Source organism: Pezoporus flaviventris, unplaced genomic scaffold (assembly GCF_033815535.1).
Source record: "Pezoporus flaviventris isolate CSIRO_AGI_PZ_B2104156 unplaced genomic scaffold, CSIRO_AGI_Pfla_v1 ptg000002l, whole genome shotgun sequence".
NCBI lineage: Eukaryota > Metazoa > Chordata > Aves > Psittaciformes > Psittacidae > Pezoporus > Pezoporus flaviventris.
In genome coordinates this window covers 61,779,700-61,899,766 of record NW_026892550.1, presented here as the reverse complement: position 1 = coordinate 61,899,766, position 120,067 = coordinate 61,779,700, and the positions used below count along the sequence as shown (strand labels likewise).

At 40.9% G+C, this 120,067-nt stretch overlaps 1 protein-coding gene across 6 annotated transcripts; it reads right to left on the bottom strand.

Annotated features, from left to right (window-relative positions):
* Window positions 1–10,335: 10,335 nt before the first annotated feature.
* ZNF827 (zinc finger protein 827) lies at window positions 10,336–119,123 on the bottom strand. 6 transcript variants are annotated; one of them, XR_009741270.1, is made up of 16 exons: window positions 118,853–119,123; window positions 92,634–93,644; window positions 87,668–87,840; window positions 72,774–73,257; window positions 60,747–60,980; window positions 50,132–50,380; window positions 49,379–49,436; window positions 44,766–44,869; window positions 23,781–23,918; window positions 22,238–22,409; window positions 20,596–20,762; window positions 17,567–17,758; window positions 17,295–17,472; window positions 15,821–15,964; window positions 14,710–14,876; window positions 14,301–14,427 (listed from the first exon to the last, which is right to left on the bottom strand). XR_009741270.1 is itself a non-coding variant. In XM_061441317.1 (14 exons), the coding sequence occupies exons 1-14, from the start codon at window positions 118,893–118,895 to the stop codon at window positions 13,620–13,622; spliced, it is 4,011 nt and encodes a 1,336-aa protein (XP_061297301.1). In that variant the 5' UTR covers window positions 118,896–119,122; the 3' UTR covers window positions 10,336–13,619. The 6 variants fall into 6 exon arrangements, 3 of the variants coding, with proteins under 3 accessions (XP_061297301.1, XP_061297310.1, XP_061297331.1); XR_009741269.1 differs by having other exon boundaries at window positions 14,710–15,964; XR_009741271.1 differs by lacking the exon at window positions 15,821–15,964.
* Window positions 119,124–120,067: the final 944 nt, after the last annotated feature.

Below are 120,067 nucleotides of genomic sequence, written 5' to 3'. Positions count from 1 at the left end.
TTCTGCTTGTCACAGTAGTTTTCATCGTATGGTCTCTGCATGCTGTTACTTTAGGTGTATCCTTTGCCATTATGTGAATTAACATTACCTGAAATTCTGCTGGCATGTAGGTGAGGAAAAGTATTGGGCCTTTCTTTCTTGTGGGTTGAGAAACTCTGTAGTTGAAGTTGTGGTTGACAAGTTAAATGTTACTAGGTGGTGACTTGTAGCCTAAAGCTAGTGGCTGTAAGTTCTCACCTGTAGCTCTGCACAATGTGTTCTTCCAGCTGCAGCTGCATTTCTGCTGTGTTAAAATCCTTAAGCAGCTGCAGCAATGTGTCAAACTGATATGGCATTTTGCATCTTCAGAGCTCTGTTCATTCTGCTGAAATACTTGAGCTGAGTAAAGCACTCCACCGAGCTGAGAGGTGTTACCGTAACTTTACAGAAAAAGAAACAACCCGTGAGAGGTTAAAGCGACTTTCCCTCACCACACAGCAAGTCAGTGGTGGAGCTGGAATTACAGCTCAGGAGGTTCCTGGCTCGTGCTGCGGAGAAAGGTCATTTCCCAGAATAGTACAGAAGGTTCCCGTTTGTTATTGATAATAGGGCAACAAAGGACTCTAGATGTATTAATAGTCACTGTAAATGTCCTGAATAATACATAATTAGCAACTTTGCAAAACTGGCTACACTGTGTTTTTCTGGGGCAGTACCACTTCCACAGTTTTGTCTACTGTACTCTTGAGAGGTGTTTTTGTTTTGGCTGTACTAACAGAACTTTATTTAAAGTAAATAGGCATGTTTACAACGTAGGTATAAATAGCATCCCCATTAACAATCAGATTAAACTGCATCTTCAACTCACCTTTCAGATAAATACAGCTCCTCTAGTGCCATCGGTACATGTTTGTGGGCCTGTGGGCAGCAGCCAGGCACTGTCTATCTAGGGAGAATATAGAGGTGATAAAGGATTTTGGTGGCAACATTTTCCCTGTACTGTGTAAGGCGGAGACAGCACTAGTATGCTTGGGCAGTGTAGGAACTGAAGTGTAAGCATAGGAGCCCACAGAGGTGCTGGATTTGGTGCTGGTCTTCAGGCCTTCCAGGGAGGAAGGCAAATCCCATCCCCACCTAGTGGGACAGGGGAGAGGATACTTTAGTGAAGGGGTTTTCATTAAGGTTAGGTCCCATTCTATTCCTCAGATGTGCCCAGGGCTGGGTTTTCTGGTTGATTTTGCTGGATCTTGTAGATATTTTTAAATCTACCTTTTATAAAATGTTGTTGATTCCCCTTTGAACTTACTTGCTTCAACAGTGTACTTACTGAAGGTCTCTGTTTCTTGTTTTTAATCTACATGAGTTATTTGAACTGCTGGATTACTTAGCAAATTCAGAATAGTCACTGAGTAGTAAGTGTGAAGCTTGAGTTTATTTTTTTACTGAGCATCTAGAGCTATGCATCTGCAATTGAAAGAAGAATAAAATGGTATTTTCTCATAGCCAAGTCTGAAAAATGGCAGTGAATAATGGTGGGAAGCACACCATTCTCAAAACAAACCAGTAATTGAATCAATTTACCCTGTTTTGGTTTGAGTTTGGGTGAAGAGTTTCCAAACAGGCAAACACTCAGGATGGGGAAAAGTGTAAACCAAAAGTATAACTAAAGTGAAGAAACCAGAGCTCTACATGCATACAGAAATGAGAAGGGTGCTGTTTTCTCATCTTTATATCTGTGGACACACATGTTTGAATTAACAAAGCAATAAGAGCTTCATGTGCTGCATTTGCTTTTTTAATGCTTGTTGGTTGAAGTAATTGGATCTATTGTTGTGGGCACTGGGAATGCCAGCTTGGCTCTTATGGTCACTGACTTGTGAACATGACCTTCTGGAGGTCAAAACACTGGAAAGTTTGCTCTGTTTAATTTTCAGAGGTACCAGTCATAATAGTTATTGCTTTGAAAAAACAATGTAGATGTTCCCTGCTTTATCTAGCTTGTCCTATTTACTGAATTGTGGTGTGGTATGGTTTTTTTTTTTTGTTTAGTTGGTTTTAAAACACACTTGAGTTTTCACAACTAAAGTTGGTTAAATAACTGATCAGAGATTGAACTGTAAATGTTAGTCAGTGGTTTTGAGTGGTTTTGATCAGGCTTCTTGCTTTCATTCTTCCTGGCAATCAAATGAACCAGGCACAGTCAAACAGTCCCACATAGGATAAGCAGTGTACTTTCAGTGGAAGAAAAAAACCCTCTTGTGATTGATGCCAAATGATTCATGGTAAATGCTGATGGCTATAAAATTTCAGCATTAAGTATATCTGCTTTCCCTACTAAGGAACACCCAAGTAAAATGTCCCACAAAAAAGAGACAAATGATCTCTGAAGAGAGTCTCTCAGTTTAGGCTCCTGGTCTCACCGTTTGGGCAGTACAAAGCTTGAGTCCTTATGGCAGAAAGGGAGGTTTCAAGGTTTGTGTGGTTTGTGATTTCTGGCATCAGATGGCTTAGTGATTCCTCTTGGTATGAATACTTTCCAAGAGCTAGGGGAGTTGCTGTCAGTCCTTAACTTTCCTCCTAGAAACCTGTCAAAACACATAGTATTTTAACACCAAGCATGACATGAAACAACCCATAGATTTTGTAATCCATCACCAGATCTGCTGCACTTACAGCAAATCATTCACGGCACAGGTGACTGGATTGCCTCCTGTAAGGTTTACATTCATGGATGGTTCAGATTGGGCTAGTTGTACTTCCTCAGACCTTCTTTATCTCTCTCTGAAAAACAGGTACAGCTACCATGTTGCACCTGTCAAAGATTCAGTTTGAGCTGACTTGAATGTTTTTTGTTCTTGCACCACACTGCTTCTTAAAAATGCTCACATTACCAGCTGAAACCTGTATCTGTTATAGTGCTGTTTGGAATCTGTGTTTAGACTTACTCTGTCTAGGTAGTAGTGATTTTTTTTCTGGAACTAGAAGAGTTTAGACCTCTTTAAACTTGGACTCCTATTTACTACAGATTTGAGTTTTTATGTCTTGCTAGAGAGCCTTATTTTTTTCTCTGCTGCTCTGTGGCTTGGTCAGGGTAAGCAGCATGCTGTATATCTCCTGCACTTGTTTGGAATTGATGCAGTGCACTGTGTGTTGTACTCAGATTTACAGCTAAGGTAAAAAGAACAGCCACTTGTTACCATCTTCCCCCCCCCCCCCCCCCCCAATATGTCAAACTGCTCTATGCTCCTTCAGAAGCGTATTGAACTACTCAGAACCAGTGAAAATGTGCTAAAGAAAATGGCAAGCAGAGTCCTTAATCAATTGCCTCAGGTCTCATTTCCTTCTGGTTTCTGCATTTCTGACTAGCTTTTGACCAGGGCTTTTCACTGCTTTGTGATGGGCAAAAACTAAGGATACAAGAAGTTTTGCAGCTGGAGGAGAGAAGATGCAGTGCTGGCAAGATAGGACTCCCAGCTATTGTGTAAATAACTTCAAGAGCATAACTTCTTTTACAAGAGGCTTGCTTGGGGTTAAGTAGTTCAAGGCATTGCTCTTGGTCAGGATTTCAATGGATTTCAACAGGTTTCCGCTAGCCCCAACAAATTCATTTGGATCTTCTCTGCCTCCTCCCCTTATTTTTCTTTGATATCTCTTATTTACATGGTTTGGCCTTGCTAAAACTATCCATCCCTCAAGCTTTCCACCTGCTCATATTTTAAGATTCTCATGAAGGTGTATTTCTGCAATATTTCCTGCAGTGAACAGCACTGTGTACTGTTCCCCTTTTCCCTACTTCTTTCTGCAGATGGAAAGCTGCTAGAGCTGGTGTGAAATTCACACTCTTTTTGATTATTAAGAGCTAAATCCCACTTTTGCAAAGCTCTTCTCTCTCATCTCCTTCCACACAGTACCTTTACATCACTCTCTTGTTACTTATTTGTCAAAGGCTAAGAAATCTCTCCCTAGCCTGAAAGGCAGGTTCAATCCTCATAGTAAGAGGCACCTGACAGATGCAGCTCACTTCACCAGTGCTGGATGTGATAAGTGTAAAGGCATTGTTCAGCTGGAGTTAGAAAAGGATCCACACTATAGCCCCTCACCCCAAATTGACCATTTTGCTTCAAAAGATGTTGAACTTCTGTCATGCATCTGAGTGGCTGGTGTCACAGCATGAAGTCTTTATTTGTAGATGTGTATAAATAAAAATCAATCTTCCTCTACAAACTGTCAAACTGTATTTCCCAAAAGCTGGAGGATCTGCAGTCCATTAACTCTGAGTGAGCCTGAGTTTCTAGAAAGAGCACATTTTGTTCAGAAAGACTTGTTTGTTTTAATTTGGCTGCTGACATGGGCTGTCTGCAGTTTCTTTATGGAAGAAAAGAAAAGAGAAAATACTTTTAAAGTGTTAAAAAAAGTCACTGCACTGTGGTATTTTGTGTGTTTGCATTATTTCATATTTTGAGTAGAAGAAATCTTGTGTAGTTGAGGGCACATGCAATATAGTGGCAGCACAGACAAAATAAGGTGTACAGTCTGGGGATAAGGGTAGACAATTACTTAAGTAAGGTGTTAATCTTCTGACCTCTTTTGTGCAAGGAAGAGGGTAGATGACTGGAAGCATGTTCCCTGAGCAGCTGGTATGGCTGTCTGCTGTTCACCTTTCCAGGACGTGGATTTGAATTATGCTGTACTGTTTGATCATAAACAGGAAAAAGAACCATATTTTGAACTGGAAGTACCTCAAGGGTAACTACCATGTCTTATTTTTGCTTCAGGGCCAGGCTGTGAACCATAGTGAATGCATTTCCTAGTTAGGCTGCATGAATCTATCTTCTGACACCTCTCATGTCTAAAATAACTTGCAGCCTCTGTCAGAGCACAGCCATATTGAGCTAGCTGGTGAGAAAGTGTTGGGTTCAGGTCCTCCTAAAGCTCTTTGATTAGAGCCTCAAATGTCTGCCTCTCCGTTCCTGGAGAATCTTATTGCCTGTCTCAGGTATTACCACCTGAGTCTTGGGTCCTCCCTTTAATAACCTGACAACTTGATGGGATCTGGCACATACTGGATTGTCCATTATTAAGAGAAACTGCTTCTCAAGGACACCACAAGAAGATACACCAGTATGGACAAATGGATGGTATGTGGACAGGCTGCTGTCCTGTCTTGGTCTGTCTGCCTAGTGTCCCAGGTTGCCTGCTGGAGTTGAAAAGGGTGAGGCTTTCTTCTCTGCTGTTTCAGCACACTTAACTGCTGTCTCTGGCCTCTGCCTGTGGGTGGGAAGTTTCTCTGTGTTCTCACACCTTCCTGGGAGATCCTTCAAAAACCTTTGAATAGGTGGGAGGGAATCTTTCCTTGAAGGTAGCTTTCTTCATTGGCTATCCTATTCATTGCCAGGAAGGAAAGGGGAGGCAAGGCCACCATCAGATTTCAAGTTGAATGCTCCTTTGGGATGGCATAAGATTTCAGATTTTGCTTGACTGACAATATTAATTGCATTATTGGATGTTGCAGGTGCTTTTCCCTTTTACGTTAACAGGAAAGAAGTCTTCAGAAAGTCCCCTTGCATTGTTTGGCCTGTGACAAGAAGATTTGAGGGACTGAGCAGTCTTATGGTAGAAGCAGCATAATTAATTTGAGTTTGTTAAGACACTGTAACTTGTTACAACAAGCGGGCCACCCTCTTCAAGAACAGAGCAAAAGGAGACAAGGTACATGCACTTCCGCAACTACTGATGGGGTGGAAGTTCTTTGGCTTACAGTATTTGCACAGTAAATTCAATGTCAACATACGTACAGGCAGCAGATCTCAGAGGACTTTAAGGTAAATAGCCTTTCGTTTTGAGGTTTCTACAAAAAGCTGCTTTCTTTGAGTTTTGGGCCTGTCACAATCTGGCAGATGAGTTGGGAGGAGGTAATCCCTGGTGGTTTGGCAGTGCCAAGAGCGCTTTGAACCTTGCAAGCTTTTGGCAGCCGGAGGACACTCATGCTAGAGACTTCAGAGTCCTGGCCAGTCTGTGGCTGCCAGTGACAGTTTTTGGTGATGTACATTATTTGCTTTCAGTTCCTCTCTTAGTGTAGCCCATGAAGCTAAAAAAGTCCTATGGAAAACAATTTTCCTGAGCTATACAGAATACCACCCCACCCATTTTGTTTTGGCTCCCTAAACATGGGAGATTCTTAGGTGAAGTCTCTAGCACCAGATAAGAGCCTGGATCTTGAAAAGCTATTGATTAAGTGAAAAAAAACCTAATGACAGCAATTCACATGACTTGTGCTGCCAGTCCAAATATAAAAGTTGTGGGACTGGCTATTACAGTGGCAGAATCAAAAATCCTGATGGAAAACACCCTGTTTCTAAAGAATGCTCAGGAAAACCTCTCTGTGTAAAGGATATTTGGAAACCAGATCCAAAGGCAGTGTGTCAGCACATGGCCAGTAACACTCGTAGTCAGAAACCACAAATTCTGCTCCACAGGAAATTCCCGTGTCTTTAAAAAGTTGTCTGGCAGCAAAACATTCCACTGGCAGAAACCTCAGAACAATCCCAATTTCTCGATTCTTTTATCTTTTTAATTCTTTCTTCTGAAGTGTTAGTCAGTAGCATTTGCCCTGAGAGCAGGATACTGGCTGCAGCTGAGGAATGAAGGGGCTGATCGAGCAGGGTCAACCCTTTCACCACATAAGGAAGTGAACTGTGAGAAGAATTAGCTTTTCATATAAGTGGAAAGAGTCTGAGGAGGGCAACAGCGAAGATTACAAGTACAAAGTGGCCTCTGTTTGTGGCGAGAGCAAACAGTCTGGGATTGCCCAGCTCCAGGGCACCTATGAAATAGCTTGAGGAAGACTAATCAGGAACTGTTTTTGCAGTGACAGTAGTGAGGGATGAATTTAGTGTATCACAGCAGCAAACCAATTACTTGTTTACTTAGTGGGTTTGCATATAACTTGTAGAACAACGTGGTGGAGATACTAGATTTAAAAAAAAAAAGACCAGCTTTGGTGACAACAGGTGAGCCCTGCCTCTGTATCTTATGTCTTGTCTTTTGCTTATGTCTCTCTATGCTTATGTCTTATCAGTCATGTTAGGACTAAGTCAGATGTGATATATTATGGAAGCACCAAAGAGGCGTTAGTTAATTAAATAGAGCTTAGAGGAAAACATGAGTGGATTCTTTTTTTCCTGTTAAATTCCTTTTTATGTAAGTTGAGCTGGGCCAGGATACTGGGACTGCTGTGTAGGGGACCTGGTAGGTCCACATGCTACCAGGACTGCAACGTGCCCATGAAGCTGCTGGAAGTCAGCAGCAACCAAGTGCTGGACCATCAGGTGGTGCATGAGGCCTTTGAGTGTGCCAAGACCATCCACGCAAACCTGGGTGCTGCCAAACCCATCTGCACTGGTGGGCTGACTTGCTGTCATCAAGCAGAGCTGCTGCAGCCAGGTTAAAGAAGGTATTTGCAAGAGTTTTAGACAGTAGGTACACAGATGTAGAATCACAGAACGGTTTGGGTAGGAAGGGACCTTAAAGATCATGCAGTTTCAACCCCCTGCCATGGGCAGGGACACCTTCCACTTGACCAGGTTGCTCAGGCCCCATCCAGCCTAATAATTAAGTCTGCCAGTATCCAAACTCTGTGTGCCTGATGCTACACAGCGTGAGATGTGTGACAGCACGGAGGTAGGTGCCCATGGCTGGCCCTTGGGTCTGGCTTTTTGACAAATGAGTCAGTGTTGGACGATGCACTGGAAGTGCTGCTGCTGTGAGTGTTCAGGCAGAGCGCTGTCTTTTTGGCATAGGGGCTAGACCAGGCTGGTGTGGTTATTTGTGGTAAAATGCTGAAGGAGGCGGTGAGAGCAAGCCGAGGAAAACATGCTCACATTCATTCATGGAGTTATGCAGAAATAGGTTCTAAAGTAAGTCCCACTCAGCTGTGTGTGAGCATGTTAGTCACAGCTTTGACCCTCCTGACTGGCTTCCTGTTAAATCTGTTAAAAAGCAAATTCTTCAGTCTAGTGTGTGAATGAGTCAAGAAAGCATTTGATTTTTTTTTTGACCAGCCAGAAAGCAAAGCTTATTTATAGTTTTGATTGCATTAGGCTGTGCTGTGAACACTGGCATGAAGCTCAGAGAGCTCAGAGATAGAGAGCATTTTTCTATTCTTTATTTAAACGGGCACCTTCCCAGAGGAGTAACAGTCCAAAGTTTGCAATTCCGGTGAAATGCTGTCTCAGAGGTTCTGGAAAAAAAAGGTACGTGACAGAACTTAGAAGATTGAAAAGCAAAGTAGAGCAGAACTACTTGCAGACAATAGAGGATACTACAGGAGCTCAAAGTCTGTTTTCATTAACTATAGCCTAAATTGGAAAAGCTGTTGGGTTTGTGGTTTTTTTCAGAGTTGTGCTGTATGTTGTATGTTAATCACAGTTGAGAGGGAAGAAAATGGAACAACTAAAAAAAAAATCAAAACCAAAATAAAGCAAAACCCCCTCCTAGCATGGAACATCCTCTCCCACCACATCTTAAAGGAGGGAAATAGGCCACAGAGGCTTTACAAGGCTTCAGTGATGTGCCAGAGTATCACTGTCATCTTCCACTGCACAGCTGTTGGAGGGGTGGGTGTGTTCTTTAAGTTTTTGGTTTTTTTATTAATGAAACATTTCCAGTTGGTGTCCCCCATGCCCCGCTACTGCTCAGCTCTAAATTTACTTTTATTTTATTTTCCTTTGCTTTTTAAAACAGTGGGTACTTAAGGGCACGATACATGTAAATATAGCCATTGCTGTTGCACAGCAGCTGTGTGCACATGTGGGAGCGCAACAGCTGTATTTCTGATGCATTGCCTGGTGTCTAGCAACTGGATGGCTTCCTAGTATACATAGCAGTAGGTTCCTAAGAGCTACTAGACAAGCCCACAAGCCAAGTGAAATCCTGGTCTTTGTTTCAGATGTAATGTGTTAAGTCAGCCTCAGTTTGTCAGGACACATGCGGTCTGAGCCATCCTGCCTGGTTCAGTGCCAGCAGTGCTGTCCATACTGCAGCCAGAGCATGCTCCTGGGGAAACAGGCTTCTCCCTGCAGCCCCCAACAGGATTTTTAGGCCAGGATTTTTAAAAGCTGTTAGTGCATTTGGTTAGTAAGGATGAATTGCCTTAAAGGCACTCAATTTTCAGGGGCATTGAACCTAGGGGACTAAAGCTGGCCCCATCCCTTTTCCAGGGTCTCTTGCTCCGCACTCAGCCCTCAGCTGCCTCATGTCCAAGGTCAGCAGTCACTTACTTCTAGAATATTTAGATGCTTCACGGGTAGTGTATAAAACTCTGATGCAAAAGATGGTGCCACTTCCCTTGCAGACTATGCGAGTGCCTCTGTGATAGACAAGGACATCCCGCTTACTGCAGCTCCACAGATGCGTGGCAGTTGGCACACCTCCAGGTAGGAGCAGTCTCACTGGTGTTTTATTAGCTCTCAGAAAATATATAGCAGGGAAGAGGCCCGGCAGGCTCCTGCAGGGTCTGCCTGAGCGCTGACCCCTCCAGCAAGAGGCTAGATTGCTTTTACAGTCTGTACTTAACCTTGCGGCTGATCCTTGTCAACAAGGAGTCCAATTAGCAGTAGAGATGATGGTGGATGATATAATTCAGATGTGTGTCTGTTACGGGCACAACTGATGCATTTTTAAAACAACATGTATTTTAAACCATGGCTCTGCCATCCCCTCCAGAAGAATCCCTCTCTACAGTCATGTTTTACAGAAAATATTTTTTTTCCCCCAAAGTCTCTCTCACACCGCGTTCTGCTGGGCTCATGATGACTATGGCAGGTGTAGGATTATAAGAAATAATTCTGCTTAAAAAATGTCCACTTCTAAGTTAGTTAATTATTGATTTTTTTTTAACATATAAGGCATGTTTTAAAAATACATAGATGTAAGATGAACACAGGGTGGTTCTTGCTGTCCTGATTTCAGTGGGGCTCCCCCCAAGCAAGGCCATGTTCACCAAACTGCTGGGTAAGGATCTGATATTTGAACTATTGGGCTGAGGAGGGCAAGGCCAGAGAATGCCATCATCCTTATGGCTGATCCGGCTCCTCGGAAGAAGTGTTATCCCCCTTGCAGAACTGATATGAGAGGACAGGGAGAAGTTCTGTAGCCATTCCAGGATTGTGTGCTGTTACTTCTTCATGAGCAGTAAGAACCAGTGCTTTCTTTCTCAGTTTCAACCACTGATAACACTTTCCCTTTTTACTTCACACCTTCTTGTCTTGAAGAATCCTTTCCCCCTCCCTCTAAATCAAGCCTGAATCTATTTAAGGTGAAAAAAGAGAGGAAGGAAAACTAAAAAACAAACCAGAATATAGCCAACCTTTTTAATTAGAGTATATTGTACTTCCAAACTGGATACACTAAAAACTGGCAATGCAATGTAAGATGCAAAGAAATATACCAGTTACTGTCAAAATGACCCTGTACAGCCTTATAATGCAAAAAGCTTTATACAATACAAATTTTTATTAATGTACACAAACCTTGACAGAATGATAGCTGAACATAATACAACAAGTAAAAAAAAAGAGACAGAAGAAAGTGCTGAGAACTTTAACTGAATTACCGAATGGAAAACCACGCTAGCTTTCCTTAAAGAATGCATGGTGAAAACAAGTATGAAATTACCTTCATGGTGGGGGGGAATTGATCAGAACTGTTGGTCATTAGTCAGTGGGGGGAACCTCTGGAGAAAGTTAATTTCTTTAGCCTTGAACTGCAAACCAGTTGTTTTACTAGGCAGGAGCTCTGATAAATACTGTATTTTTTTTCCCTTAAAAAAATAAAAACCTCCTCACACACTTTTCCTTACAGAGAAAACTTTTATAACTTGCCAGAAAGAATTAATCTATCCTTTCCAAAGTGCTAAACAAATTCTCAGGTATATTAAACATTACTATATCAGATACTGGTACAGCGGAACATTGTTGCATGGTGACAGCTCATTCTTGTTTAAACTGCCGTTTGGTTTACATAAAGTGTCCTACTAATATTCCTACATCCTCCTCCTAGACTTTACCTGTTGTACTTTACCTGCTGGTTTGGAAAATAAGCTTTTTGATTTGGAAGTGGTTGCTCATCTATGGCGGGGTCAGAATTCTACGCAATGGGTGCATTTTAAAGAGCAGGTATAGCTTCTGGATGCAGACTGCATATTTCATGCTGGCAAGCTACTCGATTTTTTATGTTTTGCATATTTACTAACCTGGCATTTTCTATTTTGTCTGTACTCTGGGGGGGTGGATGTGTGTTACCAGGAGTTCTGATGGAGTAAAGCATGGCAAACAGGGCCCTGAGTTAGGCAGGTTGCTTACACATTTGTACATACCTTGGAATAAACGGCTTTTCCTTACTGCTGAGACAGACAGATTTGCCACATGCTTGGTAGAACCAAAACTGCCTGCTGGAATGTAAACAAAATGGTGGGACTTCTCTGTCCTTTAATTAGTAACTCCAAATGCTGACCTCCTCCTATTTTGGGTATTACCCCCTTGTGAGTAGCTTCCAATATGTTAAGAGGACTGCACAGATTAGGATGTCCTCCCCAAACAGGAAGAGTTTGGTCATGACAGTGGAGAATGTTTGGCCATCTCAGTGCAAAACAAATGAAGGAATCTTGCAGACAGGTTAAATGATGAGTTTTGCATCAAAAAAAATTTCCTACACAAGTTTCATGTATAAACTAAGGAAGACTGAATTCTGTTTCTAGTTGTGTATACGGCTAAGAGCCTCTGGGGACAAGAAATGCCTTCCTGAACTGGGGCCTTGCTTTCGTGCTGTCAAGAACAAGGGGTTGGGCTGTCGAGTCCTCCCATCCCACAACAGCCTGCAGAAGCCATTCCTTCAGGACAGCATGGAGGTGGGTGGATGGTGTGTAAGATGTGACTCAGGGTACCTCCTACAGCAGCTTGGCCAAGGGACAGAGAGGGGACTCTTGACACAAGCTGGGTCAGACATTCTAATTCCTGGTGAAAAGACAGTGAGATCTGAATCCAAGAGCTGCTATGGAAAACAATAATCCAGTAAGAAAACATTCCTGTAAGTCATCTGATAATTTTGAAATGTTTCATAATTTATACTTCCAATTTTAATGCAGAGTATTTTTAATCCTGATCTTCCTTCCTGGATATTCAGTTGTCTAAGAAACACAAATCCATTAACAGTCAGTTAGCTTCTAGGAAATTAAGATTGCTCCTGGCTTTTTGTGATTAACAACGGTTATACAACCAATCCTCATCTGCTTCTTCCTGCGATAAAGTGCTACATAGAACATGTCATTTTAATGACCATGAGTAGGAGTGTTAAATAAGTATAAAGTTAGCTTCCTAGCAGTGTCCACTCTCTCTGCCATTAACAAAAAGGAATAAAGTATTACTAATAACATGGAGGATAGCAACAGGACTGAGAATTTGCAAGTACTGTTAAAATACTGAGGGTATAAAAGAGAACTGTGTGGTTCAAACAGCATCTTTTTATAGCTTTATATTTCAAAGAAGTTACCAGTACCTTTTCAAATGAACAGTCATCTTACCTTCAGCCCACATTTGGGATATTTTCTTTTTTTTTTGCAAGTGAGAAACAAACTAGTGCAAGACTAAAGCACTGTGCAAAACTGCCTTTTTTTTTTAGTCTGAGTATTTATACCCAGAATTTATTCATACCCTTTTTTTAATCCCCTTGTTGGATTTTCCTTTTTTTTTTCCCCACCATAGGATTCTAGTTACACAAGTTGCTCCTGCAAACTAAAAGGTAACCACTGCATAATACAGTATATATATATATATTTATATGCCCTTTTAAAACAAAAGATGTATGCTATGGCCCAGAGGTGGGTATTTGTTACACCTGTGTAACAGTTAAGAACCAGGCCTGCTGTGTGAGCATGTAGACTGCACACACTGCATCTGTGTGCACGTTTCATTGTCATGCTCTGATCCTGCAGTGCTGAAAGCAACTTTTTCCTCCTCAGTTCTACCCCAAATCCTCAAACCTTGACAACTGAGTGAGCAGAAGGCATTACACAACTGAAGGAAGCTGCAAACAGCGCTGAAATAATAGACCAACCCACTCTTGCGTTGGAGAACCAGGCGTTACTCCTTCCACAACTCTGCAGTTCAGGGAGAGATGGAAGGGAAGGGAGGGAGCATGTGTGTGAAAAGGGGAAAAGAATAAGAAATAAATAAGCCAGTACAAGGGATGTGCAAAAGCAATGTCATGGCACGCTACAGGTAGACTCTCTTCCACGCACCCGCGCGCACACCAAGCCCCAAAATAAAATGCATCAATATGTAATCTTACAAGTGCTGATTGCCATTAAGGACACTCTTTTTTTTTTCAGCTTAACAAGACAAAATAGTTTCTTAGATAAGAGTACTGGGAACATGCCTCTGAAGGTAGAAGTATGCAGCAGGTCACCTCTTGGAGATTTAATAAAGCAGCTTTCATGTCAATGCAATAAGTATACACACAGAGCCATTTTCTAAACCTCACTAATGATATAGTACAAGTGTTCGTTACCTCTTGGGTCTATGTTTTGCAGCAATGTATACCTGCTGGGTTTGTTGGGGTATTTTTGGTACAGAATGTAACTGCCCTCAGACAGTTTCTGCCCTTTCTGTTAGTCCAAGGTAGGCAAGGAAGGAGTGTTTAGGTGAGGAGGCACCTCCCGGTGCAGTCTCAGGTCTGGGTGGATGGAATGTGAGCTCGTAGTGGTTTTTGGGGAAAAACATTGTTAAAGGAATAAGGTGGGCATACTCTGAGTTCCAGTATTTATCAAAGCACAGGGAAGTGCCATTGATGGCCAAGGCTTTCACTGCCAGGTTTGGCTCTGCCCCGCTGCCATGTGCAGCTGACATTGCCACTGTTTGCAAAGCCTGGGAGGCAGACATAACTGAGAGGGGCGACAGGAGGTTTCTGGAGCTGTTCACTGGTAGGAGCGGACTGGCTTCCTTGGAGGTTGAATACTGGCCCTTCTTCTCCTCTTCAGAGCAGTCCCCATTCTGGTGCTTCTTCACATGGCGGCTGAAGACAAAAGGGTGGGTAGTCTTGAACAGGCACTCGTCACAGCTGAAAGTCTGGCGCGGAGCATGCTTCAGTTTCTTGTGCAAGTTGAGATTGTCTTTGCGTTTGCAGCTGTAGCTGCACTGGTCACAGTGAAAAGGGCGCTCACCGGTGTGGACACGCACATGTTCAATCAGCTTGTTGGCGGTCTTGGACAGGTAGCCACACTGGTCGCACTTGTAATGGTTGCCAAGGCGGTGTTCTCGGATGTGCATCTCCAGCTCCAGCTGATTGGCTTTCACTGTCTGGCAGATCCGACATTTGTACTCCATCTTGTAGTGAGTCTTCAGGTGGCACTCCATCGCTGTGGGGCGGTTAGTGGAGTAGATGCAGAATGGGCACCTGGCAACACAGCAAGGAAAGGCATGGACAGAGAAAAGAGAAGTCACTCAGCTTGAAGACCTGCATTCCTGGTTTAACCCTGTCACTCAACCCCTCTCTGACCTACTGAAGAGGGGAAAAAGGCACTTAGCTCTCCCTGTGGAGCCTCTTTCGAATACTCGGTTCACCCTGACACATTTCTGCTTAGAAGAGTTTTGCCCATCCAATGGCAATAGCACTCACGCATTCCTAGGAAAACACTGATTCACGCTGAAGGAGCATCCCTTTAATCTTCTGGCTTACCTTGGTGGGGAAGATTCTGCAAAGCAGGCCGGGTAGTGCAGAGTGGGTGACTGATTCACAGGTACTTTGTGTAACGACATTCCTAGTGTCTGCACGAAGTCACTTTGGCCATTTTTTCCGTTAAGAAGTGGTTTAAAGTGAGTGTTTACAGATGAGTATGAAAGCAGCTGTTTAAGTAAAGATGGAATAAATTTGTAATACCACATGTACAGCAAAAGCTTAGGAAATTCCTCTTATGTGACCTTGAACAATAGGCTTGCTGGGTATCCTGCTAGGAGCAGCTGAAAGCCAGTCTGTTAAGCCAGTCTGTTAGGATGTTTTGTAGGGATTCCCATTTCTGGGAGTTGATCTAGTCATGCTCAAAGGGGGCCTGTGCTTGGCAGCATTTGCCTACAGCTGCCTCTGCCACGGCAGGAATTGTTCGTGTGTGGGAACAGGATGTGGGCTCTGCTTACTCACAGCGGCAAGCGTCCGGACTGGGGTGGATGTGGCAAAGGGCCTCACCCCTGGTTCCTGAACCAGGAAGGGGCTAGAAGGCTGGAGGAGGGAAGCTTAAAAGCTTGGAAGGAAGCCTGAGCTGACCAAGCCCGTACACCAACAACTCCCAAACATACCTGCTTTTGCTTGATGTAGCTGAGAGGAAACTGGTGAGGACAGCTACTTGCCAGGGATCTCTGCTGTGCTAAACAAAGCTGCTCCCTTCCACAGCTAACTGTGAGCTAAAAGAGCAGGTCTAGATAAAGAAATACAACTGTAACTACAGCACCTGGCTGCTGTCTTACAATTGTCTCCACTGCCGCTGGTCCACATTAACAGTGAGGCAGGTCTGCCAATTGTTTTCTAGCATTTAACATCATTTCCTAGCAGAGATCCTCTCTCTCTCTCTGTGTTTTACCTTGCTACAACTGGTTGCACATACAATTATAATATTAATTACCTGCCAATCAAGAGCACAGTAAGTAATACAGGAGGACAAACAGATACTAAAACATCCAAACACTTTTCCTGATGCACATCAAGCACTCTGATCCAGAGAGGGAGCCTAGCACTGAGGCTGCTAACATAATCAGCTCTATTGCAACAGAGGACTCAGCTGTCTGTGCACATATACCTCTTCTGGGCTGGGTGATCTCTGGATCAGAATCTCAGATTTTGACCTGGAGCAGGAGGAATCATGTTTTTTCCTCTTCCCCCACAGCAAACAGGAGACAGAAAAATACAATTTATTTAGATCTCTTCAGGCTCTTCTGGATGCCTTAAAAAAAAAAAAAAAAAAAATCACAGCTTTTTCTTAGGTGCACCTTTCAAGGCACTCAGTTGTTACTTGAGTTGGGCAGGAATAACTTCTGTAGACTGAGAAGCCCATTCTGTCAGGAAGGCCTGAGTCATAGGTCATGGTTTTTCCTTGATAAATAGAACAGATTCTGTGCAGCTTAACCCAAAGTGCATTAGACAACTGGCCTGTATATCCAAGACAGACATCCTGCTGTTCTGGCACACTACTTGTTTCTCAATCTGGTCATCTTCCCAGATTCAGTCATCACATCTCAAGTGACCACAGATCCCAGTTCATGCAACTACTGAGCTGGAGACCAGATGCTGCCTGGCAAACAAAACCAGTTTTCAAAACCTGCAGTGCAAACTGATTGAGCTACTCATGGTAACGTTAACTGTGGTGTTCTCAGTCACGGTGAACTGAAAACATCAGTTTGCTTAGCAAGAGAAATAGAAGCAGGGAGCCCTGTGCTGAACCCTGCCTGGGCATGAAGTGGTTCTAGCCTCTTTTCCTGCAGCAGCTGGAACACAGAAGAGGGATGTGCATCTTGCATAATTGTCACATTTCCTGCCCACAGAGAGCAAGCATATGGCCCCAGCAGTCCCTCCTTCCCTCAAGGACCCAACTTTGACATAAGGGCACACTCATTCTCTAGAAACACTGTTCTGCACCAACAGACACCATCTCAGCCAAAGCCAAAGGGCTCTTTTTCTTAAAAGAGTGTATTACTTATTACATGTTAATTTATACAACACTAATCATCCTGGGGCATGCAAACCAAAGCAGAAAGCAGCCAAGTTATTAATTCTTGGAGAGGACTGACTTTATTAGAGCCTAAAAGGTTATAACCTTTAAGGGTATAACTTCATACCTAGTTGCAGAGATCGTACAGGGTTTAGTTTCTTTGAGCTAGGGGAAGAATAGAGCCTGCGCTGTGTGCTCTCCTTTGCTCTGATGCCTTGAAAAAAAAGCCCCTCTTAGTCTACAAACAAACACCTCTGTGTAGTGCTCCATCATTCTCTGGAGGACACATCACATATTGTCTCCTGTTTGACTTGAAAAGGGAAAGGATCATGGTTTGCTAAAGCTCTACAACCAGTAGATACTACATCTGCTGTTAGGTTACCCATCTGCTGTAAAGGTAGCAGCCTACACTAAGGACTGGGTTGAGTCACCCCAATAAAAGGAAGCTCCAACTCTGGATTATCAGGCATTTAACTGACCCTTCCTAATTGACTTCCTTCTGTCCTAGCCGCACAGTATTAGAGGTGCTTAACACAGTAAAAGTTTGTGTACTTGCTTTCCTTACTTGAGCCCACCGGTGGGGACAGTGTGGCATTTCTTGTGCTCCAGTAACTGTTCAGGTGTCTTCATGAACTTGTGGCACACATCACACTCGAACATCCGTGTGATCAGGTGGATTTGCAGATGGCGCTCAAACATGTTTTTCGTTTTGCAGACAAAGTTACAGAAAACACATTCGAAGCCTGGAAAATAAAGCAGTAAAATGCATTCCTTATGTTGGGGCCAGACTGACTGCGTAGAAGGTGACGAGTCTCTATTTGTTTAGCAGTGTTTTACCTTTCTCTGACTTCTCTTCAGTGTTCACTGAGGTCTGACTACCAGGCACTACTGAAATGACTAGCAAGTTGTTTGAACCCTTGTTTTTTGGAGTTATGTCTGCATCTTCTTTGCTGTTGGCAGAATCACTCAGTGCTGACAGTGAAGATGAAGATGGACTGTTAGATTCGCTGGGTGTCTTCCTCTCTTCAGCTGAAAAACAGAAGTAAAGAACACTAGTACAGCAGATCAGATGAAATTTCAAAGATCCCATTTTAAATTTCGGAAAAATATATTTAAAGTTAATTCAAACATGCTTATAAACAAGCCTGAAATTAATTAATCTGGTAAAATTAATTTGGTAAATTGCACCTCCTTCCTTTTTATTAGCATTTACAACGATACATCTCTCAGTTTATCCTAGAACTGGGTGTGTCTGTAATGGCAGTGGGAAGGACATGTGCAACTCTACCTCATTACCAGGCTGAAAATATCTCCAGAAAACACTTTGGTTAGCGCAGAGTTCAAAAACAACAAAAACCTTGTGACCTAGAAAGGAAGCAGAGCTTCTGTAGCTTTGGGATGTGGAAACCAAAAGTGCCTACTGGTCCAAGCTAAACTTCCCCTTTTTTCCGCTTATGTGGGTCCAATAGCTAAATCTGGGAGAAAGGGTGAAGGAGAATAATTTCATTCACTGTACTGAGGAGCATCCTCACTAATGATTATAAGAGATAACAGCTTATTTTATTGAAGATAATTAATTTTAAAAATGTTAACTGGATCTAAAACTGAAACCCATTGGTTTCTTTATGTGTGCAATAAATGCATGAAGTTCAAATCCAAACCCTGTCACACACTAGAAATGAAGCAGAGGTGATAGTTATCATATGAGAACTGCTGTGAGCCAACGTGCAAATTATTACCTCCCACCTATGTCTTGGTTTAATCAGAGCTGTTTTAAAAAGAAACTTTCCTAAAACTTCATATTCTCCATGTGATCAAAAGCCTCTGCAAACACCAGTCCCTGTGTGCCTAACTTTAAACTGATGAACGGCACCTTTAAGTCTAAGATAAAAATGTAGGAATGCACTAATGAAATCTGATGACCCGAGCTGTCAATAGGGAGGATGACTGGGATATCATATAGAAAGATTCACTGACCTTGGGGACCAGAGTAATAGAAATGGAATGAAATTTAATAGCACAGAGTACAAGGTTATGACCTGGAGGGCCAGTAACAAGAATTTTTGCTACAAATGAGGAGTGCTTAGGTTGGAAACAGTCAAGGAAAACAAAAGAAGAATTTGAGCAGAACATGGGATGAATATGAGCAATTAGGGGAGTCTTCAAGGAAGGTAAATATGATCACAGAATGTTATTGCGTGATTTATTCCCAGTAGCTGCTGCTGTTTTACACTGCCACCACTACTTACTTCACTTCACCATGTACAGCTGTGATTGCATATGTCGAACAGAGATTCTAACAAGAACATATGCAGTGAGGGATTGGTACAGTGAGAAAACTGTGTTTCATCTCAGAAAAGGCTCCATGTACATTTAGAGGGGAGAGGGTCATTCTCTATGAATATACTAAGGGAATAAATACAGTGGTAGGAGGGAAGAAAGGTGGAGGAAGCAAGAGGCGGACTGCTGTTTCAGATAAAGGAGTGTTCTGGCACAAGAACAACGTGCATGTATTCTGCTTCTCAGTAAGACACACTGGAAATTTCTTAAAAGTCCCTAATCTTTAATGCAGAAAAATCTGCAGCTGCCTATCTATAGAAGTAGTTGGTTTAAAACAATTACACTTGTTTGAAGACGTATGCCAACATCCTTACAAACAGGCCTTTTATGACTTGCTAACATCACAGGGTAAGGGACTGGAGTCGAGTGACCCAGAAAATCCATTCTATTTTTCACTCTCTGTATTTGCCATGTGTGTTAAGCACTTGGCTGAATCACCAGCTGAATGGCTTGGTTTGACAGGGTGAAGGAAGAACACGGGAGTTTTTTCCCAGTATAAGTTTTTCACATGTCTACAGGTGGCATTTCTTATTCGCCTTGACTTCCTATATGTGGAGTAAGATGCAAACATTATCGGGGAGCAGTGCTGAGAGCTATGCTAGCATAAAAACCCTTGAGAGCTCTCCAGTACTGTGTTTCTGTAGTTACATTTAACTCATGTATCTGTGAGCACTACAAACTGCATTCTTCTCTCCCTTCTCCATCCCTCCCTGTTTTCCCAATTTTATTCCTGGTAGGACAGGAAAAGCAATTTAGCAATGGAAAAATTGTGCTGGATGCAATTCAGGTTCAGTATTGTCAACAAAATTGCTAGTAGGCTTGTGGCAGCAAAATGCTCCTGCCTGGTGTTGTAAGAGAAATTAATTAAAAGGATTCTAATTTTCTTCTCCTTAAACTATGCCAGACTTCATTAGTTGCACTAAGCATATGGAGCTTGTTTGAAAACTACTATTGCTCTTCTCTTTGGCTATTAAGTGAACAGGGCCAGGGAGAGAACACGTGACTTGTTCTGTTATTTAATATAAAGTTACATTTATGGTATTGCTGAATCACAGTGTCAACTAAACATCCGCCTGAGATTCCAAACTGACAGACTGTGGAGGCAAACACATAGAAGAGTGAAGCTCAACATATTGTGTATTTCAAATTTGCAGCCAGGTATGCACAGTTAGCACTCAAAGTCACCTTATCACCACTGAAGTCAGACCAGGATTTTGATGAAATAGCAAACCAGTCAGAAAAACAAACGAAATATGCTGACTTCAGTGGGGAGGGGATTTGCAGGATAAGGGGAATAGCAAGAATGAGGGCTAAGTAGTCCTTCATTTATTTTACTAAGCCTGAAAATTGATCTGCACTACCAGATTATTTGCCTGGCTGGAGTCCAATTCACTTTAACTTTGAGAGATCAGGCCTTAATTAGCAAGCATTTCAGTGAAAGTAGAGTGCTAATGGGAAGTGTGAAGGTTGCACCTAAAAAGCAAGGAAGAGAGAGATCACTGCAGCTGGGAGAGAGGGATCATCACCTGTGTGCTTGCTGTTGACATGAGCCTTCATATCTGCCTCTTCCATGGTGACAAAATCACATGCTGTGCAGCAAATGGAGAACATCCACTGCTCTTTATCCACATGGAGGGACATATGACTGACAAACTGGACATTCATCTCGGTCTCAAACCCACACACATGACAGCTGCAGGCAGAAGGGAATTCAAGAGTAAGAAACATTAAAGCCCAAACCGCAAACAGAAGCGTACTGCCTTTCCCTGAATCTGCAAGAAAAACTCACTGCACAGATTTTTTCTCTTCCTCACTGTTGAATGTTCACTGCAAAATTCATTTGTCTACTGAGTTGCCTTTGAACTGATGGCCATGCCAGTGTGATTAAGGGCAGGCACAACGCAACAATCCTGTACATGCTATAATGACGCTAAATAATCATAAAGTTAATTAAAAACTACAGATTCCAGATGCTGCGCATCACCTAGCTGATTCCTTTGGGCAATAAGAGGCATTGCAGCTCTGCCAAGATATTTAGTATGGCTGATACACTGACAAACGGAGAGCTTGCTGCACACTCCAGGAGTTATTTTCAAGCCCTGGAATGGTTCCCATGCCAAACTGGGATCTTGTGCAAAACTGCCTGGCAGTTTCAGTGTAAGCAAGTAAAAATGGGTTCAAACATTTCTTATGCTTGACTGCAAAACAGCAGTCATCAGATATGCAAATAATTAGAGGGATACAGATTTCACAGCCAGTGCATAAACACAGGGATATTGAGAGGCAACGGAAAGAACCCTTTAATTTAACTTTCTTTGCAGAGTCCTCCTCTTGCTTTGATTAGGCCATTTAAAACAAGCCAAAAATATTTAAAAAGGCAAAAGCAAAATACTCTAGGGTACTATTTTGCTTTCCTAAGGAGGATGGACTGGATAATCTAATCCAGCAGGTTTTATTCACTTCTTGCTTCTATGATTTTATAATTAAATCTGCCCTTGGCACTTTGACTGAAAGTAAGAGTAATTTGGTAATCTGGTTGGCCACTGGAGTGCAGATCACAGTTTGCAGAGCACACAACATTGTGTGCAACAAGAAGAGTGTCCAAATATCCATTTTATCTGGGAAATTCCTTTTAATTTTTCAGGCAAATGCTCATAAAGGTTTTCTTTCTTTCATCATGGTGGTCACTGGATGTATATACATCTAGCAAATGGAGGAAGTGCGTATATCGATATGAGAATTCTTACTATGTTTTACTATTTGATGGCATAGATTCAGCTAAAAACAATGGAGCTGTCAGAGGCAACTGGAAGCACAGTGCTTTAGATTTGCCATGAACCCATGCAATGGGATGTTTCCAAAGACAAAACTTAAATGAACGTTGCATAAAAAGTTAAAGAGGCTTTTAAGAGTCCAGCTGCCTTACAGAGCTGTTCAGCAAAACCAACCCACACCAACCCCCAGAGTTTCTCCCAGTGGCCAGCCAAGTCAAACAGCACAAGGCAGCCAGCTGGGTTTTGCTACTAAGCTCAAATCAGATATGGGCAAAATAAATAACTTTCATCACAGTTCTGCCCTGTGACACCAGAAGGGTGGCCCTGTCCTTAGGAGGCACATAAGACATTCCAGTTCCAGTGCCTCGTGCACAGCCCCTATCTGGGTCCTCACCTGTAGTAGTAAGGGTGCTTCTTTCCATCGCTGCCTTCAGAAGTGACAGCACTGACAATGTCTTCAGTGTCTGTACTCACCAGCTTCACAGAATGGACGGTCAGGTGCTGGTTCAGATTAGCACGGCACTTAGCAGCATAGGGGCACAAGTGGCATTTGTACTTTCTCTCTTCTGAAAAGAAACAGAAAATCTTAGATGTATACTTCATTTTGAAGCAAGCTACTTTTAAAGCTGCCAATAACCAAGCATGCATTCCTTTGGGCTTCTCCAACCAGCTTTCAGAATGAAGTACTTTGGGGGCTTGGCTTTTTGGAAACTTAGAGGAATTCACAGCAATTACTCAGAAAAAAACTAATTTGGAGGTAGTTTAGGGCTGTTTATTTTTAACTTTCTCTACCATTTGTAGTCAGATAATATAAAACTTTATAAACTGGAAAACTGGGGCAACTGCTGCTCTGAGAGCCACAGAAGAGCCAGTAGAGAAACAGGTCAATAATCTACAACTACTTCCTTTGCCTAGCATCTTTTATTTGATTTTTTTGTCCACTTGAGGTTGTCCCTGTGATCAGTCACAGACAGGTGATGGTTGAGGATTCTGTATTAAAATCTTAGGGTTAGGAAGGAAGGGGACGCTGTATCGTTAGGCCAGTTCCGAACACAAACTAATAAAACCCCCTCACTTTGAGTTGAAGAAATTAAAAGATTAAAATAACCAAACATTACATCAGCTTTTACAACCTTTCCCTTTGAGGAGCTGCTGCTCTAAATTTGAAATATAATGCTACAAGTGTTAGGGGAAAGGCATTCAATATAGCAGCTATTTGAGTAAGGAAACCCCAAGACACCATGGAACAGAGCATTTGAATTCTTTCAGCAAGGCTCTACTAGGTGCTGCAATGTACACTGCCACTATACTCATAATATTTTTCAGCACTGAATGAGAAATTCTTGCTTTCAAGTCTTATTTTGCGCAGTGCACCTCAGCAGGCTGACAAGGTACATCTTCTGTATAAAAACTCTTGGTCTCAGTTGAAGTGATTCACTTTAAGAAAGTTGGTATGGGGTAGAAGAGCCCCTCTTCCTCTCAGAACTAGATGATGAAGGCAAAGATGAGTGACAGATATCAAATCCTTTCGGTTTTACCAGATCTGAGACACCAAGGCCAAATCATTTGTTGTTCAGTGGCACTTAAAAAGCTCATCAGGTGAATGTAAAAGAGGCTGTGCCTTCTCTTAAGAACTCCATTAACAGGTTGGTTAATCAGATGGCATCTAGAGGCTGCTCTACTGGAACCTGGACAAACTGGAATTTACACATTTTGTAAAGATAAATTACAAGTGGGCTGTAAAGAAATAAAATGTCAGTTAACTCCCTGAACACCACTCTGACATTCTGTCCTGGTTTAGCGCTTGGCTCTGCTGTACATGCAAGGAGCCGAGGATGGCTCTCACACTCTTCTGCTTGCATTCTTCCCCCTCCACTCAAACAAGCCATGATGACTTCCTCAGCACTGTAACAACCAGCCACAAAGCATCAGCTTACCTGTGTGCAGTGAGAGATGCCGGGACAAAGTCTGCTGTCGACCAAACACTTTTCCACACACATCACAGGGAAAGAGCTGGTCGTTAAACTTCCAAGATGGCAATCCATTTCCCACTTCCAGACCCAGCTTTTCTGTTTCTATGCCAAAAAACACATCAACAGAAAGTTGTATTTTAAGAACTCTGACGACTTGCAAATTTCATTCAGCAGAATCCTGTAGGTGTCATATAAAATGCAACACCTCGGCTGCATGCTGTGTGATCTGGCACATGAGTTCATGTAAAAAGGAAACTCCCAATGATGGAAAGGAAATTAATCTTTTACACAGCATCTTTCATACATAGTCTAAAGCAGAACACTTACTCAGAGTGTTCTAGACATAGAGGTAGTTAAAAGAATTAAACCAAGTTATGTAATTAAAGTCAAGAGTAAGCAGTGCAAAGCATTAACTTCTAATTCTGTTTTTGTAGAGAGGCCACTCCATTGGCTTTTTCAATCACCCACCTTTGCCTGGTGCATGAAGAAGGTCTGGTACAAGATGGTGGTCTTACACTGCATTATTATTCATGGCTGAAGGAAGATTTCCAGCCCTTTTCAACTGACAAAGGAATTTTTGCTTCATGAGCAGTCTTACATTGAAGGGGACCATAAGATTGCTCAGCCAAACATTAAACCAAGAGGACACAGCATGCCACCAAGTGGCTGGTATCCGGTGTAAGCTCTACCTAGCACCTGCTGTTCTTGGGCATCAGAATCCCCAGCAGCTTAGAGGGCCATCCAATGATAAACTGAGACCTAGAGTGAGCCATTATCTTTAAAGAAGAGGTTTTAATTGTTTCAGGGACAGAGCCTGCCATACAAAAAAAGAAACTCCACGCAGCATAAAACACAGACATGAAGGCACTCTGTAAGGAGGTAGAGAGAAAAGGGCTGGGAATGAGGAAGAGGAATAAGGGTAACACAGTGCTTCAAGAAGATAAAAGCATGGCCAGTTTTGGTCTTGACATAAGGGAGCAGAGAGCCAATGGAGACCACGAGGGATAGCAGTGATGCTACTTAGCTCAGTAACAGAAACAGTATCAGCAAGCCTCATGTAAAGAAATATTCTCTGCAAAGGAACCCACTGTCTGAGGAGAAGGGACCCCTGTGATGAGAGGTGCATGAAACTGCAAAGGTATTCAGCAGCTTTCCTAATACAACAGCCAGTGGTGAGGGGGCTTGGTTTAAGACTTCTGGTAAAAGACCTTCTATCTCCACTGGAATGACAGATGCTACATGCAGAGCACCTCTCTAACTTGACACTGCCCGTGAGAGTGCTACCCAGAACTAGCTCCACCAGTGCATGTGTACCTACCATGATGAAGGAAAACCATTTAGTCGGGATTTTCATGTAAACAGGAGAAAAGGAGCTGGGAACAGGAGTACAAAAACGACGTACTGAGTGTGAGTTACTATCATAGAGGCTGGCACAAACCAGTAAAATCTTCATCCAATGAAGCACTGAGAATGAACACCCCTAGGAAACCCCTCACTGACAGAGCCACCTACCACTGCAGATTTGACTGAATGCATCTCTCCTTCACAGATAGGAGTCCAGATGGCTTCACTGTGGTTTAGGCAAAGAGCTGTTAAATACTATAGTTAATTTAGGCAATAATAAAAACATGCCTCATTTGGGACAGAGATTCCACACAGCAATCTCAGCAAGTATAGGGATGGCTGTAGTTGCCAGCCCCTTTCCAGCTGCAGTTACTTTCTCCTGTGACCCTGTAATATACAATATCCAGCACATATTGTACATATAATGTACAATATTCAGCACACCTGAGGAATTCTGAGGCTCCTCTGAGTGCTACCACCCAACAACACATTTTTCTTAAAAGAATTATAGAGAACAAGTTCTGCCTATTCAAAATAGTCATTTTGTGAAATTAAGAAGGAAGAAGCCTTCCCCCCCAATCCCCTAAGTGCTGTAAGTGACCTCCAATAACTTCAATAACGAATTATTCCTTTTGTTACTATCCTTGAATTAAAAACAATAGAAAAATATGACTCTACTAATGCTACGGAAATTTTAGCAGAGCTTTTTGAGTACATAATCAAAACAGTGCTTCTAAAGAGGGAGATGGTAATAATTATAAGAGAAGGTCACAAGAGCATAGGTTGCTTCAATGTGGTCACAACAAAAATGAATTAATTGGGACACATACCAAACAAGCAGGCTCAATTAAGTAAGTTAGTCTTTTAACAATTCACTTCAGCATTAGTCATCAGCCCTCTTTCATCTCTTAAGAGGAAGAAACATAATATCCTCTTCCATATGGTGGATTTATAGCTATCAGTTCTGGGAAGCTCATGGGAAGCTGGAAAAATATCAACTTTCTGATTATCTTGAGCTGTTCTAAGCTAGTCCCTTGCAAAGCAGCCGCATATTTTTCACTGATGCAAAAGACGACACTGTAGGTATTTCGAAAGTACTTCTGTTTACTTTAAGGATTTACTCCTGGAGTCCTAACTACAATGCTTCTTTCTTCTCTTTTGGCTGAACCTTCTCTCAATGGCAAAGTGCTTTTCCTATTCAGCAAGCTGCTTAGCTTATTCATAGAATCATAGAATAGTTAGGGTTGGAAAGGACCTTAAGATCATCAAGTTCCAACCCCCCTGCCATGGGCAGGGACACCTCACACTAAACCGTATCACCCAAGGCTTCATTCACCCTGGTCTTGAACACTGCCAGGGATGGAGCATTCACAACCTCCCTGGGCAACCCATTCCAGTGTCTCACCACCCTTACAGGAAAGAATTTCCTCCTTATATCCAATCTAAATTCATGGGAAACCAGAGTTAGTCTCTGGTGCAACGGGAGCCTCAGCACTTCATTCTCAGCTCCAATGGAAACCCTGTGCTTCCACCCACTTTACCCTCTGGGTAGCTTTTCTTGCAGCCTGGCAACTGGAGCTCTGTGTCCATACAGTGGTCCCCAGAGCATACCCAGCCAGTGACCTGAAGAATCAGGTGAGTCAACATCCACATTCAGTCCTTGGGCTGTGTCTCGAATTAACTGTGGAAAACCGTGTTTTGTGCCAAGTGAGTGTGTGTCCAGTGACTCTGAAACTGTAACAGTGGTTGTACACAGATGTATCCCAAAGCACTCAACCCAGTCAGCATCATTATCTTTTAAGAATACCTTACACAGTGGCCAGGAAGAAGATGGACTTAGACCAACTAATCTTAAATAACAAATCACCATTGTAAGAGATGTCCCACAGAAATCCATCTTTCACCATGACATGCCGATACTAAAATGAAGGGGAGAAGGGAAAGAAAGCTCCACAGCAAATTCCAGAACTTCTGTGTTCATGGAAATTATAAACATTAACATTACAAAATAACATTAAAATTATTAAGTAATAGACTGCTTTTCTGTATGGGTTCTGGAGTTTAAAACAGAATACTCTTAGCACAATGGAAGGCCTCCAAGTTCTGTGGTACATCATTAAAAAGTAATAGAAAGATTAAAACTCAGTATATTACAGGCTAGTGATGAAATTATTTTGAAATTGTTTTGTGTAGAAGTCTTAAGAGCTAAAAACTTTATGTGAAGCTAAAACTTAATTCTCAATGAAATATAGTGAAATACATCTTTATGGACACCTTCCCTGCCTTTCTGTCCCACCTGGTATCATTTCCCTACTACCCACAAAGTCAACTTCATAACAAGTAGCTGTGTAAAGCTGATCAGCCAAGATGGGATTACAACTGCCAGGACTGTCACCTTGTGTATTTTCCCTGAGGTGAGGATAAGGTGGACATTAACTGGAGAAATACTGTTCTGTCCCTGCTCTTGCCTCTCCAAATAGATTAATTTCTGGCAAACAAAGCCCAGCTGCTTACGAGAGTCACTATTTACCCCTTTCCTAAGCGGTTGTGCATAATTCTGGCCATGCATCTTCAGTTTCATCCAGAAACTGGATGCATCTTCAGTTTTCACATTATTTTCCTTCTCCTATCCTCAAACTGGTAACATCAATACGGTGAGTGCGCTGACCACCCCTTCTGAAAAGCCCTTAGCCAGAGTTTTGTCAAGAAACACTGAGAGAAGATACCATATCTGGTTGAAGCTGTAATTGAAGAAGAGAACAAAGTGTGACCTGAATACATAAGTGACTGTCTACAGTCACCAAATCAGCTTTGTGACTGCTAGAAGCTATCACGCACAAAAAGTTCCCCAGGGACTGGTTGCTGGTAGTGGACTCTGTTATGTAGTACTTTGATTACTTACTTTCTTTTTCTTATGTATTTTTCAGTTACTGCTTCACAGTGTTTTATGCTACATTATGCTTTAATCTGTTGTTCAGTGCCATGTCTACCTTTGTATCTTTATGCTAATAAAGAATGAAACCACTATTTAGCTGGAAAAGTCAAAGCTAAAAAAATAAACCAAACAAAAAGTATGCTGAAGTGTTATTCAAAGAGGATAAAATTCATATTTATAACCTTTGCTGGTTTACTGTCTGCTCTCACATCCTACAACTCACTTTAACAGCTGCTGCTTGGTTTCATCTTCACACCTCCATCACCCTCAGAAGCAGCAAAATCCACAAGGGCAGATCAGTACGGTCACACGGAATCCTACAGCTATAAATTAAATAGACTGCCCTTTGCAGTAAGTATTCCTTAAAGAGGGGGAAGTGAGAGGTGCTGATGAGTCTTTCCAAGGAAGGTCAAAATTTATTATTCCTCCATTATTCTGGAAGTGTAGGTCATATTTATACTTGGGGTTATTCAGACAGTTTGACACCACACAGGTGGTCAAGAAGACATCAGGTAAGTAATTTTAAAAATGAAATTAACAGCAGTCCTGTGAAGGGAGAAAACAGAGTGCTGGTTAGGCTATTTTCACTCAGTCCTGCTTGCAAACCAAATACAATGAAGAAAACAAGTTAGATGTCTGGAGGATCTGGTGACAGAACAGCCGCCTAGGGCGAGTCTGACAGCTAAGAGGGAAAGATGGCTAAACTCAGACTAGGAGATAAATTAGGAATAGATAGATGATAGCTGATACAGAAAGAGATGGAAGGAAGTAGGCAGCACCTCCTCATACTCAGGGCTAAAACTTGATGCGAAGCATACGAGATGCAGAAGGAAGCTCCCATGGGAAAATGCATTTAAAAAAATTCCACCAACTCATCAAATGAATAAAGTGACCAAGAAACAGTGCTGGAAAATATAACTGGGTCTCTCTGAGCTCACGGCAAGAGGATGAACGCGTCCAGTAGTGCAGATGTCCCATAACGAGGCACCTCACTTTGCTCTGAAAGACTTAGGACATTAAACAGTCATCAGATAACTATTGGCTCCTACCAGCCTGAAGTGGATTGCTGCTAGCCTGTCCTCTTCAATCTTTCTAGTACCCCATTTACACAAGAGGTAAATATACTCTATGCAGCTCTGTATGAACATCACAAAACCTCGTTGCATTTGTAAGGTTGTTCCTATTTTGACAAAGAGTTCAAGAAATGATTTCTTTAGAAACAAGGTATTCAGGTGAGGCAATAGTGCAAATACCGCTTTAAAGAAACATTTAATTTGGTTAAAGAAATTTTCTTTCATTTTTCTGTCTGCATTCATCTAGATTATTATAATTTCTTTCTACTTTCTGCAGTGTCCCCATCATCAGATATGCATTTTATTGCTTTGGAGCCTTCCACTTACATGTTCATCTATCACCTCTGGCAAGCACACTGTGTTTAAAAATTGAGAACTCCTTTTGTGAAATATGTAATTAAGTCTCTCCTGCAAGCTTGTTTGCTGAAAGCCTGCAAAAAGTTCACAAGCTCAAAAATATATTGACTACATGAAATCACAGCACTCCAAATAGTATATGTCTTACTCCTTTTCCAACTTACTTTCACAAAGGTTTCATTTATAGCACTAGAATTCTTATTTCTAGGAAGTCAGTTAAAATAAATGGTGAAATATTTCCAGGTACTGTAGTTCCCGAGTAAGGTATGTCTTGCAACTTATCTAAGGTATCGGTGATCCTGAGTGGTCCTGCAGGCTTCATTTGTCACTGCCAGCATCACAGCAACCTGTCTGATCTTGTTTTAGGATGTGTCTTTTACTGTGAGCAGACTCATCCACTATTAGCCAGAGATGAGCAACTTATTTTTGGCGTGAGATTTTTCTATATTCCCCACAAAAGAAAAAAAATTTTTTTTTTTTTTTAAATAACCCTCAAGCTTCAGCAGAACTCACACCAGCTCTGCCTGACCCCTCAGTGGTCTTTTTTTTAGTGCCTTTATGTAGCTATTAAAAGTAGTCAGTGCTGTCCCCTCTAATATCAATACAGGGCGTCTGTTCAGAAAAACCCAGGTCCCCACATGAGTGTGGCTGGCTGGCCAGTGGTGAACTTGCACCAGCCTGGGAGGGGTCTAGGTAGCCATACTCCCATTCACAATTTGCATCAGGTATGAGAAGTTATTCAGAGGGATTTAATGATACTGTAATAAGAAAAAATCAAAACGAACACAAAATTATTGCTCAAATAAAAGAACCCAAGTTCTACTTGTGTGTGGAACACGTACTTTCTGTTTCCTAAGTCCTGAAAAGTTGCACATAATCAGACAGCCCGAAGGACAGAGCAACTGCACAGAGGAAGCAAAGAAAGGCTCCTTGCTAATTAAAAACTTTACCAACTAATGCTCTTATTTTATACTCAAATGCGTTTGCAAATATCTAACATTACTATGGAGTATGGTAAAAATGTAATGATAATTTTAAATCCTTGATATGGAAGAAAGAACCCAAGTGAATTTATGTTTCAGTAGCATAGTGCTTAAGTTGATCTTTCTAAAAGCATCAACCATGAAAGTTGGAAATGTTTCAGTAAAGAGCTTGCATGAGCCACAAAAGGAAACATTAATGTTGTGCACAAAAGTACTCCACATATGCAATGACAGGCAACAAGACTTTAAAAGGTCACTGAGAAGTGATAAAGATGTTGGGGCTTGTGAAGAGAGTAATAACAAGTAAAAGGCGAACTTTAACATGCCTCCATAGAGGAACATGGGAAAACAGTGAAGCCCAGTTCATCACTAGGACTGAGACTGCTGCTCAGAAACAGTCAGAAGCAGTTTGAAAAAACAAAGCCTGAGTTAGGGCAAAAGTAGAGACACGCTGACTTCAAAATGCAAGGCCACTCCCCACCATCTACCTTTGCGTCAAAACTAACACCTATTTTAACCTAACTTATACAACAGAAGACTTCCAAGTAAACCATGGGGCTTATGATAATTTCACCTGCGTTATAAAGCTTTGAGATTTGCTTTTATTTCTGTGTTAAGCTCAAAACAGAAGAAAACCAAGAAGGGAGAAAATCTCCAGTTTAAACCTTAAGCCAATCTATGTAAATTCTGTGCAAGGCGGCTGGAGTTGCAGATTTTTAGGAAACCCTCTAAAGCTGCAATAATGTTGCAGTCATTACCTGAAGATTATTTTTACAATACTGACATCAAATTGAGGGTAACACTGGACAATACCATCTATTCCCCCGAACTTGTAGTATCCACTGTACTGATTAGCATAAAGCACAGACAGGATTGTCTTGGTGGTAACTTCATTCCTTACACAGTAGGAAAGGATAAAACGATGTAAAACTCTTGACATATGCAAAGGCCCTAAGCTGTGAATTTACTAGCCAAAAAGAAGCAGTCATGGAAGAGTCCTTGTAGCTCACTGCACTTGTTCCAGTAGTGAGGTGCTCAGTTTGGTTTCATGACTATAGATGATGAAATGCCCAGATGGAAAGTAGTTTAGTTTTTTCACTAAAGGAGTTGAGACATACCAAGAAAGGGATAGGAAGCACCAACAAATCCACTCATCCAGAACTGTTTTTAAAGCTCACCTGATCATTGTTGATCAAGAGAACCCTCAGTCCTTTCCATAATCAACTTTACATTTTTGCTTATTTGTTTAGAAATAATAACTACTGTAAATAAAAGTTAAATTCTGCATCTATTGTCAGAGAAAAACCTGATAATGTGCTGTTACCTTTGCACAATATATTGTTTCAATATAACGCTAGAGTATCCTTCTGAAAATATCCTCATGATAACTGTAAGATGTGCCATAATGAATTTACACAAGCTCTCTCTAATTCACTCCCAAATAGGTGGCCCTCACATCCAGTTCAACTATTTACACTGTTTGTAACATTTATTTTGGATGCCACAACACGGGGTTCACATGAACTTATGAAAGCATAATTTGCTCCTATTTTAAAACCACAATTAATTAATTTCCATAATGCCAAAAGGTTTCTACCCTTTTAATTTCTTTCCTACAATTCTGCTTAAATCACACTTCCTTTCAAGAATCATGCAGACCCATCTGTGCACATTTAAGACCACTGTGATGAATGCACAAATTTTCCCTTTTTTGCTTTCATATCTGTCGCTGTGCTTCTACTTGGAAGTCCACCTGAAACAGGGGCTTTTCTTTCATAGAAAGAAGGTAACAACACATCCAGGGCACTTTGCAGAGGCTAATGCTAGCACTCCCCATCCAACATAGAGACACAAATAAAGACCTTGGCCTTTACACTGTATTTTTTTTTCCCAGCCTTCTGCATCCTTTTTAGTGAAGAAAAACGTGCTGTACCAGAGAAACTGGAAGCTGGTGATCAACGCCTCAGTGGAGAATGCAAAATAAAGCCCCAGCTGCAGGCCGAGTCCCTCTTCCTGAGCTGACTGAATTAACACAGGAGTCAAAACTAGATGTAACTAACTGCCAACATTTGGCCAGATCCACCTTTCCATGGTTCAGCAAGGTGCCAGGGAGAGGCACCACCCTTCACTGTACATGCTTGTTGCTGTATAAGAAAACTTCTTACTGCTTTTACTGCAGATTCCCCCAGTGCTAAGCAGTGAATCTGCCATTTCCTTGAAGCCCTTAACTCATTTCTTAAAGAGATTTACCTCTTTCCCTTCTCTCTCCATTATCACAAGCACATGCATCTACTTCTGAATCATCTTCCCCCTCCTTCTGCACTGCTCTCCCATCTACTTTCTGCTTGGGTTGTATTTGCAAGGCACTAGTCAACATGACGACAGCCCAAAACTCAACTAAAACACCCAGCAACCAGGAGGGCAAATTTGTACCCTGACTGAAATCATGCCATAGAAGACAAAAAAAAAACTCCTCACCTTTGCTGAGATTAGTTTTAAACAATGGTCTTATATATATATATATATATATATATATATATATATATATATACACACACACACACATATCTATCTGTCCAAGTAGCCTGATGAATTTTGCATTGAATTTACTCTTAGGCAGACAAGTATTTTAGAAGACAACCTTGTACAAGATAAGACAGGTGAGGGCTGGAGAATCCCAAGGTAACTCTAAAATGTCAGGAGTGATCTGTTCCAATCCGTTTTGCAGAGCAAGAAGGTAATTTTAAAACCTGTATTTCTGTTTCATGTTGAGCTTCTATGTGGAAAAGTTTCATACCCAGGAAACAGCCTGACTCAGTGCTGATGTTCACTTCTACAAAAAATTGTGGTATTAAGAAAGACAAAAGAGGATCTGAAACTATAGATGAGTTTGAATAAGATGCAGTCTAAAACACAGCATGCTGAGTATTTATAAACCAAAAGCCTCATCTATCAAGTCTGTTTCAAGAGGCTATTTAATCACCACTGAAGATTTGCTACTGAATTTATATCACAGAATTAGAGCTGGAGGGGACCTCAGGAGGCTATCGTTACTGTCCCTGGCCCAGAGGCACACCAGCCACACACCAAACATATCCATCAGTCCTGACACTGCTTGTCTAACTTACTTTTTTTAGAAACCCTCCCATGACAGAGGTTCCGCAACCTCCTGTCATGGCTGTACCAGTGCAAAACCACTCCATTGCTGCAAAGGTTTCCTTGGTGTTTAACTTGAATTTCCTCTGTTGTCATTTAGCCTGTTATTCTGTATTCTGCTCACATGAACATAGGCAAGGTCTTTTTCTCTCAAAGCTGTCATTTTACATATTTGAATACCATAATCATGTTCCCCCTCTTTTCTCCTCCAAGTTGGTTACAGTTGTCCTTCCTGAAGCCAGCTACTGTTACTTTGCTGCTTTCCCTTCTTCCTTTCCCAAACCCCACATTCTATCAATCCATGGCTATTCTTCACCAGGTTGCCTTCTGTCAGCTGCATCAAAACACACATCCCAAGAACTTGCCAGACCTTGTGTTGTCCGTAATTCACCCGCCAGTAAAAGACAAGGTAGACAAAATCCCACATTTCTCATTCTGTACTTTGGATGAGTGCAGCTGCTTAGGATGCTTTTCTCAAGTCTGACCCTCACTTGTGTTACATATGTATTTTAAAACTATTTTACTTTTAAAGTAACATATGAAAAAAAAATGGTAAGAGATGCCAAAACCTGCCCTGCTTGAAAGGATAAAAAACCCCAATTGCTAGTTTTATTTTTGCATGCGGGATAAAACAGTTACCTGCTGCCATTTTGCTTTGGATTTGAAGTTGGTGATATTTCTTAACAGCTTTTGAGTTGCTGGGTTTCATGAATGGGGTCTAGTCTGGGTTTGTTCTGAATGAAACCTGAAGGTATTTGTTCTGAGTAAAGTACTTTGCTCTTCTGTCATTTACCATGAGGTTGATCCTGCTTTAGGAGGAACAAACACCAAAGGCAAATAAGTAATTTTCCCTGTATGAGTGCACTGTATTGGAGGAGGAAAAGTTACCCTGTGTAAAGGCAGCCCATAACAAAAAAGGGATCACAGATTTTCAGAGAGATGTCAAGTGCCTTTCAAGACAGCCATTAGACATGGACCTGAAGGCGCATCTTTCTGTCTATTTTAATTAACACCTTTCATCTTGAAGGTCCTGTAAATAACTGGTAAAGTAATTAGTGCAGTGATTTCACAAGGAAAAGAAGTGAACTCTGTATGCCCATAACAATTCATTCAAAGTCCTGCTATTTAGCATGTGCTGTATTGAGAGAGGGACTGGCCAATTCACCAGGAGTTTTGTGTGTTCCTGAGAATGATGTGATTGCATTCTTCTTAAATGTTGTGGGAACAGCCAAAATTTCTCAACTGATGGTTGAGAAAAATTAAAACATGTACAACAATGCTGCACATTTCACTTGTCCTGTTTAGCCTAAGAATGCACTGTGCATGTTTGAGCAAGAGGCAATTTGCTGATTTGAAATGGTCTGCTCTGCATAATAGTATTTGCACTTCTGAAAGAGACTTTGTTATGAAGACTGTGTGCCTGCGCTCAGGACACAATCTCATTACTGTATCACAGATCTACAGTACACATGCAGTACCTGCAAACTGTTTGGCAGCAGACCCAGAAAAAGCTGCAAGGGAAATGTAATGCTGTAATCAGCTGCAGCCTCATCGGTTATGATCCCATTAAATGAACCAGAAATTTGGAACCCTCTGCTCAATGTCTGTAGTGCAAAGCGGTTGTCAAGGCAGCTGGGTGCACAGCGAGAGAATGCTGCACCCAGGCAGATGATCATGGGAATCTGAAGACAGGATGCGAGAGATAAAAACCCTGCCAGAGCCAGAACCACTGTCACATTCAGTTTAGCACTGAATTATGTTGAACAAATTCTGCAAAATCTGTCTTGCTTTGGAGAACTATGCCAAGCATAGCCCACTTCTATAGCAGCCCAACTATCTCACCTTCCTAGAATCATTCTCCACAGCTTGCCAGCTATCTGTCTCTTGCTATCAGACTTCAGAGAGCTACCATGACGGCTGACAGACCCATGTCTTCCAGAGAGTGCAAAGACAGAGAGTGTAGACCAGTCAATGTGTACCCAAAAGACATTCTTTTTGTGGGAAGAATGAAAGTAAAATGCATGTTGGAGATAAGGAACTAAAATCAGTTACTCAAATCAATCTCCCAACTCTGTCACAAAAATCTTCCTACTATCTATGAAGCTGTCATACGAGTTGGATTTGTCAGAGGGATCTCTCCACTATTCTTTTTCATGCATCTGCATGGATTTTTACACATACACACGCATACACATATACAAAAGGAGAATATCTGGTTGAATCTTACCCCAGACAGGTACTGGAAGAGGAATGGAATAAAATCAGTGCTTTTGAGCACTGAGAGAACCAGACTTTGCAAGGTTTAGTGAGTACCTACCATTGTGTTCTGCAGGCATCTACTTCCCACACTGCTTTCAACAAGAACATTTCACAGAAATATAGATAGAAATGAACAACAGGACCAAGGGCCACTCTTTTCCACCCTGCCAGGAAGGCAATAGGAGTCAGACATTCTCCTCATCAAGAAACTGAAGGGGATATCTAATGTCCTGAATAGGCAGAGCTCATAAATCAGACCAAAACTGAAAGCAAATAAATGACCATAAGTACTAATAATGGGATAAAGGAGGGGGGAAAAATTTGCTATATAGTTCACGTGCACGTGCACTCCCTCTGCAACTACACTGGCAATAAAAATTGCTGTTCCATCACATCACAGGGATGGAAACTGCTGCCAGGGTCTTGAAATACTCTTTTAGACTTTCAAAGCAGTCTGAAGTCTGGTAAATATTAAGGGATTGGAGCATCCGTCGTACAAGAGAGCCTGAGAGAGCTAGGACTGTTAAGCCTGGAGAAGAGGAGTCTTGGTGGGATCTTTCCACTCTCCTGCTGGGGAAGAATAAGAGGAAGTAGTCAGGGTCTTCACAGTGATGCCCAGTGGAGAGGAGGAATGGCACAAATTAAACCACACGGAATTCCATTTAAACATAAGAAAGCACCCCTTTTACTGCAACTGTGGTCAGACATTGGCACAGGCTGCCCAGAGACTGCCCATAGTCTCCATCCTGTGGTTCTCTCAAAAATAATAATCCACAGGTTCTGCTGTCCTGAATTAATTGTGCTCTTAAACCCTTGATTTCCTTTACTAATTCCAGAATTTAGGACGTTGAAGAGAGCCTTCCCAAAGTAAAGAGAGGATTACCCACAATGTGAAGTTAGATGCTTTTTGGCAGGTGTAAGCTAAGAAACCATAAGGAGGTGTGAATTGTTCTAATTCACTCCATGTGTACACAGCTGGGAAGCTATACAAAGGCAATTTAAATGCCAACATTTCATTGCTGTTCACTTTTGCAGAAATCCTCAGGGCTTCTGCCTTTCATAGTCCCCTAAGACCTGAGGACATTTTCCAGGGTGACAGAAGTGCCAACAGTCTCCTTGACGTGGTTTAAGCCCAGCCGGTAACTCAGAACCACACAGCCACTTGCTCATACCCCCCTTCTCCACCCCTCCTCTGAGAGAGAAGGGGAGGAGAATGGAAAGACTGTAACTCCCACAGGTTGGGATAAGAACAGTCCAGTAACTAAGGTATAACAGAAACCACTGCTGCTACCACCAATGATAATAATGATAAAGGAAATAACAAGGGGAGAGAATATGAAACTAAAAGGGGAAAAGGAAAAGGAAACAACAAACACAAGTGATGCACAATACAATTGCTCAACACCTGCTGACTGATACCCAGCTGGACCCAACCAGCGATCTGGGCCTTCTGGGTAACTCCCCCCCGTTTATATACTGGGCATGATATGCTGTGGTATGGAATCACAGAATGGTTTGGTTTGGAAGGAACCTTCAAGATCACTACAGGTTGGGCAGAGAAGAGATTCAGAGCAGCCCTGCAGAGAAGGACTTGGGGGTGTTGGTTGATGAGAAAATGAACATGAGCTGGCTTCAGTGTGTGCTTGCAGCCCAGAAAGCCAACTGTATCCTGGGCTGCATCAAAAGGAGTGTGACCAGCAGGTTGAAGGAGGTGATCCTGCCCCTCTGCTCTGCTCTTGTGAGACCTCACCTGGAGTATTGTGTGCAGTTCTGGTGTCCTCAACATAAAAAGGACATGGAACTGTTGGAACAAGTCCAGAGGAGGGCCACGAGGATGATCAGGGGACTGGAGCACCTCCCGTATAAAGACAGGCTGAGGAAGTTGGGGCTGTTCAGCCTGGAGAAGAGAAGGCTGCATGGAGACCTCATAGCAGCCTTCCAGTATCTGAAGGGGGCCTATAGGGATCCTGGGGGAGGGACTCTTCATTAGGGACTGTAGTGATAGGACAAGGGGTAACGGGTTAAAACTTAAAGAGGGGAAGTTTAGATTGGATATAAGGAGGAAATTCTTTCCTGTTAGGGTGGTGAGACACTGGAATGGGTTGCCCAGGGAGGTTGTGAATGCTCCATCCCTGGCAGTGTTCAAGGCCAGGTTGGATGAAGTCTTGGGTGATACGGTTTAGTGTGAGGTGTCCCTGCCCATGGCAGGGGGGTTGGAACTTGATGATCTTAAGGTCCTTTCCAACCCAAACTATTCTATGATTCTATGTAGTTCCAACCCCCCTGCCATGTGCAGTGACACCTTCCACTAGACCAGGTTGCTCAATGCCCCGTCCAACCTGGCCTTGAACACTGCCAGGGATGGAGCATTCACCACTTCCTTGGGCAATCTGTTCCAGTGCCTCACCATCCTCACAGTAAAGAACTTCTTCCTTATATCCAACCTAAATCTCCTAGTTTAGTACAAATGCATTACCCCTTGTCCTATCACTACAGTCCGTGATGAACAGGCCCTCTCCAGCATCTTGTAAGACCCCTTCAAGATACTTCAGACAGTTAACGCTCTAAAGCGGTCATGTACATATGAAATATGAATACCCCTTTGGCTAGTTTGGGTCAAGTGTCCTGTCTTTGCTCCCTCCCAGCTTCTTGTGCCCCTCTTCACTGGCAGAGCATGAGACTTAAAAGTCCTTGATCAGGGTAAGTGCTATTTAGCAACAGCTAAAACACAGGTGTGTTATCAGCATTGTTCTCAGACTAAAGCTGAAACACAGCACTGCACCAGCTACTTGGAAGGAAAAAAATAACTGTTTTAGTGGAAACCAGGACACCCCTACGCAGAAATCAAACCCTCAATGTGTTCCTTCATTTCTGCAGTGAAGTTACAGTGGTCTCAGGGACAATGTAAGGTAAGTTAAAAATATAAAGCCTGGCAGCAGACTCAAAGAGATCAAGAAGGAAAACTCACTGGCAACTTGTGAAGAAATGGAAACTATAATCAGATCACTCTAACCTCATATACGATTTATTAAAGTCATGACTTTCTTAACTAACCCATTGATGAACCAAAATTCAGAGCTGGTTGCTGTAGATGGCTGGAGAAGTTTAGTTTGCTGCAGAGCACAGGAGACCAGAACCAAGGACAAATAATGCTGGAAAACAGTATATATGAATGAGCACACCTGCAGGCTGGATCTGAAGATCTCTTGCTATGTACTTTCTAGATGCTTAAAGCAACACAAAATTACAACATCAAGATGTACACTGACCTTATAGTGTCTATAAAAAAGTATTAGGAAGACACATGCAAAATACTTCATACTAAAGAATGTGTTATCTGTGCAACATGAACAGCTTGATTATTTATCATGTTCAAGTTAAAACTGCAACCCCTCAGGAGGTATTTTTCAACTACAGTCACAGAAGAAAGTAAACAAGATTAAGTGTGGTCACAGCCACGTCAGTCTCACACAAATGCTGAAATTTCACATGGCTGAAAGATATGGCCTTGCTTTCACCCTGCTCACATCCCAACATTCCCACAAACTATTAGAAAAATAAGGAGATTAGTTCACTGCTTCCCCTGATTTGGCTTACAGTGTGGCCACACAAATGTTAGTGCTGCTGGGCTGGAGAATATGCAAAGATGAGGCCCAGGGAGCAGGCAGATCTTCCCCTTCAAGTATATTAAAGTTACAGTGGAATTACTGCTTTAGAGAAAAGGAGGAGGCTGCGAGCATGAACAGTAACAGGAGAAATGTGTGCATCTCCCGAACAGTCTTGTAGTTCCAAACGTATGGGAATTTTTGTTACATGTATTACCTTAGCTCAATAAACATAAATATGGGATAATGCCACTAATTACAACATCAATAAAAATACAACTGATGGTACCAAAATCCAAAATTTTTGCACTATGTTTCCAATCCTCTACTGAACTAAGTACCACGGTACTGATTCAGTGCTGGCCTCTGGACATTTCCGAAGAGGAAGCATGGCCTATCTGTCATCTTACAGGTCAGTGAAGAGTATGAAGACACAGTGACAGGAGAGGCTCTGATGCGTTTTCAAAAGAGTACTTAAGCATAGAAGCTTTACTGCCTTCATTTCACTGAAATAAATGACACTGGTAAATTTATGTCAATTAAAAATGCCAGGGCTTATTCATGGACTACAACTCCCCAAAGCCTACATCATCCAGTTCCAAAAGTCTATTTTAGCCATGTGAAATTCATTTAACACAATTAAAAAGTTTTGCAAGAAGTAGTAAATTTTCTCTCTCTCTCACACACACACACACACAAATATTATTATTCATTTAATCCTCTACAGATAAGATGGTTTCAATATTCAGCACTGTCAGTGTAAATGAAGGAGGATACCATAGGTAAATAGGTGAGACAATAATGAAATATTATGATACTACACACAGATACACAGTGAGAAAAAATACTTCCAAAACCTCATGGCTGGAATCTTCACCAATATCAGTGAACTGATCAGAAAAGGAATAGTGAGTATTGCTTGACTTCATGAAGGCAAGTTTGATTTACAGAATGAGTCAGTGAGTTAGTGGAAAACTATTAAAACACACTGAAGATCAGCTAAGGGTCAGGAACAGCAGCATAAGATCAAGTTTTTAATTTATCCAGTCATCTGAACTGAACTTTATAGTCTGACATAAAACTAAATTCTACTCTGTCAAAAGAAGAGCCTTATAAAACAGAAGATAAAAATGCCCCTTTCAAAGAGTCTGTTTGGAATGAAAATGATAATTTTCTCTCCCTACCTTTTGCTAGGCCAAAAAAAGGTCATTTTGCTATTCTTATAGGAGAAAGTTGAAATAATTAATTTGGTTTTGATGTGACTTTGTATTAGGCATGACTTTTACACTATGGTAATTTTTAAGCAAAGTGGATTTGATCAATACCATTTTATTTTATTTCCTTTTTTTGAGTAAAAATGACCTTATTTGGATGGTAACAGTAATACAGAAAAGTATGCTCTAACTACAACTTTGTATGGTTATTAATATACAAAACACCTTAAAAAGGAAGGGAAGTAGTTCCCTAAATCTATCCAATACTTTCAAACTGTGTACTATAGGAAACTAATTTTTTGCCTTCTCAGAACATTAAGAATTCACCACAGATTATCAGGGGGGTACCATAACTTCTGCAGGGCTGTTGAGTCCCTTCTGACAGCTGTTCGAGATTTCACTGTCATTTCCTTGGGTACCAGACTTAAAATCTACTGCATGAGAATCACATCTGCCTGTGATACTGCTGCTGATCAGGATTACAACGCCTTTTTCAGGCCAAATCCATGTCTATGTCATTACTTAGTTAGTTTGGGTTTTTTTCTCCAGTAAACGCCCTGATGAGTGCATTGCTCTCACCCATCTTTTAATACATCTTTCCTAATTCTTTCATACTCCTTGGGGATCTTACATACTCAGTGCCCTACAAAGAGTGCTCTTCCTCTTAAATACCTGATGTTGCAATTTTCTTATAAACTGGCTATGAAGAGCAGGGGTGTGAGCTGAGGAGGCCACTAAGCTGAAGATTGAAGGACTAAATTTTGAACAAACCACACTTAAAAATCCTCTTTAATAGCTTCAGCACAAGAAACCCCAGCATTTCATTAGTGAAAGCAGTATCAATATGCAGAAATTTCAGAGTATTAAAGAATTTTGAGAGCTAGAATAATAAGTGAAACAATTCAGATTACAAGGTCATATGCCTAGAAAGTAGAAACAATTTCTGTCGCATGCTGAAATCAGCTGAAACTGTAAAGAAAAACATGCTACTATCTGATTAGAAAATGAACTGAGAGTCATCAGCATGTTGTAATTACAAAGATCAAGATTAATCAGGAGGGGCATTTCCAATATTCATAGAGAAAACTGCATGCTGCTGAAAAAGTAATCGGTAAGACCTCCTGTAAAACAGCAGGTATGGTTCTACCTACTTATATTTGCAGAAATTAATTTCCCTAAACAGGCAGAAAAAGGCTATGATGTCAGCCAGGAAATGGAAACCCTATCATACTAAAAGAGACTAAAAAACATTGGCTGGCTTACTTTTCCGAGAAAGATTAGGGGGGGTGTAAGATGGAACATCAGATAATGAACATCACAAGGGAGAAGAATTATCAAAGCTGAAAGGCAGCACTGGTGAAACAACAACTTGGTGTGAATAAATTCAGACTGAAAAGAGAGTGGTCTCAGCCCTTCAAAGGGATGAGCTTCAGAAGCAGGGTTCTCATACTTAAACCTGCAACAGGTTTAAGATGGAGCTTGATAATGAATGAGATTATATAATGTTGTTACCTATTATAGAAAAGAATTGAATTTGACACGAGATATCTTACTCTCCTATGTTCCTGTCACTTTTCCCAGTTCCTTGCAGCTAGGGTGCCAAGAAGTTTGCAGACAGAAAGTTGGCAGGAGTCTGTGGATACAACCACCCATACTGGTGCTCTCTTGGAAAGAAGCACTACATACGTGGGGTTCAACCAAGGCCACCCAAGATGAACTGGCAGCAAAGTCTTCCTCATGCCACCCTGCCTGACTGAGTCAAGTCTGGTTGCAGAAAGCCAGCACTGAGAAGCAGCTCAGGCCCCATGCTTGCTCATCAGACTCTGCTAGCTGTGGTGACACTGGGAGAGTTGCATTTTTGGATATGAGCACTGCTTAATGAAGGCTCTTGGCCGTGAGCAGTAAATCTACTTGGATTTTAGTTGCCAACTTGAAGATAACACTGGACTGCAAATTGCCTGTAATTTTCTTATGCTGTTCTTTTCTACTTACTATCCGCTTTCAGGGTTAAAGTAACCCAAAACAAACCTCAAGTGAAAGCACACACAGGAAAGCTCCACAGGACACGACACACACATTTTCATAGCATTTTCTGTTACATCCCATTGTCATTTACAATGATTTGTTACTGTTTCTATACACTACTTTCTTCAGGCATAAAGTTTCTTCTGAGTTATCCATAGCACTACATAGACTATTTCTTCTTGAGAGGCTGAAACTAGTAGGAAATCTACCTATGGGTATTCTGCTGTTCTTTTACATTTACACTTGTAATTGATTAAAAATTTAAACCACATTCCTGGTGCTACTGTGAAGTTACACTTCAGGTCCAAGGATTTATTAGTAAGCTGAGAAAAATCAACATATTTTGAATGACAGGGTTGTTCCAAAAATAAGAATAAAATAAAAACAAAGTAGCAACTGGCATTTCATTTTCAGTATATGTGCCACTATTAGATATGCTGAATATTAGATATGCTGCTACATATCAGAGTCTTATACTCACAGAGAAATATGCATTTTTTATAACACACAGACATTTCAAGCTAGTACTTATATTCCATAAGACAGATTATGGGGCAGCACAGACATACAAAACCCAGCTCCTCAGAAGCCATTCTAACACTCCAGGATGTCCTGACCAGCTAGATACTTTATGTCTTTCAAGTGTATGATTAAACATGTCATCAAAACCCATCCACAGTTTTAGTGGCCTCACTTAAAATGAAGTCTTACAGAGAATTAAAATTCTTATACATTCATCTTGGTATGATGTAAGAGTATTGCTGCTAGAGGCCATGTCCTCTGAGGTACTGAGCACTGCCTGAGGAGTCTAAGAGTTCCTGTCTTTCATCTGGGTATATGGATATTCCATGTTATGCCAAGGCCAAAAGCCAGGATTGAAGCGCTAACCCGGATTACATTTTAATACTTAAAAGCGCCACATGTGATCTGGTTCTCCTCACTCAAGAGTTACAAAATCCACTACTTCCTTGCAAAAGTGTGGCTCAGGCTAGCTTGAAGACCCTTGTCCTTATGTTACAAATCTTTTTCTTCCTGCTATGCATATTTACCCTTAGACAGCATCTAGCTCTTACCCTCATCTGCCACTTCACAAGCTGTCAAATGATTATTCAAGCATTAAAAAAAATGAAGGGTCTGTTAAGTTGTAAATTAAGTGACAGTCTATAGCTGAAAATTAGCAATAACAGGCCCAAATCTTTATTGATCGCTAAGAAAAGGTGAATAGCCCTCCCTAGCTGTCTGTGTAATTACTGACCTTTAGAACTGAGAGCAATTAATTTAAGAACAGATAGCAGTGAAATAGCAAATGACTTATTTTGCAACAGGATAGTAAAGGCATCTATCAAATTTTCGTATGTGTTCAGTGCCATCTTGAATAGTATTGTTACATACCTTTATTTTCCATTTTATTATAGAATATAACCCAAGCTACACCTGGATATAAAATGCCTGTCAACTAGTTCAGAAGATAGTGGAAATGTACCTTCAAATACTTTGACTTTTCAGTATATCTTAAGAACCCCTTATCTTTCCAAAAAGGCTCTAAATTGCTATTAAATTTAGGAATACTGTATTGCCAAGCTCTGCCACTGTGATACAAGTACTGCAAACATTTCATCTGTACTCTGAAAGACGGAGGTGGATTGGCCAGTAACAGGAGAATAACAGCTAGTAATCTGACATCAGTCAAGTTCCTTTACATACAGGAGACACACACACAAAACCCCCTTCCTCTGCTAGTACTGACTTTAACTTGTTATAGACTATTGCAGAATTCATGAAAATAGCAGTGTAAAGACTATTAATATAAAAGCTTCAGCAATATTTAATTTTTTTCTTTTTATTCTTCATAACAAGCACTTACTGTCATGGGGAGATTGTGGCCTTCTGACAAAACAAACTACATTTTAACAGCATTGGTCAGGTGGTGGAGTTTCCAGTCAGAAAATTCTAAAAAGCTATATTAGGTGGAAGTAATGAAAGAAAAAGGTATCTGACCTGGTGCAGATGCCCTTCCATGAAGAGCAGTGTCATTAGGCAGGAGATCTTTTGAGTTGGAGGTGAACGGTGATTGTCTAAATGCGTCTTCAGAAAAGAATGGGCTACAGGAAAAAATAAGATGTCTTTTTGTACACAAAATAGCAGTTAGCAGAAGAAGTAAATACGATTTTTGACCTTAACATCTTAATATTATAACAAATACCACCTTGTTAAAAGCCCTGTTTCATTTACAGAATTCATGCTGAAAGATATGCACACTGTGAGGAAAGGTGGGGAGAAGAGGTATGCCTTGGTAAAATTGCATCTCAGAGTGAAAACTGAAGTTGTCCCAAAAGGCTTTTACCTAAAATTCAACATCTTAGATTGGCAGTATTACAATACAATCTGGATCATTAAAATTAATCCTTCAAAAATTTGTATTCTACTGTTGTATCTGGAGACGAAAATCAGGAAAGATGGAAAATATTATTATTTAATAATACAGTACAGGGAATTTTATAAAATGAAACGTTTCAAATGTGAGCTTAAGATGCTGAATAATTCTTTTGACATGGCATTCCGTGAATGAAAGGAACTCCATGAGTTTGATTTTTAAAGCAGGAAACAATTCACATAAGCTAACTGAATGGTTACTTCCCAAAGAGTATTAAGTGCAAGACTTATCAGCTACTTGACTCCAGAAAGTTTTTTTTTCATTTTGGTTTTAATTAACAGGCAGTAAAAAGTCAATTTATATAATGAATTGGCATTTCTGTCAGTTTTCTGTTTTACGCTCAATTAAAGATCCTAACAGAGAAAAGAATTCCTTGTTACAGTACAGACAGACATCAGTAAGAGATATATCAAAAAGTTCAAAATGGAAAAGGACATTCTTTCTTGGAAAACTGCTTACTAAGGCAGTGTATTTCACCTGCATGCAAACTATCAGTTTCTTCTAAGAAAAATAAGAATTACATTAAACATCATCTCTCTTGTACTGAGAATCCTTAACAGGCTGCTGTATAGTAGGTTATTTTAAAGGTGCAGGACAGGAGGCCAGCTTGTTTCTGCAGCCTGTTCTTATCCAAGAAGCTTTTCATGATAAAGCGTGTACTAAGAGGTCTTACAAAGCACTGCACAGTGGATAGTCCAGATTCAGAAAGTACATGCCAGCAGCACCAACCAAGTTGACCCTACCAGTCCAGATACTCAAGATGTCAACCTAAACAATGACACTTGCATGAGTTTTCCCTCTTACAGTCTGTCTGCAGAGGGTGAACAAGGTGTTCCCCACTGAGCCACATGCCAGATCTCTTCTGCCTTTGGGAAACTTGTTGATAATTAGTTAACATGATCATGTAAGACTTTTGTCAATCATGTAATTTGCTTTCCTGTTAAGTTTTGTGGCCATTATTCATTTTGTGCTGTTCCATATGTGACAGTTAGTGGGATATTTTGGTATTTCTACAAAAAGTTGAACATAACCATAAACACAGTCAGCGTTAGGTTGTGCTGCAGATGAAGTCGTGAAGCTGCCCCAAACCTGAACAGTTCAGTGTTTGCAGACAGCTGAACAATGCATAATACTTAAGAAAACAAGTCATCATGATAAACCAAACCACCTTCAGCCCACATGTACAAAACTTAACTTTTTCCAAGACTTATGCTCCTGCTCAGGGGTGACATAATATAAAACAGACTGAAGCTGTATAAAAATATGGCATCATTTATTGCAACAATCCTCTCATGGCTTTAATAATGATTTGAAATAAAAACACCAAATAGAAAAAAGTTTTATTATTGTTGTAACTCTTCAAAATCTTGTAATCTTCTCAGGTTTCCATGTTGACCTTCCTGCTTCTGCTTTAGATTTAGTCACTGGGACACTGCTCAGTGCTGGTTCTAAGCAAAATGGATGATGCAGAGCTTACCTATTTCAAGGTTAGGCCATATACCATGAACAGGCTGCTGTTGAAGACTGCATCTTGATGTGTCCTAAGAGTTTCCCTCTCTGCCATCAGCCTCTGGTGAATTACAGAACCATACTTGGATACCTCTTTTCTGCCTTTCTCTAGAACGGCAGCTGAGCCTCTTCAGTGTTGGCCCTATTATTATTTTAATTACAGCAGATATGTCCTCCAATTTCCAGTGCAAAGTATGAAGGGAGGAGCTCCTGCTTCATAGTAAGACATGACATAGATTGTTCTCAGTGTGCAAAGTCCTTTCAGATGAAGATCAAGCTTTAGGATTTTTTTTCTGGCTGCACTTTTCCAGTTTTATGGCTACACAGTTCTCTAGATGAAAGCAACTTATTTTGGCATCTTATGCTGGCATATTCACTTCAAGATCATTTGCTTCTCCTCTATCTGTCTTCTTATCACAGATGGCAGGCTCTACCATCTCTCTCAGCCATTGAACTGTGAGGAATCCTCGCCAGTTTCAGCTGCTTAAGCAAAGTCATATGCTCACAAAGTCCAGAAACACTCACAGGAGGAATAGCAACAGATAGGTGACAGTTAGAAATGTTAATATGGAGTAAGACAGCAAAAACTGCTTGGGTATCTCATCTTGCTGAGCTTTGCTGATTTAAGACTCACCAACGACACAGCTTAATCCTTCTGCTCCCCAGGTACACACAGGTGGATAACACTGACCTCACCTTGGCTCTCTGCAGCTGTCAGGTTGTGAGTCAACAACTGTGTTTCAAATGCCTTTCTGTCACTACTCCAGATGTAGGCTGTGAGCCAAACTGCGCCACCACATTTTCTTGATGCAGTCTGCGTGCCTCTATCCTCCACTGGCTGCTCCATCACATCCTATTTTTGAGAAGGTGTCATACCCTTACCAGTAAAGACTTCCAGCTGTTTGGTTGGTTTTGGACGTTTTTTTTTTGTCAAAGTCTTTCAAGTCAATCTGTTTGAATTGATAGGATTTAGTACACTGATTCACTTCCCCTTAAGAAGCTCTTCTCATTCACATCTTCTTCTGTTGACAGGTAAGATAAGAAAAGCACCCAGAAGAACTGAACCAGGCACCTGGTATTTCATGCTCTGATGGGTTAGCAGCCATTACCAGGACTCCTCAGTAAAACTCAGTGCAAGTTTGACAAGAGCCAACTGTGCTACACTCTGAATAGTTGGCAGCCAGAAGAAGGGAAAGTTATCTTTGAACTGTCCTCAACCTTTTCAGTTTGAATTACCTTTGATAGATCCAAAAGTAGCTCTGGATTCTCACACGTCCTGCTGGTAATGTCATGAGATACTGAAATCTGTTTTCAACTATTTGTCACCCCCTCCCTGCAGTGCACACTGGATAGTTAATGAGTAGCTGGAGAACATATGCATTTATCTCCATATGTATCTCTCAGACTTACGCTTTTTAAGTACTCACAGGAAGGCTTTGCAGGCTGCATATCCCACAATTTCCCAAACGAGCAAACATGGGAAGCATTCACAGTAGCCAGAACTTAAAAGCTCGATTTAATTATCTTTCAACTTGTAACATCAAAAAGTCCCTAATGTACATTTACTGAGCTGGTCAGTTTATAAAAACTGAATTATTTATTTATTGCAGTTACCATGAAATGAATGAGATAGACCTAGGAATTAAGAACAATGCAAAGATCATTTCTTCTGCAACAGAAATGCTTTTCAGTTTCTGCCTGGACAAAGTTGTCTTAGCAGTGAACATACTGGGAACTTCTGTAGAAGGGGCTGCAGAGGCAGAGAAAGTCTTACTCTGTCTTTGAAGGAACTCGTTGTCACTTCAGTGTGCTCAGCCTCCAACCGTTCCACACTGATTAGCGAACTTTTGGGTAGGAAAGAATACTTTCCTGCTTTCAGGTAGGAACTCTTGCCAATTCCTGCCTACTCCTCACCAAGGGCTCCTAAATATTTATCAGTTCTAGCTACCACTTATTACATAAGACCTTTGAATTTTCCCATAGGGACACCTTACTTTGCTGCTCATGTATATATAAACAACACATGGGCTTGTTCCTGGCAACAATACTGTAAAGTGCGTATTTCTTTAACAGCATGTGCTGTAAATGGATCATGTTTTTAATTCCCAGGTAATTTCATTCATCATATTAACGTGACTGTAATCTGTAATAAAGGTTTCATTAGCGTTGCCTTACAGTCTGACTGTTAAAAATAACTCATCTCTGAAAGGCATTGAGATGATAGAAATACTAAAATGAAATTTTATTAAAGAAATCAAGTTTGACAGAAGACTGAATCAAAATCTCCTCTTCTTACACTGGCCCATGTCTTAAAATCCAGTTGTCAGACTGTTCTTCCCTCAAGCACTGAATGTACTGTGCAGTTTAAGTTTCAGTTTTTGTAGGAGAAAAAAAAAAAGAAAAAAAAAAGAATTCTTAAAATGATGTGTGAATGCCTGATCAGAGGAGAACAGTCATTTGGGTCCAAAGGCCTTTTTTCTCATGAACTCTAAGCAATCAGATCCATAAGTGTAATTTTCCAGATATAAGCTACATGACTCATGAAAACAACTTACATTTGTAATATCAGGTCACATTTGCAGGTGACAGACACATTTGAGTTCACATGGCAAAACAAAGTAATGCCATTTACACTACAGCTTTGCAGATAACAATGGACTGCACTTACCTGGTTGTAGTTCTGATGGTGTTATCTTTATTGTGGTTGTGCTCTTTGCTCACCTTTTCTGCAGAGGAACATAAATGGGGGTTTGTGATTAGCATATATTGCATTTTCTCTATCAGGTTTTATTCAACATAGCTGTATTAATGCTTTCTGATAACAGCATAACCCACAGTAATTTGGGGTAAATTGTTACAGCATGATTAGAGAATGGGCATAACTTTATTTAAACTAACACCAGCAAATTTTTTCAGCTTCATAATTTGGTGTTAGTGCTTTATGCAAAGTATGCAATACAAGCATTCATTAAACACAGTGCTGATATCATTGCCTTTATGTAATAGCTGAGGTTCACTTTCTTCTTTAAGAGAAATGGACAGTGCAGTCCCAGGAACACTGCATCCTGCAGCCGCTGGCGCCTACGCCAGCAGCTGCCATCTATAGGCTCTCCTATACTCCAAGGCGTGGATCAACCAGTTGTCACAAAATTATTTAATTAGCCTTCAAAAATACAGGAGTTGAACTCCGGCTTTTCTAATTCAGTTCAAATATTGTGAACCTGACCTGTCATAGTGCTCTAGAGCATATGCTAACTATGGGGGACATCTGGCAAGGCCTTTCTAATGTGAGGGTAGAAGGGCTCTAATTCTTATTATTTTTCAGCCATAGCAATTTCATGCTTTGATAGCACCTTAATGGTTACATGCAATCTTTTTTTAATGTTTAAGTTCAACTTTTTACTTTTTCCACTGCTTTTACCTGATAACTGGAAGAGCAGCTCAGATGCCATCTTCACTGATATATCTTGGCTGAAGAGATTTCTTTCTGGCAGCACACGGCCTTCTGGTGCCTTCTGTATGTGCTCACTAATGTCTCTCCCTAATAAAGTGCTGTAGCCAACATTTTGGCTGGGTTGGCTGGGTGACACTGAAGCCTGCGAATCATGAATGTCAACTTCCATTGGTTCTTCCTTTATCTTTACCATCTGGGTTTCCTTGTAACTCTCAGCTGCAAATATGTATGTAAAAAAATAAACAACCACCACAATTATTTAATTAGGCCACAATTTTTCAGAGTACTCAAAGCAGGAATCACAATTACAACACTATAATTTGTATACCGTAGCACTGCAAATGGTAAGGGCAGCAAGCAGCTGACTGCCACAGTATTCTTTTGGGGGTTATAAATAGAAGCAATCTCTTGAAAATAATTTTTCAAACTAGAGAGCAGGAAACAGTTGCATATTTGTAAATATGAGAGTTATATCGCTTTCTATGAATACTGGGTGATCATACACCAGTTAGTGAAGCTTTGTTTTTATTTATTATATCAAGGTACAACTACACCAGCTCTCCAAAGGTGGGCACTGTAGACCTCTTACAAACTCTTAATCACTCATCTGCTCCTCTTCTGCTCTCTCTCTTTTATGGAAAATTCCAGACAACTGTGTAAGGAACTGGTCTGTTATATCTGCATATGCTTTCAAGATGAGAGAATTATTCTGGGGCCCACACTTTTCTGAAGTCTAATTTTGTAACAAGCCTATATATTCCCTCGTACATTACGAGATCCGGTAACCTCAATGACCAGTTTCTGTAAGCCCATAGCCTTCCCTCCCTGTCTTCCTCTCTGGTGTCCAAGGCCTAGCAAACAAAACCATAGTCTAGAAACCAGTTTGCAGTTCACTTTCTATGCTTGAGATTCGTCAGGTGTTGCTGAATGCTCTGGTTTGGCTGCAAGGCAAGTGATCATTTTTAATTCAGAATGAAACTTCTGAAATCTCAAAATCAAGGTTCCAAGACCATTTTCCTCCCACACCCCAAACACCTACACAGCCCTTTTGATCCAGACTTTCTGCTGTTGGTGTGAAAGTTTCAAACACCACCAGAACTTTTGTTTTCAATTACCCAACATTACAATGAATCTCAGCACCAAAACACAGTTTGGTCATCCCTGATAACTAGCTAGTCAGCTTGTTGGTGCCATCTTGTAGTCTTTAGCCAAAACCCTTTAGCACAAAGGCGTATTCATTTCACCTAAATGTAAACTGGTGTGTGTCAACAAGTCCTTTTTCATTCCCCTGACTTTTCCCTCTCCCCATCTTCCTGTTGTTCTTAAGTGGAGGGAAAAAAAAGAATTGAAGGCAGGAGATAAAAGGCACTTGGATATGTTCCAGGGACAATTTACATTAAGTGCTTTCAGTCTTTCCTTGTGACATTTTTAATCCTTAAACATATAAACGAATTATAAAAAACTTTACCATCTATGATCCACCAGATGCATTTCAGACTTCAGATATCTTCATAAAGAATTCTCAACTGAAGTCAAGTTAGAAATACAATATAATACCTTTTTTCTCCTGGTAAGCAGATTTTTCTTCCCCCCTTTTTTTTTAAATTTATTTTTATTTAAAGCTTCCATTAGCCTCTTATTATAAAACCACAGAACACTGCATCTGTGTTTGAAAGTGTAAAAATAGCATGCTGTGCATTGAAAGTGAACACAGAACAGCAAAGGAACGCATCAGGTAACACTGTCAATCAAAAGTTCAGGTAACTCCGCAAACAAATGAGTTCTTCAGATGCCTGACAGACCGAGCTCTGCACCCAGCTGCCAAATTTAGGTGCAGAGTCAAGCTGACCTTTGCTGCTCTCTCTGCTTTTAAAATATTCTTTCTATTTCTGTTCTTGCTCCACAGTTTAATTCCCAGTCCTGCAAATGCTTTTGTATCAGACAAACTGATCTGACCCCAACTAAGGTAAGAGTCAAGCCATACTGATGACCTTCTCCCCCTTATAATCAGCTAGCACTCCAACTGCCCTAACTAAATTTACATATTTGATCATTTCCTTTGACCTTTATCTTCCCAGCTGTGCCCTTTTGATCTGACAGAATGTCCCTGCCAAAGATGAATCCTGTCATACCCTGATTCCCAAAAGCAAACACACAAAGACTGAAGGAGGGTATTTATGATAATTTGACAAGAGCTAATGAAGGGGAAACAGAGTCAGTCTGTCCCATGAGCAGCAATCAGAGGCATACAATCCAGCTGTGCTAGATTTTGTGCTGGGAAAAGACTGTAATTAAGGTTATGCCCATACCCATCTCGCCACACAGGCACAGTTAAACTGTAAATTCTTGAAGATTATTTTCCCTTCTGTGCTACAGACAGTGGAATACATTTGTGGAGTAAGGTGATACCCCTTATTTCCTTACTTAGGTATCTCACATGGTCATAGCACAGCTAAAGTTTTTCAAGTCAAGGGCTGGTACACCGAAAGGTCTCCTGGTTCAAATAATTAAAATCATGATAGCTTTGGCTTCTTTCCACTTTTACATTTCTCATTGAATAACGGCACATAAACTGCAATGTATCAGAATACAATGCTAGCATGGAAGAGTAATTTTCTTCATGTCAGATTTTTGTAAAAGTACAGACATCTAATTCCTAGCAAAAAGCAGCATGGGATAAAGACTTAAGCAGCTCTGAAGTATCCAGACCGTCATCTCCTAAACATGGTCTGCTATTCATTCAAAACTAACCTGGATGAAGCTCAAAACAACAGCAAGGCACTGAACATAGCTCATCTGGCAGAAAATGAACTAAATCACCTAACGTGTGTTTTTCTGCTGTTAACTTTGTGAAACAGAAAGAGCTTAACAAAATGAGACAAAATTACTGCATACATGATGTACTATCAAGTCACAGAGATGCTGTTTCTTTACAGAGCAGTATGACTTTTAATCAGCTGGTCTATAGAAGTCTCAATGAACTTCATCATATTCACATTGACTGAGACAATTTTCCGCATCAGATATGAAAAATGCAGTATTGGACAGGCTTTTTCCAGGAGGAAAGTAATTTCTTCCACAGCTTTCAGGTTCTCTGGCATTCACAACCGCAAGGAATTGCAAAGTAGTGGCACTTGCTAAAAAAGCCAAACAAAACTGAAACATAAAACGATACCTGTATGACCCTAACGCTCAGGTTACAGCATTCATTCCCGGTGGCCTGACACTGCTACCTGAAGAAGGTGTAGCAGTAAGAGCATCTCTGAAATTTAGTGTTAACAATGCCTCTCTGCAGGCTAGGACAGAGACTGACAGGTTTTAGAAAGAGCTTAGTCAAGCTGTGTCTCAGAAAGTTGGGACTAACACAATTCAATGCAAGTTGTGCACAAGTCTGCAATGTGCCCTTGTGGCAACCAAGGCCGACCATGTTTTGAGCTGTATTATCAAAACTGTACCCGCCAGGAGAAGAGTCTTACCCTCTATTCTGCACTTATAAGATTGTTTTTAGAACTGTTCCTCATTTGGGGCTCACCAGTACAGGTGACATCTTGGGACACTGACATCCTGTGGCATGTTCAGTGGAAGGCTACCAATACAGTCAGGGGGCTGCTGCAAGATGCCAGAGGAGAACAGCTAAGAGAACCAGGTTTGTTCAGTTGCTCATATTTGCTGAAATGCCCATCAGCTTTACAAATCAACTTTATGAATCAACTTAGACAAGAAAGCCTTTCCCATATGTCTCATAAATTGGACTCATGTACTAGTTTTCACAATCAAGCAGACAGGGGTAACTAGTGGGTCAACTTGTACTGACTTCAAAAGCTTTCAGTATGAAGAATCAGGCATTTTGTTATGCTAATTGTTCTGATTTGCTAGAAATAAACATGCCCTAAAACAGCTTAAATAAAACCTCAGAGGTAGAGAACAGTTGGCGAGCCCTGAAGGTTCTGCTAGAGACACAACAAGTAACATCTGACATTCCCTAGGGACCTGTGCTTGATGCTTTAGTTTGCTAGTTTGTTTTTTTGTTTTCTCAGACTGCTGTTTTATGTAAGACAACGTCAATGAGCTTTGAATCAATGTAACAGGGTCTTGCTTTTAAAAAAAAAATCATTAAATGGATCATATTTGTTAAAGTGGAACCCCTGAATTTTGTGACTGTGGGGTAGTTTCACAAAAATGCAAGCCAACAACAACAAAAAAGGAGCAAATTAAAGCAGTAGACTAATTTGAGTTGTGACACTCATCTGCTGCTCCTTCAATTAAATGGCAGGATTATGGCGGTTACCTCAAACACCCTACCTGCAAAACACCAGCAATCCCTCAAAACATAGATTAAGAAGCATTTGATAAAAAGTCTACAGACTCAGTAAGTAGTTATTTTACAACATATTCCTATCTATCCAATCTCCCAGTTCAAGAAAATTCCAGTCTAGCATTTCTGCAGCAAGCTGTACTTTTGCAGAGAGCCTGGCTCCAAGTCTGCTGTCTTTACAAGCTGACTCTTCAAAGGCAAGGGGTCTGCAAGAGGCCCTTCTGTAAATACTGTGCATCTATAATCCCTTGACACTTTGCCCACTTTCCATAGCTCTGCAGCCACTCCCACCTGTCTGAACATCATCAAGAAATAGCAGTAAAGCAAAGGATTGGGGAGGGAGGAGGAGGTGGTGGTGTTTAAACTCTTCAATGACTATTCCTAAAAAAATAAATAGAATAAAAATAAATCCAGAACATCAAAAGAAGTACATCTGAACCACAGACATCATGATTTCTTATTATGCTAAATTATCTGATCTTTTAAATTTACATGGTTTTCATTAAATGTCGAGATTACCCTGACGCAGAAAAAAAGAAGATGAATTGCAATAACTTAGAGGTGTTGTATAGCATCTACTGAAATAAAAGCTAGGCTGTGTTAGGAGGTGCTTGGTTTTTTTGTGATTTTTGTGATTTTTGTGATTTTTGATTTGTTTTTTTGAGATATATATGAGGGAAAAAACCTTAGACTTTGCAGACTTCCATTCTTTCCACCCTATACTTCTCCTGTGAATGGGCAGTATTTTTTCACTTTTCCTCCCTTTTGGATTTAGACATTAATGTTGCAATGAAACATGGCAAACCCCATCAACAGGTAAGAATCCACTGCTAGTTGAGTTTTTCTGGGATTATGTTATGCAGATGTCACGGAAAAACTTATTAAATGTACCATAGCCCGATATGAACTTCATGTAGCACAGCATTGGCAGGAGAGTCTCAAACCCTTTTGAAAAAAAAAAAAAATCTGGAGCCTGCCACATTGCAATAATAAATCTAGCAACCTAGAAACTTGTATCTTTTTCTGTGCTGTAAATACAACATAGCTTCACTCTAACCATTCACAGCCAATTTCACATTTCTGTTGGTCAAAAACACGCAAACAAAAAACCCCCAGAAAAACCCTTGGCTAGTAGCAGGATGTGATCTGATCATGTGACTTGCTATGGCTTGCCATCTCTCTAATTCCCATCAAGAGAAAGCCTTATTTTGGGTCATACACTTCCCCACTTTCTTTTCTGGGCTTCTACAGAAGCACCTGCTGCTGCCCAGAGCTTTCTAATAAGCTATTTAGAGAGCAAGGAACAAAAGACTTCCCTGTATTTTCACTCCTCTGCCCATTATCAAGGCTCTCTAACCAGGGATGAAAGCACTCTTGACAGCACCCCTGCAATCTAGGTACTGAGACTCTTAGAAGGTCCTGACAACAGCAAACTCCAAAGACAGAAGCCTACCGCCACAAAAGCTCTTCCCAGAACAGTCCACAAAGTTATGAAAAAGAAATATATAGGAAGGTCCCCAGCTCACCCAAAGAATGCAGTAATGTTCTTTTTCTTCTCCACAGTAACAATAAATCAAAAGGCTGCCAACTCAACCCACTAAACCTGGAAAGATTTTGTGACTGCTAAGAATAATAGCTTACTAGCCATGGACTTGCTGTCGATTTACGTTGCTGATGACAGCCAAGTATAAAGCCACCCAAGCCTTAAAATGAGGTAAATCTGAACCAGCTGTCCAGCCACAGAAACACAGATAGCGCTCCTTGTTAGCAAACTTTTTAAAGTTCCTCTGGAAGTCTGTGCTGCTGTGACTGAACTGGCTTTGGTATGAGCTGATTTAAAGCCTTCTCAGATAGTCCCTCACCTCACTGTACCCTAATGTACAATGTGCCATTTTGGGAATGGAAGGTGTTCTGGCTTTCATCTTATGCTAGAACTGCTAGAACTGTACTATCATCCTTTTTTTCTCTTTCTTCCTCTTTTCAAATAGTTCTAATCTATGTGATTTCAGTTAAATGTAAGATAGTGTCAAAAAAATTAACTGCAAGGCACAAAATTGGAAATCAGCATAAACATTTTCAAGTGGATAAAGACTTAATCAAAAAAAGTGGGAAAACCCCCCTAAATCTCCCACAGTTACCAGCTGTGCTGAAAGAGGAATTGTCATATAGTTGTGACAATATAAAGGTAATAATAAATGGAGTTGATCAAGAATGCTTTTGGAATCAACTGAATGCAACAAGTACTTCATGATCTTGAAACAAAAATCAAGTACGAGTTAACTGCAAGTGCTGATAACCCAAAATTATGACACACTGTTGGTACTGGGCAATTGGTGTATTACAAGAAACACTGTGTGACTCAAGGATGAAAGTACAAAGAATCCAAAAGAACCGAATAGTACAAAGGTCATGCATTCGTTAGTGATAACAAGGATATGTGCAATACATGGGAAATTGATCCAAAAAAGAGAGGAGGAAAACAACCTGAGTTACTGTAGAAATGCGAGATGATCACAAACAAGATACAGCTCAAATAAAGGCAAATGTGATTCAAGCAACATTTCTAGGAAAGACAGGGACATACTAATGTCACAGTTCAAGGCTAAAAGACTATTATAAAATGCTAGTACCTGGAATAGATTTGATACACCTCCAGCTATGCATTTATTTTTGGACAAGGGGGAACACTGTATGCTTCTGAAAGATCATACGTGCCCAAAACATATTAGCAGCATGATTATTTCAAAAGAAAGGTGAGTTTTTAGACTTACACCCTAGCAGGTAAATGCAAATGTTTATTTTAAATTTCAGTCTCCTCTGAAACCTACCTTTCTATTTACAAGACTGAGTGCATAAGACTAACCAGATACACCACTTATTTCAACATTTTGACACATAAATTAGCTTTTCCACGAAAAGAGAACTAGTAAGAATGCAGAAAATAGGTTCAGGTGTATTTTAAATACATCACTTCCATTTCCTTTAAGTGATTCACTGCAACATTTAATAGGAATTCAAAATCTGCAGGGATGGCCCCCTTCCAAACAGAGATAAGAGTGATTTGCCCCACTCCACTATTTCCTCGAATCTATTTGCTTACCATTGGATCTAGTCTCAGTCAAAACTTAGTAATGGACAGAATTCACAGTTCACTTTAGTACATTCATATAAATCATGGCAGTCATTTCATGTTCTCTAAAATGTAGGTTAAAAGCTGCACTAAAGCTGAAACTTTGCCTGTTAACCCCCAAAGACCATTTCTTCAAAATACGTGTTTAATTTATTTTTAAGTTCCAGATCAGTCATTAGGAAGTTTTGTTTTGACTGTCTGGATGGAAATAGGCTCTACCTAGATATGCCCAGGACACATTAACCTTCTTAGTTTGAATAATTCTTCGGAAGAAGTGTGAGTAGGTATCAAGTGACTAAGTATCAAGTTTGTGAACTGTGAGGCAGGAGATTTGAATCCAAGTGGACACAGCAGAGAAAAAACTGGTACAGAAAGGCACAGCATCTCCAGATGAAGTTCTGTACATCTACCTCTACACTAACACCTCATAAATGTTCTATTAATGTTCTACTAAAGTAAACTGTGTTCATTCTTCCACATTTTCCTAGCTTTAGAAAAGTTTCTGAGTGGCTGACAAATCATTCCATTATCGGGGGCTAGTGTGGGCTGGTGCATACTATAGGAGAGACTTACCGCAAACTACCAGTCCACACTAGACTAGAGCTGGAAAGGCCTTCCGCTACACTGGACAAGCTCAGCTAAGAGCTAGCAACACAGCATCTCTGTTTGGTAAAAGAGGTTTCCCAGTGAAAAATATAAAGCAGTGTATCTTTTATGTGAAAGCATGGTCTATGCCTAAATCCCAAGAGGCTGTGACAATCACCAGTATTATTGTTTAGGGGGTAACAGAAGCATGTATATCAGGAACACAGAAAGCAAAATGCTATGAAGGGTCAGAAATCCATTGTTGAATTTGTATGCAGCACAGGGTCTGGAAATTAGTACCACACAGAAGAAAGTGAAAATAACAAAGCAAGGATGTAATCCATTCAGTCTTTACCAAGAATATATATAGCCAGGAAGGACCTGACTTAACCTGATTATATAATATATCAAATCTAATAAGGGCACTTGACTGAAGATTTCCTACAGACAGTAGAACATCCAGACATACTCATTACTCTCCTCATCCCCCCCCCCCCCCCCCCCCCCTCCAGTATCAGGAAAAAGAAGGAATTTTAATCCTATTTTCACTTTATTCTAAGGAAGTGGCTTAATTGTTTAAGTTCTAAATCACCAAAACCAGAATGTAGAATTGCTTCAGATAAGCTGGGAAGTCAACAGTGATCTGAGTATTCTACCAGATAAAGTAAACATAAAAAAAAAACAAACACTAAAGTGGCTAGTGATCTTATATATTCCTTTCACATTTTTCCTACATTAAACTGTATCTTAGTATTCCCTCCTTCATAGTTTTTGACTTAGATAGTAATTCTTGACAAGTGCAAGTCAAAAACAGCGAAGTGATAAACTTTGTATAACCCCACCCACTGGCTGATTCAGGAACACCAACTGCAGTAATACCCATCTGAATAAATCCTAGAGTAATGCTTTACCTTCTCATCTATGGATTAACCAAAAAGACCCCTATCAGCAAAAACTGCTCAATCGTGAGCAGTTTAAAATAACAGAAATGTTAAACTAGTGCATTTCTTACTACAATCTTTAAAGACTGGGAGTTCCCAACAGAAGTGACCAAAAACTTTGACCACTTTATACATGTCAGACTTCATCTATATAAACAGACATTTAAGTCACAAATATTCTAATATAATAACCTGCAATAAAACTATTTAAACCCAGCCTGCTAGTGCTGAATTCAAGAATTACAATCAAGAAACCTATTGTCTCTGAAGTACTTTAGTTACGAAGCATTTTCTTTATGAAAATAGATACATAAATTTATTTCTGCCAGCAAAAATAAAGTCACAGGTTAACATTCATTAGGCTGTAAAGTTCTGTTATCAGAACATCATTCTCAAACCAGTTACCAGCAGCAACAGTGCACAATATCAATAACCAAATGTTTAGTTTTTGGGACTCTGTAAAATAATTGGGAAACTTCTGCTCTGATTAACTTCTGCTTTTTGCACCATTAACTCAAACTTTCTTGCAATCAATGATTAAAATTATTTTGAAAATTAAAGTGTGCAGGTATGAACAGGAGTGAATTAATGACACGTTAGAACTTATGGGGGGACCTAGTCAGTTAAAGTCTTCCAGCTATGCATTTGACCTCAAATTCAATGTTGAAAGCATCCAATCAAGGGAAAAAAAACAACCTGATGGCTTTGGCAGTGTTCTCACAAGTTACTAAACTTGTAAACATTCCCACTGGCACTTGCATGACATTGGCATACTTAAAAAAAATAAGTAAGTCCAGCCTTGGAGAAGACTTAAAAACTAACTCATCCAGTTTAGGCGAGGAAGTATGAAACCCACCCTCCAAGACTGAGTTTCACATCTTGTTCTGAAAAATTCAAAAGTCTATTAGAACTTCAAAGCCTTTTTGTCACTCACTTAACCTGTTCCCAGCAGAGAGAATCCAACCCTTTCACTTTCTCTTAAAGTTAAACCTTGACTCTGACAGTGGGACAAGGCATAATTAGTGGTACATACATTTTTATTTGACTCCCTCCAGCTGTACCAGTACATATGCGTATACACATGCATACTTGTCTGGCAAAAGGATTTCACTAAGGCAAAGTAGGAGAGTTCAAGTGGTCTCCCCAACACCAGAAATCTGGCTCAGTTTGCATTATATTTTTAACTATGTATCTTATGAGTACAAGATACTGTTGAAAAAAAATAAAAGGCTTTAAAAGTCATCATTTATAAAGCTGTATCAGATATAGCTCAGTACAGACATACAGTCTAATGATGTTAATGAGAGATGTGAATAAATTGGTATTAACATGTTTTGGTACACTTGAAAAATGACAACATCTAAAAGTTTTAAGGCATCATTTCTTTTACTTATCCCATAGTCATTAATTCGAAAACCAGAACACAGATAATTGGATACTATGGCAACAGACCAAACTGAGGTGTCATATGCATATGAACCTGTGTAGACAGACTTTTTATATTGTTCATTCACTTGCTACTAAAGCTAAATATTCCTTTTGCAAGGTAAGCTTGAGAGCATACATGAAAAAGAAATTAAGAAGCTGAATGCAATTAAATTAAATATCTACCTGAGAGCTTCATGAGGAGCTCAGATGCTGCCTTGACTGACATGTCCTGCCTCATTACATTTGCCTGCACTTCCTGTGGCTTGAGTTTCTCCTCAGGGACATTTGGAGCTGAGGCTTCAGGCTCCTGGCTGAACACATAGATGGACTGAGACAAGGCTGAACTTGGAGCTTCTTCATCTGTAGGCTCCTCTTTCACTTTAAATTTAGGAGTCAAGGGCTCTTTTTGATTTGCAGCTGTCAAGAGAAGGAAACAAGTGAGACTTAAGGTATGTAATATATAATCACAGAGCAGCTAGTAACAGGAAGAAACCGTAACATGAGAAATGCTAGAGCAGGCAGTGGAAGCAAGCATGTCAAACAGTATTCAAAGACACTTCAAGAGATAAATAAACTTCTGCATCTTTTGAACAAAGGGATAATATTGAAACACAAAAACTGCATGTACCAAAGCTCAAGAAACCATCCTTCTCCTCTTACTTTTTTGTCCCTATGGCTCCTAAAGGCATTCCTCTGGTCATTGGTTTGTAAAACTTCTAGAGACTTGATGGAAGTTTACAACATCATTTCACACAAGGGCAAATTTGGAAAAGCCCATGGGTACTACACACTGAGCTCTTAGAGCATGGAAGAGAGGCAAGAGATAAACAGTAGAAAGATATGAAGGAGGGGAGAAAGGGAAAAGACAGCAAATTCTTAGGTCCTTCAAGTTGGCACTTGTTAAGAAAGAGAGCAGAGAGATTTTAGGAAGACAGCTCTGCACTAGAAGATGCTGTTAGAGCAGTGTTCCAGGTTCTACACCCATAAAAGAGAGCAAGTTTAAAATAACCCTTTCAATTACTCCATGTAAGCAGCTGCATAACCTTAGAGAAGGGTAGAGAGACTTGGAGTTATTTAAAATCTACACACTGAACAATCTTCTTCCAATACCCTTTGACAGTGGTGGATCCTTTGCATGGTGTTTGGTTGAAGGGATAAAACCAAGAATGCCTCTTAAACAATACCTCCAAACCCAAGCAATATAAATTTACAGGCAGACTGAATGACAAACAGGAGGCTAAAGAAGATGCACTATTTTTCAGCAGTTCTTCTTATAATTCTTTACGTTTGACCATTAAGAGATATTTCCTTCCCTACATCTTAGTGCCTTTTTCTTGTTTAAAATTTCACTTTAAATTCCCAGTAACATATAGCAGATGACTTGTTCGGTGCCCCAAACTGCAGTGAGTTTGGATTTCTCACCTCTCTAAAACTCTGTCTCCACAATCCTGAAAGACAGAGCATCATCCCCATTTTGTTCGCCTTCTAAGCATTCCCACCATTTACGTCACTATTGCTCCTACATATTTTGCTCCATCCACAAGACAATCCTCCACATTACCCCATAGCACAACACTTCAGTTTATATTCCAGGCTTGATCGATTTTTCTGCTTTCTTATTGGTTAGCAAGACATTACCAAAGAACAAGATCAAAGAAAGTGATATAAGCAGCATGTACATAGACATTGCTGCTATTCATTACTCCAAAAATTAAATTACCTTATGTGTCTAATTTTTAATATGACCTATAAGCACTTAAGCATTTTTACCAATATGAGAAATTGCTTTTCCCATTTTTTATATTTTTTTTTAAAAGAGCAAAAGCTGAAATATGAAACATTCAAACACGCTGTAATTCATTAAAATACAGGTTAAGGCGCTCAAACTAATCTTAACTTTACCAAGGTACTTACAAAAAACTTCCATCTACCTTCTTTATCCACACCTACATCCTTCTACATCTTTCTGGCTCAGTATATTCTGGGGTTTGACCTAGGGTGATTAATGGTCACCAAAAAAACCCAAAAAGACCCAAAACTTCCATGCCACACTTCCTTCTCTTTTAAAACATTCTACTTTTGCTGCTACTGATATAAAAAATACCTCCACCAGGAGCTGAGTGCAACTGATAGAGAGCATTCTGCCTGAATGTTCAAAAAACCTGGAGAAATATTTTGAATTTATTAATTTCAATAAGTTATTAATTCAAATTCACCCAGAACATAAAGGAAACATGAATTTGAGTAAAGAGGTAGAGACAACCCACTAATAGCAATTACTAACCTGTGAAGCCGACTATGTTTTTTGCCCATGAACCAGGGCAGAAAACGAACCAGGTACTGAAAGCACCAGAGATCAGGCCAGCACACACTTTTACCACTCAGAATATAGAGATGATATCAAATTCACACAGAATCACAGAATGGTTTGGGTTGGAAAGGACCTTAAGATTATCAAGTTCAATCCCCTGCCATGGGCAGGAACATCTCCCATTAGACCAGGTTGCTCAAGGCCCTGTCCAACCTGGCCTTGAACATACATAGTTCAGTGTAAGAATGCAACCATGGGTCCATTATAAGCCAGGTTAAGAACAATGAAAAAACATCCACATACAAATCAAATCACTATAACAGAATTCATATAATATCACAGCCTTAAACTAGGAACCTTTTTCAGAGTCAGACTCTAGAGTATGCAGTGGCAGACACTTTATGGGTTCCCCTACCACAAAAAAGGAGGATCAAAGTGGACACTTTTGGAAGAAATCAACATTTATTAAACCCTCTTATCACCAAGCCTAAATTCAGCAGCCAGTTTGACCCAATCTAAGGGCAGGTGTCAAGTGCTCTATGCTCTTTATCCCAGGGTATTCTCAAGCTCTACTGAGATGCTATTGCTCAGAGAACCAGAACTTCAAGGTAGGTCACATCAGAGTTTAAACACACCCAGAATGACTTGAAGGTGGAATCCAGCAAGTTTCCCTCCTTCCTTATGTTTCACCTTCCTTTTCTCTCCCTGCTCCACACATTAGCTCTCCACATACTGCTGTATGCCACTGCTCCCTCACACTTCTGAGCTGCCACTTGGGATACCAATGCTAAAAGTATGCTGACAACAACCAGCACAACATCAGGCATAATCTAAATGGGTTTTTCATGAGATCTATATACTCAGTTTGTCCCTGTGTGTCTACAAGATGTCACTTATAAGAAACATAAAACATAGTCAGGGTCCTACAGTCCAGAGGAGGTCCTGAAGATGTGCATTTGGCAGTATTACATTAAGGGGAAAAGAAGCCCAGACTATTGTTCTTACTCATGTTGCTGGTTCTACCTACTCTAGGCTGCTGTGCTTTGGACAGATGATAGAATTTAAAAATTAGGAAAGAAGTAGGCTTTTATTTCATTAATTAACTGACAGCACATTTTTTGAACTGACCACACTTTCCAAAAATCAAACACTCTAATTGCAGACACAGAAACAGATGAGTTATTTACCTCATTCTTCTTCTCCCAGGAAACAAAAACAAATAAAATCAGACAACTGTTGGGTCACTTTCAACCAAATTGCTTCAATTAATGGGACTTTTGCTTCAACTAATGTAGCCTTTACTCCTCCTTGAAAAATACTAAAGTCGATTCCAATGTAAATGAAGCCTAAATAGAAGGGCAAATAAAAAATCGGGGAAGTTATCCAGTCTATCAGATCCATACATTAAAACTAGAGGAAAAAAAAAAAATCCCCAAAACACCAAAGCTCCCCACCAATTTTGCCTCTGTCCCATCTTGGATCCATAATTACAGACAAAATTGCAAACACATGGGAAACAGCAACTATGATGCGTCCACTAGTCATATTAGAGAGAACAGTAAACAGATGTAAGAAAAAAAACATTGCAAATAAGAGAAATAAATGTCGACTGAGACTAGAGGGGTTTAAAAAAAAAGCCACGAACAACAAAACCACCCTATGATTGAGGAATCTTTTAAAAATAAGAACTAGACAAGGATTAAAAAGATGATGTTTAGGTCTATTAAAGTATTTTTGAATGACAATATTATTAGTCCCCAGAAGGAATAACATCTTCTATCTACATACAAAAATAGATGCACATATATATACTTCATTTGTATTTAATTTACATTCATTCTGAATTGCAGTGAGTGCAGATTGAAGGATGCGTTGCCCGTAGACTGAGCCCAAAAAAGCCCAGCAATTTAATTTTGAAATATACCATGAGAAAAAAAAAAACAAAAAACCAACCCACCCAGCAAATGCAACCAACAGGCAGCAATCTCTCAAGCAGAGTTGATAATACTCCATTTGTTCCATTCTATTCCATACCCAGAAAAAAAAACAAAACAAAAAAACAGATCAAAGAAGATTCCAGACTGATGATTTTTATCTTCCTGGCAACTGGAGTCATTTGAGCCATTTAGCAAAAGTAGATGATGGAAGTTATAACACTTTCCTCAACCTGCCAAATGCCACAAAAAAAGCTTTGGGCATCTGCCACTAATCTGAAACACTGACAGAAGCTGCTAACTGCATCAGTCCACTTACAAGGATTTCTAAATGCTCGAAGTGTTTATAATTGAAAGAGGAAAAATGGGCTGATTACTTCAAGGCAAGCTTAGTGTTACAAGTCACAAGCAGCAAAGAGTTGGTCACCATTCAGTCCATCTGTCTGAGCAAACGTGAGAAAGAATCCACAATAAAAACGCTGTCACAAAAGAGGCCACAAGAAAAAGCATCAGAGTGTGGGTCAAAATGAACTGTGATGAAAGTACCATAGTACACCGCTGTACCATCCTATTATTTTACAAGTGATGCCTGACTACAGCTACGAAGATGAGACTGAGCAGGCCAGTCATGGCTTACAGAAAAGTGAAGACATATTCCAAAAGGCATTGCATATTGAACTGGTCTTGAGATCTTGTGGGAAAGCCTCCCTTTGTGATCCTTCTCAGAGCCACTGTGGCAAGAGAATCATGGCATGACTTCTACCTGAGGAAGAAACATCCTGCCAGAGCTAGAGTATCTGAATGATATACGGAGCTTTTCATTGCACATGGTAATTTGTGAGATGTGGCAGTTATAAGAAACCAAGGACCTCTGACAGATCAGTTCTGCAGTATTTGGAAGACACATTTCCCTAACACTGAGCACCAATATTCTGAAGGCAGCTATAGTTAATAAAGAATATGACTTGAGTCTTCTACCAGTTTCGCTCTAGTAATTGAAATGTGCAGGTAGGTATTGGCATTCTGCATGAAGACTAGGGCTTATATTTTGCTGATATTCAAGAACTGAGTAAGGGGTACAAACACTGCAGTAGAAGCCTCTAGTGAGCTAACTGTTTTGCAAGAAAAATCTATGCAATTGGAACCAGCTGGAGAATCTCCAGACTAAAATCCAATTGGGCTGATAAATTGTGTCCAGCTTATTAAACATCGAGGCTATCTACACTGTAAGTGGCCCAAAAGGAGAAATACTGTTCTACTGGCAACCTAGATGGTCCCTCATTTCTTTCTAGTGCCTTCTGCCCTGGCGTATTAATCTATCCCAGAGCACCTCCTGCTACCTAACCATGCTGGGAGCTCTAACTCAATTACATCCCATTTTCAAAGCCCTCTACTCTGCTCTCAGCCAAATAAACTAACCAACAGGGCTACAAGGAAGAGGACGCGAACTATTGATAAAAACCCAACTTATTACTCAAGGGCACTCAGCATTGCAGCATTTCTTTTTAACAAAACAGTGGATCACCAAAATAAACAATCATGAGAAGTATGATGATGCCAAGACTTGCCACCTCTGGGCTTCCAGAGACCACTTAGAATACAAGGTCTTTCACACAATCTTGCTTAAGTATGTTAAAAATATGTAAGAGAGATTAAGGAAAGACATGCTAACTATCCCGATCTTCTCTAAAGCAGCTACCTGGCCTTGTAGAAATTGTTCCTGCCCATGGCATAGAACTAAATAATCTTTAGGATCCCTCCTTACCCAAACCATTCTATGATTCTGATTTGTATTTGAGGAGCTGTAGTCAAGCAAAATGAGACACAGCACTGAAAAATGACCAATCCTGCTACTGTCCCCCCGAATTTCACAACGTTCTAGTCCAAGGAGAACGGAAGAATTAGGCAAATTGCTATGGCACCTGTAGGATGACACATCCCCCCAAGCCCTAAGATATCTGTTACATTGCCAAAGTCCTACTTCCAAAACAAGGTCGTAATATCTGCCAAGACCATCTTCTTTCCAGATAAAAATAAAAATAACAGTAGAATAGGCAAAATTCTGAGGAAGCTATAGAAAAAAAAGGAGGAGAGTGAAAGGAGCAAAGAGAAATTTGTATCTGATAGGAAATAACTGTTAGTAGTATAGATATTTCTTCTCTCTACAAAGGAGCAGAAACAGAGAAGGAGAAAAACACCACCAGACTGACCTTTATATTTGTTTAAGAAAACAACACCCAAAACAATCAGAAATGATGGAAATAACAATGTCTCCAATTCCCCTTTTGGATAGATGTGACAGAAAGGCTCATGAGCTAGGACTTCTGCTCAGAGTAATGGTGTAATCAAGGAAGCAAAAGAGTTTAGTCTTATACTCTAAGAGTTTGTATAGATATTAAAACTAAATTGTAAGCACAGGGCTGGTCCAGAATCATATTCATGTCTTCTTTTAAGCTGTATTGGGCTGAGTACACAAAAAAGTATTTGTTATTCTGCATTTAAAAAGAGTGGATTAGAGCAGAGTCTACACTGTTTTATCTTGCTAAATTCTACGTACTCCTTCAAGGTGTGAAGCATGATGGGGTATGCCTTTAAGGATGGTGGGAAATTGTGGATGGAAGACTAGCAGTTGCTAAAAAGAGATTATAAGGGTAGCGATACATCAGTGGCAAAGATTATTACAAGCTTTTATTTGCCCAAGTCTTAATTAGCTGCGCTATTGCCCCTTTTCAGTTTTATTTTAAATTAAAGATTTATATGGAAATTGTGAATCTGGAGAGACACTTCAAAGAGAGATCTTGATGACACTGGGGTATTTACACTGACAGCAGCATTATGGAATTCAAGGTATTTTTAAATTAAGGATGTAGCTCAATAATTGCCAGCCCTGTGCTCTTACATATTCTAATTGAAATTTTACATTCTGGCATCAACCCTGAATCCTAAATATAGGCAGCATGGTCTTTTCTTTGGAACCCACTACACAAATGCATCAATTATAACAATTTAATTAGACATGCTTTTATTTTATTAAAAATAGCTCTTTGAAGAGTTAAAGCCAGTCAGTCCAGTATTGTCAATGGCAAATCTAAAACATTTCAAATTACTTGTATTACCTTTAAGGAATGCAGTAATTTTTAAGAACCAAACAGAACAAATAATCCAAGTGATTACTTAGCTTATCTACTAATATTTTGTACGTAGCAGTCTGATGACTTACTACTTCATTATCCCATTAACAGAATCAGCTAATAAAACATGAACGCAAAGTCCAAGTACTTTGGATAGTCACCAAAACCCCATGGTGGCATTATTTTCCAAAATAAAAATTTTACTCTTCACAGAATAGTGACAGCAGATATGACTTAAACTGGGAGAAAACATGGTTTCTCATTTGTTTAACAGGGGCAGCCCCAGGCCCTCAGAATGTTATCTCTCCTTCCTCCTCTCTATTTTAAACTTTTTCATGCAAGTAACTTGGGGAACATTAAAAGAACTGCAGAAGCAGGGCACACTTCATAATATACACCATCACAAGATAAGAGACTGACGCATGCTTTCTAGAGTAACACACTTGGTGAACACAGGGAAGATGTGGAGAGAGGCCAGCAATGAAGTATGCCTTACAATTACTGTTTCCACACAGAATTCCTTTGAGATCAATAGCGCAAGAATCCCATTCATTCTGATGGGATTCATTTCTTTTTGAATGTTATGAAAAGTAACTGCAGCAGATAACACAGGCACAGTAATAGCTTCACTAGAGTACACCGGCCATTGTAATTTGGATCACTGTGAAAGCCATTTTTTATTACAAAAGAACTTAAAGCCCTAGAAGTAGGTGAAAGGACATCAGTATTTAAAGAGATGTAGAGATAACATCTGCCACTGAAATCTTTGAAACAGGAAAAGCAAATACTCTGCAAATTAAGATATGAATGCAGTTACAAAGTTTCAACATGGAATTAATGGACTGGGTTAAGGAAACATTCTGGCAAAGCACTGATCCAGCAAAGTAGTTGTCCAACTTCAAGCATAAAAGAAGTCCTACTGAAGTGGGAAGATTTGAAGGCAAAAACTTGCCCATGCTTAAATATTCTTCTGTTTATATGTTAAGAGTCATCTGATAATTGTCTTTACAAACATTAACCCTTTCAAATTTTAAATAAAATTTCAGAGAACACTTTGAATTTCTTGAGAACATAAAAGAATCTCCTACCTTAAACTAGGACGTAAAGAATGGAATCGGGGAAAAACAAATATCAAGATTTGTTCTTTTTTTTTAGATTTACATTTGGTGCTATGTGTTATGCTTTATTTCATAAAACATGTAACTGAAAATCTTTCTGGCAAGCAATGGAACATAATAAGGGCTGAAGGGATCTCAAGAGGTCACCCACAGCAATATTTCCCAACCTCTTTAAACATAAGCTCTCCTAAGCCTTTCTGAAAAAATTTCAGAGGCCATTTTGAGCAATGTCATCCAATTCGTTTCTGCGCCACTCAAAATCAGGTCTAACACTGAACATCTGTGAATTTTTTCCCCACTTTGCTTCTCTACATATTGCTGCTTGTTTATGTTCAGATAAAATTTCTTGCAACTGCTTCTAATGCCCTGTGGTTCACTGGCTGAGATACACATACACAGATCTGGTCCATCCTACTGCCTAATATGTGATCCAACATATCTGACAGGTAGTCATTTAACCTGTTTTTAAAATTCTCCAGTGGCAGACATGGCCATCTCTCCAGCCACACTACCATAGAGTTTTAACTGCCTCAACTTTTATGAAGATTTTTCTAGTGCTGACTTAAACCCTACAGCAACATAAGCCCACTATTTTTTATTATAATTATGATGAATCAACAGATTATTTCTTTCTCCCCAAGACAAACTCTTTAATGCATTAAAGGCTTATTAATGACTCTCCTTAGTCTCCTCTATAGGCCTCACAACCTCACTCCCTTTTATTCATCTTCACTGGACATGTTTGCTAAATCTCCAGTCATTTTTGATGCTCTCCTCTGAAGTCTTTCCAACCATCCACACTCTTCACAAACTACAGTGCCAAACCCTTGGACTTCATAAGGACGAAGAGCAGGACCATTTCTCTGTTCTTTGAGGCTGTTTCTCTCTGTATATACCCCAGTACAATAACTGCCTTTTTAGTACCACTATGACATTGTCAACTCCTTTTCCCACAGAACGGTTACCTAGCTAGCTGTTCCTGGGTTTGTATTTGTGCAACTGTTTGTTGAACACTTGCACATTTTGCATAGATCTATTTTGAATGTGACTCTTCTAACTGTTAATTATTTGCAATGTACTATTTTCCAGCCATCTGATACCCACTTCTTCTAGGCTAGAAAATGTACTGCGTTGCACAATTAGAAATAATACTCAGTCAAGTTTATAAACATACTTATTAAGATTTTTAAAATCATAATCATTAATAAACACCAATTTTATACTCTCTTTCAGCCTTGGTGCACCAGATAAACTTGTGGAAACTGCACCTCTTGAGTCTGAAGGGAGACAAGCACTTTTCTGAGTCACACTTTTGGAAAAAGATGCTGAAACTGCACAGAAATGAAAATCAACTGTCTCTGAGGTTTCCCGTGAAACTGGAGGCATACAAACGACACCAACCAAGAAGAAAACATGCAATAAACATTGGCAAGCAAAAATAAATGTTCATTTAAACCATCAATATTCAATAAGAATAAATGCCAGATTCTAGAAGTCTATATATCTATCTACTGTTTCTTTCTTAGCCACAAGGGCTGTCAGAGAAGAAAATTAGATTGTTTTGACATAATTTGGTCTTGACAAATCTGTGTTGGCTGTTACAACTGGCATATACAATTTGAGATGTCAAAAGATTTATATCATGGAAAAGGTAGGGCGAGTAATCGAAGATCTGATGTGCCTAACAAGCGAGTGTTGTAATAAAAAAATCACTCAAAGGAGCTTGGTTCAGCACAGCAAGCAGTCAAAAAAATGCAGGTAATACTTAGCCAACTTCCCAGAAAAGAATTACTTCTACTCTAAATTTACACACATTGTATGGAGGAAAGCATGAACTAAATGTATGTAACACAATATAAATCTCAGGAGAAAAGAAATTCCTTTCAACATTGCTGTTCTTGTGTAGTAAACTTGGTGACTGGCAGTACATTTTTATCCAAATATGCACACATACAAAATTACAGATACATCTCACTCCCCCAGTGACTTTATAACATGTTGCTAGGTAACAGTGCACACAAGTCAGGTTTCAAGACCTTTAGTAAGTCACCATAAAATAACTGCATAGGCCTTTTGCATGAATAATCGACATTTGTATCCTTTTTCTGATGCCAGTAGATCAGACGTTGAAAACATGACCGTCTGCCAAACTGTAAACAGCTCCCCCTCAATTGCTACATGAAAAAAACCCACATCAAAATGTTACGTTTTCTCAGCTTTCAGGCTTTCCCCCTCTCCTGCTTTCTGCTCTCATTCTTGCTACATGCAGCCATCATGAGCACTCTATAGGTCAGTACAGCTAGTGTGTAGAGACACTCAGTGCACAGCAATCCAAACCTAAGATAGATATCAGAACAACAACACATATATGACAGCTGTCAGACAACATAAAAAATGGATTTCATACAGAGTCCACGTTTAAAACTCAATTAAAAAAAAATGTACAAGCAAATCAAAACACACTCAGCCATGCTCAATTGTTGTTGGTCATAATAATAAGTTATACCAACAGTTTATTATTATTTTTTAGGGAAGGCTTTTGTTGCTTCTTCCAACCCACACAGCAAACCACTTGTACCAGCTCATTTCACCTCCTGCTTCTCCTCAACTCTCTTCCATGGTTGGCTCCATGAAGCCTCAGGCTTGATTTCTCATGTTTACCCATTCTACTCAATTCCCCAGAGAACTGTGATCCCAGAGGTATAAAGGTCTGGGCAGATGAAGACAGCAAGCCTCTAAAAAATAAACAGCTGCAGTTTCACCAAGGCAATGGCATCAGGACAGAGCTAATTCCTTAGTTTACCTGACAATAAGGTTTGCTAAAATACAACTTACACTCCATTTAAAGTAAAAAGGTGATCAATTGTTTTCTAATGAAAAGGATATCTTTTATCTCTGGTCTAAAACTTGCCATAGGGACTGCCATCTCCTTGTGAAACAGAGTTTCTCAAGTGGCATTTTTTCTGACTCCTTGCTCTTTAACAGTTCTGAAGTGTTCAGTCAAATCAATAAAAGAGCACATAAAAGATTCACCCTAAACATATCTGCAACTTCAGAGTCTCATTCTTAGAGCTTTATAAGTATCATTCTTAGAGCAATAATCTGAGAGTGAAAGAAAACATAATAAGCACGTGGTTTGCATTAGGTATGAATTTAAAGTAAAATAGTAAAAAAAAAAAATTGAAAAAATATTCATGAATCTCTAGGACTACCTTTTTAGTGTTAATAATCAAGAAATACAGTAACATTCATACTTCACACATATTTAATAGTTAGACCCCAAATATTACTGTGATGGAAAAGTGACCAGTCTTATTAGTCCTATTTAAACAGATGGGGAAAGGTGAAAACTTAAGAGCTGAATTTTCTAACATGCTGGGTACTTGTGACCCTCAGTAATTCCAAACCAGAACTACAAGTACTCAGCATGTCTGAAAAACACACCAAGTGAGACTTGCCAGGTAACTGTCAATGAACATGAAATCCTGGATAGAAAACTCTCTCTCCCAGTCCTACCAATTAAACAGCAAAATCCCTTTCTCCTCTCACCATTTTCCACCCATCATGCACCACTCCTTATCAGAAGAAACAAGAAATCATAAATTAAGAAGTTGTAATGTTTTTCTCCCTGCAATTCCATGACTTAGCAAACCCGAGGCAAAGTGGTTTTTAGGCTGTAAAGAAGCAGCTGATGTTGCCCCTTGCTGAAAAATTACCTGACAGCTTCATAAGAAAATCCGATGCCATCTTGACAGAGATGTCTTGGCTGAATAGTGCTGATGCTGTACTGGCCACAAAGTCAGAGGAGTCTTTCAGCTTTGTGTTGTTGGGCACTCTGTCAACAGTGCTAAGAGCAAAAGGTGCAGCTGATAAGCCACTGTCATCTTTGGGCTCTTCTTTCACTAGTAAAGGTGGAATACCTCCACTTGGCTGCTCAGCCACATCAGGTGTTTTACATACAGATGCTGATCCTGTAAGGTCAGGTCCACCTCCTTCCCTCTGTGGTCCCAGGCAGGAGTCACTATTTACCTGTGGTGACCCCTTCACCTCAGTTTCTGGTATTTCCTCCTTCACTTTGGATTCTGTCCTGAGGAAATGTTGATGGCAACGCATATGGAGTTTCAGGCTGAAGTGGCGGGAGGAGGTAAAAGGGCATAGCTGGCATTGAAAGGTCTCACCCCTGTCTTGATGCTGATGAACCTAGTTCAAGAGATGAAAGATAAAAGCATGTATTAAGCAGAAAAGAATTTACTAGCATTATAGAAATCTCAGCTCTACACTCGTCCCACCATTTTCAAAAAAGTTAACTAATTAACTCTTCATCCTGAGCACTTGGAAAGAGGTCAGGCACTAGGAACAGTAGGATTCTTTTACACATAAGTCAATGAACGTAAAGATCAGACTCAACTGAAAAAAAAAAAATAAAAAATCAGGAACATCTGTTTCTCCAGCATGGAAAAGATAAAGTCTGCTTTGGATCAAACAGTTCGTACAATCAGATCCTCACGACCTGTCTGTGTATAAAAAGACTTCCAAGCCATAAGTGGTAGCTTTCTTGATTACAAACAAACAGAACCCCCTTATCTATTATGTGCTAAGCATGATCATTCTGTGTAACCTCAGAAATAACAATTGTCCAGAGCAAACCAGCAAAACAACACCCTTACAGCAACATGCGTCATTGACTTTTGCATCATGAGAGTAAAGACACAACACCTGGCAATACCAAGGTAGTACTGAAACAGTTTGTTACAAATAAATTCTACCAGAAAACAAACAGCTCTGTTATGATAAAATATAAACATCTGCCATTTATTCCATTTTATCAGTCAATTAATGATAACAGTTAATCTTCCTGTCCTCATATTTTGACTACAGGCTCTTTCTTATAGAAACTGCATGCTCCAGTATGAGTACAATGCGTAGTGTCCCCAGGCTCGATCCTGATTACCTTTTAAATAAAATTCTATCCATCCACCCATGTGTAATGGTTTACACATTATTTGAACAGGCACACTCATTAATATAAACTATATACATACAGTTATTCAATTCCATGTTTAACACGGTACTTACGAAAAGGAAGGAACAACTGAGCCCATGTAATAGTGGCGGGTATATTGGAAAGTTTTTTCCCTATAGCTTCACAAAGGAATTTTAAATCCTGACAGCAGCACTCCAGAGTACTCCCTGCAGAAAGACTGGCAAATACATACATTTGCTTCTTACTAATTGATGAACATGGGATCGGAACAAACTGGCACCAGGCTGAGCTCCACACATTCGTTTTCACTTGTGACTCAAGTTGGTTGGAAACCTTTCAGTGAGACAGATTTTTGTTGGAAAATGGCAATTTGTTGAACGCACAATATTTCACCTGAAATATGGAGAGGTTTGATGAACTCTCGGCAAACAAGGCATGATTCCCCTACCCTACTGAGTGGCACTCCCCGTTCCCTGGCTTGGCTCAGAAGCAGCAGCTGTGCCAGGGATCCAAGGCTCGCTGCTCTAGCCTGAGAGTCCAAAAAGCCCTGAGGGCTCCAGCTCTAATCAAAGTTCAGCTCTACACTAGGGAGCATGGAAAACCTAGCTTTAGCTAAGGTTTTCAGCACTTTGCAGTTTCCCGCAGAACTGAGATCTAGATCTCAAGTAGGGGTTGCAGACACTGCAGAGCCCTGGGAAACAGTAGCATTTCCCAAACACAGCTTTATAAAAGTTCAGTTGGAGCTTCCCATGGTAGTAGATTTGGCCTGAATAATTTTCTATACAGTAAGAGGAATTCAGTCACAAGCTCGTATCCAGCCTCTCTCCTCTGAAGATGGACTTAAAGAGTTGGGCTTGTTAAGCTTGTAAAAAAGCAGGCTCCAGAGAGACCTTACAGCAGCCTTCCAGTACTTAAAGGGGGCCTACAAGGAATCTGGAGAGGGACTTTTTACATGAGCATGTAGTGACAGGACAAGGGGAAATGGCTTTAAACTGGAAAAGGGTAAATTTAGAGTAGGGTATTAGGAAGAAACTCTTCACTTTGAGGGTGAGACACTGGAAAAAGTTAACCAGAGAAGCTGCGGCTGCTCCATCCCTGGCAGTGTTCAAGGCCAGGTTGGATGGGGCTTTGAGCAAGCTGGTCTAGTGGAAGGTGTCCCTGCCCATGGCAGGGGGGTTGAACCAGACGATCTTTAAGGTCCTTTCTAACCCAAACCATTCTATGATTCCCATCTCTCATACACATGACCTGAATTCAGATCTGCTAAAATATGAAGCTGAGAGATGTTCCTCTTTCAGTCCTTTTTTCTTTCAGTGAATACATATTTCATTAGTGCTGTATAACTTTTCATCTGGTAGTTTTTCAAGGGCTCTGGAGATTAGGTACTAAACAAGCAGAAGGCAACAGAGAATTTCTCTTGGCCAGCCATTTTACAGAATGACATTCTCAATATTGTATAAACATGACATTTACAGACAAAATAATTCTGGAATCTTATAATTGCACCTGACAACAAAAAAATTAGAAGCTAATGCGAACCTAAGTCAGTTTTAAAGCAACAACCTTGCAGAAAAATAGCAGCACAATTAATTCTAAATATTAACAGGTTGCAACAGAAATATCAACCAGATTGACTGTCTACACTACTGGAAACAGGATGGTCTGTGAAAATAGAAGTATGTAAGCACTCTTCTTCATCAGGAGCACCAAGATGTACAAATGGTAGCAAGCACTCTCACCATGGCAACTTTGTCTCTTACACCCACTGAGATTCTGCCTGTCAGGGATTCTCTACAGGATCCCCTTCAATCAACATTTCTCTGCCTACATATTTAACCACTAGATGCCCCTTAGCACAATCAATATTACACCTTCTGAAGGCTGCCACTGCTGCAGTCAGGTGGTAAGTTCTGTGTGGGAGCCTACCATGTATGGCATGCCACCCCTGCAGTAACTTTTGAGAATGGACAAGAATAGGGGAGACTGATTCATCTGATTTGGATTTTTCTCCTCCCAAAGACAATAGCAGGATCACCAATGGATTTCTTCTAAAATAAAGTATGCTTGTAACTTGCAGCCAAGGAATGACAGAATTCAAAACCAAATATTTAGAGTTTTAAATGGGAGAATTTTAGATATATCAAAAAAAACGACATGAAACAACATCAAGTCAAATATTTAGACTTCAATGGGTCCAGTCTCACCATAAGGTTTAAACATATTTTTTTAATTATCAAATATAAATATTTTAAAATTTGAACACCATTAGAATTAGAAGCTAAGAATTAAAGTCCCATTAAAGGAAAAAAAAATACCTTATTTACTCATCTGACACCAGCTAAAAGAGCCAAGAATTGCCATTCCATGCTATTTGGAGGGAAAAGTCAAGGCAGCAACTACTTGCTGCAGAATAAGAGACAAGAAACCCTGTAGAGCTACACAGAAAGCCACAGGGGAGATCCAGGTCACAGTGTTACAGTCAAAAAAGCTGCCTTCTCCCTCCATGAGACAAGAGAATGGCTCTTACACAGCGCTAATGCTGCACAAACCATCAGATGTCCTCTTCAGACTCAACTAGGCTGTTCCTAGAGCCACAGGTAGAAGGAGACATGAGGGCAGCTGACAAGTTTTCTGCAGCGTCCCAGTATGAGCTCAGCTGCTGACAGATTTGGATCTATGTGGATATGATATGTGCTTATGTGTCTATAGGGATATAATAGGTATCACAGAAACATTGTGGGATGGCTCCTACGACTAGAATGTTGGAATGGAAGGTTACAAGCTCTTTAGAAAAGATAGAACTGGCAGGTGGGGAGGGGGAGTTGCTGTTTATGTTAGGGATAGGCTGGAGAGTATGGACCTCTGTCTGGGGACAGGTGAGCAATCAACAGAGAGTTTGAGGGTCAGGGTTAAAGGGAGAACAGTGATGGGAAACATTATTGTGGGGATCTGTTACAGACTGCCTGATCAAGAGGACTCTGTGGATGAAGCACTCTACAGACAGATAGGAACAGCCTCATGCTCGCAGTCCCTTGTTCTCATGGGGGACCTCAACCACCCTGGCATCTGTTGGAGCGACGGTACGGCTCGGCACAAGCAATCCAGGAGGTTCCTCGACTGTGTAGAAAACAACTTTCTTCTGCAAGTAATAGAGGAGCCGACAAGGAGAGGTGCCATGCTAGACCTCGTGCTCACCAACAGGGAAGGGCTCGCTGGAAATGTGATGCTCCAGGGCAGCCTTGGATGCAGCGATCATGAGATGGTCAAATTTGAGATCCTCAGGACAGTGAGAAGAGCGTGCAGCAAGCTCACTGCCCTGGACTTCAGGAGAGCAGATTTTGGCCTCTTCAGGAACCTGCTTAGGAAGGTTCAATGGGATATAGCCCTAGAAGGCAGAGGGGCCCAAGACTGTTGGTTGATATTCAAGGATCACCTGCTGCAAGCTCAGGAGTGTTGAATCCCAACTAGAAGGAAGTGCAGCAGGAGAGCCAGGAGGCCTCCTTGGATGGGTAAGGAGCTCCTGAGGAAACTTCAAGGGGACAAAAGAGACTTATAAAAGGTGAAAGCAAGGACAGGTGGCCTGGGAAGAATACAGGGATGTTGTCCAGGAAGCTAGGAACCAGGTTAGGAAAGCTAAGGCCCAGTTAGAATTAAACCATTGGCTAAGAATGTTAAAGATAACAGGAAGGGATTCTACAGTTACATTGCAAATAAAAGACAGACTAGGGACAACATAGGCCCCCTCCAGAAGCTATTGGGAGAGCTGGCTACCCTGGATTTGGAGAAGGCTGAGGTTCTTAATGACTTCTTTGCCTCGGTCTTCACTCTCAAATGCTCTGACCACACCACCCAAGTCTTGAAAGGCAAATGCAGAGACTGTGAGAATGAAGACCCTAGGCCCACTGTAGGAGAGGAGCTGGTTCAAGACCATCTTAAGAAGCTGAACATACACAAGTCCATGGGACCTGATGAAATCCATCTGCAGGTCCTGAAGGAGCTGGCAAATGAAGTTGCTAAGCCACTGTCCATCATATTTGAAAAATCATGGCAGTCAGGTGAAGTTCCCGATGACTGGAAAAGGAAAATATAACCCCCATTTTCAAGAAGGGGAAAATGGATGACTCAGGGAATTACAGACCAGTCAGTCTCACCTCTGTGCCTGGCAAAATCTTGGAGCAGATTCTCCTGGAAGGCATGCTAAGGCACATGAAAAACAACAAGGTGCTTGGTGACAGCCAGCATGGCTTCACTAAGGGGAAATCCTGCCTGACCAATTTGGTGGCCTTCTGTGATGGGGCTACAGAACTGATGGACAGGGGTAGAGCAGTTGATGTCACCTACCTGGACTTGTGTAAAACGTTCGACATCCTTGTCTCTAAATTGGAGAGACATCAATTTGATAGGTGGACCACTTGGTGGATAAAGAACTGGCTGGATGGTTGCATGCAAAGAGTTGTGGTCAATGGCTCAATGTCCGGCTGGAGACCAGTAACGAGTGGCGTCCCTCAGGGCTTGGTGTTGGGACCGGTCTTGTTTAACTTCTTTGTCGCTGACATGGACAGTGGGACTGAGTGTGCCCTCGGGAAGTTTGCCAATGACACCAAGCTGTGTGGTTTGGTTGATACCCTGGAGGGAAGGAATGCCATCCAGAGGGACCTTGAAACGCTTGTGAGGTGGGCTGATGCCAACCTCATGAAGTTTATCCATGACAAGTGCAAGGTCCTACACCTGGGTCGGAGCAATCCCAGGCATAGCTACAGGTTGGGCAGAGAAGAAATTCAGAGCAACCCTGCAGAGAAGGACTTGGGGGTGTTGGTCGATGAGAAAATGAACATGGGCCGGCTTCAGTATGGGTCCACAGCCCAGAAAGCCAACCGTATCCTGGGCTGCGTCAAAAGGAGCGTGACCAGCAGGTCGAAGGAGGTGATCCTGCCCCTCTGCTCTGTTCTCATGAGACCTCACTTAGAGTATTGTGTGCAGTTCTGATGTCCTCAACATAAAAAGGACATGGAACTGTTGGAACAAGTCCAGAGAAGGGCCATGAGGATGATCAGGAGGACTGGAGCACCTCCGTATGAAGACAGGCTGGGAAAGTTGAGGCTGTTCAGCCTGGAGAAGAGAAGGCTGCATGGAGACCTCATAGCAGCCTTCCAGTATCTGAAGGGGGCCTATAAGGATACTGGGGAGGGAATCTTCATTATTGACTGTAGTGATAGGACAAGGAGTAACGGGTTAAAACTGAAGCAGGGGAAGTTTAGACTGGATATAAGGAGGAAGTTCTCTACTGTAGGGGTGGTGAGACACTGGAATGGGTTTCCCAGGGAAGTTGTGTATGCTCCATCCCTGGTGGTGTTCAAGGCCAGGCTGGACAGAGCCCTGTGTGACACGGTTTAGTGTGAGGTGTCCCTGCCCATGACAGGGGGTTGGATCTTGATGATCTTAAGGTCCTTTCCAATCCTAGCTATTCTATGATTCTATGATCTCTCTGAATTATGGTGCAACAAACTGGAGTGCACAACCTGCTCACAGAGACTGGTTATTTGAAAATTCAACAAATCCACTTTTTGACTTGTATCAGAAACATTTAAGGACTTCTCCCTTCTGAATTTATTTAATTTCATTTTGGATAGTCTCCTTGACTGGGCAAAGTACTTGCATCATCTTCATTTTAACCCTACAGGCTTCCCAGTCTCAATACTTCACGGTTCTACAGTTTTTTCAGTGTGTGCTTGCTATGACATATGCAATAATTTTCAATAGAACTATATGCTTGTCCTGGGTTCAGCAGCAGCAGTCATTTTTCTCCTTCTTACTAGCTGGTGCAGTGCTGTGTTTTTGACTTTCAGGCTGGGAACAACGCTGATAACACCAATGTTTTTTGTTGTTTCTAAGTCATGTTTACTCTGACCAAGGACTTTCTGAGTCTCATGCTCTGCCAGGGAGAAGTGGAAGTCGGGACGAAGCAGAGACAGGACACCTGACCCAAACTAACCAAAGGGGTATTCCATACCATAGCAGATCATGCTGAGTATATAAACTAGGGACAGTTACCCAGAAGGGATAGATCGCTGCTTGGGTCGGGCTGGGTATCGGTCGGCGGGTGGTGAGCAGTTTTCTCTTCCCTTGTTATTTCCCTTATCATTATTATTATTGGTGGTAGGAGTTGTGGTTTTGTGTTATACCTTAGTTACTGGACTGTTGTTATCTCAACCTGTGGGAGTTACATTCTTCCAATTCTCCTCCCCATCCCTCCGGGAATGGGGGAGGAAGCAGGGAGAGTGAGTGAGGGGGTGTGTGGTTCTGGGTTGCTGGCTGGGCTTAAACCATGACAATGCTCCTTACAAACTTCAGGACTAGTTTGAGCACTTGGGTAATAATTATCTGTTAGCCATTTCTTTATTTGTTTCTTTTGGTTTCTCTTTCTGCCTCTGCATTCTCACAAGACAAAAAAAAAAAAAAAAATGAGGCCATTTATCTTCTCTATCACATGCATTATTTTGATCACACCTCGCACCTTTGATCACACCTCTCTCACCCTCCTGGCAGTCTCATTCTTTTCAGCTTCTTTCTTCCATAGGAGTTCTTGCCATCACACTAATCATTTTGATTGCCAGCTTTTAAAATCTCTACTATCTCTGACACGTCTTTTTGAAGCAGTGACCAAAAGTGAGTATTGTAAGTGGCAGCACACCATATGTTAATAAGAGCATTGTAATATTTTCAGGGTTATTTCTGTTTTATTCTATAGACATTCAAGTATCTAATGTACTTTTTTTTAGCCACTGCTGCACATGCTAAGAAAAGGCTTTCATTGAACTGTCTACAATGATTCCCAGATATTTTTCCCGAGTAGTTCATTATATCAGACAACCAGGTGCATTATTAGACTCTTGTTTCCAATGTGCAGTACCTTGTATTTGTCAACAATAACCTCATTTGCCCCTTGTTGATCTGTCAGAGAGCCTCTTTTTGTTCCCTTTTAAGCTTTACCTTTTCAGATTTTGATTCATGCACACAAGGTTGTATTGTCTACAATTCTCTTACCCACAGACATCATTTTGTGCAGATCACATTTGCTAAAATACACACAATTCCACTTAGTAATGGAATACCTCTCTGTTAGCCTTCTGTCACGCTTAAAATTGCTAATTCCTGCCTCCCCTTTGTTTTACTGTCTCTTGGTGAATTTTTAATTAGCCATAGTACATCACATTGCTTAATTTATTTGGCAGCTTCTCAGTGAGGAGCTTTGCCAAAGGCTTTTTTAAAGACCAAATAAATTTCAATCGATTCCCTAAGTCCATGGTTTTCCTGACACGCTCAGAACATCTGAGTAGAAGAACACATGATTTTCTTTTACAGACATCTTATGCCCCTATCACATCATTTGTATCACTGTAGGGTTTTTTTTCTGTTAGGTTTTTACTGACATACTAATTTTTCTGCTATGATACGCAGTTTCTTAAATCAACTTTTCATACATAAAAGCAACAGCCCTGCTGATTTACCCATCAACTGACATCCTAAGAAGGACACACTGGCCCATACAGATGTACCACAGTTACAGATACACATGATCCCACCTAACAGAATACAATGGTGAGTAGGGTTGAGAGAAACAGCAGCACCTCCTCCAATTTTGTGTTACTGGTGAGATAGATATTTTCTTTCCCCTTCCTTAAAGTTGGGGTAATGCTTTGCACAGACTCCCTTCTAATTATGAGGCACAGGAAAGGAAGGATTGGTATTCACTTTTTGTTTGTGGAACTTAACAGGGGTTTTTGCTGTTATTTTTAAAGCACTCAGAGTAAGATTTTTTTCCGAGAACTTCCATCTCTAAGCAAAATCAGAGCATAAGAGGACTGGGGTGCTGAATCCGTTCACTGTTATATTTGCTTCTGGCTACTCAGTCCTTGCTTTCTTTTTGCAATCTAATTATCACTCTTTGCCTACTATAGGTTTTATTTTTCTCACAAACTTTGAAGTGGATTAACATTTCCATGAAAGGCATCTGTCTAAGCAACTACTACAATCAACAAATACTACAACCTGGCTGTGCAGCTACACCTGCCTACCCCCTGATCTTTTTGGGGGTTTGATTTTTATTTTCTTTTCTCTCTTAAATCTCTTTTAGTAAAATGCTGCCTTCTGTGACTGCATTAGAATACACATTAGAATACACTTGAGAGGTCTCCATTCCACATCTATCATGTGCCCCTCTGCTTTTTCATTTCATGCTCATTTCTCATAAATTCCTTCATTTTAAAAATATTGCGCTTTCAAAAATTTAGTGCTATGGTGCTAGTTTTGATAGGATCCTTCCCCTCAGGACATATACATTATTTATATACTATTTTCTTTTTGAAACTATTCCTTTGCTTTGCTTGAAAGCAAAGGGGGGGGGGGAAATGCCTCTGCAGGGCTAGACTAGGCATTTACAAAAAAATTTTGTTTTTTTTTCCTTTTAAGATTTAAGGTATCATTGCATAACCTGTCTTATCCTTGTCTCGTATGCAAAATGTGACAAGATCAAAAGACAGATACTTGAAGTCATTTGTGGTACCTGTCTGAGACTCAGAACACAGACTTCATTTGTTGAAAAGTTGTACAAGTTTGCATTACCTCCTGTCGGCTGATGGAAGGTAATGGAATCACAGGTGCCTCCCAGGGCTCTTTAAGTTTACCTAAACCAAAGCAAAAATCCTCCCATAAAATACAGTAAACCTCCTTCTCCCTCCTTCATCTAGTGAAGATGCTTTAAAATAACCTGTCCTGTACTTCATCAAAATGGATAAGGAATACTTATTCAATTGTCTGACCCTACGTGGAAAAGAAAGAGGGAAAAGTAGATCACTATGGGGTAGTGAGGATCTAGCTACATTCTTCAGGGCCTTTTTTTATTCCCACTATCATGTAATAAATAGCCTCTCCCTAATCAAGAGGCTGATTAGAACCCTCTTCATATCACACAGGAACATTAATTTGAGATCACACTACATGGTCCCTCTTCTTAAGCAACAGAAGCAGGAAGATTCCGTGGTTGAGCATCACATGACCTGCCTGCCACCATCTAACTTATCTGTTAAGCTTAATCTTCTCTTTCCTCATTTTCTGCCATACCACCATGCTTCAGCATGTGTTCACAGTGCCAAACTTTTCCACTGCTAGAATAGTTGGCTAACCCATTTCTGCCTAATGTCTATATAGCAGCATAAGGAACATTCATAGGTATTATTTTTGGCCATATGCTCCTCTTCCTCATTCCCCCTTCCAAGTGCTCAGGCTAATATCCCATTGCTTTCTTGAAACATATCTGCATGATCTCACAAGCCTCTCCCATCCACCAATTGCTGAGGAGGATATGTGCATGATCCAAAGACACCAATTGGTCAAAGTCTGGCTGATGCTTGCGGTATTGCTCTAAGGTAAATTTAACTCTTACTTCCCTACCAGGAAAAACAGAAAAGCTTGAGTGCATCTTGCTGAGTTACACTGCCCCTTCCCGTTCCTTTTTGCAGAAGTACATTAAGATTCTCTCTCAAGAAGAAAACAATATATTCCAACTGAATATGTGTTCAGATAAACAGAAAGGAGAAGTCAAGCATAACCTTTTCTGCCTGCTTCAACAAGATACCTGTCTGTTACCCATTCTTTTTGTCCAGCTTCATTTTCAGTGTTCTCAGCTCCTCTGGAAACCATGATACCACAAACTATGATACTACAATCAAGCTCTGAGATGCTACCCCCAGATTCCTGGAAAGAAGGGCCAAAATTTACAGTTATGCATGTTCCGTAATTTGTCACCAAAAACACCGTACTGTGTCTATTTTAGGATTTTTCTGAGGTACCTATCACTGTGGAATCTAGGTGCAACATAACAATTATAGATAAAACTGTGTGCCTTAAAAGACAGACAACTCAGCCTCCCCTATTCATTCTGTGTCTGTGTGGAAGCTTCCCTTGTGCTTCCCTTCTTGCCTTTCTTTGCCTCCAGTTGTGAGCTGGTCCTGGCAAAGTGCCCTGGCTAGAAGAATGTTCCATCAACATGGTGGGTAGCACATGTAGATCTGAGTATGGTTTAGGGCTGGAATCAATACAGCTCTCTATTAAGATTTTCTTCAGCAGGAAACAAGACACCAACAGCGTTGGCAATGTTGTATTCTGGGTCGATCAGTTTGACATGTTATAATTACTATAAAATTACACAGTATTTATATTATTTAGTTATTATTCATTAACCTAAAGATACACATAATAAGGAAGGACCATATGGACATGCACAAAACACTCATGGAAATTAAATCTCTAAATAACCAGTTTCAATGGAAAATGCCTACAAGAAAAAAAGAGGTGGTGTTTCAGCTCTTGGCTATGCTGCCTAGGAGGAAACAAAGACAACCCTATTTGATTTTGAGGACTGCAACTCGACAGAACACCTCAATGGGTTTTGCCTGTCATCCTTGTCAATACAACATAAAACCTGAAAAACAAAAAGCAGCCAAAAGGAAAAAAACTTGGGTTGTGTTAGTATCTTAAAATAAAAATTGGCTTATAATGAATGACAAACACCACCCTAGCGCCCTAATTTTGAGGGGCTTTTTGTTTTTGAAAAACGTGTCTTCACCTGTAGCTGCAGTTGACTCATGGGCAGGGAGCTAAAGGCAGCTCTACCTCTGTGGGTTGCCTGCCAGGAAGGAGATAAGGCCAGGTAGCTCCCAAAGAATCCTAGGACAATCAGAAGAACTGAAACACCTGACTGGTATAACTAGAACAATGCATGCTAAGTAGCTCCCAGCTGCGCTGTACCATGTCTGATGTGTATTCATTCCATTTTGAACACTGTTGGAGTATATATATGTCAGTTATCATAATCTCATACCAATTTACATACAGATTTAAAAGCAGCACCTTCTTATAATGAGAAAAGAAATCTGGTAATGTTTTTATTTTTAATCTTGTTATCAATTTACACTTTAACGAAAGTGAATTCAAATTATGTATGACACTGTTGGACACATGACTAACATGCCCCTACCTCATTCACCTGCTCCAAGTTTATGATAGAAAATGTTTTTATGAACGGCCTACGCAACAGAGAAAAGTATTGAAATTAAGTATTGAAACCCCCTGAAATAAAGGTAAAATAATGTCTTTCAGATTCTTGTGCTTGTGATTTTTTACCCCCGTCCATGAGGTTATAAAAGGACAAAAGAACAAATACAATCCATCTAGTTTATTAAGATAACTGCCTTCATAGAATCATAGAATCTTAGAATTGTTAGGGTTGGAAATGACCTTAAGATCATCTAGTTCCAACCCTCCTGCCATGGGCAGGGACACCTCACACTAAACCATGTCACCCAAGGCCTCGTCCAACCTGGCCTTGAACACTGCCAGGGTTGGAGCATTCACAACCTCCCTGGGCAACCCATTCCAGTGCCTCACCACCCTAACAGGAAAGAATTTCCTTCTTATATCCAATCTAAACTTCCCCTGTTTAAGTTTTAACCCCTTGTCCTGTCACTACAGTCTCTAATGAAGAGTCCCTCTCCAGCATCCCTATAGGCCCCTTCAGATACTGGAAGGCTGCTATGAGGTCTCCATGCAGCCTTCTCTTCTCCAAGCTGAACAGCTCCAACTTCCTCAGCCTGTCTTCATATAGGAGGTGCTCCAGTCCCCTGATCATCCTCGTGGCCCTCCTCTGGACTTGTTCCAACAGTTCCATGTCCTTTTTATGTTGAGGACACCAGAACTGCACACAATACTCCAGGTGAGGTCTCACAAGAGCAGAGCAGAGGGGCAGGATCACCTCCTTTGACCTGCTGGTCACACTCCTTTTGATGCAGCCCAGGATACAGTTGGCTTTCTGGGCTTCTTAAATAGGGAGCAGTTTTACCAGTGAAGACCACATATCATGACCTGCACGACTGGACTGCATTGACTCCTCATCAGACTTTAGATTTTATCTCCATAGTAAGGCTAAAGGAGGCTGTAATCTCTTACATTGTGTCAAGCAACTCTAGGCCCTACTCTGACCTCAGTGATGGTAGTGCTGGGGTAACACTTGGACTTGATGATCTTAAAGGTCTTTTCCAACCTACTTGATTCTATGATTCTATGTCTAACTGAGCATTACTTGGTAATAATTACTGTATTACCAAATAATTAACACTACATGTTACACATTTGTACAAGGGCTCCGTTTTAGGATGATACCAGCTCAGTTAGGTGGGAGCAGAAAAGAGCACAAGGGCTTCAGATAGCAATCAGTTTGACAGCACACAGAGACAGTGAAAAAGTTTCTCATTTTCTTCAACCTGTGACCACCTATGGAAATAATCATGCTAAAAAGGAAGGGACAGGCCCTCAACTTGCAAATAATAACTCCAGAAATGGGGGGGGGAAGAAAAAAACAGAAAACAAGAATTTCTGCAGGGAATAATAGGGACAGGGGGACAAAACAGGGGACAACAACAAGTCTTTGCCAGGGAATTTCAAGCTTTTAGGTGATGCATGCTTCTTTTGCAGCTTGTGAATAACCAAAACCAAAACCCCTTTCTTATCATAGAATCATACTATGTTCCCATTTCAGTTGCTCATCTACTCCTTTTGGCCATATGTGCAAACATATGTCAACATAGAACATCAAGTCCTAAAAGAAAGACCCATAAACACCAAACCTACTTGTACCTAATAAGGATTAGCATGATACACCAAGGATGCCTGGGAGTAGTGCACTGATCCATAGAAGGAGCATTAAGGGATAAGCCCTCAGACTTCAGGGGGATGATTCCAGACCTAGCAAAAACCTGAAATACAGCAAGATTTGCTTTTGTGATCAGCAGAATCATCTGAATCATTTGCATGGAAGTGAATAGCTACTTGGCTGAAGCAAGGTTAAGACTCCTGTTTAGAGATCTCAAATTCTGCAATAACAAATATAAAAGCTGAACAGGCATTTCTGTCCCTCCACACCAGTCTGATACTCTGTTTCACCCATTTGTCTAAACCAGACAAAATGCTATCCGTAATAAAGCATTTCACTATTATAAAACTCAACTGCATTAACAGGGGAAACTTTTTGCACTTCAGCTTCTTCATCCATGGGCTAATGGGACAGGTACCGTTTTTACTTCGTCAATCATGTTCTATGACCAGCTTGCAAGACCACTGCAGGAAGAAAGTTAAAACTGCAAGCGTGTCTGTGGAAAGTCACAGAAAGATCCCCTGCTAGTGTTGGCCAAGTTGAAATGCCCACTTACAGTGATGCAATGGCATGCAGAGATACTAGCTGGCATCCTGAAAAGTAGCACTGCTGTGTTTGCACGGTGTCACACCTCAGCTAACAGTCCTGCTTCTGGCAGTTCCAAGCCCAGAACTAAATCAGTCACAAACAGCTTTTGCTGCACCAAGTTGACATAACCCAAGGAAGTTTCCACATTGCATAAAATGGAAAGGCAAGCAAAGGAAAAAAAAAGTTATTTCTTTCTCTTTTTATGGGCTCTAACTGAAATAAAGGCATCACTAGTAGAACAACTAGGAAAATTTTGTTCTTGCAAAGTCAAAACAGTTTTGATATACTATCATTTTTTGATTGATGATTCAAGTGATTCAATTGTCCCTTACCTTCATGTGTGATTTGAGATTGTCCTTGCGTGCACAACGAAATGGACAGAGTGGGCACTGATGACTTTTCAATCCTGTATGAATTACCATGTGCCGTTTCCAGTAACTCTTCCTCTTGATAACCAAACCACAGATAGGACACTGGAAAGGTTTTCCTCCTTCTTCTTCTGAGGCTTAGCAGAAGGGGGAAGAAAAAGAGAGGATCCTTTACAGCCACTTGTCTAATACTTTCCCCTTTTAAACATAATCAAGATACCATTTTTCAATGCTAGAATTTTGTCTGCAAAGAGACACATCTGCTAAACAACATGTACCTGAAATTTCAGTGTTTGTGTGTGTGTGTGTGTGTGTGTCCCCTCTGCATATCCTTTTTCCCCTTAATCTAATTATTCTCCCTCTAAGAAAGGTCACCATAATTTGTAAAGGTTAATGTTCAAAACATCCTTTGGCTAATCAGGAGGGGATGCTACTCTATCTCACCTGGTCCTAATGGTCCTTATAATTTAACAAAACTGAGATGGATGTCTCTCATAATCATCACTTTGCAGCTTCATTTCCTACCAAAGGCCGGTTATAGCAGGGTATGGAAAATATGCTTAACTGTCAAAAAATGATCCATTTCCATATCTGATGGTTAGCCAGCAGGCGAGCAGGATATAAACCATAGAACAACCCACAACTTAACTGAAAAGCATGCTGGTATTGCATATCAGATATATTGAACTATAGAAGTGAATGACTTCAGAACCCCTGCTGTTGAAATCCTTTAGTTATGGCTCAAGCAGATACTGTTGCAACTTCAGTCATCAGGGTCTTCAGGTCATGGGTTTTCTTCTGCTCTAGTTGCCAGAGCTTTAAACCTACTGCCTTCCTAAAATGTTTGCACTCTGCTTTACTACCCCATTTACCTAAAACACGAAAAGGATTTGGAGGCATTTATCAGGCAAATGTGGTTAAGGTCACTGAGTGTGGAAGCATTGCAAGGTTGAAGGAAAGAGAAACCCTTGCTGATGACTTTACACCGCTAACCAGCTATTCATTCTCTCACCACAATTTCTTCTGCTTATTGTAAAGAAAGGCCTAGTGTTACCATGAAATTGGAAGCCTTTTACTGTGAAAGGCTATTTCCAAATATCCAGAACTCAGCAAAGTGCATCCTGCTATTTAGAAATTCTCTTAGAATATTTAATCTCATTATTATCCGTTATTTCCTACTGATAAGGATATAGCAAACATCAAATTCCCTTGATGAGGAACTAAGTGATAAAAACCTCCAGAAAGATTTGTCACATCCTAAAATCTAATTCTTGCTATTAGGTAGGAAACAAAAACACTGTAATCCAACTGATTAGGTAATCATTATGTAAGCACAGAAAAGGACACATTGTCAAAGCATGCACTTTTGCAAGTTCAGAAGTTCTTGTCATGAAATATTCTATCACATTCAATATATTATCAAATTGTTCCACTCTCTGCACGTCTAAAGAGTACACCAACATCAATGCTAAAATTGCTTTTGCTTCAGTTTTTAAGTATCTTTACTTAATTCTTCACACAAGGCAGGAGAAAGACAAACCACAGGAAAAAAAAATGCTTTAGCAGTACCTTCGTTTCTTTTCTTTCTATCATATCTTTTCTCCTGCCTCTGGCTATCATCACAAAGGATGCAGAAAAGAAATGTGTAACAAGCTATTACCTGTTTTCCACCCCAATAAAAATAAAACTGCAAACAAGATGGATCAATAGTAATTTCACACATTACAGAATATGCAAAGAATTTGACTGAATGCATGTGACTTCACTAGTAACAATGACAATGGTACACAGGAATTATGTCAATGTTCTCCAAAGCTAAACCGTGTTAGCTCTTTACTACAGACCTCAGCACTAAGAAAGAAAATCATGGGCTTCAGCTTTTCTTCATCTATACTGATGTCTATTTTATGTCACATGGTGTCAATTAGCTGGAAAGAAATTACTTCAGAGAGGACAGAATCAGCCAGTGCTTCCCAAAGAAGTTTCAGGAACAAAATTGCAAGCATCACAGGCAAAAATTTACACCAAACCAGCATTCAGTCAGTAAGAGAAGGGTCTGCCACGCACACTTTTTAAAGAATTTTATCAGAACTTTAACAGAGATTCCAGGCTACCTCTTAAATTTCATCCCAAGCACATGAGCATTTTATAAATTGGCAATATTAACAGATTGATATAAAAGTCAGTCTTCTCTGGACCACTTTACTATAGCCTATGCAAGTAATGATTAGGTCCACCAAACCTGACGTGCAATTTCAGAGGTGACTATGCTCTGATAAGCCATGGCTCCAGCTTCCTGCCTGAAATAATTCTGAGCAAATATTCTGAGCAACATGGTGGACAGAAGAGCAGCAGACATACTCCTGTAATTAACTTATTCCTCTTCAAATGGCCTCCACCTCTGCTGTTCTTTTCTTGTCCACATATAATTAATCTGAGTATTGATCTCATAACCAAAGCTAGATGTTGCTGGTGGGTAAGTGAATCAGATTCATAACAATAAAGCAAACTCACCGGTGACTTTAAAGTGTGAGAGGGGACACCCTCCCACACACCTCTCAAGCTACACCTACTGGGAATAGGTGTCTCATTCTCAGAACGAGACAAAAACATAATGGCTCAAGAAGCAATCACACAGACACAAAAAGAGAAAACATTATAAAATGAAAAACTATTTTTTGCTTTTAGTACCATAAGGCTATAGATGCAAAAGAAATCGGGAACATGTGACACTAACTTCCATGGCAAATACACGCAGTTGCTCTACTCAACATGTACAGAAGTGAAATCTTCAATCAAAGGTCAATGAACCTCTTTTTTGTGACCTCTTTTTTGCAAGCTGCACTTCTCCACAGCTGAAGGGACTGAGGAGTCTAGCTTTCCATAATAAACATCCAGATATGCTAACCAACAGCTTGCTTTTTAGTTTCAGTCATTTAATTATTTAGAAAGGAAAAACTTAGTAGCATATCAGAAAATGGACTTGAACTTTTGTTATGAACATTACACTGTAAAGTTTGCTTGGATGCCAACTGGCACTGGCTCAGTGTGCATGAATTGAAAGAAAACACCCTTCCTCTTGCGGTACTAGTATCATATATTATAAAAAAATGAATAGTTATTCCTTGTTTACTAAGGACCTGAGGCAGTCAGCCCCATTGTTATGTTTCAGCAGCACAGTATGCTTGGGTCTTCAGCAAAGAGGAAATTTGCTAGGAATTTGCTGCATCAAAACTAGTGCATAAAGCACCAGTACTACCAGCACACGTGCAATCTGGTACAGAGCACTCCCCTGGTATAAGCTGTACAGAGAAATCTCACGGTCTGTCAGTCAAACACAGAACCTGGATTTTACTACAACTATCCACTTTTTCACAGTAAAAATTTGTGTGAACAGCTTTTTGTCCCACAGGAAATAAACTAATAACTTCGATAAATTTTAACCTTACTTCTTTCCTATACGTTGCTGTTTTTCTTATATGAAGGCCAGTCTTCATGGGGAAAGTTACATTAAATTAATACACAGTCACACTGGTGTAGCCAGTGTGGATAGTTCTATTCCCACATAAAAGGACCTTTTTCTTCATTTAGGTTATGTTACTCCAAAAAGGACTTCATCTAAACTAATGAAAACCTCGGGCCAGATCCAAGCCAGGAACAGATTGCCCCTTCAACTGTCTTAGCAAAACATACCAGCAAAGCATTTGTAGAACACATGTAACTCAGAGCAAAACACTGGTACCAGCTGCACCTCATCACATCCCTACCTCTCCTCTTGCAAGGGAGGATTAAGCATTTCTGTCTATCCAGTAGATTCTACGCTGCAAGTTTTTACCAAGAGCTGCACAGGAACAGATCAGAGCTTATAACATCCCTAAACAAAAGCATTAAGTCAGAAAGATGTTATTGCAATGATGCAACATCCATGTCAGGTTTCATGTCTATATGCTGGCTTGCTACACTTGTGCAGTCAAGCTAGTATTCCTGATAAAACTCTGTCTGATAAAGCTCTAATATACTGAACCACTTTGTGCATCATGTGAAGATAGGCGACATGCTTCCTTCCCCTGTGCAGCAGAATGCCACTCTAGGGAGAACACTGACAACACCTGAAGCTGAATGTTCTACCTGAAATACGAACCCATGCTGTGAACTTTTCATAGAAAGAGATGAAAGAAATCTTATCTTTCCTTATTTTGAAGGTGGATCATTGAAATTTCCCTGCATGGCTTGCCAGCTCTTGAAAGCTTTCGTTACCAAAACTGTTTCTTCTTATTCCCTGCAAGCCTTATTCCTTGATTGCCAACAGCTGGAATTGGTGAAGGGAAGTCAGAAGTGTAAAAATTATTCTTGTTGAAGAAATTAGAAAATGCAGTTTACCTTTTTTTTTAAAAAAAAAAAAGACAAAGGACTGTAAAATACAGAACTGCTGCAAAAAAAATTAATTAAAAGGGGCAACATAATAATATACTCTGGCAAATTAGGACAGGGTAGTAAGTGATTATACAAAAGTGTATTTGTGACAAAGACAGCAGGAAGGAGAATTCTCCCTTGTCCTGTATTTCAAAAGCACTAGTTTTGTACATGCCCACTGTTACCATGAGCTCCCTTACACAGATTATTTGATCTCCTCCACTAAATATTTTTGTGGACTTACTCTGAACTTGGTAAGAGGAAAATACCATTGTATGGAATAAAAAAAAGAAAAGTACGGAGCTATACACTTACATCTTTCAGATATGGAAACATTTCTGACAGTTTGGTCTTCAAGTGGTATTTTAAAAAGCTTTTCTATTGTTTAACTGAAGTACCTATTTCTTATTATCATGATACATGGAATCGAACCAAATGCAGGCCCACTGGAGATATATTATACAAGCCTATAGGAAAACAGATACATTCTGTGTAGTGGTTCAAACTATATTCATACCTGTAGTACTGGGTTTGGATGCTCTTCCCTTAGGGACTGGCAGTAACAGTAATTCCAAAGACTGTGGTGGAGTTGCTTTCTCTTGCTTCATCTCTGAAAGCTGCAGGGGATCCTCAGCAACCAGTGATTTCTTCTTCTCAGCCAACAGGGTGCCTGCAGCCCTTGCAGCAACCTCCTTGAGAAGGGCAGCTGAAGAGGTCATGGAAGCCAGAGAAAGGAAAGAACTAGCTGGAGGCGGGTGCTCCTGCCCAGGAGTCATGCTTCTTTCACTCACTTTCTTAGACAAAGCTGCTAACGTGGAGCTGGCTGACTGAGAACTAAAAGGTGAGGAAAAGGATTCAAATCTTATAGTGTCGTCAGTCCTTGAAAGAGATTTGTCCTGCAGAACAGCATTGGCTGCGGCTTTCAGTTTCAGGATAGCTGAATCAGGGGACAAACCACAGGTGGTGGCTGAATTTGGCAACCACTTACCTTGATTCCATATAAAGTGACTACTTGCATTGTATTGGTCACTTTGTTCCTGTTTCTCAGCAAGCTTTCTGGCAAGAACACTTAGCTGCTGAGCATGATGAGCAGGTGGAGAGAAGGAAAGGTTTGAGCCAAGATTTACAGGGGACTCAACTCTGCCATTGACAGTAACAGCAGCATCCAGCTTGAGGGAGCCAGCCTCCAGCAGCCGCCTCAGGTTACTACTCAGTGGCTTATTTGGACCAGGAGGTTCTTCTTCACAGAGAGATGACACATCAGGAGAAAGGTGCTCTTTGCTCTGTAGTGTGTCTCTTAGTGCCTCATTTTCAATAGATCCCAGCTCTGCTGTGTTGCTGCTAGGAGTTGCACTTCCCAAAGAAGTATCTGGGGAAGTGGACTGCTCTTGGATCCTGTCCTCAAGAGACAGCTTAAAGTTCTCCTGGACTTCTCCATATGATGCCTCTGAGGGAGTTTCTGAAGAATTTCCAAACCAGTGTTCTTCTTCACTGAGTTCACCTTCCACTTCTTCCTGTCTGGTACCATCTGTATGGAACCAAGAACAATAGTATTATTACCAAATATGTGTAAAATAACTTCTTAGCATGAAGTATGCCTGGTCTCTATATGACCCTCCAGAGCACTTAACATACCCCTGAGATGCATGGATTTGGCATCACCCTGGACCGAGTGACTGGGAAAACACTTTTTATTAAGTCTTTCTTTGAAAACAAGATCCTGACAAACCTGCCACATTTCAGTCAGTGTAACTAAACCAGCTAAAACTGCAACAATACAAATATACACCATACATATTCAGGTATTGAAAATATTTAATTATTGGTGTAGTCTGTATATCCTGCTATTATGAACTCTGTGGTATAAAGTAAGGATTTAATGGGCCCAGAAATTAGTGGATACTCATGTCTTTGTACAGCTACGACAGGTGTGCTGTCAAAAGCCAATCAGGTGTGTAGCTACTCGAAGTAGTTTCTTCCAATTACTTTAAATCTCAGCCCAATCCTGCAGTGACCCCTATCTAAAATAGAATAAAATTTGTACCATCAATACACAGTTCACTCCCGAATAGCTGAAATGACTAATACATGAATGTAGGCTAAAGCTCTCATCTCTCCAACAGTTTGAGAAGGAATATCAGACGTACAGAACTAGTATTTGTGGTTTTTTCTTCTTAATAGGCACTTCTTGCTTATTATTTGCTTGTCACTCTCTGCTAATGTTGAAGTTTTAAAGACCACCCTAAACTGAACTTGGTTTAGCAGAAAAGGAGACGGGGGGGGAAGAGAGAAAAGGAAAAAAAAAAAAGCATTGGTCTCAGTTACATTTCCTCCTCTATGGTAACTGCAACACATCTAGTCTCTCCTGAGACCTAACTGACAGTGTTTAAAGCACTGTGACCCTGGATTGCTCTTTTTACTGATAGGTATTCAAAGTCGTACAACATGACCAAGACTATTTTGCAGCTCTTACTGGCCAGTCAGAATGTATTTAAGAACAACAGCAATGCCAGAATGAAATTCATGTTATCTTCTTTTGCCAGTGTCCCAAGCTACAAAAGAATCCTTGTAATCATACTACAGCAAAACAAAAGGATTTAATATAACCCTCTGCTGACATCCTGGAAAATAAGCCTGCATGATATGTACTGCACCTACAATCATGTATTATTCCCAGATTCCCTATTTAACTCCAGCAAATTGCAAAAGTTGAAGAGAAGCTGATGAATAAAAACTTAGATTTATATTATTGTTTAGATCCAATGAATTTATGGAGGAAAACCCCAGCTAAATATATCATGAGCTTAGAGATACCAACATACATTCTGAAAGCAAAGATTTTTTTTTTTAATGTTATAGAGAATATGAGCAACAGTTTCTCACAATAAGTTCCTTTTACTCAAAATCCTTTAGAAAAAAAAAAAAACACCTGTTTTAAGAGCCCACAATAAAACCATCTAGTTACCTTAGATTAGTAATTCAAGCAGAAGAGGGCTAGCATTTTTCCTGTTCAAAACAAACAAAGCACTCACCTAAAATTATTCTGACATTAAACAAGTTAACATCACAGACACAGCAAGATTAATAATAATATGCACATAAAGGCCAATAAAACGCACATTCAAATCAAGAAGATAGATGCTAATCAGTTGAACCAGCACTTATGCAGGTTAAAGGAGAACTGAACACACTCTTTTTTCACCCTGTGCACATTAAAAACTAACTTGAGGCATGTCTGTACAGTTGGGCGCACCCAGATGAGAGATTTGTCTACTCATCCCAAATGCAAGCAAGCTTTGGATGGGAAGCCAAAATAAGCATCTTACTGGCACTTTCCAAGTACACCGATACACCAAGAGCAGGGCACATCCTCTGGGACACGGCCTAGAGTTGACATCACTACACAGCTTCTGAACCAGAGCTAGCCTGCATCCTACCACTCACATCCGTATGTTTGCTTACAACTGACTGTTAAATCAACCCCTCTTCCCCCCTTCAAACCCTACTCTCTTTGTGTCTCTGCTCCCCATTCATAAATAAGGAGGAATAATTGTGTTTCCCTTCACTCAGAAAGTCATCCAAAATTAAGTTTGAGAGATATTTAAGCATAAATGGTCACAAGAGAAACTGGGTTTCTCTTGAGAGAAACCTCCAGCTTACTAAATGCTCAACTTTTTCTGTTCCTTGCCATGTACCTCAATTTATTAACATTAAAAAATTAAATTTTAAATGCTATACAGAATATGAGCAACAGTCTCTCACAGTAAGTCCCTTTTACTCAAAACCCTTTAAAAAAATTCACCAATTTCTCCAAACAAGCCTTTAAGTATCAGTTAAATAACACTGTTTTACAAATCTCTCCATCTTGTTGATCCTATTTGCAACAGAAATGAATTCCCCATTCTCACCTGCACCAATTTTTGCTTTAACGATAAAAGTAATGTCCCACATATATTTTCACTCTCTCTCCCTCCTTTCTAAAGCTGACATCTGAGGGAACACTTACAGTAGCTAAGGAACAGGACATCGGTATTTGAAGTTGATGGTAAGGATGGGGAAAAGGAATTACACCTGCTATGGCTCAGGTGTACAACTACACTATGCCTGCGACCAAAAAAATAAGGTAGCAATAGCAGGAAAGATAGGAACAGGACATGGATTGCGTTTCTTTTTGCAGACATGCATATTCTCCATTGGTCTTGCCTATATGAAGACTAGCCACCAATATTTTATTGACAGGGAGCAGCAGGAATGCAGTACTCTTCATTTAAAGGTTTGCTACCAAGGCCAAAATTTTCCTCCACTTTGGGTGACTCAGTGAGAGCTCCCCCTCATGTTGCTAATGTACCTGTAACCACCCAATTGCTCTCAAATCTCCAAGCGGTCTCCTTAACAAAGGGAAAATTTCCTTTGCAGCATCTCTATCCCAAAAGTCAGATGGATTTCTTTTTTTCTTCCTACCAGTGCATTTTCTTTCTGTACCCAGAAATCAGACCTCTAACTGCTGACACAGTTCTAATTTCCCTCTTCTCAATAATTCCCTCAGTTACTGCAGTATCAAGCCCACTGCATTTTCAGGATGTAAGGTTAATGCTGAAAAAGCCAGCATCATGAGCTCAGCCAAGCCTTCTTTTAAACAGCAGTGAATTGGTTTAGAAGTGTAACAGTGAAGCCTGGTAATTTAATTTCTAAGCCAAGTTGCCATTTAAGGCCTTCAGGGCAAGATTTTAATTCACATTGACTTGTGAGCCTGTGAGTTTGAATAAGCTTGAGAACTCTAGGAGAAATTAGCCCAACCCACTAACTTTCCTGCGATTTCAAATTGACTAAAAAACTTCCCTCCGAACTCAAAGGGTTTATGGGACATACAGACCAGGTTTATCTTAAACAGGAGCCAACCTTCATGTGTCTGCTAAGAAACATCAGCTGTACTTCACATCTCTGTCAGAAAATCTGTATGATATATTTTCTCTTCTCTTGCAGCATAGCTAATGAGCTCCAGCCAGAGCTCCTTGAATGCTAGGATGGGATACCACATTTAAATTTCTCCTCTCTACTATAAAGATACCATAGCTTGCTATTACAGAACTACTTATGAATGTTAAGCTACTAGCATGTCATTTCTACTGCAGCCTGAAATGCTAAACATTGGTAACAAACAACTTGGAAGTTACAAAGCAGGAAAATGTAACTTCAGAGTTAGACGCAAATTCTGACTAACTTCATTTGTAACACGACCTGGTTGGGAATCTCACCAACTTCTACCACTAGTAAAATTGCCTTTTCTCAACAAGATTGAAGGGTTAAGACCTGTTAGTGCCTCTCCTGCCTGATTCCCATGGCAGTTCTGGAAGAACCACTTCCCCAACTATTTGCCGCTGGCAGAGGCTGGTGGAAGTTACAGGTGCCCTGCATGCTTTGGGACTACCCCATCACACAGCACCCAGGAGTCTCACACAGGTACTTCTAACTCCTGTTAGCAATGACAAAAAGCACCAAAGTGCTCTTGGGTGACTGCTACCACTGATGTCCAATATCAAACCCAGTATTAAATAATCTCTGGCAAAGCCACAAACGTGTAGAAGCACTGCCTAAAGAAGTGCCAGATTCCCTCGCTCACCCACTCATCTGTTTGTTTTCAAATACGGAGAAGTTCTGTTTCCTCTTCAAGAAATCAGTTTGACAGACAAATCTTATTGATCCTGAAGTGTATTATTTCACTTTGTAAGCATGTGCCCTTTTACTTGGAGTGGTGATTAGAATTTGACCCCAATATCAATAGAAATGTAAATATTAACTTGCACTAATTACTTATATCTGGAAACTGAAAAAGGCAAACATGTTTGTTGATTTATATACTGAGCCGCACAATTCAAATGCTGGAAGTTTTAACTTTACCCTAAGTAATGCACACATGCTGTTCCTGAAAGTGGCTAGTGTGAGATGATCCACAGTTCCGCTTTGTACAACTTGGTGTGGAGAAATCTGAACGTAGCAGGCTACACCTAGGAACAGTCTGTGCAGCACACAGTCTCCAAGTTGTGTCACTGAGCAACAGACAATGAAAACATGATTGAAAGAACACCATTTGGACCACCAGAGAGAAGTGGGAAGAGGCTACAGCTAAGAAAACCACCCCAAAGAAGCTGAGTTTTCATGGTAAGAGGGACAAAATTTCACTTTGATCATCCAGAGCAATAATTAAAGAACTTCAATACAGAGTTAACATTGCAAATCTTTATGCTACAGTGATATAAAACATATGGAAATCGTAATTATGGGATTACAGAATTAAAATTAAAGCAAATATAAAAGCAGGTAGAAGTCAAATAATTTCATAGACATGCACATAGGAAAATTGTTGACGAGATAAATAAGTTAAGATTGCCTAACTTCAGCAGCTACATTTCAAGAAAAATCTGGGAATCTATAGGATGAGGATTTAAAGGGATAGGAGAGCCAAACTTCATTTTTATTATATTGCTATCAAATATGTTGATCTATATAAGGATTTCAGATATGATCGTTCAAGTTTGTGTCAATCTAAATAAAGCACCATTGCACTTTCTGGCTATTTGGCACCCAGGTCATCTTTCTAATTTGTTGCCCTAACAGCTGTAATGCCAACAATAAACCATTCTCTGTATTATCTTATACTAAACACTATACCAAGGCCTACAGAAAGAGCTAGAATCAAGAGATAGGTTTACACTAGGGAACGGAGGAGCTCTGCAAAGATACCTGAAGAATTTAAAAGGATGCATTAAACTTAAATGATGCGGTAGCCATCCATAAAGAGTTCTGAGGAAACATAGACTGACTCAAATGAGCAATCAGTTTAAGGCCAAGGCAGATGCATCAAAAATAAGGTGGAGACAACACCTGAACAACCTAGAACGTAGTCTCAGACTTTTATCAAGAATGGCAAGCAAAGGGGAGTGAAGAGAAACAGCAGCTGACAACCAGGAAGGCATGGACAACTGTAAAGGCATTTAACTAGTCACGGACAAGGAAGAGGTGAGACAGACAGTAAATCGGTTTGCCCTCCAGGACGGCTTCCCATGTCCTACTCCCTCCCATCCACTTTTTTTAGAACCCTCAAATGAGAATTAGGGATCAGGCCATAGGCCAAAATTCACTCTTCTGGCTGTCTGTTTCAGAATACCCTCTTTTTAGAGGTGCTGTAACACACGCTCCATCAGCATCATATCCAAATAAGAGGAGTTTCCCGTCACATGATGGCTGCATGTTCAAGAAGGGAACACAGGCCCATAATGTCTGTATCTTAGCTCTCCGATAGTCAGCCAACTTATGCCCTTTAGAACTGTAACACAGAAGGATGCTCACTTCCTTCAGCCAAACCCAGTAAGTAACCTGGCATGGAAACCTTGAGACTGACCAGAGACTGGTTGCTAGCCACTCTGGGCAGAACAGTTTTAGTGGAACCAGGAAAGCAGAAGCCATACTGGAGAAGCTCCAGGATGAAATTAAAGAGAGAAACTTGAAGTCCTAGCTGCAACTGGCAACATTCAGTGAGAAACATCAGCCACAAAAGTGTCACATCAGAATCTAGTGCAGACCAGATAATACAGAGGAGAAAAGAATGAAGGAGCTATGGACTCAATACAGTAGATACCTTAGGTAAAATATGTACACTGTGTAAGTGCAACATTTTAGCAATTATAAAAAATAATTGCAATAAAAATAAACATAATTACTTGCTAATATCATATGACTTTCTGACTCATGTTGTTTCTGGGTGTCAGCTTCACATAATGCCTTGTTGATTTCACAACCAGGTACTATAGAAAGCAGCACCCACAGGCCTAAAAACAGCAGTCATATCTGGGAAGTCTATTCTGTGGTATCCTATATAAACTGCTCAGTCTAGCTCCCTAGAAGCTAACCCTATTGTATGCAGGCTGTTTTTAAGCATTTAAAATAAAAAAGAGTGATTGTCATTTATTTGGGCTGAACAACTTCTGTTGGCTCCCACACCCACCAAAACATGTGGATGTGTGTGCTGTAGGACTACCTCAAAGAATTAGGTGCACTGTGTGCTGACACCCCACAGGTTCCACCTCTAAAAAGCACTTACAGCCACATCTGAGTAGACTGTATATTCCCAAAAGAATGACTGCAAGAAAATAACAACTTTAATAAGGACACAAAATCCTGCCTTAACTCCTTCTATTATACCAAGAGCAGCAAATAAAACTTAAAAGTCACAATTACATAAATAGTCATGTGCTAGAGTGACCTCAGTCCCCTGTTTTCCCTTCATGATTTCTGTGACCTATAATAGGTAAGCAGCACAGGATGTCACTGTCCTCTTTGAATGGAATTTCTGGCTCATTCTCTTATCAACGGGATGATTATTCAACTCCTGACCTCACCACAAAATGGTTTAGCATTGTTGCTGGTGCTTGAACCAAATTTCTCTACTGCAGGCTGACCTAGAGAGAGCAGCACAGCTGCAAGAAGGAACTGCCAAAAAGCCATAGCTCTTCTGTTCTGTCCTTTTCCACTGTATTTAAGATGTGTAAAAATACTCACACAATTAGAAAGCAAAAGAAGCCCTAGGTAGGACTCTCCATTTTATCTCCACATCTTCTAAAATAATGATTTTCCTAACTGGAGGGAAGGAGGAGAGGGGAAGAGAACGGCACAGCTTTTAAAGACAAGGCACATATCCTCCACTTTTATCCCTAACAAAGTAACTTTGAAAAAACTGACTTACAAGAAAATCACAGAATATTCACCTAGCAATTTCTCCAGTACTGCTTTCTTTTAAAAAGGGCTCCAAGATGAACAAGATTAGAGAAAGTTAATTACCTTGTAGTAGTAAATGGAACTCCTCAAGGTGCTTTGCCCATATGAACCAACAACTGTGAATGTGCCTAAGAACCATGCATTCAGGCTTGCCAACTGCTAGACAACCACAGAAGTTAAAAATGCATGTACAACACCCCAGTTTTCTCTCAAAGGCAAAATCCAGATGTGATGGACTCTTCCAAGGAAGAAGGGAAGCAGCTTGAATTACTGAACAAGCTTCCCACAGGCAACATAAAACTGCCTTTACTTCCTGTCCCTCAAAGGAGAAGAATTTTATGGTAGATGGGAAACAGGGTCAGTGGTCTTTTATTTTCAGCAACAAGCCCCAGGGTAAGTGTGTCAAGCGGGTTTCATTACCTGCCAAAAAGATCCTTTTTTTACTAGCTAAGTATCTATGGAAGAGGACAGAAATCATGGTTTCTCCTGAGGTGAGCTGTCACTATTTGATGAAGGTTCTCACAGCTCTTGACAAACCACAAGACAGGACCTCATAGTGACAAGTCTGATCTCCCCCCAAAAAAGCCCTAAAAAATATAACTCCTAATATGATGGATGCTTGACATCTTGCCTCCAAGATAGATGAACTATTCTCTGTTCTTCACAAGAGGTTCTAGTTTAGTAGCTGTAGGATCAGTCCTTGAGGAGTGTTGCTTCCACTGGGACTCAGTGATTTTAAGCACCAAATGAACAGGCACTGCCCTAGAGTGCAGTCAGAAAACACTGTTAAGGTGACAAAAAGTACAAAACTGACAGAAATAGTGGTATTGCACACACACACAGAGCCCTTACATTTGCTCGTTTGACCACTTGGCGAGCCAATTTAAACTCATTGATCTGGCAGAAAACTACTCTGCGAAGAAATCAGAACAAAACTGATGCAAAGGAGGCAGGAATGGGGAAGCAGGAGAAGGAGTCAACAATCTGAGCCACCTATCTCCTGAGGCCTTTTGGGGTGCAAAGTAAATAACACCTTGTCAATGGAAAACACCAGAGAATTCTCCCTCCCAGCAATGTTTTATACCTCTCAGGGAAGAGCTGGTCAATGCAATCAGGATGGCCATAGCAGTCAATATCATGCAGGCTGCTTCAGAAGCCTTATCTGGGACATCTGCAGGTGGGTTGACCACCATAGACTCTTCTGATACCAATTTAAAAAGCTTCTTCTCTAAAACTGGTTGGCAGCATCTTCCTGGGAAAAGTCCTGAAGACCCACCCAGAAATAATATCTTAACAGTGAGGCCCAGTAATCAGCTACCAAGAAAAGCAGGTGGGGAGAGCAGCATGTCCCACAATGTAATATATATGTATAACAATGTATAACAATGTAACATATATAGTACCTATATATAGTATATGTGTATAACAATATAAATATAATATTCATCTCACTGCAATTTAGAATTACTTTGTTCTAGCTGGATTCTGCCGCTATTTGAGGCTCAGTGAGCTGAAGTACTTGAGGTGTGTGCATGAAACAGAACACAAGACATATGGCCTTAGAGGAGGGGAATATTTCTGAAGACCATTTCTCAAGCAGTATGCCACAAAAGAGCCTCCTACAGAAAAAGCTTTCATCAGCTGACTTGACCAATACCTAGAACTCCTGGAGAGAAGGTAGACAGTCAATTTTTATGATTGAGGTTTTCAGAAGACACAAATATTTCTGTAGACAGCTTACGCTGCAAAGGCTAGCTAGTATCCCCAAGACAGATTCATAAAGCACATAAAGTGTCAGTATAACAATTGAAAAACATGTTCCTTACAAAACATATTTTATGATACCAATGTTATTCTTGTAACACTTTTATGGAGACTGAGCAGAATACCACAGCCAGTCTTATTGAAGGTTTCTTCCACAGATCCTCATGAACATCCTACAGTAGCCTATAGTTGAGTTTGGGCACACCTTTCATAAAGCACAAGATAGTGATCAGAATGATTTATAAAATAAAGAAATATGGCCAACTGAAAACCTGAAGTTTGTACATTAACATATCAAAAGAATACACCTCTTTTGCCTGGTGAAAACAGAGAATATGATAAATCATTTGCTATAAAAACAAACACACTTTTATGCAGCAACTTCTGAGCCAGATTCAAGTCCCTTATCAAGAATTTCAGGCTTCCTTGGGTCTTTTAAAACCAGCTATGATAACAGATTAAGACTCTGATAGAGCATTATAAATTTGAGGACAAACTAAATATGCAGGAGATCAACTGTTATTCCCACAGCTCTATTTGAAATAGGAATCAGCTTTAACAATCTTTGATGGTTCAAGTGGTCTATGTGCAAGCCTGCCCAGGGAGACTCCTTGCAACTGGAGTCGTAGTATATCATTTACATTGCGCACATTTCCCATTATGGGCTTACATACATGTTAAGTTCAGTACAGCGATCAGAAATCCTACCCTTTTTTAGTGATAAGGAAATTTAAGAATGCCTTAAAATTATTCCTAGTTAGCTGAAACTCACTTTGCTTGTTTATTTGTTTTGTTCTAGATTGATGTCTATGGCAATAGCCTGTAGCAGTGAGAAACTATCAAATACCAAAAGGTAACAGGGATGCTGGCACTTCCAAAATAAGAAGAGTTAAACATTATTCTCCAGACTTCTATTATCCTTAGTATACAGAGTCAAAACCTAACAGCCTACTTCATAAAGGAAGGAAAATACTTCAAGATTTCCCATCATGGCTCTTCATTAGAAATGAAACCCCAAACAATTCTAGCAAAACATTTAGAAAAGCTGGCTAAACCAGAAGATCTCCATATGAGGGAACTTAGTGTCCAATTCACATCAAAATATTCTGGGAGATAATCTCATGGATGCCAAATGGTCAATATAGGAATCCATAATATTTTTAAGCCATCCTTGAATGACAGTTAACTTCATAAATGAGAAGAGGTTTTATTCCTTTGGCAGGTCATTAATGAAATCTTCTTTGAAACACTGCTTATGGAACAGAGAACTAGTGTCTCTGTTAGGAAATTCTAAGCAGAAACACAAAACTGTCTTATCTTAAACATAGTCTATCTGCAAACCAGAGGCTCAGTTACTCATTTCCAAATGGCTACTTGCTTTGTAGTACCTAGATTCTAGGTCATGGTCTTCTATTGTATATTTGAGGTAGAAAACATCAAAATACAGACTTTTTTTTGATTTTTTTTTTTTTTCTGATGAGATCTCAGGCTGCAATTATCCATTAAAGAAAAAGATACAGAAGGAAGGAAAACCCTAGTCAGACTAGACTATCACTACAACTTCCAGCAATGAAGTAACTCAGCACTCCTATCATCATACATTTCTGCTTAGGTATTATGCAAGACAAGATCCATTCACTTGGACAATTCTGTTTGAGAAAATAGATAATACTGTGATATCAAGATATCGAAAAGAAAAAAAAAAAAGGCAGAATAACAACCTCAGTTCCTTATATGTTTCATCCCTTAAAAAGCAATGGATTTCAAGAAAGGAGGTGAGCACATGTGCATGATCATGGAACTAGACAAAAACCTCTGCCTTGAACAACTCGGGTACAACCAGCAGAATTTCTTTCTGCATACCCTGAAATGTTTTTTGGTGCTGCGATAATCAGTCTCCAAGACAAAGACTAAGCATAAGACATGGTTTAGAGAATCTATCTGCTGGCTGTGTGGCTCAAGGCATTTTAAAGTGACTCTGCTCTTTTTGACTGTCAGTGGCATTCACAAGGCTTTGGCAAACACCAGAAGAAAACTGGGAGAAGCACCCTTAATGGTATAACTTTTACATAGCAAGAACAATTCAAGAAAAGAAGCTTCCACAGCAAAACTGAAGTAAGGTATTAAGCACAAATAGTAAAGTTTCTTATACCACATTTTGTCTGATCTAGGTGCCAAAAAATGGCAGGAAAGCTTTGCTTTCTGATCTTCATTTAACTTGGTAACAAAATTGGTGGTCCACTCTATTTCGCATACCAGTGTTCTCTGGTTTTGAGCTATACCTGTAAACTGCTTGCTATTACTCAGTGCCTTCATCAGCTAACAATTCATCTTAATTAAGGCCTGTACCTGACCTGCCACCTCCCCAGAACTGGCTGCAGTGACAGCTGTCTCAGCTCTTTACTGCGACAAAATGCATCTTCATTGCCTGAAATGCACCGCAAGCCTCAGCACAGTCACAACCCCCACAGTAAAAAGTAGGCACAAAAATCCTCATGGTTTTCACAATTTACAGCAGCTAAGAAGAAAGTGTTCTGTTTATGCTATAGATTACCGTAACACTGATTCACCCTCAATACGTGCAACTGGCTTTAGTATGGTTAGTCATTTAAAACTGACAGGGTCATCACAGCAACATGATTTTAGTCACCCTTACAGTTGGAAAGGAAGCAGATGAGAAGTTGCAAGTGTCAATTCAGCTGGCAAAAGGGGCTGACTAAAGTGAAAAAAAGTGTTCAAACATGCCACTTTGTTGCATACAAACAATTTGCAATGAAAATAAATAACTCCCTTATCACAATTGCAATTTAGCATTATGGCCTGCGAACAGCCATAACTTTGGAAAAAGTTCTCACATTGCCTGGAAGACTAAAACTGATCTAAAGCTACAGGAAAAAGCCATAAATCACCTATGTTTTGAGCTGTGCTGTGGAGGGCAATCCCAAACTCCTAGGGGACAAACCATTGACCAAAAGGCTAATCAAGGCACCAAAACCACACCGGCTGATTACCTGCTCCTTCACCCATTCATTTCAAGGAGTCACCTTCATGTGTTGTACACACCATACAGGATTGTGTTCTTAAGCAACGCAGAGTAAATTTCCCATAGCTACCGCCATGTATCAGAAAAAAATTTCTGCTAAGGTTGATAAATCAATTACCTGCTTTCTTGACTTTTGTGTAAATTTTTTCATCCTTACATTACCAGTACCAGTACCTATGAGATGATGATTTGTACATTGCCAAAACCAACTATTTAAATTGCTAGCAAATTCTTAATTACTAAAAGCATGATTACAACAGGCTTATTTACAGAAGACTTCAAAACACCGAAGTGATTGCTCCAGAAAACAAAGCTCCCTTTCTGTCATTGTTTGAGGCCACTGTCTACACATTTGCTGTTGCTCTGTGCATGACCCTCAGCCCTCCCTCAGCCCACCTGAATGCCATAGCAAGAGAGCCTGCTGTCGCTCCATCAAGAGCTCCTGTACAGCTGCACATATATAAAGAGAATGAAGTTCCCAATCTCCCCTCAGCTCCTCCTGTGAAGTCCCACCTTTCTCCCCAAGCCACACACTCCCCCAACTCCTGTAAAATAGAAATAAATCATTAACATACAGGGGAAGGTAAAGACAAGCAAATACTACTGAAGCACTGCAGTTACTGACTTCACCTTCAAAGCAGAGATGCTTTAGTGTCACTGGTGGGAATCCAAAGAACAGTGCAAACCTTGCAGGTACTGGGAGAGTATGGAAAAACCCAGAAGGCCTTTGACCTTGCCAGTGAGATGGTTTGGGCTCATAATTATCTCAGATAAAATTTTGTTTTCCATAGTTTCTCTCTCACTGGTAATAGCAAGAGATTTCCAGAAAAAAAGGAAAAGAATCATAAAATGGTTTGGGTTGGAATGGACCTTCAAGCTCATCTAGTTCCAAACCCTTGCCACAGGCAGGAACACCTTCTACTAGACCAGGTTGCTCAAAGCCCCAAAGCTAAACACAGTATTCCAGGTGGAAATGCATGATTATTACACACAAGCTGAAACCAAAAGGCTAATGATCCTTCTTCCTCTACACACAGAAGTTATTAAATACAAAGGACTGTACAATAGATCTGTTTTCCTCTATCACTTCAAAGGCATAGTCAATTTTTGCAATTAAGAAGTGAAGAACTCCCACCAAGGTTTGTACAGGGACAAGCTACTGTAAGCCCAGCATAGTTTTAATAATTGAAGGAAGCTCTTCAGAAGGTTTCAGCAACACTTTAAAAACATACAGAACCTATCTAGTCATTTATGTAAGCATGTTTTCAATCTTCTTCCTTACTTACCTTGGTTCCTCCAAAGGACAACTGTTCTACAGATGCACAACCTCAACTATTGTTACTTGGTTGCCCTGAGAAACTGCAAAGTACACCTTTCCTACAGAACATCTAATTAGATACAGGCCCTCTTTCAGGCTGAAACTATCCTTTTATTGGGTCCCATGTGCCTAGGACACTAGGCTGACTCCATGGCTTGTACTCCCATGCACTATACAAAACCAATGAAGGTGAAGAAAACAGTATTTCCTTCTCTCTCATGTACTAGGCAATCCTTGAGAGCACTGTCTGATGCCTAATCACTACCATAGAAAACAAGTTCAGGAGACACTCAGGTGAAAGAGTAATCGGAAGTCCTATAGAAGAACATAGTATTTTTGATCTGCTTTCTTCATGACTACTGGCTCTAATTTCCCAAACCAGGCCAAAAATGTCAGGGATAAAACAAATGGCAACCTTCACTTTTCCTCTTCTCTCCGATGGATTAAAGGCATGCTATGTCTTCTCTTGAACCAGCTCCAAATAACATCTCATTCTATTAACTTCTGAAACTGCCAGTAGTCTTCAGGGAGTGACACTGATAAAGCAGTGATATTACCAAAGTGAAAAATGGGTATTTCTCTACTTTCCTACCTTTCCTGATCAGTGTTCTCCGGCTGGTCTAGAAAACTTACCATAAATACTGACTGGCAAAAGGAGAAAAGAGAGAAGATTTATCAGTGATAAAAGCAGTGATTATACCACAAGTGGTTTTGGAGAAAAAGGAAGAAAACTAGTCCTCTTCAGTTAGCAGCACTACAAAAGGATTAAAGCAAAAAAAAAAAAAAAAAAAAAAAGCTGTCTGTGAAGCTCTCCCAGTAAGTGTGAAGAATCTCTGAAGATAACTTCCTGTTGAGTCACAGGAAAAAAGAAAAAACAGGAACTCAAAAAAGCTGGAGATTTCATGTCTGTAAACTGTCCTGCCAAGGCTCCAAACTTCCCCAAAAACATCATACAACCCCAGCAGTTCTGTCACTGCAGTCCAGACCTCTTGGACCCAAAAACTGTTCCAAGGAACATGGTTGTAACTTAACAGCACCAGTAAAAAGGCAAGAGTAAAACTCTTGTTTGCCAAAGGGAGGTTTTCATCTCCTGAGCACAAAGTTAACCCAGCTAGCTTCTAAGGAAGAAAGGAAGAACACAGCTTCTCTCTCCATCTCTCTGTGTCTTTATTGCTGCAGGAGGCTGGCTGCTCTTCGTATTAAAAAAATCTGGAGTTTGAAAACTGTCAAAGAAGTGGTTGCATTTGCCTGCCATGATGATATGATATACTGTCGTACATCCTGACCTATGCTTTGGTCAGCTCATTATTTCCTTCTCTGGACATGAATAAGACAGCTCAACTTCCCAACAGCCCCAGTGGCATTCTGGCAAACACAATTCATTCCACTCGATTCGGAAGAACCACTACCACTATGTAGGCAACAATTCATACACTTCTATTTCGTTTACATGTGGGGCCAGGTTCTCTCCTGTGTGATGTACTTGGAAAAGGAGGAACGAAGCCTCTGCAGCACTCCAATACCCCCTTGTGTTTTCTAACCTAGCCTCAGCCAGGACACTATCTTATCAACAGCAGCTGGAAATCGCTGTTAACTAGAAATAAGTAGATCAAAGTGTGTTCCAGCTGTGGCTTCATCTCTGACCATTTCCACCTCTGATTCACAGTCTATTCTAAGTTGCAGTGATGTGAACATGTATAAAACTACATTATTATTTCTCTCCTAGGAACATCCCCATGCAATGAAAAGCCCCACCTAGGAAGGCCAAGGCAACTTCCATTACATTTGTATCATCCTAGCAGTGCAAGGGGGAGGAAGGCTGTGAAGCTGACCCATGGCTGATAATAAACATTAAGTCCTAGGTTAAAAATAATGTTAAGTGTAACTCAGTGAATTCATCTTAAATTTTTCTAAATATTGAAGTTGGAAAGGTAGGGACAGCAAATACTACAAACTTTCTTTCCCTTTTATTAACATACAGAAAGAGAAAACCCCAAACTAACCACTCAAAACATTGACTCTTGAATTTTAATATGTGGAATTGCTGTTTTAGAACACATTTATGAAGGTTCTTCCAGTGATCATAAAGTAAAAGAAACAGCAAAATCAACTAGAAACTCCTATGTCACCTTCATATGCCAGCTGCTGCAACAAACAAAACATAGGAGCCCTCAAATCAAGCTGCTACAGCGCCTTTAATTATTCCTATTGTGTCCGCAACCTCTATTAAAGGGTCACAAGTGAAGGGAGGAGGAGCTCACAAACCATACATATGGCAATATTCGTCCATCATAGCAGGTGACATCAGACCAGCATACCTGCTTTAACAAAGATCTCCTTTGGTTTGGGCTATTTTCTGTTCATTTTTGCTATATGCAGCTTCTCCTGCTCTATTTCTGACAAATAATGTGCTCCCAGTTTACCATTTTACTCTGCCCCATTACTCACCTGAGATGCTTCATGCACATTTGCTTTGCAACTGGTTTGGAAACAAAACCAGTTTTCAGATACTTAAATTATTCCTTCTTGTATGTGTCACAGGAATGTAGTTCCCTATAATTTAATTTTTTCCTCTCTCTCAAAGTCAGATTAAAATATAGCAAATTACATTCTCTGTGTTTCTAATTCCTCCCACAAGGATGATATTATGGTAACGTATCTAAAGGAAGCTTCAAGAAGTGTTTGTTTTGTCGTGCTGTGTTTGCTACCAAAGACAGCTGCTTTCTTGGTCCCTGAGAGGATTGCTTGGGGTTAACAAGCAAAGCCAAATAAGAGAGGATTAGGAAACTACTCATGGTGGTAGGCGAACACACAGAAGCAGACCTTTCCATTTGGAATAGGTACTCCTCACTCCTAGATACAATGCTTAAGGTACTGCCTCAGCTTTCTACCTTAAAACAAGTCAGAGATCATATAATTAATGTGGAAGCACTGAATTAAAAGTGGGCATTGCTCAAACCTTATCTTATTTTCAAGAGATTTAGGATTCTTTGCCAAGCTCTCAGTACAAGAAACTAATGCTATAGCTACTTAGGGCACAGACACAACATAAACAGCAGCAACCTGCTTCTATGTTCTGCCTAAAAACCTATGTAAAATTCAGATGCAGAAGAATAGCTACAAGCTATGAAGAGGAGGTTTCATGTCCATGTCCATTCCACTGCTGGCTTGTCTGCTGAACAAACAAGTGTGCCAATGGCAGTGGGATCTGATTTTATTTTTTCAAAGTGCATTTCTTGGCCAAAAACTGTGGGCTTTACCAACACTTTTTATGCAGGCCAGTAAATGCCTTCAAAGACAACAACTCTGATTCTCATGAGAGTATGTCTATAATAAATATCGCAGTGCTATGAAGTGATATCTGAGCCAGCTTGAGTATACCCAGAAGTATTATAGCTGAATTAACCTGGGTAGACTGCTGTGATAACTGCCTCTCATACACAGGGCAGCTTATTTAGAGCTTGCTTTGTTATCTCAATGTGGCACAGCGCTGTGCAGGAAGACAATATAAACAATTATGGTGAAGTCTATTTAGACCTTATGGGCAATGTAAAAGTACCTCAAGGTGGGCAGAAGAGCCCCCTTCAGAGTTATATGCAGTGAGAAGAACTCCCTTTGGCAATACAGAATTGACAAAAGGATTATGTCAGCCCTTCCTTTCCAGAACTTAGAGCAGGGTGAGAGCCTGGGGGCAGCAAAAATTAGAGCAGTTCTCAGCTGTTAAGCTTACACTGGTGCCTGAAAAAGGCTCTTCATGGCCTCAAAGTGCTAGAAATCCAGAGGTAGGTAAGGGGAAGCTCTGCTTCAAACACAGATAAAGAAATGGGTCCTCAGTCACTAGTTGCCATGTCGAGATTTGGCACAGCAGTCTGTAAGGGGAGAGACTCTGGCTATGCTTCAGGAAAGCAAACACAAACAGCTACAGCACCAGCTGCTATCTAAATCCACTTGCCTGCCACCTTCTTTGTTCCCTACCTACTTTTCACCATATGATCATCTAGCTGTGGGAAATCTCGCTTTAATTTTTAAGACTTTTTTTTTTTTTGACATGAGTAATTATTTGCACTACTACAGAAGTCAAAGTGAAGTCTCGAAGTACCTTGCAAAGAATTTGTGTTCATTAATGGTCACACGTTAAAGCCATCAATTCTTTTAATGCAATTTTCTAAAAGTTACTTGCCATTTATTAAGAATTCACCAGAATTTTCCTTTTTGCCCTGATACAGCATCTTACAGATTCTAACAGGCACCAAGATCCAGGACATGTCCAAACCATTCACTTTAAATAGGAAGTTGTAATTTTAAAGTAAGCTCGCACCAGATCTTCTCCCTTACAGAAACTTTAAGATAAAAAGACTACACAGGGAAGAAGGATTCTTTGCACCTGCATAGAAAGCCCCACAACACAGGAAAAGCACATCCAAGCAGCAAACCCCAGATGATGGCAAGCAGAGCTATAAACCTTTCTCGAGGAAGGGAATCCCTAGAGGTAGGAACCACAGAGAATTCAAAAGGATGATGACATAGCTTGCTTTGAGTTGCTTCAAAAATTTTATTTCTACCCCAGTAGGAGAGCATCCCAAATAAAATAAACGAAACAGTGCAGATGTTTGGAACCTGATTTTGCTTTCTGAAACAGCTGATTAAACCGTTCATTACAAGACCTCTATCACTTAGTAACCCTTTCATTTTTAACATAATTTATTCTAAACAGCAGCTAAATCATCATCCTTGAAAACAGCATGAAAACATCTCTCTCCTGGTCTACTGTGCAATTAGCACAGGTCATTTCCCGCACCCCCCCCCCCCAGCTTCCATCCCTGCTGCCTAAGTACTGAAAAGGAGGGAAAGGACTATTTATGTAGCCCAGTTTTTCTCTCCTTACTGCATATTTCTCAAAAATATCCCCCATAACTCTTTCATGATTCCCAATTAATCAAACTTGGACTCTGAATTCTTAGTCAGCAAAACAGAATAGGCTTGTCTTAGTGTTAGGCTTAGCCTGGGATTCTACAGCTCAGTGTAATTACACAACAAGCAGGAAATCCCTTCAAAAGCAGGAGAAAATTGGTGGAATAAAGTTAACTACTAATCTGACAGGCTCAGATTGAGCATTCAAAATATTTGGAGTTTTGACCAAAGAGGATACCAACTGTATGTGTACTAAAGGTAAGCAAGGAAAAGAAAAATTGTCTTTGTGAGCACAATGTTGCCATAATTGTGACCCTAAGTTAGGTTTGTAGAAAAGAAAAACTAAAAAGACAAGTTTTCACATGAGCTTATGAATACAGGTTGCTGAATCCGTCATTAAAGTAACCACAATGCCGTGTATGTGTGCAGAGCTCATGCTGACTGTACCCTGCAGCACACATCCTTTCGACTGAAGAATGGGTCATTCTGACTTTTATTATTAAACAACATTAAAATAAAAAAAATCTTTGGGGAAAGGGTTATTATCTACCTTTCTGAGTTGCTGTGGGTTTTTTCTTTCCTTCAGCCAATACCATTTACCATTCTTCTTGCCCATATCATTTATTAGGTTTCATAGAAAATATTTTTTTTCAAGTGGAATAACAAGTTTTACTTTAGGGGGCAGAAAGAGAGAAATTCCCTCCACCTCCTTGAAAACAAGATTCTACTACATACTACCATCTACTTTGTAGTCCAGAGTGTTTACATATTGATATTTTTGTAAAACATACAATACTTCAGCCCCCACACGTCCTGAATTATTTTGTATGCATAAACCTAAATGATACAAATCAGGTACCATGAACAGCAAGCTAGGCAGCAAAAAAATAGTATGCTAGAAACCAGGACAAAAGATTGTTTAGAAGAGGCACTCTTCAAGCATGACTCTGGAGTACTTCAACAGCTGTAAAAAGATTCCAGGCATAGGCCATGTTAGCTCTCCCCAGCCATCTGAACTAATGTCTATATTATGATTTCTTCGCAATGTGAAAGGAAAAAAAAAAAAAATCCTCTATACAGTGCTTCATGACAAATCATATGCCTTGTGAAGCTTCATGTTAGAGACCCTTTTAACTTCCAAAAAGTCCTCTTTTGGAGGTCATGCTCTCATTATCTTGCTCTGGGATCTGGTCTGATTAAATTATAGGAAATTACTAATACTTCACTTTGAACAGCCAGCTCCTCCTGGCTGTTCTTTTTTTTTTTTTTTTTTCTTCTAAACTTAATTCCTCCTACTCCTGCCTTCTTACATATGAAGAAGACAACAATCACTCTGTTACGAAGATTAAGTCATATTCTTTCTTCATCCCTTTTAAAATTTCAAAGTAAAAATGCATTCTGACTCCAAGTTCTTACATTTCCCATTCCACTGCTCTACCTGAGGTTTTCCTGTCTGGCCAACTAAAAGTTTGTGGGTTTGTTCTGTAATATTTCGCACCCCCTCTAAAATCCCATTCACAAGATCCTAAAGGCTTAAATAACTTAATGAGCACAATACTGACTCTTTGGCAGTCCTATTTACACTCCCCTGTGTTTTATTCATATTTAGCGCTATCAGATATAGTCTATCATTTACCAACACTAAGACATAGTCTACCATTGAATGCATTTAGACGTTGATCATTGAATGATTTTATACAAGTGACTTAGTTTGTATAATGGAAAGACCTCCCTCCTCCTCCCCCCCCCCCAAAAAAAAAAAAACACAAAAAACACCGAATTTAAAACTGCAGACTTTACACATCAGAAAAAAATGTCTTAATAGGGAAGGTATTTCCAAAAAGCCTATGACAACTTCACTATCATTAGAAGGACAAAAAAGAACAGTGTTTTCAGGTGGAATAATGTGGCTGTTATTCCATCCACCAAGAGGCTGCTGTTCACTTGATAGGTGCATTACAGTACCGCCAGGACAACTGTGATGATAGCAATGAGATTATTAACCTAATCATACTAAGAATAATAATTTTCCCTACATGGCTCCTCTTGTTGACAATGAGCTATATCATGATCCCTGCAGTGGTAAGAGGTTAAAAATAGTAAATAGAAAATATGTTAAAAGCTTCCCCTTGTACATGCAATGTCTGCTAGTAAGGTAATAAGCTCTACTAAGAGAGAAAAATTCCTGCTACTGGCAAAAGCCTTTTGTCTTGGAAGCAACTTTCAAATGCCAAATGATAGCAAAGGCTTTTCTGACACTGGGAAGTCTTTTGAAAAACCCATCTAACACATCCTTTCTTGCTATCAGAAAGTATCAAATGAAGCAAGCTGCAGAAATAAAAAAGGAGGAAGCGCTGAATCACTGTTAATTTACTTGTTTGACAGTATTTTCTTTACACTTTGATGATACAATCCAGCAATAAAGCCCCAACATAATAAAAAGCTTCACAGACTTTAAGGGTCTTTTTACTGTACAGAAACAGCTGAACACTTCAACACAGTATCTGCAATATCTAACACTATACCTGACCACGAAAGCAAGAGTTATGCCCCCTCGTTATCACATACCTAGCTTTTGATACTGCATTTAACATTGTATCAGTTCTGCATCACCTTCTTTAACAAAATAAGCTGAATAGAAACACCACTGCAGCTTGTCCAACATGAAACATATTCTTCAGAAAGTAGCAGTAGTTCAGATTCCTCAATGTAGCAGCTAACTCTGCCTGCTACTCTGTAACAAATGCAAGCTTTGTAAAAGTGGTCCTGCAGCATTCGTTCACAAACTGTATTGCCTATGAAATAGAATCAAAACCCAAGGAGCACCAATTGCTACACTTAGGGCAATATAGTGGTCTAGATCTTTAAACATTTAACTTGAGAACCTCAAAACTTCCCAACACTTTCACTTTTCAGGCTGAACTCTCCCAGAACACATTTGTGCAGTTCAGACGAAACAGACTTACAGGAATTCTCAGAGAGAAAATAATAGTGTGAGGTAGAATGGAAAGTAAGGCAACAAGGAGCAGAAAACCAGGGTAAAATTGTATTTATACGGAGAGTTTTAAAGATTCTGATGCTAACTGATCAGAAAGATAAATAAACAAACAAATAAATAAATCCATATGCTGAAGTAGCTGAAAAAAACCCCGTAACACGCACTAAGGAATGGGCAAAATTCCTTTAGACATTCCACTGAAAATGAATTGACTTGGCTAAGTTAGTTGCATCCAAAAGTAATCATAAGACATTGTGTACTGGGCAAATTTTTAGCATACAGACCTAACTCTGTCATTGCAAACTGAGTCTACATTGCCACAGTATTTATAAATGAGACACTGCCTATCGAGGAACTCCTAAAGTCCTTTCCCCATTCACTTGTACCTCAAATTTAAAAGGATGCACTTTTTCTTGTATTTGACAGAGTGTGAGTGAAGACATTCTGTTGACATCTGTGACTAAACAGCTCCCAAGCACAGACTTCTTTACACACGGAAACTCCACTTACAGTATGTGCTAATACCAGAGTCTCAAAGGGCCATTCACCTGACTGAACCCTGAGGTTCCTTTGTCCTGCTCTGAGGAGCAGCTTAGGGCAGATGACCTCCAAGGGACCCTTCCAAACTAAATTGTGTTGTAAACAACTCAGACGACTGAAAGCTTAACCTTAACTCTGCCCTTTTAAGCAGACGCCACCAATACATGGAATTATTGCACCTAATAATATCAATTATTTTTCTTCAACCACTGAAGCTTCAGTATCTAGCAACTGCCTTGAAACTACATTAAATAGATGCAACAGCCTGATACATCTCTACCAAACTCTTGCATGAAGAACTTCTTCACCATAGCATGCATTTTGGCAATGCACTCTTCCTTTATGAAATTACCTCTAAAGTCAATGGCCAGAAATATAAAATCAGGGTTCCAGTGAGCAGTAGCTGCATGTTATCACATCTTCAGGTGCATTTCAGGCTACATAACAATTTATAAGAAATTAATTAAGGCCTAGGGATGTTGAGAAGGCTTCCTACCTACGCTACACTAGAGTCCACAGGACTTGCCAGACTAAGTTATGTTTGCTCAGTTACAGCGCAACACTGGGAAGTTACTCTGTGTATCCACATCTTACTACTTATTTCCCAAACAATTGTAAAAGAATCCAAAATATCACAGAGAGGTTCAGTAAGACGCTGCGTTGTCCATCCATACATCCATCGATCATCCATATACCAGCAGTAACCTGTAACATAACTTTGGATTGAATCATGGCCTGATAACCACAATGGGGCAGAGTTAAGGGTCAATATGGTATTAGCCATCTTCTCTCTAGCTGCTTATGGTGCACTTCACATTCTTCTGCCAAAACTAATATTCCAAAACGGAATATACACACATTTCCTCTAAGAAATGTACTGCTAAAACCAGTAGGAACTGCAGAATAAAAATGTATTTTACACTAAGTACTCATTAAAGCAACATGTTGCTAAAATAAAAATAATCACTATTTATAGAATTTGCACACTGAATGCAATGGATTATGAGGCATTTTCTGAACCCGCAGGACTGCAGGCTAGAACAGTATTCCCGCAATTCTTCCTAAATTATCTAATATATTATTATTATTATTACTGTCAAATAACAGCTCCTGATCCAGTGCAATGTAGCTGTGAAAGAAACTGAAATAAATAAACCCCATTAAAAAGTAGCACTTGTGTGGGACATGCAGTATGTGCGTGTTTCACACATCAGGGGAAATAAAAAACTCCCACGAATTGAACTAAAAAATTAACCCGAAAGAACTGCAAATTAGGCCGCGCAGAAAGAAAACCCCAAACCAAAACAAATAACACACGCACAGCTCGGTTCGCACAATGAAGGCAATTGTTTCGCGGCCCAGAAGCAGCTCTGACTTCCCCCGGAGCGGCCGGCCGGGAGGTCGCGGCCGAGGGGAGCCCCAGCCGCAGCCCGCAGGCAGGGCCCCGCCGCCGCGCACGAGAGCGGCACGCCTGAGCGAGCTAAAATGGAGCCCAGGTTTGATGTCGGCCAGAGAGGCCGGCGGAGGGCAGCCGCACCGGGGCGGGGGCGAGGGCAAGGTCAGCCGCCGAGCCCGGCCGCAACGCCCGCCCCGCCGCCACCGTCTCCCGCCCCGGGAGCCCTTTACGCCCCCCGCTCCGGCGGAGGTTCTTGTAAGCCGAGCGGCGGCGTTTGCCGCTCCTCCCCCGCCGCCCCGAAACGCCCCTCCAAGGCCACGCAAGGCCCTGCGCACCCGGGCTTGGCCCCTGCCCCCTCCCGCAGCGCTGGGGCCGGGGCGCTGCAGAGGCGGGCGCCGCGGTCCCGCCGCACCCCCCTCCCCGTGCCTGCCGCCCCGGCCGGCACCGGGACCGCCAGCTCGGCTGCTCTAGCAGGCGGAACGCCAAAGGGCTGCGCGGGGGCAAACAGCGAGAGGAGGGGAAGAGGGATTAAAAAAACCTCCATCCCCCCCCCCCCCAGGCAAATCCCATCACAACTCAAGCCTTTGACTCTGGCTAAAAGGAAAAGCAGAGAGAAATGTCTGCGGGGCTGCAAGTGCCGTCCCCGGCACCCTGCACCGGCGCGCACACACACACACCCCGGCCCGAGTGCCGGTGGGATCGCTGCCCCAGGCCCCTCGCCCGCATAGCGGAGGGGAGACGGGCGGAGCTCCGCCTGCAGCGGCGGGCCCCGGGCAGGGGCCACCCCGATGAACTCCCGGTGACCGAGCCCGGCTCCAGCACCGGCGGCTCAGCTACCGCCCTGCCCCTAGCCCCGGCAGAGGGGCTGCAGGCGCGCTTCGAGCAGATGTGCCGGAGCCAGACAAATGACCCCTCCATCCACCCCCCGCTCTCCCTAAACCAACCCTGAGGCCAGGCAGGGGCAGGGTATTTTTAGGTTCCTTTCCCTCCCCTCCGCCTCCCTCTCAATAGCCGCCGAGCGCTGAATACACGGAGAAGGGGGAGAGCGAGCGGGAGAAAAGTTAACTGTTCTGCGAAGAGGGGAGAAAATAGGCAGGGAGGGGGGAGGGAGCGAGGAGGAGCAGTGCAGGGTGAGCTGTGTCTGGGGATGAGTGTATGCGTATGGGTGCTCTCACGGGGTGCCCGCAGGCGGCGGATAGGATGCACTTTAGCCCTGTGCTCTGCTGGTCTCGGCTGGGGCAGCGCCGCCGAAGCCTGAGTCTCGCCTGACCCTTCGTTTCACTGCGGCCAGGAGGAGCCCGAAGCCCGCCGCCGCCTCTCCCTGCTCTGCAGGGACCTCGCCTGCCACGGTCTGCCTCCCCGCCGACCCCTCCCCCCGGCCGCCGCCGCTGGCGGCCCCGGCCCCCTAACGGGGTGGCCGTGGGGTCGGTATGGAGTGCCCCCGCCGCCGGCAGCCCCCTCCACGGCCGCTGTCCACCTCCCCCCACCTCCCGGGCCGACCAGCTCCGCCGCAACCTTTAGCCGGGGACGGACCTCTCGGCTGGTTCCGCACAAGACGCCAGCAGCAGCTTCCCCTCTCGCCGCCCTCTCCTCCGGTGCTAGCCCCCCTCCCCACCCCAATACAACAGATCACCCCCTCCCTCCGGCCCCAAAGAGAAACCCACACCGCCCCCCTTGCCCCCCTCCCCCCCCCCTCCTTCCCCCAGCAAATGCACAATCACGGGCAAGGGGAGGGAGAGGGAGGAAAGGGCGAGAGACGCGAAGAAAGAAGGGGGGAAAGGAGAGAGAGAGGAAAAATTAAAAGGGCACAAGGCTGTTCATCACCAACATGGCTGCCTTAGCTCAGACCTAAAAGAGGAATAACCCAGGCTGTGTCTTTGTCAGTTTCACCTCTGTAACCCTAAACTAATGCACGAAACGGCGGAGGCGGCTGCAGAGGGGAAGGAGACGGGGAGAGAAGGAAGGAGAAAATGGCAAAAAGAGGGGGCACTTACGTGAAGAGAGGCGCTTGGGCTGCTCCTGCTTCCTCCTGGGCATTTTCCCCCTTTTTTCACATTCTCCTCCTTGGTTTAACGGGAGATCAAATAAGACCGTGAAGGGGGGGCACAGACAGGCACAAAGCCGGGGCCCCCGGGGGAGCTGCTAACCGGGGCGGGTTTTCCCTCTTCGCCGGGGGAACGGGGTCTGAAGCCGGTTTTCCCGGAGCCACCGCGAAGGGCTCCCTCTCCCCCTCTCTCTCTTTTTTCCCCCCTCTCCTTCCCCCCCCCCCCACCCCCCCCCCCCAACCCGGTCGTGCACCTGGCTTGTCCCCGGTCGCAGTATCCCTCAGCGGCCGGGGATGTGCTCCCGGCGGGCGAGCGGGCGCCGTGCCGGGGCGAGAGCTGGCGCGGCGATGCCGAGGGCTGCGCCCCGCGCGCCTCCCGGCCCCTAACTAACACTAACGCCGGGATCAAAGGGCAGCGGCGGCGCTCACGGCTCGCTCGCGGGCGGCTGGAGGCAGCAGGGACACACGGACACAGACACACACACACAGAGACACACACACCCCGGCGGGCGGGCGGGCACGCACAGACACAGGCACACGCAGAGCAAAGGGGAAGGTGCCCCCGCTCCGGCGCGGCGCTGCGCGGCGGCGGGGTCCAGGCGGAGAATGCGCTGCCCTGGTCCTGCACCGCTCCGATTCTCTCTTCTACAGACATGAAGGGGTTGTGTATGGGAAGTAGGGAGGAGGATATCTGTGGGTCTTCGCACTGCGATTCCCTCATTTATGGTGGGAAAGAAAATAGTAACATCAACACTTAAAAAAAAAAAATTAAGACGTTTTCTCTCCGTGTGTTACAAAAGAAAAATCGTATCAATACAAAGCTATCACAGCAGAATTTCTTGGATGTGTTCAGCTACTCCTTCACAAAGCACAGGAGCCGGATGGGCTTATTGCAACCCAACTTCAGAATGGGGGGAGAAGGTGATTACACACAACTCCCTCCGTGCCAAATTAAGCGTACAAAGTAAGCACGAAAGGAAGATGGGCAAGTAAGCATGTGGGTACCCTGTTCTAGAGCCAGGTGCTGCCAATTTCTAGTACAGGTTTTAAAAAACGGAAAGAATGCGAGCAGCGTGGAAATCACAACTCCTTGAGAAGTCTGAGTGTGGGGAGAGGAGGAAATCAAGATTAGGTCACCCCTAATGGTTGATTTAACCGCTACATG

Excerpts from the sequence above, each read along its gene's own strand:
- ZNF827 (XM_061441317.1), bottom strand. The coding sequence starts at position 118,895 with ATGCCCAGGAGGAAGCAGGAGCAGCCCAAGCGCCTCTCTTCAC. Across the intron at positions 50,381-60,746 it reads GCTCCTCATGAAGCTCTCAG|CTGAGAGTTACAAGGAAACC; the intron begins GTAGATATTTAA and ends ACATATTTGCAG. Across the intron at positions 23,919-44,765 it reads TGGAAGGGCATCTGCACCAG|AAACAGAAAAGCTGGGTCTG; the intron begins GTCAGATACCTT and ends TTTTTGGCATAG.